We start from the raw sequence: 144,179 nt of genomic DNA on the forward strand, positions 1-144,179 counted from the left end.
TACACAATACTATCTCATACCCAAAGACAATACAACCCTAGGGAATCACACCTCTTTAGTCCAAACTCACCTTGTATATCAGGGTTCCATCTCCCTACTATCACGAAGGTCTATCACCCGGTCAATCCCTGTTCCCTGAAAAATTTAGATAAATTGGGTGAGACACATCTCAGTAAGAAGGAATAAATTATTCACAGTGTGTGGCCATATGAGTTCAATTATAATACAATTTACTTTTCAAATCATCATTTCATCTAAGAAAATACACTGATATACACATTCTCTTACTCATATAAATATACAACACAAGCTTTTATAAACTTTAAAACCATTTCCCAAATTTAGTGATTTCAAACACATAATTATCCGCAAAGTTCCTGAGAATAAGGAAGATTACCCGCCCATATAGGTAGCTTCCCTCTGCGCTAACACGTTATGCAGCCGGGTATAGCCACATCTGATACCTATCAGGGCACTCACCTTACTCAGTAAGCCCTCAGGCGGAGAGTTTCACTTCGCCTCATTTATTTATGTCATTAACTCACACAGTTCATTTCTCATATTTAACATTCTTTATTTCTCAATTTCCAATCTTTCTTTCATTTCTCATTTTGGCCAATTTTATCATTATTTCACTTTCCATTTTCATTTTACTTTCCGGCTCATGAGTATCCTTGGTATCAAATACCAACATCGCGTCTGTAACTCATGGCCACCCTGAGGATCTTTCTATCCACGTCATGCTTCCCCCAATGGTCAAGGTTGTGCGGCCTGAAGACTGGATCTAACCATAGTTGGCCGACCCGGTTAGATCAAATATCATATCATATATCGCGTTTGTAGTACGACTAGCCGGCTTATAACCCTAATCCAGACTCAGGGGGCCCACAACCCTACAAAATGGTACAGTCGACTGTCACGCCACACGCTCCAAGAGTCCGTTTGATTGCACTAACACTACTAGCAATGGTACCGTGCTCAATATCATAACCATCCAACATGGTTTACTACCACATACCCGCAATCATTATGCGATATTGACATTTCATCAATCATATTTCAGTATATCACAATTCAGTTCAGTATAAATATTCTCATCATTTTCTGTGCACTTTCCATTATCTCATAATAGTACATATATCATATTTCACGTATTTTTCAATTTTTCCCAAAATACTCATATTAATAATTTGTACAAACTCTTTTCTCATGTAAATAATTTCCACTCACATATAAATATCACATTTTATTATTTTTCACTAATCACATCAATCATTCTCATTTCAATATTTTCTCAGAAAATACCCATCGTTATATTTCACATTTTTCAACACATTGTCATGTGCCACACAATTTTCATTCAATATTCGTAACATATTATTTTCACACTCCAAAATATCACAATTTTAAATCACTCAAATGCCACACAATTTATCTGATATTTATATCGTAATAATTTACAGGCAAAATACCATAAGCACATTTTCACATATTAATTTAAACAGTAATTCTAAAAATACTGTTATAATTTATTCCCCTTACCTGGCTTACTGAGAGACTCATTAACACTCAAATTCTACGCCCTTGGCACCCGAAACTCAAATCCTGAAATTCACATTTTTCCTAAATTAATTAACTCATTTCCCCCAAAACAATACTCAACTAACCTTCCCTAATCTCCATATACCCCAAACTATCATTTAAACTAACATTTAACAGCCCCACTTAATTTTTCTGAATTTTACCTGCGGGTCCCAAAATTACACCCGCGGCGCTCATCTGGACCCTAAATTTCAGAAATCCTACTTCAACCCCAAATGTTCAACATCTTAGCATTTCTAAATTAATCCTAATTAATTATAAAAAACCCCGTAATAATCCTCATAACCCAAATTTGGGGTTTTGCCCACGACGACCCCACGAGAATTCCGTCTCACTAGACTTGTAGAGAATCATCCCTAGATTCTCGTGGTGGTGTCCGTTCGTCGATTGAACTTATAATTTGCAAGAAATTAAAAAAAAAATGTGAAATTGGCTTACCCTAGGAGATACATTTACGCCGCTCCTACTACCGATCTGCTCCGGTAGAAATGACGGTAGCGGAGAATGAACTCCAGTGGTATCTTCTGATTTTCGATCGAGCGAAAATCAGCCACGAAATCAAGGAGAGTGGAAGAGAGAGTGAGAAGAGAGAGAGAGAGTTCACAGGGACTGTGCAGGAACCAAAGAAGAAAAGAAGAAGAAGAAGAAGAAAGGAAGAAAAAAAAAAAAACCAAAGGAAAAAAAAATCAATCTCTTGAAGCTAGAAGCTTCAGGAGAATAATAATAATAATAATAATAATAATAATAATAATAATAATATATTTAATTAATATTAATAATAATATATTTTATTAATAAAAAAATATATTTTAATTATTTTTTAAATTTTTTATTTAAATCCGATTAATTAATTAATTAATTAAAAAAATTTTTTTTTTTTGAATCACTCCACTAATCTTCTATATTCCTTTTTGGGGTTATTACAGAGTCTGCTAGCAAGATTGTTAAAAGCATTCTCAGTATCGGTCATCTTCCAAGTGGAAGAAAATTGTGTCGCACCTCTTCAACCTAATAAGGTGGAAATGCTATTGTGGTTCCCGAGGAATTATCTATATTAGATCAAGTTTGTGATAAAAGTTATTCACTTTTACAAATTTCCAAGAAATAATCAGCAACTAGATCCTATGGGTTTAAGCGAAGTCTACAACTAAAGTCGATCTTAAGTGGATTTGACCTTGTCATTCGTAGGGGTCCTTGTTACTAGCAGCAACTAGGCGAGGCAGCACTGTGTGATAATTGTTAGGTAGACAATCAATCATCCCATCCATGTATAGCATAACAAGAGAGTCATTACAACAATCTTACTAGCAGCAACAAGGTGAGCTAAAACAGATTTGACTTTGACATAAGTCATTCACTTTTGCAAATTTTCAAGGAATAGGCAGCAACCATATCCTTTGTTTGGTGTGAATTTAAGAGAAGTTTGCAACTAAAGTTATCTTTTTTTAGGTTAACGTAGTGGCATACCATTTGTTAGTTTTGAAGAGCATCTTCAAAGTGGAATGGTTGTGTATTCTTTTTGCTACATGATGTGATAGTCATCAAGTAGACAATCGAACATATCATGGATTTGATGTTGTCATTCATGATAGTTTGTTTAATTGATTAATTATTTTTCCATGTGAAAGCAAACAAGGAATAATAGACATTGCAATATATATACCCAAGGGGCTATAATGTGATATTAGTAAAAGGTTAAACGTACAATTGCTTTCCTCATATGCTCAATATCCTTAAGAGTCTCTATTGAAAATTTACATTCGTGTTATCTTTCTTTCCATCTAGCATAACTCAATAGTGGAGCGTCTCGTGGGACTTCTCGAGAACTACTGGTTGTTAGAGCAAAACTAAGTATAAATCAATTTACATGCAATGAATTACGTAGACCCAACACTCCATATATGCTTTTTTAAACTAAGTTGGCCACTTACTAGATTTTCCCTATTAGAATATGAGTGCCAATAGTCATCAAGCAAGTTAAGATTAGAGATTGGGACAAAGAGAAAGAGGTACTTCCAGCACGCAATGGCCCAAATATGTTAGACTAAAATTATACTTCTGATTTTGTGCAATGCATGCTTTGAATAATTTGACTTTCTATTTGATAAGGTTGTGCAATCGATTAGTTCAGTCGATTCCATGGTGAAAAAAGGAAAATCACTTTTATTTTTATTTTTTTTTTTTGGTTTGTTTCGATTTAAACACACTAAATACAAATTGGCCAATTAAAGCCAAACTTCTATGAAACTGACAATTCCCTGAAACTAAATTTCCTTTTGCAAACCGACTAAATCAACTCACCTTAACCAACTTGCAAACCAACTAAACCAACTCACCTAAACCAAAATCAAAATAAATGAACTGTTTTGTGTTCTAAAATTGTTTATTGTTTACTATTTTATGTTTTTGTCATCATATAGAAAAATGGAAATTAAAATTAATAATTCTTATATAGAATTTAGAAAAATGGAAAAAATTCAAATTAAAAATTATATTATCTATTTTTTCTATAAAGCACAATAAGTTTCATACCTTCATTAGCTACATTGCAAGTTTGCTGGCTGCAACATTGTTACATTAGGATATATTATCTTGAATAGAACAATTGAAGCTGCAATTGCAAATAAAATTCATCGAGGATGAATTTTTTATGACTATAACTCTTCGTAAATCTATAGTCTCATTCAAATAACTAACAACATTTCACGCACAAAAAAAGAAATGTACCCGTCGTGACGTCCCGGACCTGGCCCAGAGAACCACTCTTCGGCAAAAAATGGGTGCGGCTGCGAACAGGGAAACATGGATGTGTGATTTTGAAAAATATTTTTTCGTGGAAAACAACGTGTGATGGAGTCGTCACTAACATTTTGAAATGCGGTTAGAACACTTGATTGTTACCCCTTTAGGGTAGAATTGGTCTGTGTAACCAGACTCGGGCTCGAGAGTACGGTTACGCGAGGGGAAGGTATTAGCACCCCCTACGCGTCCGTTCTTACAAACGGTACCAAATTAATAAAAAATTATCTCAAAATAAATATAATAAGGGTTTCAAAATTACTCCCTTTCAAAAATCATGGAAAATGAAAATACTATATAGGTATTCCCTCATAACCGGGGCAATCCAATACCCCGAAGAGTCCATGCCCTTGGTTGCAATAATCAGGAAGGAAAATCAAGAAAATAAGGTACAAAATACACTCTCAAGGGTTTTGAAATCAGTAGGTTTTTTCTAAATAGGAAAATACTATTCCGGGAGGTTTTTGAAATTTGTTCGAGATGAAAATAATTTTCTGTGCCTAAAAAATATTTTTTGTGATTTTTTCAAGTGTGAAAACATTTTTTGTGATTTTTTGTGATTTTTCAATATTTTTCCCAAACTTAAAAATAGCACAAATAAAAACCATGGAAATCAAAATATGAAAATATTTTTTGGATTTTTGAGAGTTTTGTGATTTTTGTGAATTTTTGGATATCTAGATAATAATATACAAATGAAATGGAGAAAACCAGCACGAACTGGTTCCAGGGAGGAGCCGGTCAAGCAATGACCAGTCTGGGGGGAAAAACTAGTTTAAGGTCTTAGTCGAAACCATGAGTCAACACGCATTGCCTAACGTGCGGGCTATGTGTTGACGTGTATGCTAGCGTGCATGAATGATGCATAATGCATGTGTGGTCACGAATGCATGACCAAGTGTATGCACGGATGAGCACGTGCGTGAACGCGCGTGCATGCATGAATGAGCATGTGCATGAATGTGTGTGCGTGCATAGATGTGCACGTGTATGAATGTGCGTGCACACATGGATGAGCAATAACCCAAATGATGATGTCATGGGTGGTGTCAGAATGCCTAAGTGTACGTGTGCATGGATGAGAATTAGCATGCGTGCATGGAGTATGAATGAGTATGTGCAAGAATGAGCATGCGCGTGAATGAGCAATGACCCAAATGATGATGCTATGGGTGGTATCGGGATGCCTAAGTGTATGTGTGCATGGATGGGAATGAGCATATGACTACATGCATTGCATGCATGTACACGCATGAGCACGTGAACGTGTGTTCGAGTGTGAGTGCATGCATGCATGTGCATGAATGTGAACGTGTGTGCGTGTGTGGCTGCATGCATGGGTGTGCGAACGCATGTGCATGTGAATGCATGTTTGCATGTGTATGCATGTGCAAGTGAGCGTATATGAATACGTGCATATGTATGTATGTAGACGTGGGTGTATGTGAATGTGTGCGTACGAATTAATGTATGCATGCATGCGACATGAGTGTAAATGGGTGAGTTTGCATGAATGCATGCATGCATGTGCATGGGTATGTGAATGTGTGTTTATGTATAACTGCATGCATGCATGCATGGGGTGTGCGAAGCATGTGTATGCGTACGTGCATGCATGAGTAACGAAATGATGTAACGCATGAATATGAGAATGTGTGTATTGCATGTATGCGCGCATGGGTGCATGTGTGTGTATTTGTGACTACATGCATGCACGTGTATGTGTGAAATTGCATATATGTATATGCATGTGCATGTGAGTGTACACGAAGGCATTCATGAATGTGTATGTGTGAAATGGCACGCACATATATATATATATATATATATATATATATATGTATGTGGATATGGGTGTATGCATGGGTATGAATGAAATTGCATGCGTGTGTGATTTATGAAAGTGCCTAGGTGTGTGGAATGTGGGTGTAAGTGGTGCCAAACTCCAACCCCATAGCTCAATCCCACATTATCAACACATTCTCCAAAAGCATCAACAATGTATTATGAACTACACTATTCGTCCTCAAACCAAACAAAACCAAAATGCCAAAAACTTGATGCAGCGAGTGTAATAAATCCAAACAAACACAAGTACCCAAGATGTCAATCACCATGGAAATCCAAGGAACAAAATAAATCAAGTCTGGTTCGAGCATTTTATCAAACAGGTGGTAGGAATGTGGAATCTAAGCACATGTATGAAGAAAACAGAGCTTACCCCGTTGGAGAATTTTCAAAGTAAAATTGGGGATGTGAGCAGGGCCTTGGCACTGAGAGTGGACGGCCCTAAAACCAGTGTGTGGGGGTTGAGGGTCTTGCCGTGAGGTTGGTGCTGCGGATGGTGGTGTTGGTGTGGGTGGTTTAGTGTGTGTGACAGTGAGTGTTTTGGTGCATGTAACAGTGTGTATGAATGTATGTTAGTGTGTGTAGATGTGTGTGTGGCCATAGGTATTAAAGCGTGTGTATGTGTGTTGCGTGTGCAGCAGTATGTGTGTGTTTACTATGCGTGTATTGTATGTGCAGCAGTAAATGGGATTCAAATTGAACTACAGGAACCAGCAGCAAACTGTGCACCAGAACAGAAGATAGGTCTGTACTACCATTCATAAATCAAGCACCAGGAGACCCAACCATTATAGTTGCATATTCAGAAAATCAGGAACTCAAAACTTCAATCTACCATGGCCAGATAGCAATCGATGAACCCACGGCCAGAAGGAGAAGTTAGAAAATGAAGATACCTACCAAAGGCTTAACATCGAATATTCAAGGCTGCCTTGGAGTTGGCCATGAACAATGCTCACGGCTACTGGTATTGTTGTGGTTGACTGGGGCAGAGGAACTGTAGTAAGGAGGTGGTGTTCTGTTCGGGTGCTGCAAACTAGTCTGACTGGCTGTCGGTGGAGAGCTGGTGGCTGGCCTGATGGCTGGTGGTGTAGTCATGCGCCTGCAGTTGCAGCAGCAAGGAGCATGGATGCGTGCTCTGTTATGGGTGGAAGCTAGGGTTGTGGCTGTCACGGCTGGGCAGCTCCTTCGGTGGTGCTCACGGTTGCAGAGGAAAGTGGTCGTGGGCAGGGGTGGTCGGTTGGTGTTGAAGCTGCTGGTAAGCTCGCGGCTGGCCGGAGGAGTTGACGAGGACTGCTGGTGGTCGAGGAAGATGTAGCATCTCCTTCGGTGGTGCTCACGGTTGCAGAGGAAAGTGGTCGTGGCCAGGGGTGGTCTGCTACTATTGATGTTGGGGATTATAAAACCTAGAGTAACAATCACAAACGAAGAAAAAATACAAGCACAAATAATGGAACACCGGATTTACGTGGTTCGGTCCAAACTGACCTACGTCCACGGGAGCACACACTACTGCACTATAATCTGGGAGAAATAATACACGGAGGAGCCACTGCTCAACTCTCACACTATCTCTCTCTCTTTCACCACAACTCTCTGCTGTATGGACACAGCACAGCACTCTCACACTGCTCTCTGCAACACACTTCACACACTCTCACAATTCACTACCGCACACACAACTCAGCCCAATACATCACAGCTCTCTGACATATATGTATACACAAGGTGAGGGGAAAGAAGTCAAACAAAGGCTGCTGCAAAGTCACAAGAGGTGGGCAGATTTGGTGGCCGTCCATCTCCAGTTCAACATTTTCTGCTGGGGAGGTGCTGCTGCCGACGGTTCCACACCAGAATTCCTAACAGTTGAAGCTGCTGGTAAGCTCGCGGGAGTTGCTGTGTGGAGGAATGGCCACGGTGGTTGGTCGCTGGTTGCTGGTGTGGAGATGTGGTGCTCGGCTGACTGTAAGCAGAGTTGTGTTGCAGGAAAGTGAGGGAGAAGCAGAGAGGGAGGAAGAGAACAGGGGGAAGAGTAAGAGAAAGAGGGAGAGCCGAGAAGAAGAGAGAATGAAAGAAGGAGAAAAAGAGTGGTGCGGGGGCACCGCGAGCAAACGAGAGGGCGCAAGAGAGAGAGATGAGAAGAGATGGATATGAACTATGGATCCCCCCTCATTTATAGGGAGTGTGGGTGCCGGTGGTGGTTGCGTAGGCAAAAGGCCATACCCGCCTACCCTTTATTCCCAGGAGCAAACACACGAACACTGGCACACATGCCATGCGGTTAGGTTTTTATTTTTTATTATTCTTTATATTTGCTTGGTATTTTCCTTTTCTTTTCTTTTTTCGTATTTATCTTTTGCAATTGTTCCGTGAAGGCTCGATTTCCGGACACCAAGGAACCCGAATCCGACATAATTAAAATACCGGGACTCACTTAAGATTTAACGGGACTCGATCAAAATTTCTTGGCTTGATTAAAATATGCTAGGATTCAATTAAAATGCCGAGGCTCGATTGAAACTCAATGGAACTTAATTAAAAATCCAAGGCTCGATTGAAACTCACCGGGGCACGATTAAAATGCCGAAACTCAATTAAAGACATCATGACTCAATTAAAAACACTGGTACTCGATTAAAAAACATCGGGACTCAGTCGAATTTCTCTGGGACTTCAAAATTCATCATATCTTAGTTAGAAATTCAGGGTTTGATTAAAATTCACCGGGACTCAAAAATTCATCAAGATTCAAGAATTCACCGAGATTCGATCAAATCCTCCCATTCTCAGGATTCAAGTTAATTCTTATTGCACCGGATCTCCTCAAGGTAGCCGTGTTAAAATTGAGGTGTCGACAGTACCCATTAGCAACATTGTAGTAGCTAACACATTTTTAAGCATAATTGATCCATTGTCCATTTGTCCACATCTCCATGACTCCAAAAGGACTACCAACATCAAAATAGACATAAATTCACAATCCATCTAAATAAATGTCTAAATTAAAATCAAATTAAACAAAATCCTTTAAATTTTAACCCCAAGTCCAGCACTCTAAGAGTCCACGTAACATGGAACAAGCAAACCAAATGAAAATATTCCAAAGTAGATAAATAAACTCCCTACTCAATGCTTAGGCTACCGACCTCTCACTCAATCATGAATGATTGACGACTTTAAGGTAATATTTGACAAAATTGAAATTATAAACATTAATAAGTTGAATGGTCAAAATACATGCGTAGTACATTTTAAAGTTAAAATTATGAATTAATATTAATTAGTTATGAAAATACATAAATAACATACTAAAAAAATTAATTACCATTCTTAATTTTGTTGAGTTCCTCCGAGTCTTATTTTACACTAACTTGATTTCATTGGCCACAAAGTGAATCTTGAGTACATAGAAGAGCTTGTACTATCATAGTAGTCAAAGGGCTCTTAAATGTATCAAGAAAATGTCTATACATACTAAATGCAAATTCAAAAGCATTTGTGAAGATATGAATCACTAACACATCACAAGCCAATTATGATAGGAGGGAGAATCTTAAAGAATTTACTTTCCACCACTTTAAAGCATCCAATGCATCTTCCGTGTTTTCACTCAAATGCCTATCCAAGTTGGATTTGACATCACCAATATCACTCTCACTCTTAAACTTCTTATAAAAGTTTTCAATTGTAGTCTTATCTTCTATTGTGGTTCTCCATCACTTGAACTTTGGCTTTTCCCATTTGGTTGCTCGGATTAAGGTTGCATGGCAGCCTAATTTTCATTGAACAATTCATGTAGCATTCTCACTTTTTTCACATGGATTTGCCCAAATCACCTTCATACATCTTTGAAAGGGCAAACTCAACATGTTTTGACATGTGCCTTGAGTCAAGAACCACAACAACATAAATTAGCATATTCATTTTCTTTATGTTCCCCTAATACTTGTCATATTTTTCCTTCATTCCCATGACAGCTAGCCTCAATTAAATGTCCTCACTTTTTTGTCATTCTTGCAATAAACAATTAGCTTCACAGATTTCATAAAAAAATGTGTTAGATGTCACATGAAAAAAACTCAAAACTCATATTGTGAGTTCATATAACTATTGCAAAAAATCCACCAACCTTCTAAAATTTTCGCAATTAGTCTCATTATTGGAATTGGTGTATTCCCAAGAGGGGGGTGAATTGGGTATTTAAAAATTTATTCCTAGGTTCAATTGAAATCCACAATCAGTATCGCTCAACCTAGGGTCTTTCTAAGCAAATACCAATTTCCCAACAATGTAAAACTGAGCAGATAAATAAACAAATACAACAGGCTCAGTATTTTCCAATAATTCTCAATAATGAAAACATTAACATTCAAGTACATAAATTAAATTGCGGAAATTAAAATCAAACACAATAAATGTTATCAGGGTTCAGCCAAACTTATCTATGTCCCCGTCACAAGCTCACAAGTAAGAGGATTCCACTAAAGCTCGCTTAACGGGTGGAGCGACATTGATTACAACACCTTACCAGGATGGTGCACCTAGTTCTCTTAACCAGGTTTGAACTAGTTTGGTGCTCTCCTAATTGAGTTTGAGCAATTCGAGACTATTCACAAAGTTAGTCTCCCTCTTTTGACCACACGTCTGGAATACAACAGATAATCAAATATTTTTGTACAAATGTAATGTTTCTAATACAAGCATATGACGTACAATAGTATGCTCAATACACTCTTGAGTCTTGTATGATAAAGATTTATGCTCAGTAGAGTTTATGTGAATAAGTGTATCTCTCAAAAGAAAGTATATGAGATATGTGAGAGATAATAATCTTTTGAGTCGAAGGAAAATTATATTAAGAATACTTCAAAGATCTAATGCATGCAATAAAATCTCAAAAATGTTTTCAAGATAAAGTATAGGAGATGTTGGATATGGCTTACAAAAATTAATTCTAGCAATGCACAAGAAGAGCTCTTGAGTCTTGCAATCAATATGCCAAAAGACTCACAAGCAATTAAGAGATTTTTACAACGAAAATTTATGAATAGGGAATAATATGGAAAAAATCTCAAAGTTAATTCTCAAGAGGGTTTTTCAAAGTGTATGAGTATGAGAGAGTATTAGCTTATAACTGATATATGAATAGCCACACAACAATAAAACCAAACACTCTTCAAGTTGCAATGAGTTTGCAAATGAAGAGGATAAGCAAATAGAACTCTCTTCTTTTAAAATAATTTTGTGATAAAAATAAGAGAGAGTATAAGTGTATGCTTTATTTTGAAATAATGTGCAATAAAAGCACAAAGAAATTTTGAAAGAAAACTTGGCTAACCTTATGTCTAATCATGTTCCTAATTAGGACAAATGAGAGAGTATTTGTAGGTTTTCCAAAAATTATAACCGTTGGGGACATGGCCAGTATTTTTGAAAAGTTTAATTAAAAATTAATCATGATTACTCACAATAGAAAATGAAGAACCCGAGAGGTTCGGTAGCTCGATGCTTAGAGTTGGTTGTCCGAACAGACACAAAAATTTTGCTTTTAAGTTAGGCTCAGTTGGCCGTGCACAGTACCAGTTGGCCGAACCAAGGTGATTTTCCAAACCTTTGTAGATTCGGGCACCCATGAGTATTGGCCAGTTTGTCAAGTGGATAAGGTCGGTCGACTAAGTTATTTTTAAACTGAATAATCAGTAGAATGAAGATACGTCCAAGTGGAGGTAAGGAGTGGAAAAAACTAAGTGTTTTGTGCCTTGATTTTGGTAGAATAGAAATGTTTTGTTGGAAGTTTGAAGGAGAAATCTTACTTCTCTCATCCATTCCTATTTCACTATTGGGGTGTGTACAATAGGGAGAGTACCATCCACTTGACCTATTGAGGTTCTTAGAACAACAAGGTCAATGTCAAACCCTCTATTCTATTCATTTTCAAATTTTAATGAATTATGAATAAATAAACATGTTGGCATGTTTTGAAATGTACATTTTTATTCACCAAGATTTAGGGATGTTAGAGTATAATTGCATGGAAAGCATGATCAAATAATTGAAAATGCATATTTTCCCAAATTTTGCAAACAAATGATCGACCAGTCTACAATCATGGTCGACCGTCCTTTCATTATTTGAAAAAGTAGTCGTTAAGCTATTAGGCGGTTGATCGACCCTATACAAATGGTCGACGGCCACATCTCGAGAGTGCATATTTTTGCACTTTTATGATTTTCCTAAGAATTTCAAGTTCTTTTGACTCTAAACACTCTTTAGACTATGATTAGTCAAGTTTAAATGTTAATTTATTGAAGGTTTTCAAGGTGTTTCCATAAAAACCAATTTTTCATTTCAAAAATGATTTCAAATAAAATTTTAAACAAATTTCAAGTTTTGTAGAGTTTCAAACCAAAATTTTGGAGTCATACATTCATGATGCAGCTTTTGGATGTTCTCCAAAACTTTTCCAATCAAATTTCAAGGTGGGTTTGTAGTTCTTCCACAAAAAATCTACACTTTTTCAGGTTTAAACAAGTAAAAAAAAAAATATTTTTCAAGGCAATCACCCATGAAGTGCTTTGAGGGTAGAAAAATGAGTTTTTCTAAAGTAAAACTTGATTTAGTTAGTGTTTTACAGGGTTTTCATTGAAAAAAATAGTTTTCTAACAAAAAATAAACGATTTTTAACATAACTTTAAGTGGTTTCAAGGGATTGTTTTCTATTTTTTTTTTTGAAAATGTTTTAATGAACTACAAGTGTCTTTATTCCTCTATGGAGGATATGTAGGCATTGGTAAATTCAGCCACAACATTAGAAAACCATGTTTTTTTTTCCTTTCTTATCTTTCCTCTTCATTTTTATTTTTTTTTCATTTTTGTGTGCATGTTTAAATTCTTTGAAATAGGCACTAAAGTAGTATAGTTTTCATATGGAAAATGCCTTTGTATAAACTTTATGAAAACCTTTTCAAAAGGGGCTAAGGGTCAAAAGTTTGATTTTCAAAAATTAAATTAAAAAAAAAAAGGAAAACTACAGTAACGGTCGATAGCCCTCCACAAGTGATCGATCGGTGGACGTTGTAAGGGTGTTTTTTTTCACTAATTTTCAACATTTTTCTCAAAATTTGAATTTCAAAATGGGAGACATGTGCAATCACATTAGGAAAGTGCAATAACCATTTTTAAAATGGGTGCTTAGGGTGTCAGATCTTCTAAACCTTATTCAAAGAAGGTTTAAAAGTTTAATTTCCCTATTAACAAGGATATTCTCAAACAAGATTGATTTTAAAGAAAGTTTTACTTCGTTTTACCTTTTCATAAAACTATAATGAAATGAGGACTCCGTTTGTAAACAAAAAGGTAACTAAGGGAACCTATGGTTCGGTTCATCTTACTTATTTTGGTTTTCTTAGGCTACCAAAATGTTGACAACCAAAATTAGTCATCTAAACCTGATGTTGATAGAGGCTAACCTCCCTCTCCTCAACTCGTAGTACATGATTGCCTCTAGAGAGGGATATAACATGAAATATATAGAAAACCAAACATTTTATCATAGAATATACCAAAAATTAGAATACATGGAAACCACTAGCCAAATATCTCTTGTAACAAAAACTAAAAATTTATTATAAAATAGAATGTATGAAAACAATAATTAGAATATTTCATATTATAGCAATAGCAAATGCTCTGGTTGCAACATAAAAAGGAAAAAAAAAACATAGATTATGCAACTTTTATCACAAATTAGAAAAAAAAAAAAAAAAAAAAGATAATTGAATGGAGAACAAAGATACTTACAGGAGCTTTGATTGGGAGTGAACAACCTAAGCCCTTGATTTGATTTGGTTTTCCCTTTGTTAAACTCTCAATTATTATTTGGTTTCCTATTCTTAATTACAAATTGGATTGTTGAGCTACATGAGAAAGACGAAAGTGATGGGGAGAGGTGAGGGGAAAGTGAGGAGTGACTTGGGAGCATCTCCAATTTGATTCTCACTATGGGCTATAATGAGCATTCCTTTTATATTTAGATGGAATCGCTATTCATACTTTTAGTGGGAATGAACATTCCAAATGAATAGGTATTTCCCACTTTAAAAATATATCCAAACATGAGAATGGAATTAAAATGTTAGAGTGGGTAATCCTTTCTATTCTATTCTTGCATATCAAACACAACGAGTATGTATTTATACCACTCATTAAACTAGAGTGTCACAAATTTTAGCAAAATCTTACCCATAACTATCAACTATCAATAATAGCTCACACTCTTATTGATTTTTGCATAAGTTCTTGCTCATAATAATGTATGACTACTGAATAACATTGAGCACATTTATGCATGCACTTTTGTCTTGAAAGGATAAAAATAATAGTGTAGTTATTTTTAATGAATGGAAATAACCAAACAAACATTGATTTATGCCATTTAATAAATGTTTGTTTGGTTATTTCCTAATCTAAATTTATTTTTTAGCTACATTTCTCATTTTTCATATGAAATCCATGAATCTTGTCTGTAAGAATAGCTTCTTCTATTTTTTTCTACAAATAAGGAGAGCGACACCTTCATTTATTTATTGATATGCCCTCACTTTTGGCGAAAAAATACCGTAGTTACGAGATAAGCATTGGGAGATTACAGATAAAAAAATTAAAGGTCTCCCAAAAACAACACCTACAACCAACCAAAACAATTATTTATTCTTATAAGACTTCAAGAATAGCTTACTTGCTCTTTTGTAAGTACAATTTTTTTCTCCGTTGAGGATGGTTGCAAGTAGAAATAATTATAGTGGTAAAAAAGGTAGATTAAATCCATCTTGCTAATGATTTTTGGGGGTGATTATAATTTGTTGATCTCTTTTGATGTTTCATTTGATGTTTTTGTATGAGTTTTTGTTTGGGTTCAGTCATAGCTCACCATAGTAGCAAAGAAATTTGACATTTTGGACTCTACTTGTCGTCCTCCATTATCTTCCCTCTCTCCATCATTTTGGTGTTCTCCAAGTTGGTTTCTTTCACAAGTTTCTTTGTCATCTTACTAACCTTCTCTCTCTCCTCTTATTTTCTCTGCCATTCGACTTGTCTAATATGAAATCTTGACTTACATACACACTCCCATTTCTTGAATTTTATTTTCTTGGAAGTGAAGAAATCAAATCCTCAAAAGTTATTGCACTCACGTATTTTTGCCTCTTTACAAACACTAAATTCAGAGTTCTTCCAAAGGATTAAGTTAATAGAATTTTGATTGAAAACACGCAATATTGCACATTCTAGCTCAAGATTGTGTTAAAAAAGAACATTCAACTTTGATCAAGGTTATGTGTGAGGGGGCGTAAGTCTAGTGAAAGGTATTGTTGGCACCATATACTACTCAACTCCATCACCAATCATGAATTTGATTCTTGAATTTAGATTGAAGAATTCTTGCAATCGCTTGTTGTTTTAATATTCTTCGATTGATTTTTCGTTAGTAACGTCAAATTTCCAATGCCAAAGGGTACTTAATGTAGTATTTTCAATTAGCTATCATTGCGTTTTAGTTTCAACCACTGATATGAGATCTACTCCTCTCATGTTTTTTTTTTTATTGTTATTATTTTCTAATATTTGGTTAGTATAGTAGGTTTTGTGTTTATGATTTGTAAGCTTAATATATGCATTTTTGTGTTTTGCATTTGCAAATTTGGGAGTATACAAATTTTTTTTAAAAGTACTATTGCACATTTTTTCCCGATTTTAATCTAATTTGGATTCACACCCGAAATTTTATGCTTTAGATTTTTAAATGCATTATGTTATTTGTGTGGTCTCCATTGGTTGCAGTGTGTGGTTTAGAAAATTGCCAATGTGAAATAAGTTTTAATTAAAAAAAAAAAACTCAAACTTGTACTTTGCCTATGTAACACAAATTATCCTTACACAAACAATTAGTCCCAAGCTCGAATAAAGGGTAGGGTTATGTTAGGTAACTAACACAATGTAAAACTTTGTCAGATCATATTTTCATGAATTCTTACCAAAATCACTTAGGTCAAAGGAATAGACCAAATCAGTGTAGAAGAGATAATACTAAGAAGTTAGCACAAGAAACTAGGATTAGGTTAGCAACTTGGAATATAGGGACTGTAACGACCCGCTCCTTTTTCACATATATATTTTTTTTATATAAATAAATTATCATCACATCATACATTCCAACTCAGCAGGTCACAATCCACCTGAGCCCGTGGGCACCAGGGATATAACAAAACATACAACAGAAGCCTACGCAGCAGAAAGTATAAAATCATATACATCTCATCATAATGTGCATAACACATACCAGAGTCACTATAATTACTATCTCACAGTATATACATCTCAAAAATGAAATCTAGGGACAATCCCCACAAAACCTAACTGTCCCTACCAAAAACTTACCCTTCCAAAGAGGGCAAACAACTGATCTAGATCAGCGGGGCTTTTCCCGCTCTCCTATTAGGGGCTCTTGAAAAATGTATAAGATTTAGGGGTGAGACACCTCTCAGTAAGGGAAATAAACTAATACCAGTGTGTGGCAACATGAGTATTCTGTGTTCTACATATACCATACATAACATATTCAATAATGTTTATCAAATCTGGGAAAACATACATATATATCAACACATAGCAGAATATACTGCATTTTCATAAACATATCTCATCTCATACACTAATAATAACATAACACAATCCTGGTAGGTTAGCTGACTGTTGTCATGTATTACCCCCACATGACTGGGTTGTGTGGCCCAAAGGCGGGACCTGACAATGGTTGGCCGACCACTGCCAAGTCAAACAGTAGTCTGTAGGTCTGATGGGTCTACCCAGACTGGTCCGTACACCAGGGGCGATAACAGCACACTTCTTGAAAATAACCACATCGACCATCCAATCTCACACCACTCCGTACAGCGGCGTTAACACAGATATCATGATCACGAGGACCATGGACACATAGCAACGGTACCGTGCAAGTGCTAGCCTAGACCAAGCCAACCAGGTTCTGATATCATATACATATACTAAAACCGTGATACATAAATATCTCATATCATTTATTTTCACATCAATCATATCATTTCACATATATACGTGTATCATGAAAATCATCGGCCCGTACGCCGGTATTACACATTTTAACATAGCACGGCCCGTACGCCGGCAAATCACATAGCACAGCCCGTACGCTGGCAAACCACATAGCACAGCCCGTACGCTGGCAAATCACATAGCACGGCCCGTACATCGGCAAATTTCAACCACATAACACGGCCCGTATGTCGGCAAATCACATATATATATATAAAAATATCTCGGCCCGTACGCCGGTTTTCCATCATAGAAATCCATATCGTCCCCATTCCAAAAAAAACAGTATTTCACAACATTTTTATACTCATGCCACACTAAACAAATTTTCTACGTATTCAACATATCATCATTCAAACAGTATTTTCCAAATATAAATCATATATATAAATATATTTATTTTTCCTGAAACCAGATGCTATATATATATACATACATTTTCTCAAAACAAAACTTAGTTTATCCCCTTACCTGATTCCTGAAAAGCCCCTAAGAAAATCTTCCCCATACCCACAAGGTTCTCAACTCAACACCCTGAAAATGAAAACTCGCAGAATTAAAGTTTAGTATTTTCGTACGTACAACATTTTCTATAACTACCACTAAGTCAAATTCGACTTAAAAAGTCTTACCTCAACTTAGGGATAATTCCCAACGTTCCCAATCAATACCCTGGAACTGAAAATTTCCAGTATTAAAGTTCAGTATTTTTACGCGTATATCACTTTCTTCAACTGTCAAAAATCCAAATATTGAATATAAAGCCTTACCTTGGATTTGGGATGAAATCCAACTTCGTTTCCCTGACGATCCGCTCCGGCAGACTTGTAGAGAACTTCGCCAGGAGCGTCTTGGTGGCTTCGGTTTGTCGATCCGGCGTAAAACTAGCCCGGAATCGAAGAGAGAGAGAGTCGTAGGAGAGAGAGAGAGAGAGAGAAGAGTGCACTCATGCACAACAAATGAATCCAATTCAAATTGGATTTTTTTTTTTTTGACTTTTCAAAGCTTAAGCTTGTGGTTTGAATTTATTTGACTTTTCAAAGCTTTTTTTTTTTTTGGAAGAAGCTTGTATTATTTTATATATATATATATATATATATATATAAAATATCATAATTACTTTTATATATATATATAATATCATAATTACTTATATATATATATATATATTTTGTCCTTATCATACTATTCATTTTACTTGTTAATTTAATTAATTTATTTTATTTTATTATTTTATTATTATTATTTTTTAAAATTTTATTTTTTTCCCGATTACTACAGGGACACTTAAAGGCAAAAGTATGGAAATAGTGGAAATAATGTTAGAAGGAAAATTAACTTAATTTACCTTTAAGAGACGATTGGGTAGGGGAGAAAGCTATAAATGAGAAATATAAAAATGGGGTGAGAATTATTTTAGACAAATCCCTAAAAAATAATATAGTATATGTTGAAAAAATAAGGGATATGATCATTAAAATCAAGATAACTTTAGACCTAGAGATGGTAAAATGTCACTAGTGTGTATGTTGCCTAAGTAAGCTTAGCAAAAATCTTAAAATATAATTTTGGGAATATATGGATTGTATTTTACAGGGGATACCAACATCTAAAAAGACATTTATAGGAGCTGGCTCAAAATGACGCATTGGAAAGTATAATATAGGTTATCAGATGATACATGGAGATCATGGATATGGAGATAAAAATGAGGTCGGTAATACAATCTTAGATTTTGCTATGTTTTATGATTTGATTATATTGAATACTTGTTTTCATAAAAAAGAGAAGAACACTTTATAACTTTCACGAGTGGGCTTAATAAAAGCCAAATAGATTTCTTCTTAACTAGGAATGAAGATTGTCTATCTTGTAAGGATTGTAAAGTTATCCTAAGTGAAAGTTTGACTGCTCCACAAAGAATCCTTGTATTAGATATACATACTAAAATATAAGAGAGAAAAAGTAACATAAATCAACACAGGAGGATGAGGTGGTGGAACTTGAAAGGAGATAATATAGTAAAATTCAAAGAGTGTGATTGGATAGAAGTGGTAAAGTAGATGCAAATACTATTTGGAACAAAATGCCTAACTTTATCGCAATGATAGCAAAAGTGATTTTGGGTGAATCTAGAGGTAGGTACTCAACTAGTGAAATAAGTTTGTGGTGGGATCAAGAAGTCTAAAAAATCATAAAGATCAAAAGAAATTGGTTTAAAATATGACAAAATTGTAGAAATATAAAAAAATTGAAAAATATAAAGAGAAAAAAAAAAACAAAAAGACTATTTGTGAAGCTAAACATAAAACGTATGATACTTTATATGTAACAACTTGCTTAATTAACTGATTTTTTTTTCCATATTATAATATTCTACATGCTTTGATACCATACTGAGGAAAAACCCATTCATAAACCTAAGCAGCAAGAAGCGGAAATCATACAAACATAACCACAACCATTATATACAATACAAAACCAATACCACACAATACCAAAGTACTACATATTTCCCAAAATACCCTCATCTAGCTAGGGTATACAAAAATTCTCCCAAAACATACTTACTTCGCTGACAGGGCACTATAGACGCCCCTCTATTTGTGAGCCTGATTTGCTCGCCTACCTGGATCACTTGAAAAATATTTCAACACTGGGATGAGCCAACGCTCAGTAAGAAGAAATATGCTATTACTAGTATGTGGCAAATGAGCTATTATATATCATGAAATCTGTTTTCATATAAACATGAATAACTAAATACGAAAGTACCGTACAAATAATAAAATACACCACCCCTTTTTCCCTATTGCTTAACATAACAGTATTATGGTTATAATTCAAAATACTTCTAGTGTACATAAGTAAGATCCCTGTTTCTGTAAATCAATACATAAGTAATAGTAACTGAAACTGTTCCCTGTGGCTATCTGTGTCATGACATGCTCCTCATGACAAGGTTGTGCGGCACGTAGGCTGGATTTACTGTGGCTGGCCAACTAGGAATAAATCACTGAATTCCGTCAGTCGATCTGCCCACCTCAACCCAAATCTGGATGGGGAGCCTAACCTCTTCAAGGGCCTAGGTGATCGACCTTACCATGTATTATCTGAATAGGTGGTTGCACTAAATAAGTAACGTAATATCTGTAGCAATGGTACCGTGCTCTGTAGCTGCAAGTCCAATAGGGTCTGATATCATATAATATATTTCTACACATATTTATCTGATTTACCATGATTCTGAAGTAATCATAATAACCATGATGCTGCAAAACGTACTGAAAACTGAATAATCATAACATGGAACTGCATATTCGTAATATTGGAATTCGTATAATCATGGTACTGAGATTCATATAATCATGGTACTAAAATCCGTAAAATCATGGTACTGAAGTTCACATAATCATAGTACTTAAATCCGTATAATCATGGTACTGAAATTCATAAAAATCATGAAACTACAATTCGTAAAACATATCCCCGTACTACATACATATTCACAAGCCACACCATACTTTAATACATAAATTTCGTAAATAAATACACTGTATCAAATTTAGAAATTTTCTAGCATAACATATTTCCCTTACCTTAAATTTGAAAAACCCTTATAGAAAACTGGCCTAACCCTAGCAGGGCCTCGTACATAACACCCTGAAAATAATATTTGTCAGAACTAAATATCAGTATTTTTCTGCCTACTTCATTTCCTATAACTGTTAAGAAGTCAAAAACTAGATAAAAGTCCTTATCCTGAATTTGGGACGGAATCCAACTTCGTTTTCCTGACGATCCGCTCCGGCAGTCTTACAGAGAACTTCGCCAGGAGCGTCGTGGTAGCTTTTGATCGTCGATCCAGTGACTGGTGGGGCCGAAAACGAAGAGAGAAGGGAGAGAGAGTCGTAGGAGAGAGAGAGGAAAGAGAGAGGCGCGGTGAAAATGAGAAATATCCCGGTTTTTAGCTATTTATAGGGCCAGATTCGTCGACGAGACACATCACCTTGTCGACAAGTCTTTCATAAAATTCATCGACGAAACCCTATGTTCGTTGACGAAATTCTGAAGACCTTCATCGACGAGACCCTGTGTTCGTCGACGAAGCTGGGCAATTTCCTGAAATTTTGATTATTTAATATTATCTCCAAAATGCAATGTCGTCGATGAACGCTAAGTCTACGGCCTCCTTCTATTTTTGTATCTATTTTCTCTCCCTCTTATTATTAAAATGTTATTATTCTTCGAGTCACTACATTATATACTAGACTAGATGCAAAAGAATGAAAAAATAGTTGCTAGATGTAGAGAAAAAATATGCAAAGATTTAGGTGATGTGAAATGTATAAAAGATAATAATGATAATATCTTAACTAGAGAAGAAGACATAAAAAAAGTGAAGAAGATACTTTGATAAGTTGTTTAATGACAAAAAAAATGAAAGATTTAACTTTGACGTGACAAATGAGGAGATGACTGAAAATAGGAAATTTATTTGCATGATTAGAGTTTTTGAAATTAAAATAATGTTAAAAAAGATGAAAAGTGGGAAATCTATATGATCAGATAAAATACCAGAAATATTTAGGGGATAAAAGAAAAATATTTGGTTAACTAATCTATTCAACATTAATATGAAAAAACAAGAAAATGTCAGAGGGATGGAGGAAATGTATGTGAATGCGTTTATACAAAAATAAAGGCAATATTCAAAATCGTAATGACTATTGTGGAGTTAAGATAAAGATTATAAGCTATACAATAAACTTATGGAAAAGGGTAATTGAACAAAAAATAATACTATAACGATAATTTCAAGAAATCAATTTGGTTTTATGCCTGGAAGATCAACAATAGAAACTATTTATCTTTTAAGAAGTTCAATAGAAAAGTGTAGGGAAAAGAAAGAGGGACTTGTGTACGATTTTTATTGACCTAGAGAAAGTTTATGATAGAGTACCTAGGGATATTTTTTTGTAGGTCTTAGAAAAGAAGCGGGCATACAATAGTTATACTAAAGTCATTAAGGATATGTACGATAGAGTAGTGATTAGTACTGTTAAGACTATAGGAGGGGAATCTATAAATTTTTCAATCATAGTCAAGGTTCTACTTTGAGTCCTTATCCTTTTGTTTTAGTGATGGTTGAACTTACTATGAATATCCAAAATGAGATCCCTTGGTGTATATTGTTTGCAGATAATATTGTGTTGGTTAATGATAGTAGGAGCATAGTGAAATCTAAACTATAACTTTTGAAATCGCATTGGAGTTTAAAGGATTTAGGATGAGTAGGAATAAGATAGAATATATAAAATATAATTTCGGTAATGTAAGGAGAAGTAGTGGAGAGAAAATTAAATTTGATCATCAAGAAATTATTAACACTAATAGATTTAGATATCTTGATTTTATTATACAAATAGAAGGAGAAATTTAAGAAGATATAATACATAGAATTAAACACTGGTTAGGTGTGTGTGATTGTAGATTACCCTTAAAATTAAAAGGAAATTTTAATAAGACGGACTATAAGGCTCATTATGCTTTATAATTCATAATGTTGGACCACTAAGAAACAACATGTACAAAAAATAAAAGTTGTTGAAATGCAAACGTTAATGTGGATGAATGGTTTAACATTAAAAAATAGAATAAGAAACGAGCATATACACAATAATTTAGGCATAACACTAGTCAAATATATGATAAGGATGGGGCAACTTAGATGGTTTAGGCATTTGAAACACAAACCTAGTAGTATACTTGTGAATAAGAGTGGGTTAGCTATTGTTTATGACATGAAAAATGATAGAGGTAGAATTAAAATAACTTGGAATGAGGTAGTGATGAAAGATTTAATAGTTCTTAATCTAACAGGGGAAAATGCTCTTGATTTGGTGAATTGGTGGAAAATGATTCATGTAGCCAACCCCACCTAGTGGGACTTAAGACCTGATATTATCGTAAAAATGCACCTTTTGCATTAAGGGAAGGATGGAGATGAGGTAGAAACCAAGTTATTTTTGCTTGCAAAACAAGGATAAAGATAAAAGAGATCCCTATCTACAAGAATAAGACCAAAATAAAAATTGAGTTTTAGTTTTAAACAATGAAAAAAATGGGATCCCTAATTGGGGTCCAAATTCCCAACCCCATTGTATCGTCCGCTTGTGATCTATAAAATTGAGCAAGAAGATGAATTATTTATTGTATCTTCAAAATAAGTGCTAATTAAATAAGCAATGCTTGGATACTTACTTTTCTTCTAATTACTGTATGAATCTATATTATTATCACATGGATAATTACCAAACATATTTTAATCAATAGTTTAATTGATATTTTTAATTAACAATTTTTAATATTTTTAAATCACAATTAAATTAATATTTTTATTTTAACTTACATTTTAATTTCTTACAATTAATATAAGTATTATATAATTATTGTTGTTGTTGTTGTTGTTGTTTTTGTCATAATAATGTAAATTGTTGATTTATATTTATAATAGTGTTATTTTCTAATATTTTTTAATAATTCATCAATATTTTCTATGCCATTTGGATGAAATGAGAAGCTTAGAGACCATTGATTTTTTTATGGTGAATGTTATGCTCTAACGAGGAAGGTCCAAATTTGGTGGCATTTGGCAAAGTGGGCAAATGTGGGCGACGAAAAAAGAGTCGAGATGCTAATAGAGGAGACCCATTCAGAAATTTCAAATCAAAGGAGAGACGAGATTGTCAGAATAGTGGGGGGAGAGGGAGGGAGAGAGAATAGTGGTAAAAAGTAAAATGTGAGAAGATGGTAAATACCACTTTTTGGTACAAATACTTATTTTAAGTTAAAAGTCCTATAAATGCTAGTGCAATAACATGGTAAATACCACTTTTGGGTATAAATACTTACGTCAACTTAAAAGTCCTACAAATCTTAGTGCAATAAGTGCTGCCTAATAATTTCTTGGCCTATGTATATGTGCTAAGTGGGTCAATTTCTCCCATTGACCAGCAAGATTAAGAATTTTGTAGGTATAACACTCTTAAAAAATCATTGTCCTTATCTTATTTTTTGTTACATGATAATTTAAACACGAGACAAAATAACAATAATAATCATTTTAGGCTATTTGTATTAAGTATGCTAAGTCATGGAAGAACCAACCAATTTAAAATTTAAATAAATATTATTTTAATTTTTCATTATCCTCTCAAAAATAAATTTTAGGATGTGCCGTCGGCGTTATGGGGTGGCGACCATGGGGACCATTTTCACCAACTCCTCTGAAAAAAACGAACAGAGAAAAAAAAAAAAGAAGGAAAAAGAATGAGGAAGAACTAATAAGACTCTACGAGAGGGGAAATGGGAGGGCGTTCGCTAGCATTTGTACGGAGCGCGATTTGATCCCTAAGGAATTTAAAAGGGTTGGAATTTGAAATTGAGCGCGAACATGGAATCCGAAGGTACCAGTCCGTAAACCCTAATTTCTCCAAACTCATCAATTTGAACTTCACTGATTCGTGCTTGAATTTGCAGGGCAAAGAGCTTCCACTAACCCTACGGCTGTGCTCGCGTCTCTCATGAGCAAGAGAGAGAGGCTTCAAGAAGAGCTTGACAGCGTTGAAAAGCAGGTAATATCCTTTTTCCCTCTCTATGTCTCTCTATTTGATGAAGTACGCAGCACTTATCCCCTGTTTGGTTGGTAAGAAAATGGCGGAGAAGGAAACAAACCGAGTGTTTCAGTTTCTTTACTCCCCGTTTTTTCCTCTTGGAAAAGATGAGAACTTTAAAAAAATGAAGTCATATGGACTAGGGACTGAGTTCATATGGCTGGAGCTTTTGGGTTTGGGGTTCTTGAGATGGAATGTAGAATCTTTTCTTTTTCATATTTTATCAGGAACCAAACAGAACCTTGCATGGCTTCTAACCCTTTATGCCCACGAATCTAATTTCATGCTTGTTTCAAGTGGTTAGTTTGTGGCAGATGTTTCCCGCCCTCTGGATGTGTGTTTTGATTCAATTTTTTGGTTGATCAGTTCATGACCAGAGAAGAAGAAGATGAAAAAGAAGAAGAATAGAATATGAAATTGCTTTAATTCCTTCTATGCATCCATAGATAGCCACGTCTTTCAAGTTTTAGACAACTTCTTCAAATAAAATCAATAACTATGTAACTACCAGCTGAATTTACTTCTCCAATAGAATTTTTTAAACTAACATAACTACCTTGTTTTTATCTAAACAATGCAGTTGCAGAATTTCTCCCAAGCTGTTCTCCATAAGAACATAGTGCGTGCGTGTGCATTTTTTTTGGTTTATTGGGAGCTTAAAAGTTCTTTATCATGTGTAGGTTTATGAGTTAGAGACGAGCTACTTACAAGATTCAAGCCGTTTTGGGAATGCATTAAAAGGTTCGGAAGGGATTTTTTCTTCATCCAAGTACACGACAAAGTATGTGACTAATACATGTTGCCGTTTCTTATGAATGCAATGATGTGATACTCTCTAAATTTGCATTTCTACTAGGAGTCATGTTTAATGGTTGTTCATAGACGATGTGCATATTCTTGCATTGTTAATATATTCTACTATATTAATTTATATTAAGTTAACTTGAAGCCATTGATAACCACACATATTTGTTTATATACTTCGGTGGGTGGCTTGAGAGCAGCCACTTCATGCAAAAATGATGTAGGTTAAGACCATACCTATATCACCCCTCTTGTGACCCAACTTGCTGGGACTATAACAAGGCAAAAGCCTTTTTAATGTGGTTTTCTGGATGAAACCTTTGAAGCTAAATAACTTTATGTTTTTGAGAATGCTTGCGATTTCCTAAATAAAACTGCAAACATGACCTAAATTGTTGTATGTTTGATATGAATGTGATAGTAGTTATTTCACTTCTACAGTTCCATAGAACACATTTTTCACTTTCAATAACTATTTATCTTGAATAGATCTTCGTAGAAGGATGCCCGAATAGTTGGATAAATGACCGACTATGATAAAGTCTAATGATCACTTTGTTGCTGATGGAGCTGTGCGAACCCTAAGGCCAAGGATGACTTGCCAAATGCATTGCAAGGACTGTATGAGAAGACAAAAAGTCTCGTTGATGGCTATAAGGTTTGAACTCTTTGAAGGTGTAGAATCTATGATTCAATTCGATTTGATTCTAGGTTAGGGATAATCAAGAAACTAAGATTCAGGCCAGAAGATAAAGGAGAAGGATGTCTAGAGTAGTTTGCCATTCTTGCTGTCACAAAGAGTGGCAGCATTATGAAGGATGATCCGTCTCATGAAGTGCTACTCCTTAATCAATTAATTGAATTGAGCATGAATTTGGGGATTGATAAGGGTGATGAAGTGATCAATGCGGCGCACATTTGCAGATCCAAAATGCAGAGAGAGAAAGATCTGCAAAGGCACAATGAGAGTTGAGAGAGAGCTGATTACTTCTTATTCCTACAAATATCCTCCATCACTTCCATGGCAACTAAAATAGCATCCCCTATCTGCCTCCACCCGACAAATGCACTTTGAGCGCTAGAGATTGTGTCGACAAGCACCACATCAACCTATTAGCTAAGACTTTAGTAATAATATTATACACACTAGAGACAAAACTAATAGGTCTAAAATCCTCCACTTTAACATAATTAGCCTTCTTAGGCTCCAAGGCAATAAAGGAGGAATTAATGCTCTTGCTAAGGACTCCATTTTTGAAGAACTTGCTAAAAACTTTCTGCAAATCATTTCCTAACAATCTTGAAAGAAAGCAATTTAAAACCCATTCGAGGCTGAAGCATTATCCCTCTCCATCCCAAAAACCACCCACTAACTTCCTCCTCATCAAAAGGTCTCTTTAATCAACACATTTGATAAGTAGATATAGGGTTCCAACCCAGGCCCTCAATCCCTTCCCCTGCATCTAACTCCCTCATCAAATTCTTACTTCTTTTACCATTAGTTAGCCTATGAAAGAAAGAAGAGTCGTAGTCACTATCCTTAACCTATTTGAATTTAATCTATTGTCTCCAACTCCTCATTTCCTGAAAGGTCACCTCTTCTAGCTCGTTTTTTAGGGAAACACTTCTAATCTCCTCATTATTTGTAAGCTTACAATCTTGATCCTTCCTATCCAAAGATGTTAACTTGCTCAAGTTGTTAGATTTTCTAATTTTGACATCACCAAGCGCCACCTTATTCCAAACTTTTAGCTTGTCCTTCAAGCGTTTCAACTTTCTCATGAATCGGAATTCTCCCCAACCCCTTTCCAATTCGTCTCCCTAAGAATCCCTAACCAAAGGCTTGAAGGATGCATGATACAACCATAAATCCTCAAACCTAAAAGGCGTAGGACCCCAAGACACCTTTCTAGATTCCAACAAGATTGGAAAATGATTAGATGTTGTCGTAGGAAGAACACTATGAGAAAGATTCGGAAATTCATCCTCCCATTTGTAGCAAAACAAAAACCTATCTAGTCTACTAGCCACCGCTCTAGCCCCCACAACAAACCATCTAATTGGAGCATTCCCCAAGGGAATATCTCGTAGACCACAATCCTTGATTAGCAAATCAAAATTCTGCATGCTAGCATTACCTCTACCATCCCTTTTCTCTCCACTAGGAGATCTTACTACATTAAAAATCACCTCCCACGATCCATCTAGGGGAGCAAAAACCAAAAACATGATACATCTCCTTCCAGAAAGAACTCCTAAGAGTTGATTTTGTAGGCCCTTACACAGAGGATACCCACCATTAACCCCTCTCTCTCACTTCAAATAATAGGGAAAGGGAGAAAAAACCTGACGAATTATCCAATTTGGAGATAGTTTGACAATCCCACATAACTAGGATGCCACTTGAAGCACCCCATGAGGGTAAGAATTTTGACTCCCTACAACAACCCCCCCAAGTATTCCTAACAACCCCCTATCAACCTCTTCTAGTTTAGTCTCTTGGATAAGGACAATAACTAGTGAGTATTTGCCCAAGACTTCTTAATCAAACTCCTCTTCCTAAACCCCTCTAGTCCTCTAACATTCCAACTAACAAGCTTCATAATTTAACTCGCTTACCCCCTTACTTGCCCCTTTTCCGCACTTGTAATTAATTGAAGAAACCAGATTTTTAAGCTCTTTTTGGACTTTCTTTTTCCACCTCTCATATGCATGAGGACTTAGGCCCACCTTCACCAAGTTCCTTCTAGGATCTAAAAGCTCCAAACCAAGGTCCCCAAGGAGTTTTAGTGGGTCTAGTTTGTCTCTCTCACCACCCTCACAACTAAACCCACAACCCTTCCTCGTATTAGAGCCCTCTTGAAGGCATAAATTTTTCGAAGAATGAATGAGTTGGATGGGAATAGGTAACTTTTACTAATTCTAGATGGACAAGGGTTCTCCAAGAAAAGATTTCTCTTCCCAAAAGAATCCTCCCCTCCCACCCCCACCCCCACCCCCACCCCCACCCCAAACATCACAAGAAGGATTAATACAATTATCCATGGAAGAAAACATGAACCCAAAGCCAGTATTAGAAGGCATAGACCCCTAAGCATTTCAAATTTTCAAGTGATCAAAATTGTAATTAATGAGATTCTTAGCTACTTGAGCAATTTTAGGAAGCGGTTGAAAACAATCTCTTTTCAATTGCTATGGTATCGTTATTCATTTGACACTCTTAGCCATCTCCTCCCTCTTAATCTCTTTACTGTATCTAAACCTGAATAGATAATTCTATTATCTGTTTCCTAGGATGTAGCTTCCTGCCTCATGATTTCACTTCCATAACTTTCAAGACAATCAAGATCCCCAATTTTTCCAAAGTTTTCAGCTGAGAAGAGCTCAAATACACATCCTTAAATTCCCAAAATTATTCCAAAAGCAAACCATTGTTTTCATCATACCAGTCTTCCAATTTAGTGTCGAACTCTTGCGAAAAACACCCTTGTTTGGCCTCACAAAGTTGAGCTGTTTTTACCACAATATTTCAAAGGAACTCACTTTTTTTAACCGCCACTTCCATATCTGAAGATTCTACATCTATTTCTACTGCTCTCTCTCTGTAATGTGAGAAATTAGTAACCAACTTTTCTTTTGCTTGCAATATTGTATATGAGTCTCTCTTGTTGGATGGGAACAACAAGGTACCATCTTGTCAATAACTGGTGCCTTCGGAAAGTGAGATTCATGTTTACCCAACAAATTTGACTATGCAATTTGTCACTTGCTGAAGAGATCAAATTATTGTGACTTTCCCTCTTCACACTTCCTTCCTCCACCTCCCCTTGAGTCTTCAGCAAACCCTTTCACTCCATCTCACCTAGGACCAACTCTCCTAAACGCCCTCCAGTTAAACAAAACCCCTCAGTCATTCCTGGGATCTTACGCAAGCTAGATTTTTCTTTTTCTACCCACACTAGGCTCACTAATCTAGCTTGTGTAGAATTTTTTGGTCTTGCTGGGAAAACAAGCTTCAATACAAGTCCTCTTGGCCCAATGCGAGCGGCATAAAACTATTTGTCCACTTTCACAATTGGACTGAGAGCTTTCAAATTTTGAAGAGGAATTAGGCTTCATTAATGCTTGATATTCTCTCTCCCCTAAGTTTTCTTTTTCCAAAAATAGGGTCTTGCCTTTCTCTTTTTCCAGCTGGTTTTGCTGGAGTAACTCCTACGATCATGCGTAACTCAATGCTTTACAACCTCTGGGTAATTGAGCTTGTTGGATAACCCCTTAAGTGTCGTTTCTAATCCATTTCTCTGCTTTGTACTGCATTGTCTACATGACATACCGAAGATTTTCTGGTGATTCCATTTCAAACTAACTATGATCCCTTTCAGCGATCTGCTGAAAATCCACCACCTTGAAGCTTCCCTACCCTCTAGAAATCTTAGCGAAAATCTTCCCCCTGAGTACAACAATTTCTCAACGACGATCATTCTTCCGAATTTGGTTTACACAAATCTGACTGTCAACAATCCTCCTGATAATTTCATCTGCTTAACCCTTGGGAATTTAGTGTTCTGCCACCAAAACTCTGTCATCTGTTCTTGGAACTAGAGAACCTCATTATTTTGTAGAACACAGTGTGACATCTTACTTCTTAACTTCTCTAGAATTCAAAGAGCTCCCGATGACGGTATCCATTCAAAAGAGAATAGTTTTTTTGTCTATTATGGTGCATATGGACATTGTGGGTGCTCTCGAGCTCACCCTGTACCGTCCTTTTCAACCCACAAACTCTAAGGAAGAAAGGAGAGGCTTTACTTAAGGGAAGGCGATTAATTTACAACCCATTGATGATACGGATGCTCCCTATTGCCAAGGAGTAGGAATAGTTGGACTTCTTCATTGGAGCCCTAGCTAGACTTGGTTTGGGAACATATTTCCTCTCACCTGCTTTAAAGAAAGTTGATATTGTTCAGTTTTGGAAGGATATTTGGTGGGTGAGGACTATTTGGAGCTGATTATGCCTTGGTTGTTTAAGCTTTCTTCTTTTCACAATGCACCTATTAGTTCATTCTTTTCTTCTATGGGTACCTCACCTTCATGAGATCTCCACTTTTTTAAGGAATCATAACAAAAGAGAGGTCGATGAGCTTACCATCTTGCTTACTATGTTGGATCGCTTTGTTCCTTCTAATGATGAGAGGGTTTGGGAGGGTCGTTCCTCGGGTCTCTTTTCTTAAAAATATTTTTTCGTACACATTTTAAAAACTCCTTTTCCCAATTTATTTTCCTTGGAGCCACATCATTTGGCAGGTTAACATTCCTCTAAAGATACAAACCTTTATTTGGTCAATGACTTTGAATAAAATTTGAATAGGATTGATGCACATGATTTGTTATGGACAATGTTTTTAAAGGCATTTCTCTCGAGGCTTTTTGGGTGCTAAAATGCATTGAGGTGTAATTTAAAGGGATTAAATCCTAAAATGCACACACTTTTGGGATGGGGGTGTCAAAACGCCCTTTAACGCCTCAAAATGGAAAGGGTATGCCTTTCAGGTCTAATAATTAAGTCATTTTAATGATATAAAACTATTAAAGAAACTATAGGGAAAAAAAAAACATATTAGGGAACAAACTTAGGGCACAAAAGCCCTTTTTTCATGTATCCCTTTGACAAATTGAAGAGTCTATCCCTCCTTTCAATGAGTACTCCATCCCTTGGACAAAGAGCCAATTGTTTGTCTTTAGTGAGCTCCTTCATTGGGAAGGGAAGAGATTAACTGTGCTCGCCCACCCTTTTCACTTTTAAAGTGTCACATACGAGCAACTCTTTCGACAACCTTTCTCAACCTTCCATCCAACTTCTTCCACCCCCAAACAATAATTGTTTGAAAAACAAGTTTGTGAGGTGATGGTGAGTATGCTGATCTTGACGAGCCCTTGGCACTTTCACATTCAATTCTCTGAGATTATGTGTGCTAGAAGAGCAAGAGAGAGAGAGAGAGAGAGAGTTGAGAGAGGGCTAAAGCCTAGGTTATTAGAGTTGTGTGGGACTTCTAGAATTAGCAAAAGTGCGTGTTTCATTCTTTTTTTCACTAGCTAGAAGGGTAACTCTATACTAATTTTGTTTCTTAGATAGGCACATGGATTTAGCTTTACACTTTATGGGCAAAGGCAAAGACAGCTGGAGTTATGTGAATTTGAAGTGTTGGAATTTTATATAATTGATTTGATAATTTATTTAATAAAAGCTAAACTATTTATAATAGATATAATTGATTTGTATTTAATAAAATTAGAATTAAATTCCCAAAAGGCTTATGCCTTGCCTCACTGGGAGTTGGATGCCTTTACATTTTCGCCTTTTAAAACACTAATTATAGTAGAAAAGGCCCGACTTGTCTCTGAGTCCTCATATGTGTGTGATGTGCGATGAGCCCGATGAATCAAAGCTCATCTTTTCCTCCACTGTTAGGTGGTTACTTATTTTTGGAATGCTCTTTTCTCTTGCTTAGGCAAAGCTTGGGTGGGCCTTGGAACATGGGAGATCTCTTGATCGTTAGGCATTGGGGTTTTGACTCAAGTATATAGGCCACTTGTTATGGAGTGGTGCAGTTTTCATTATCCTTTGGACTCTTTGGAGTAAGAGGAAGGTGAGAACATTTAAGGATTGTACAACTCCTCCTTGTTTGCCATGGGATAGAGTGGTGTCCTTAGCTTCTTTTTAGGCTCATTTGTTTTGGATTCTTTTGGGGTTTATTGCTGTCTGAACTTTAAAGGGATTGGAAGGCAGTTCTTTTGTAATCTTCTTGGTTGTTATATTTATTTGAGGACACTTTGTCGTACTTTATTTTAGTCATTAATAAAATTTTCTCTTATCCAAAGATGATAGCTTTTACTGCATGTTTGCTAGCACGGGAAGCAAACAAAACACAAAGTGCTTTCTAAAATAACAAGTTCCACACTCAAGACTAGATACAAAACCCAAGATAGGAATAAACTATTTGAACTTGTTTGATGAAGGATCTCCAAGGGAACAATGAACTTGAAGTGGTATGGCTGCATGAGTGCAGACACTAGAAGGAGATAGCGATTCAAAGTAGTGTAATCTACCCATTCATTACCAATGATGATCCTTGTCTTCTAGTCTTGAATAACATAAGAATGAGGAAAGACGGTTATGGAACAATTCATTAATTTTTGATCTTACTAATAGGCATGAGATTAAAGGGAATTGAAGAATATACAAAACACAAAGTGACAAAGGGAGTGTATTTACTTTCCTTATTTCTTTAAATGTAGTACTGGACGTAATGCGAGGTAGGTTTTTAGAATACTAGAGGGAAGAAAAGAAGTTGGTTATACTTGTCATATTGTTAGTGACAGGCTTGTATGACCCAAGGACTAGTGGGAGAGATATGGGATGACTAGTAGGCTATAAGGTTACCTATTTGAGCAAGAGATGCAATGAGAAAAGAAGTTTGTTAGGATGCTTGATACTGTAGGAACTTTGAATAATCCTCCATTGAGATGCATGTAGTATGATCCCCTTGTCCACGAGTAAACTTGAATGGGATAGCAATCCTGTAGCCAGCTAGAACCCCTTTGTATACCAAACAATACTTCTGCAAGCTAGAGGTTAGAGCATTGGAATTTGGAATTGAGGAATGACTATTGGAAGCGGCACGAAGTGTATGTGAGAGTATAAACGTTAGCAAATGATGACAATTTTGTATGATGACAATTTTGTACGAACAATAATTTGGGATTGTGCTAGTTCAAACTCAAGCTTTAAATCTTTGAGGACCCGAAGATTGTCATCTACTTTCTTGGGTTGTACAGTGTCGAGTTTCTTATGGACACGCTTTATCTCCAAAAAGTACTATATAACACTTTTGTCTCCCATAAAGTACTCCATAGTGTATATGTTGAATATAAGATTTTGACATAATTCCAAATCTCTTTCCGTACCTCCAGATGCATACACATTCATGCGATCTAGGTTTCCATCAAATTCCATTGTAGGGAGATAATCAATCATCAATGCATCTTCCTAACCGATACATCTCTTTGTTTGTCATCATTGGGTCTGGACTGAAACAAGTGTTTTGACCTGCTGAAGGTTGTTGAATAGATCTTGACAGCCTTACATCACTGTGCGTTGTTAATCCCATTCAACTTTTTGGTTGTAATTGTGGTAGTCATGAGGGAAACATACTTCTTGGGATTCATGGACTCCATCTTGACACCCCGAAACAAGACCAATGATGAACTATACAAACAATTGGAGCAAATGACAAACACACAGACACAGCTGCCACAGCTGCAATGTGCTCAGCCGTTAGCGACGAACAGTCTCTTAACATCTTCAATGGAGCGCCGTGAGTGAAGACTATGACAGTTGGATCTTAGACTAAATCCATGATCCACAACTTTATACCATGTATTATAGAGGGATTCAAAATGTGTTGGAACAAATTGGATAAAAAACAAGGTTTAACAAAGCCACAAGTGTGGGTGCATGGAGTCAGAGCTGTCAGCCTTCAACTGGTGTGTGAGGGCACATGGGGGAGCTACCAGAGATGGTGTTTTTGTGGCCTATATATTGTTGATATCTGCAGGCAATTATTGCTGGTTTATAAATCTCTTATGGTTTTTATGGTTCTGTTCTTGTAGTGTCATCCAAGAGTTTTCTGGTGGCTGCTGTGTCTGACAACTGCTGCAGTAGTTTCAGGCTTGTGGGGGTGCGTACAACCTTCCTACAGTGGCAGACGTGCATATGTTTGTGAAATCTAGGGCTCAGTTGGGCTGTGGCGGTGGCACTCGGGGAATAGGTCTTGGGACCATTGTTTGGTACCATGTTAAGAATGTTTAGTGAACTGGAAGACCTAATTACAGCAATAATTTTCCTCTTTATTTATGATGTGTCATGTACATGACACTGGCCATCATACCCTTATGAACTCATGCTCACTAGAATAGGGCTGTAATACTAAACAAGTGACACTAAATAACGAGAAAGATACAATGCAAGATTTAGGACTAAAATATTGTAAATAAAATACATGAATGAAAAGCATGTGGTGCATATGGCGCAGTAAGTGCAATACAATAGCCATATTAAATACATTTAATTCATATAAATGAAATTCATAAATTTGTTAAAAATATTAGTTGTTAAGAAATACAAGATATAAAAGATCTAATTTAATGTTGGCATGTTGCAGTTAATGTTTAAGTTCAATTTTGCATAAAATTTCAAAAGCCGTAAAGCTATCATTCATAACTTTTTTGGAATAATATGTATTTCCAATATAAATGAAGATTTATTATCCTAAAATTCCTAGTTGGAGGGCTTTGTACCTCATAAGTGAATTTCAAGGAAATTTTGTTCCTTTGTCAAAATATTGACAAAGTTGCTGAAATTTTGAGATTTCAATCACTTTTAGATTATTCATGGACATTCCAATGGAAATTTTGTAATACCAGAATTGATTGTCATTTTGATTTTGAGGGTAGTGGAAAGTAAAAATTTCAACAAATAATTTGACAACTTTCTTAAAATTTAAGATCATGTTGTCTTCTTGGCACAATTCACCATCCTTCTTTTGTTTGGCATTGGGGAAGCTAGATTACCAACAGATTTAGATTGAGTTTAGAAACAAATACATGAAAACTAGAAAAATTTTCATAGAGAAAATTTGTGCTCTAGTCTTCCATGGTTCACACATGCATTGTGGATTAAGCTTCGAGTATTTAGGGGATAGAAGGTAAAGACAAGGTAAGAAGGAGTATTATGCTGTTTATAGATGATTTGCTTTTCAATCTAGATCTTTTAAGCAGTTATGCTCTATGCATAGCTTTTTAAGCTAATAAGTTGTGTTATTTCCCAAATAATTGGTAAACAATTATGTTCTCCATTGTTAAATGCTTCCAAAATTGCAAACCATAACATGTCGGTGCCATGCCTAATTAACTGTTAATTTACCACTTCATATAAAAGCTTAAGGACATGTTTGGTATCATTGCCAATTTTTTTTCCTATTTCTACAGTGAAACAAATTATGAAAATGTGTTTTTAAATGTTGCTAGTTTTCTATTTCTGCTGTCAGTTTTCAGCTGTTCGTGAACACAATTGAAAACTTAGATTTTATGTTTTTCAGTTATTTTTATAACTTGTTGCCAAAAATTTTAATATCTAGAAATAGTTTTTTTAGATTAAATGATTCATTTTATACACTCTTTTTAAACTTAAATTAAATTAAAATAAAATGATCATATGAATTTAAATATAATTTAATTACATATATGCATAATTTTTTTAAAAAATAAAAAATATAATAAAAGCTAATTACAATTTTTTTTTTACTATTTTTCCAATATTGTCAGGTACAATAAGGTTGTTATTGTAAAGCAAACTTTGAAAATACAAAAAATAAGTGAAATAATTAAAATAATTTTTATTTTTATTATAGTATTTTTAAATTTCATTATTTTTGCACTTTTATTATTTTATTAATATTTTGTAATATTATTTGATTTAAAGATGAAAATGAGCATTTTTTTGTAATTTTAAAATTTGTTTAAACTTTACAAATATTAATCAAACATGTTGCTTGTTTTTAGTTTTTGTTTCTGTTTTTTAGTTTTCGTTTTTGGTGTTGATTTCATAATTTTTGATAGTGATGCCAAATAACCTCTTAAGTTATTAGGTTGTGGGCCAAAGCAAAAGTGCATACTAAGACTTAACACTCCTTTGCACGTGGTGCTTCATTGCAAGTGGAAATGTAAGAGTTAAGCAAACATGAATAGCACCCATTATTGGGAATAAGATAAATTTTAACAAACCAATGATAAAGTTGGGCAATAAGAATTGAACCTAGGGCATTGTGGTGACTGTGACTTGGGTACGTGTTAAATCACTACTTCATCTTAAAACTTAAGCTGTTATATTTTGGGCCAACGATTTATATTAAGCCTTAATATTAATGTTTTATCAAGTCAACCCACTATCCCTCCCATGTCATCGCTTTTAGTCTTAGGAAGATACGAGTTTTGTACTATAGTTCAATGCTCCGAATTGTGAGAAACATGTTGATTTGGCTATTGAAGCAATTATTTAAGAAGTTGGAAATTGGCAAATTTTATAATTCTTGAGTTTTAAAACCAGTTCTATAGCAATTACCTTTGTCTATTTTCCATAAATCAATGACAATAATTTGTTGAAAAACATTAAATAGAATTACTTTTTGTAGCTCCCTAAGTTAATATATATGACAAAGCTTCTTTTTTGAACAAGATTTTTTTTTTTTTTAGTTAGGAGTCTCAAAACGTAAATTGTGAAAGCATGCACAAGGACATCCATAAAACACTTCACTCTTGATGGTCAAATTTGTGAAAGGCTTGTTTAACTTAAAGTTTTAAAACCTTGCATGGCAACTTTTTTTGAGCAAAATTTGTTGTTTTTCTTTTAGATGGGAATCTCAAAACATGAATGGTGGAAGCATGAATGAGGACATCCATAAAAAACTCCACTCTTGGTGGACAAGTTTGTGGAAGGTTTGGATAAGTTAAAATTTCGCATCTTAGAACTACTAGCAAAGCAGTCATGCTTTGGAAGGAGCAAAGAAACCATTAAGAGTGACAACAAGAGGGAAATTTGAAAATGAAATTTTAAAATATTGTGATGCATGATAAATCATATTCAAAATTAAAAAAGTTGAACAATTTGTTTCTATAATAGTCAAAAGCTTGCCCAAATGTGGGAGTTTAATGGTATTAGTTTGTTATTGATGCTTTGATGGATATGATGTTGCAGATATTGTGTGCAATTTTTATTATTCGCTCCAATTAGAGATTTCATTGTGAAGGATTTTTTAGAAGAAGAATAACCATTTTTATTAAATTTCCAGAGACACAATTACAAGATAAATAGTAGATGAAGACCACCAAATTAGGAAGGCCACAAAATCAGCAAATCAAATCACCACAAAATCAGCAGATCTCTAGGCTAGAAAACAGGAAACTGAAACTACTAGAATTTGCAGAAGTAATTTTAGATTTTATTCAAAAAATAGAATTTCCTAATTTATTCCCTATAAATCTGACACCTCCCCTCAAGTTGGAGCGTAGATATCTATCATGCCCAACTTGCTTACAAAGAGCTCAAAACTAGGTCTGAAAAGTCCTTTGGTGAAGATATCGGCTATTTGTTGAGTAGTAGGAACAAAAAGCATGCAAATAGCTCCACTATCAATCTTCTCTTTTATGAAGTGTTTGTCAATCGCTACATGCTTCGTGCGATCATGTTGTACTGGATTTTGAGCAATACTTATGGCAACCACAATACAACTTCATTGGCATGTTCACTGGCATCCGCAGCTCTTCAACAATTCTCTTCAGCCATAGCATCTCACATACTCCGTTAGCCATAGCCCTATATTCGACCTCGACATTGCTCCTTGCAACCACATTTTGTTTCTTGCTTCGCCATGTGACCATATTTCCCTAGACATAAGTACAATATCCTAATGTGGATCTCCTGTCAATAATTGAGCCTACCCAATCTGCATCAGTGTATGCCTCTATGTTTTGCTGTGTGGTCTTCTGGAAGAGTAAACCCTTGCCTGGTGCCCACCAACTTTTGATACCGAGTTGTATTCACTGGATCACCTTCCTTGTCATCTCCAAGTTTCTGTTTGGGATCTATTGGAGTGTCTGCTGGCCTACAACCGCTCATCCCAATCTCCTTAAGGAGGTCAAGGACATACTTTTGTTGGGATACAACAATCCCTTTCTTCGATTGAGCAACCTCCATTCCATGGAAATACCTCAGAGATCCTAAGTCCTTGATCTCAAATGTTGATGAGAGGGAAGTCTTCAATCGGTTCATCTCAAGTACGCCATCTCCAGTGAGAATTATATCATCTGCATACATAATCAGTATCGCTATCTTCCCATCCTGGGAATGTCTTATAAACATTGTATGATCACCTTGCCCTTGAGTATACCCTTGATTTTTAACAAACTGAGTGAATTTCTCAAACCAGGCTCTTGGTGATTGTTTTAACCCATATAAGGACTTCTTCAGTTTACACACCTTTGTGCCAAACTTTTCACCAAATCCTGGAGGTGCATCCATGTACACTTCTTCCTCCTGGTCTCCATTAAGAAATGCATTTTTTACGTCCAACTGTTGCAGAGGCTAGTCACAAATACAATTAGCTGTAAGTGACAAAAGAACTTTTACAGTGTTTAGCTTTGCGACTGAGGTGAATGTCTTCAAGTAATCAATGCCATAGGTCTGAGTGAATCCCTTACCATTTAGAGAACCATTAGATTTATACTTGACTGTAAACACCCTTTTGCACCCTACAATTGTCTTTCCTTTTGGTAGATCAACTAACTCCCATGTGCCATTTTTTTCAAGAGCTTTCATCTCCTTGAAGACAACCTCCTTCCACTCAGGAACTTTTAGAGCATCCTGCATAGTATTAAGAATTTTCATACAAGACAATTGTGAGGTAAAAGCACGAAAAACAGGTGAGAGATTTTCATATGACACATAATTGGACAATGGATGTTGGGTGCAAGACCTCACTCTCTTTCGGACAACAATGGGAAGTTCAGAATCATCGAACTTAGGATTTGGACGAAACTCAGGTTCAGATCTAGAGGACTCAGAACTCGAAGATGAAATAGACTGAACATGAGGTAAAGGCTCGGTGAGGACATTACTCGGAGGGTTTATGGATTCTGGACAGTGTAAAGGATTGGAAGACCCTTTCTTTCGAGTTGTTCTTTGTCACGAGTAGATAATGTCAAATGATACCAATGCTATGGTGTTTTTTTTTTTATGTTTCTCCTTTGTTAGTCATTATAGGATCATGAACATCATAAGATGACACTGTAGGAAGACCTGCCTTTTCAGTATCTAAAAAACTCGACTCACTTTCTCCTGGTATAATAAAGCTTGGGTTTTCAGGTTGAATAATCAAAGTTGGAGAAGGATCATTTTGTGACTCTTCAGTTTGGAAAAAATCATGAAACATAGCCGAATCTTTTTTTTTGGTTCCCCCCATGAAATGAGGCATAAAATAAGGATGTAAGTCAAAGAATGTAACATCCATGGTAACAAACACTTTTTTGGAAAAGGGTTCAAAACATTTATACCCCTTTTGAGTGGGAGCATAACCAGCAAACACACATTTTGTGGCTTGGGGTTCAAGTTCTCCTCGATTATGACTATGATGAATATGAACAAAAGCGGTACAACCAAATATCTTTAATGGTAAAGAAGAAGACAATTGATTTGTTGGATAAAACTTATGAAAAACATCAAAAGGTGTTTCAAAGCTTAAAACCTTATTAGGTGTTCTATTTATGAGATATGTAGCAGTAAGAATGACTTCACCCCAAAGATATTTAGGTTACCTGATTGGTAAAAAGCAATGCCCAAGCTACTTCCAATAAATGTTTGTTTTTTCTTTCAGCCAAACCATTTTGTTGCGGAGTGTCGACACAAGAGCTTTGATTAACAATTCCTTTTTCAAGAAAAAATTGGCTCAAAATGCTTTTGAAATATTCTCTACCATTATCACTCTGCAATGTTTGAATATTTTTTTGAAATTGTGTTTGTACCATGGTGTAAAAATTTTTGAAAATTGTTTCCCCTTCATTTTTTTCCTTTATCAAATAAACCCAACTTAATCTCGTGTGATCATCAATAAAGGTCACAAACCATTTTTTGCCATAATATGTAGATGTTCTACATGGGCCCTAGATATCACTATGAATCACAGTAAATGGTGTAGCTGGTTTGTGGGGTTGGGTGGAAAAGGATGCACGATGATGTTTAGCAAACTGACAAACTTCACATTGTAAAGAAGATGGACTTCTATTCCAAAATAAATTGGGAAGCAAGTATTTTAAATATTGAAAATTAGGATGACCTAACCTATAATGCCATAACATGATATCATTATCTTTGAAAGCAAAAATAGAATTTAAGCAAGTATTTTGAAGTTGTCTACTCGAGTTAGGTTCATTGTCAAAATAATAGAGTCCATCTTTTTCCTTAGCATTGTCAATCATCCTCCTCGTGGTTAATTCCTGAAACTCACAATAAGAAGAGTAGAAATTATCTTGACATTGATGATCAGAGGTAATTTTACTGATGGACAACAAATTGCAAGACAAATTTGGAACATGGAGCACATCATGGAGAGTTAACAACGAAGTGAGTTTGATAGTTCCTATCCCGATAACTACTGAGAGTGAACCATATGCAATTTTGACCTTTTTATTGCCTGCACACGGACTATGGGATGAGAACAATTTGGAGCAATCAGTCATATGATCAGTTGCGCTAGAATCAATTATCCAAGAATGAACAAAATTAGGAATAACTCCTAAAAACGTAGTAGCAAGAGAGTTACCCTTCTGTACCAAAGAACAAGACGGAGTTAAGGACAGTTTTGTAGATTGAATCAATTTGTACAGGTGCTCTAATTGCTCCTTGGTAAAAGGGATTGTATCCGAGTTGGTAGAAGGCTCTTGAGTCTTTAGCAGTGGCTTGGTAGGCGTGATTGTCACGTTTGGATTTTGGCTTCCAATTTGCTGGTTTACCATAAAGCTTCCAACACGTCTCCTTTGTATGCCACGGTTTTTGGCCATGCTCGCACCATGGTTTCTTACGCCCATTGAGTTTTGTAACCGTGAGATAAAGGGCTGAATTCTGGGAATAGTATGCACCATGGTTTCTTACGGCCATTGAGTTTTGTAACCGTGAGATAAAGGGCTGAATTTTGGGAATAGTAATCAGTAGATATAGACTTGGGAGGAATAGTGGGATTGGGTGGATTGGTTTTGGAAGTATCGGAAGAGTCGGTAGGATTTCTTTGGGCGCCAATCATACTCATCGCCAACTTATACGACGTCATCGGAAGAAAGAACAAAATAGAAAAAGAGCACGAGGCTCTGATACCATGAAGGATTTTTTAGAAGAAGAATAGCCATTCTTATTGAATTTCAAGAGACACGATTACAAGATAAATAGTAGAGGAAGACCACCAAATTAGGAAGGCCACAAAATCAACAAATCAAATCACCACAAAATCAGCAGATCTCTAGGCTAGAAAACAGGAAACTGAAACTACTAGAAATTGTAATAATAATTTCAGATTTTATTCAAAAAATAGAATTTCCTAATTTATTCCCTAGAAATCTGACAATTTGAAAATCTTGGATCCATTTTTTTAGTGGATGAAGATATTTCGCTTTAGCCCGTGTCATGATTCATTGGTTGAAGCTTAAATCATCTTTATATGGGCAAGATTTCCCAAGTATATGTGTGATGTGGGTGTCTCATCTCTGACGCCCTTGCGAGTGGCCCAACCTTTTTTAAGGATCCACCACCCACATGGCAGTGCCTGTTTTGAAATTTGGTACTAAATATAATGGTCTCGACTCATTGAGGTATTGTTTGTAGTTTTGCCCCATAAAAACCTTTTAAGGTTGAAACCTAAATTATCCTAGATGGTCATGATCTCCCTCGTACACACCTTATGCGGCATTGTGACACATTGCACATTGACAATGGCACACATCTGTATATGTCCAAATGAAAAAGAAATATAAAATTTAAAGTTCAACATGGGATGGTTATGGCTCTTGGGCAACTTTGGCATGCTTCCAAGATTTGTGCGGTCAGGTTATTTTTATTTTTTTTAACAAAAGTAAGTAAAGAAGTGTAACATAAGCAAAAAATAAATTTTAAACGAAAGAGAAGAAAATCTGATCAAAAGCTTTTTAATGAATACTGTTTAATAAGTTGAAGGGTTGTCTACAAAACAAATTGTGGGATTTGGATATGACTAAACTTGATTTAATTATATTAATTCTTAATTATATGACTATTGTTTTAAGCATTGATCATTGTCGACGCTAGTCTCCATCCAGGTGTAATGTGGTGAGGATTGGGATGGAGGAATGAGAATAAGATAAAAGCAGAGTCACAACTTCATATTTTGGGGAAGGGAAAAAATGAAGAAAATCCTAATGATCTACGAAAAGAGTGGTGAGTATGGGAGTCTAGTTATGCATAATGAAGGTGTTAGACACCTTACAACATCTATTTTGGTAGCGGAGGCTGTCATTGATTAGATGTTTCTCTTAAAGGAAATTGAAGGAGGAGGAAAGATTGAATGTTTCCCTTATACGTCCATGACAAACACCAGTAAGGGTTTGTTTTTGGGATGGATGGGATGGCCCATGGGCCTTTTTTTTTTTTCCAATTGTCAAGCCATATGACTTTTAGATTGAAAGACTTTGAAAAAGGAGGGAAGTGTGAATGTTTCCCTTGTATGCCCAAACCAAACATTGACATTGGTGTGGTTTTGGGACGGCAGGGAATGAAGGGATGGCCCACATGGCCTTTATTGTCAAGTCACGTGACTTTTAGATGGAAAGAATTTGAAAAGGGGAAGGAAAGAGGGCTTGAAAATCCTAATTTCAATATTTTGAAAGGAGAGGGTAAGTCATTAATTGAGTTTTTTATTGGTAAAAGAATTTGAATTTAAAAGTAAGATTTGATAAGGGGATTTCTAATTTAAAAATATGATTGGAGTAAAAATATGATTTTGGGGGAAAAAATGGAGTTTTTGAAAAGAAAATCTAAGGATATCATAATCGACCATTCAAAAAGGAAAAAAACTAAAGAAAGAAATAAGAAGAAAAGACCAAATTTGTCAATAAGAATAAAAAACCAAATTTGCCCAAAAGATGAGCTCACTCTAAAGAAGGCCTCCAATCACTTTTTTTTTTGGTTTTCTACATTTTTTTTTCTACTTTTGATTTTGCTGTTTTTTTATTTTTATTTTTATTTTATTTTTTTTGCATTTTGTTTTGTATTTTTCTTGATTTTGAAACTTTTTTGGGAATTTATTGGAGCATTATATGATTTTTTGGAAATTTTCTTCAAATTAAATAAAATAATAAAAAATAAATAAAATGGGCCACTCACAAAAGAAACCTGACTATTGGCAAATGATGATAATAATAATGCTAATAATAATATTAACAATATAAAAAGGGCATCCTGATGCACAAAGCTCTTGTGTGTGTGGTGTTTGGGAAGGGGTAGATCACGATGAGTCTATAGTACGCACCCTTATTTTACATTTTTGTAATAGGCTGTTTCCATGCCTTGGACCCATGGCCTCCAAGTCATATGACAACAACTTTATTCTTTCGTCTAGGCTCCCCTTCAATATTAACAATACAAAGGCTAGTAATGATGATGATGATGATAACAATAATGAACCTACCTAAAAAAAAAATCTAATAATACACAAAATAGAAATATTATGTGAAAATATTAATTTGATTGAATTTTATAATTTTTGTTTTTTGGATGATTTTTGGCAATTTTTTTTTGTATTTTTTAGGGGGTCAAACTTGGCTTGGTTAGGTCAAACCCGGTCTAGACTAGAAAATCATGCATGGGGGGTAATGTGAACCCCCCCCCCCCCCCCCCACCAAAAAAAGGTGTCCTCGTCCTGTAGCTCTCCTCCATGATCACTCGCCATAGCTGTAGTCCAGAGTCCCCATGCAGTCACCACTGCTGCTTCGCCATGACGACACCGCTGCATAACCATGATGCCACCGCCTAGTCACTATGGGCTCCCTGCGGCTGCTACAATCCTTGCTGCCAGTGCAGGTGCTCCGGCTGTTCTATTCTGTTTGGTGACATCCTATAGCTGCCAGAAAGCTTCTTCTTTGGCTTTTTCCAAAACTTGTTTCCATCTCTCTCTCTCAACCACCTGCCCCACCCACCACCACCACCACCACCACCAAACAATAGCCATGGCTGCTGCCACAGTTCTAAAGCAAACTGATTTGCTTCCTCTACGGCGGATGTCTAAACTCAGAACATAGATGAAGGGGAAAAGCCACAAGTACCCTCTAGCATGACAATCTGGTGTTGATTGGATCAAAAAAGCCCCTCCCCTCCACTATCGAGTTCACATGCCATGAAAACAAGGAACAAACTCCATAATTTCACCAATTAGAAGTAGTAGAGCCATGATCCTATCATACACATTTTGTTATGTCAAAGGCATGATTTTCCTTTGCTTGTATGGAACACTTGAAGAGCATGCATTCAAGCAAGAAAAGAACATGGTGAGATAGGGTGTTTACATGCTAGAAATCAAGAATAATATAAGCAAAAGGGAAAAAATACATTCTTTATGGAGAAGATGTGGTCTTCACTGAGAACATATATTCAAACAACAGGATTTAAGGCAAAACAATGTGAAAAAAAAAAAGAAAAAGAAAAGTGAAGAGGAAGCATACCTTCAATGGAGGAGAGAGTGGCTTCAAGGCCAAACCTTCCTAATTTCCTCTATGAGCGTGCCTCCTCTCAACATGATTTTTTTTCAAACTCTCTTCATTCAACTTGATGTGAGTGTATTTTTTTTTTTTTTTTCAAATTTTAATGTGGGAGAATTGGGCATAAGTTTCCTCTTCCCTCTCTTGTTTGTTTTATGCCCCCCCTACCGTTGCTAGAACAAATGTCACATAACACCTTCTTTACGCACAACTAGTTTCCCAAACACACCTCTTTTAATAGATCATTAGGGTTTTCTTCATTTTCTCCCTTTCCCAAAAGATGAAGTGGTGACTTTGCTTTTATCTTATTCTCATTTCTCCATATTGATCCTTGCCATGTGGCTCGTGGATGGAAACTGGCATCAACAATGGTCCATGTTATTATTGTTATTTTTACATTTGGTTGATACATTACATTAATTTGTTTCTATATTTATTTTTTAGTGAATCAAAAAATTATATTAAGTGAGACAATAGAATAGATACAAAAAGGAAAATAAAAAGGAAAAGAAACAAGAAAGCCAAAAAACAAAGAGTGAAGAATAAATCCACAATCATTTCCATGCATGCCATCTCCTAATTTTAATTTTTTTTTCCTAATTTTGTTTTTCTGTGTCATCCATGTCACTTTGTGTTGTGTCCTACATACTTTTGTACTTCATAGATTCCAATGAAAAGACAAAGATATAATTGTGAATGTTTCTGGTTCCTCTGTTATGGAAATTGTGGATCCTTACTTTATTTAATACTAGTGATGCGTCTGTGATACTTGTTTCCTTTAGACTTGGGATGGATCCTTCGGTGACAAAATTATTCTGACATTTCTCTACAGCCTAAAGCGGTCCAGGAAATTCCATCCTGAAGACAGGCTCTTCTCATTGTCTTCAGTTACCTCTCCAGCGGTATGCTTCAATTTTTGTATATTTACCAAACATGGAATTTATGTCATTTTCATTTTGTTATTTTATTTCATTAGTGCCTCTAGATCTGTGGTTTTCACAAGGAGGTATTTAGATTTGGTGTAGAAATTTTTCATCTGATGATTTCTGCAGAGTATACTAATTTGTGGCGAATAATGAATTAGAATCTTCTGTTAAAAAAAATTACTCTTCAGATTATGGATAATTTAACTGACAAATTATGCTTAAAGGAGGCAGATGCTTGAATGTTGCAGGTTTCTAGTTGAAGGATTTATAACTGGATGTTGAATTAATGATCAAGTGGAATATGAATTTTAATTTAGTTAAACTAAATGTAATTTTGTTAGAATTTTGCCAACTTAACCTTTTTGGCAGTTCAATATCTGGAGTTTTCTATAATGATTGCAGGCAGCTGCAACTGACTTTGATTGGGATTGGTTGAGCCCTACTCCTATGAATGGGATTGAAAAGGCTTGGAAGATGTTTGTGGGTTGAACCCTTGATTTTTTTATTTAAGTGTTTTTTTTTTTTTGTTGGGGCAGGGAGGTATCTGTAGGTTTTAGGTGATTAGATTTTAATTGTTTGGCAGTTGTTTTAGTGAGATTTAAACTTAGGCTTATAATGGCATGCTAAGTCTGAAAGATTAATAAATGACACATTTTTCACGAATTTAATATATCTATGTATAAAATTTAGACAAATATATCTTTGTGTTAATTTCACTGACCATTATTTTTCATCAAAAGCAAATCTATATATCTCTAGCGAAAGACACAAAAAATTTGGGAAAATAATATGTGTGTGTGTGTGTATATATACATTACAATTATGAAATCTTAAAGAAAATAATAGATACAATTATGTTTTTGTTATGAATGGATGAGGGTGGCTGTCATTCATCCATATCTTGTCCATCTCTTCATGTACCCATGAACCTGCCCCATATGTCTGCACTAATTAATATCCCCATGAACCTGCCCCATATGTCTACTCTAATTATGTCCCCATGTGAACTTGTCCCATATGTTTGCACTAATAAAGTCAGCATTAGCTAGCTTGTGAAGGCTATAAAAGCCTCCTTCCATATAGCTAGTGGAGTAGAGAAAAAAGAAGAAGAGAGAAAGAAAGAAATGGAAAGAAAGAGGAGAGATATAAAAGAGAGTGGGAGAGATATTTTGTACAAGGCCAAATACACATTACTTTGTAATTCTTCCCTAAAATAGTGAATTTCTGATCTCATCCGCTCGTGGAGTAAGTATATCCAAACCACGTAATATTTCTGTCTCGTCTTATTTAATTTTCTATTTATTTTCCTGCATCTTTGAGACTCTAATCAACTGAGTTATTTCTTCAATTCGTATTTAATTTATTCATTTCTTGTAAGTTTACTCCATAAGAATATAATATTCTCCAGAAGAGAATATGTGTTTTTTTTTTTTAAAGTTTAAAAAGTACCAATTTCCAGAAGAGATGGTAAGATAGTCTTCCTGAAGAGGCTATATATATATATATATATATTTAAATCTCTCGAAGAGATTGTCCTCCTGAAGAGGCAATATATTTAAATCTCCCGTCTATATATTTAATCTCCAGAAGAGATAGACCTCCTGAAAAGGCTATATATCTAATCTCCAAAAGTGATGGTAAATATGTACCTCTTGAAGAGGTTATATTTTTAATCTCTTGAAAAGATGTTAAATTCGACTTCCTGAAGAGGTGAACCGTTTATCCTCTAGAAGAGTAGTATATTTAACCTCTGAAAGAGGTGGTAAATTATTACCCAATTTAATATTGTAAATTGGAATCATGCTCCTGAAGAGTGCAAATTGTGAAAAATAAAATAATGTTATTGAAGAAACATATTTAAGCACCCTAGAAGGGTGGAAATAATATTATATTATTATCTCAATTTTATTTCAGTTTTTACATTTTGTTTTCTAAATTGCCTTATTATTGTTAATTTATTCAGATGTTGAATCTATGCAAAGTTGAATTTGTTCCCCTTGATATCAAAGACAACAATTATTTATCATGGATTCTTGATGTTGATATCCATCTAAATGCAATGAACTTGGGAAACACTATTTTAGATCGAAATACTGCATCCCTGCAGGAATCCGCAAAAGTTATGATCTTCCTTCGTCATCATTTAGATGAAAAATTACAAACTGAATATCTCACTGTTAAAGACCCACTTATCCAATGGAAAAATTTAAAGGATAGATTTTACCGCAAAAAAAATTATGATTTTACCAAAAGCTCGATATGAATGGTTGCACCTGAGGTTGCAAGACTTTAAAAATAAGTTAGTGAATATAACTCAGCTTTGCATAAGATTAGCTCGAAACTAAAATTATCTGGTGAAAATATTACTAATGAAGACATGTTAGAAAAAAATTTTACTATAGAGCGAGGAAATTTACTAAATTTTCTGAACTTATATCATATTTTCTTTTTGCTGAGTAAAATAACAAGTTTTTGATGAAAAATCATCAAACTCGTCCAACTGGTTCGACCCCATTCCCCGAAGTGAATATGAATACATCTCGTGGTCAAGGACAACGCTGCAGGCATGGTCGTGAGCATGGTTGTGGCCGTGGTCGAAATAATCACTAACAGCAACGTGAGGCTGCAATCCCTCAGAAGAGGGACGACCCCCAGAAGCGGGTAAATGATCAAAATTAGCGACCTTGAGAACATGAAACTGAATGTTGCAGATTTGGAGGAAAAGGTCATTGGTCGCGTACCTATCGTACGCCCAGACACTTGGTAGATCTATACCAAGCCTTTATAAAAGAAAGGAAAAAAGTAAAAAAATTGAAACAAATTTTGCTAATAATGTTGTTCCAATAGATCTTAATGCTGGGCCATCCAACTCTGTTTATCTTGATGTTGCTGATTTTCTTGTAAATCAAGATGAAAATAATGATGTAATTTTTAAAGATATATAGTAAGTAATATTGTATTTTAATAAATAAATTATTGTATTATTGTTATGATCAATTATAACAAGGGATTTTTAAAATATGTGTTGTAGTGTGAATTATCTTAAAGCTTTGATCAATTCTAAGATGTCTTTGGAAGAAGTTTGTTTAGTTGACAGTACTACAACACACACAATTCTTCGAGATAGGAAATATTTCCATTACTTGAATATATTTTCAACAAATGTTAATACATTATCTGGTTCTACAAATTTGATTGAAGGCTTCAAAAGAGCTAATATAAAGTTACCCAATGGTACTTTATTACAAATTAATGAAGTTTTATATTTCAGCAGATCCAGAAGAAATTTGTTAAGCTTTAAAGATTTAAGACTCAATGGATATCACATTGAAACTACAAATGAAGGTAGTAAAGAATTCTTTTATATTACTTCTATTATTTCTGGAAAGAAACAACTTTTAGAAAAACTGTCAACTTTATCTTATGGATTGTATTATACAAAGATTAAAGCAGTTGAATTATATAATGTATTGCACCAGAACTGTAATGACCTAAAGTTATTTACACTTTGGCATGATCATCTTGGACATTTAGGAGATGTAATGATGCGAAGAATCATTGAGAATTCACATGGTCATCCACTAAAGAACTAGAAGATTCTTTTATTAAATGATTTCATGTGTATAGTTGCTCTCAAGGGAAATTAATTGTCAAACCATCTGTTTCAAAAGTAAGTCTTGAATCTTCTAGTTTCTTATAGAGAATTCGTGGTGACATATGCGGACCAATACATCCACCATCTGAACCATTTAGATATTTTATGGTCTTAATTGACGCATCTACTAGATGGTTACATGTTTCTCTACTTTCTACTCGTAATGTTGCATTTGCTAGACATATTTTTCAATTGATTAGATTACGAGCTCATTTTCACGATTATCTAATTAATTCAATTCGTTTGGATAATGCTGGTGAATTTACATCCCAAACTTTTGATCACTATTGCATGTCACTTGGAATAGATGTTGAACATCCCGTTGCTCATACCTATACATAAAATGGTTTAGCTGAATCTTTTATTAAGAGACTTCTACTCACCGCTAGATCTATGAGTATGAGAATCAAATTGCCTTTTATTTGTTTCGGGACATGCAATTCTTCATGCTACATATTTAGTTCGTATAAGGTCAACTGCTTACAGTAATCTTTCACCCATGCAATTAGTTTCTGGGCAACAACCTAATGTTTCTTATTTAAGAACTTTTGGTTGTGTAGTATATATGTTCTTGTTGCCCTTCCTCAAAGAACTAAGATGGATCCTCAATGTAAGATTGGTATTTATGTTGGTTTTGATTCCCCTTTTATTATTAGATATCTTGAACCTTTAACAGGTGATTTGTTTAAAGCATGATTTCAAGATTGTCATTTTGATGAAGCAGTATTCCTTACATTAGGGGGAGCAAAATTAGTGCCTGAAGCACAATATGAAATCACATGGAATGCCATGAGTTTATGTCATTTAGATTTTCGCACAAATCAAAGTGAACTTAAAGTTCAGAAGATTATTCATTTGCAAGGGGTTGTAAATAAATTAACTAGATTCTTTTGCAGATACTAAGGTCATATTAAAATCTCATATACCTGCTGCAAATATTCCAGCACGTATTGATGTCCCTGAAGGACAACAATCGGCTAATGAACCTAAACCATAAGATAGGCGTGGAAGGCCTGTTGGTGCGAAAGATAAAACTCCCAGAAGGAGAAAATTGAAATCTGTAAACACTCCAGAAGAGGTTACAGAGGTGGGTAATCCATTCGACATTCACAAACCTGTTTCTCTTGAAAATGAAATCTCTATTTTGGAACCTCTTGAAGAGGAATCTCCTGAAGAGAAAACTCCTGAAGAGACATCCCTTGAAAAGGGACAGGTACCTAGAAATAATAATGAGATCTCAATTCATTACACAGGAGAAATGTAGGATAGAAATAAAATTGTTGCCAACAATACCTTTGCATATGTAGTAGCTACTGACATTACTAGAAGTAATGAGGATCCTGAACCTAAATCTGTTAATGAATGTCAATATAGAAGTGATTGGCCAAAATGGAAAGAGGCTATAGCATTAGAATTAAACTTTCTATCAAAAAGAGAAGTTTTTGGACCTGTAGTTCAGACACTAGAAGATGTCCAATCCATTGGATACAAATGGGTATTTGTGCGCAAGCGAAATGAAAATAATGAAATTATCCAACATAAAGCAACGCTTGTGGCACAAGTTTTCTCGCAGAAACCCGGAATTGATTATGAGGAGACGTATTCTCCCATAATGGATGAAATCACTTTCAGATTCTTAATTGCACTAGCAATCGCTAAACGATTGAGCATGCGCCTTATGGACTTAGTAACAACATACCTATATGGATCATTGGATAGTAAAATTTATATGAAAATTTCTGAAGGATTTAAATGGCCGCAAGCAAAACCCAGAAATTTATATTCAATTAAACTCCAATGTTCTTTATATGGATTAAAGCAATCTGGACACATGTGGTACAATTGATTAAGTGAGTACCTTGTGAAAGAGGGATTCATAAATAATCCAATTTGTCAATGCATTTTTATTAAAGGATCAGAATACGGATTTGCTATAATTGCTGTTTATGTTGATGATTTGAATTTAGTTGGGATTCCTAAAGAGTTCACTAAAGCTGCTAATTATTTAGTGGCGGAATTTGAGATGAAAGATTTAGGAAAGACAAAATATTATCTTGGCCTACAGATTGAACATGTAAATCGCGGAATTCTTGTTCATCAATTTAAATATACCGAAAAGGTGTTAAAGCAATTCTATATGGATAAAGTTTATCCTTTGAGATCTCCAATGATAGTGCAATCACTTGATGTTAAGAAGGATCCATTTCAACCTCATGATGAGGGGGAGGAATTACTTGGTCCTGAAGTACCATATTTAAGTGCTATCGGCTCTCTAATGTATCTGATCAATTGTACAAGCCTCGACATTGCATTTTTAGTAAATCTATTAGCAAGATATAACTATACTCCTACTCGGCGACACTGGAATGGAATTAAGTATATTTTACGCTATTGGAGAGGTACATCTGATTTGGGTCTATTCTACTCATTTGATTCCAAATCTCAACTAATAGGATATGCAGATGCTGGATATCTATCTGATCCTCACAATGCTAAATCTCAAACTGGATATGTATTTCTTTATGAAAAAACTGCTGTCTTAGAAATCAGTAAAGCAGACGATTACAGCAACATTCTCCAATCATTATGAAATTCTAGCTATCTATGAAGTTAGTAGAGAATGCATGGCTCAGATAAATGATTTCTCATATCAAAGCAAATTGTGATCTTCAATCAATTAAGGATATTCCAACAGTTTTATATAAAGATAACACTGCATGTATAGCTCAACTAAGAGGAGGATATATAAAGGGTGATAGAACAAAGCATATCTCTCCAAAATTCTTGTATACACATGAACTCCAGAAGAATGGTGATATAGATGTTCAGAAGATCCGATCAAGTGATAATCTAGCAGATTTATTCACCAGAGTTTTGCTTATTACAACATTCAAGAAATTAGTTCATCTCATCAGAATGAGACATCTTAAAGATTTTAATAGAAGAAGTTAATCTATGAGTGACAGCCAAGGGGGAGTGTTATGAATGGATGAGGGTGGTTGTCATTCATCCATATCTTGTCCACCTCTTCATGTCCCCATGAACCTGCCCCATATGTCTGTACTAATTCATGTCCCCATGAACTTGCCCCATATGTCTGCACTAATTAATGTCCCCATGAACCTGCTCCATATGTCTGCACTAATTATGTCCCCATGTGAACTTGCCCCATATGTTTGCAATAATAAAGTCAACATTAGCTAGCTTGTGAAGGCTATAAAAGCCTCCTCCCACATAGCCAGTGGAGTAGAGAAAAAAGAAGAAGAGAGAAAGAAAGAAGTGGAAAAAAAGAGGAGAGATATAAAAGAAAGTGGGAGAGATATTTTGTACAAAGCTAGTTCCACATTACTTTGTAATTCGTCCCCAAAATAGTGTAGTTCTGATCTCATCCGCCCTTGGAGTAGGTATATTCGAACCACGTAATTTCCGTCTCGTCTTATTTAATTTTCTATTTATTTTCCTGCATCTTTTATAACAGTTTCCTATATATATATATGTGTGTGTTTTTTTTTTTGGTTTGTTTTTGGTAAATATTGGTAGAAGGTTCAAGTATGTGATTGTTACCCGTTTAGTGAAAATGACTGGAATGTTACTCAATTAAAATAATTTCTTGTAACTAAATATATCAAAATAATGTTCATATGATTTATCTATAAAACATAAAACTACTACTCACTATATAACATTTTTACATAGAAGTATGACCGTAATAAGTATAAGAAATTTGTATCATACAAAAATGAAAAAGTGTGTATTTGTAAGTATCAGAAAAAAAAACAGTATGAAATTGAGCAAGATCCCAAATAATAACATAAGAAATATATATAAATGCAATACATATGAGGAAAGTAATTAAAAGAAATAGATTGTTTTAAAAGTTATTAGTTTTGAAGTTAGAAGTTCTAATTTTAAAAACTTTATAGTATTTCCTGCTATTGTTTTTTTTTTTTTTTAAAGAATTAACCTTAAAATGTTTTTTAAAGTTACATCTTAAGTATTGAAAATTTCATTGCTTAATTTTAATTTATATGTTTATATTTCAGTTAGTTTAGCATTGCTTTTACTATTGCCTACTTGAGTTTTCTTACATGGTAATAACACTCATATACATGGACAGCACATCAATAACGCTGTTTCAAATGTATTTTGATTAAAAAAAAAAGCACAAATACATGCATTTGAATTTTTCCTCTTAGCATCTTTTAAAGTAAAAACATGACTATAATTGCACATAATATGACTCACTTGCAATTACTGTGAGTCTGTTTCCGACCTATTTGATCATTTGTATTGAATTTAGGTGCCCTGGACTGTCATTCAGTTTCTTTAATGAAATTTAATTTTCTTGTGGTCTTTATCTAATTTTAGCATAGCTCCTTCTAACTCTATTTTTTCTTAATTAATCAGCTAATGAATTTGAACTCCTTCATTGAGGACTGCGAAAATACTCATAAAACTCTAGCTGCGTGTTTTGTCAATTTGATCTCCTATTGCGAGATTAACTTGACAATCATTGGCTGATCTTGGCTCATTGAAAGTTTGTTTCTTGTTGGAACAAGTTTACATTGTTGGTCCATTCCCTTACTAGATCTGAACATGGGTTGGTTTCATTGGGAAACTGAAATCCAACCGATCTCTGTTTGGAGAAATTACAAACCGTAACCAAATCTTGAATTGGCCAAATCCTGAACCTTTCAAACCAATGGTTAATGGCATGATGTGGACGTTAAAGGTGACTTTAAATTCATTAGGACTTCTACATATGAAATTTCACAGAGAACAAAAAAAAAGTAAATTACTAGTATTAAAATAAATATAATCTATTACTAAACCTATGTGAAACGTATAAAAACACGAAATATCTCATTAAATATCAAATTATGACTGTTACAACGAGAAGGATAACCATAAAAAATGCAGAAAAGTCCAAGAATTCAAGTAATGAACTCCAATAGTTGGCGAGTTCATATAGGACTAAATAATCTAGTATGCAGGGTACAAATTGAGTTCATATGCCTCACATAATGGTCAAGAAAAAGTTCGCTCTCGCTTGATGTGGCACTCAAGCTTCATCAATGCACAAAACGAGGGAATTGATATGGGTGGCAACCCTGCAGTGTAAGAAGAAGTGAACATTTGTTTCATTGGAATTGTGGCACATCACATATGTCATGATTGAGAGTCTTGAAGGTCTTCTAATCTAAAGCAAATTGCGTGCGTTAGTCTAGATAAAAAATTGAATCTTGAAGGGAACCTTCGCCTCACAAACGATGTGGTTCCAAAGGGAAAAAAAAATGGGTGTGGGGATTTGAGGAGGTGAAGAAAGAAAGATTTGGCAGAAAAAAATGCAAGGAATTGACCTCCCACACCCTCTCATCTCCTCTATCAGACGGTACAAAAACTTCATAGTATTTAGTTAAGCGCTTAGCTCTTCAACCTCTCTTTTGTGGAGATTGCTGAAGAAGTGGAAATCTCAAGAAAAGATCCTCCCTAGAAAGTAAAAAAGGCGCTAATAGGGTCACTGTGAAGGGAAGAAAGTTTAAAACAGCGAGGCAACATAAATTCCAATGAACCCTTACTCATCCAAGCATCCCCCCCAAAAATGAATCTTGTTGCCATTGCGCACTTTGAAATGGGTGAGTGGGAAGCAAAGACAAGCAAACTGAGACATGAAATTTATTTTTTTCATTTTTCAATGGGAAAATGAATTTTTATAAGTAAAAAAAAAAAGAGAATTACAGCTTAAAAAGAGGAGAAAAAAAGAAAATAAGACACGAAACATTAAAAACTCTACACAAACTAATTGAAGAAACTTTTCTTTAAGCCCTTCCCATCGTACTTTATTTAACTCTTAAAATTGGCTAGTTCTCTAGCTCCCTTCATCTACTTCCTCCCCTTCACACTCCTCTATTGTGGGGATTGTAAATAAAATTGAGAAAATTATAAGAGATTTTTTATGGTCTAGACTTGGGGGTTTTTAGGATCATTTAGTAAGGTGGAAAGATTTTTGCAGGTCTAAAATGGCGTGAGGGCTGGGTCTTGTAAATTTGATGTCTAAAAACATCACTTTCCTAGTTAAATGGTTATGGCATTTTCCTTTTGAAGATCATTCTCTTTGGCATAAAGGGTTGGGTGTGTATGGGTGGGATACCGGTGTTAGTCTGCAATGTTCATTGAAGAGTCCATGGATATCTACTTCATAGATTTATCCCTTATTCATTACTCACATTAATTTTGTGGTGGGGAGGGGTTCTTGGATTTGATTTTGGAAATACCTGTGGTTAGGGAATGATTTTCTATCCACATCTTATCCCCATCTCTTTTGATTGTGCTTACGGTAGGATGGTATGATTTTTTTCTTTGCGGTTGATTTGGTTAGCCCTTTGGTTTTTTGGGGTTTCGTTTCAGAAAATCTCTAAATGATGGAGAGTTGATACAACTTTCCTCTTTACTCGGTCTTGGGCTTTGGATAATTCGGGGGTATATTCTTTTAAATCGTTTTTTGACCCATTCCAACTCTTTTTCCCCCTATACTCATCCATTGCTAATTTCTTTTTACCATTGTGATGGATGGTTTGAATAGAATGATTGAGAGAGGTGTAGATGGAGGGTTGGTGGAGGGGATTAAGGTAGGTAACGAGGACATCATTTCACATCTTCAGTTTGCAAGTGATACCATTCTCTTCCTATCATATAATGAGGGATGTTTCTCTAATGTGTTGACTATTTTACAGATCTTTGAGAAATTGTCTGTTCTGGTGGGCTTAGGTATCAATGTGGACCCTTGTGTTAGGTTAGCAGGGTGTGCTGTTTTGAATTGACCTGTTATGTACCTAGGTGGCCCCATAGGGTAATCCTAATGCTAACTCTTTCTGGTACCCTCTGTTTTGAAAGAGTAGCTATTACATTGGAGGGTTGGAAAGGAGCTTTGTTCAGTTTAGGGGGTCGTATTAACCTCATTCACGCTTGTCTATCTTCGATACCTTTGTATTAACTATTAACTTTCTCTATTTAGAATACCTCTAAGTTTGGGTAGGGTAGGAGGTTGGAGAAACTCATTAGGGATTTCTTATGGGTGAGTGGGGGAGAGGGGACTAGAGATCATCTTGTAGGGTGGAGACTTTGTGTAGGCCTAAAAGGGAGGGAGGCTTGGGTCTGGGTAGTTTGGTGTCCAAAAACATCTTTTGGTAGGAAAATTGTTACGGCGCTTTCCTTTAGAATCTAATTCTCTTTGGCATAAGGTAATTTGAAGTAAATTTGGAATACTACAAAATGGGTGGGACAGAGTGGGAAATAGTATTACTTATTCAAGCCTATGGAAGGTTGTATCTCAGATTTATAATTATTTCCTTCCTAAGGTCCAGTATTCAGTGTGCAGTTGGGAGCAAATCCGTTTTTGGGAAGAGACCATTAGGAGGGGGATAGACCATTGTCTATTAAATTCCCTCATCTTTTTACTGTATTAAATTTCCGTGATACTTCTATTTCCGTTTTTTTTCTTCTGCAAGGAGGAATGCATTCTTAGAATTTCCATTTTGGGAGAAATCTTAGTAAGAGGGAGATTAATGAGCTGTCTCTTTTGGCTTGGCTGCTTGATTCTTTTCATAATCATTTGGGGAGTGACAAGGGTTTGGAGCTTGGATACTTGTGGGGAATTCTCTTGTAAATCCTATTTCTCTTATTTGACTTGTGATCCTTTTGCAGATAAATTTGCTTTGCATCCATTGATTTGGAAAGCCAAAGCTTCTTTGAAAATAAAAGCTTTCATTTGGACTGCAGTACTTGGAAAAGTTAAAATCAATGATCTACTTCAGAAGAGAAGACCCAATAAAGTCCTATCTTCGGATCTTTATGTCCTTTGCTCGAGTAGTGGAGAGACTTGTGAACTTTTGTTTCTTCTTTGTCCTTACACGTTGGCTATTTGGAATAATTTGTTATAATTGGTGAGAGCTAGGTGTGTCCGTCCACATTGAAGACATTTGCTTCATCATGTTTAGAAGCTTTGGTAAAGGAAAGAGTAGGAAAGCTTTATAGCAATTCTCCATTATGGCTATAATTTGGTGTGTTTGGATAGAAAGGAATGCTAGAATTTTCAAAGGAGTTTTCTTTGTAGTAGAGTGACTTATCTTTCATTTTTGTGGGTGTTACATGTTTTTTTTTTTTGCTACATATCTTTGGGAGACTTGCAGTGGTATTGGTTGGCTCTGTCACATTGATTTTGGTTTTTGGGCCTAGAATGGGAAATCTGTAATTATTTACTTACAACAACATTTTATTTAACCATTCATGTCTAAATTATCATTATTTGTATGACAAATAATATTTAAATGATTTATGAATTTTATTTCTATAAACTGAATATGTTTAATTACATTATCTTACAAATATGTTTGATACACATACAATATTACAACTTTTCCACCTTATACACAATATAGATATATTTAACTTGTAATATATTAGTTCTAAAACTTAAATTATTATGTATATTAACCATTTTTAAAGTTTCATAAAGAATTCCATGCTTTACAACTGATTTTTGTTATTTTTTCAAATCGAAATTGAAATTGACATCGAAATCAAAATTTCCGTCAAAATTTCCGTACTTTTGGAGCTTTGAAATTTGAGTCAAAATCAAAATTTAAGACCTTGGTTGTGACTGGCTTTTATTCCAACAAATTTATTAGGGTAACGTTATCAGGAAGCCAAAAAATCCATTAATTGACATTTGACTGCTGCTACTGCTATTTAAAACCACACCTCCTGTCCTTTGAAAGAACAAACCCTATGTCAGTCTGCAGCTTTGTCTCCTACCTGCCCCAAGTGAGGCACTCTTCCACCACATGAAGCACAAAGCAATGAACTATTTTCCCCACCCATACTGTTCGATCTGATCAATGCATCCTTCCAATCTCTTGTTTGGTTCTCGTTCGAGTCAGCAAAAGAGATAGAATATCCCTTGCCTTTTGAAATAAGACCCACTTCCAGAAATTTCTCAGCTGGAGTTGGTCTAATTTCTTCCATGCAGTCAACATGGAGATCATGTTGAAAATTTTAAATTTAATTCTATTTTTTTTTAAAATTTTTTGATACTTTTATTAGGATCATAAAAAAAGGGGGGCGGCCCGGTGCACAAATATTAGGATCATATCTTTACAATTTAATGATATTTTTATATGGGAAACTAATATTTTAATTTATTTGGATATTTTCCTCACTTCTAAGCAAATAAAGGGCCCCTATTAATTAGTTTTTTTTTTCTGATTTGAATTGAGAATTAAAGTTGTTGGACATTGGTCCTGTATCTGGTGATATGGAGCATACTCTAATCCGACACTGGTCAATTTTTTTGAAAGAACTTGTGATTTCAAATTGGCATGGCTAGTGTTTGACATGGTTTTTTGTGAGCTTCAACTTAAACTTGTAGGGTTTGCGGTTTTAACATGAAATTCCAACACTATCTTTGCCACATCCTCGCCGCTGACCACACCACCCCTTCTTTTAAGTCGCACCATTTGACCCTTTTTCATTTACAGCAGTTAAAACAAAAGCATCATAGTCGGTGCAACAGAAGTGAGCTCTAGTCTTCAAGGACAACAACCTCACATATTGCTACTTCCAAATCTGATGAAAACAAGCTTCCATTTACAGCTTCCCTGTTTGACTTTGTTGGAATTGATCCACATCAATCATCAACCTTCATCCTTGCTAACAGCAACAGTTCCAGTACCGAAGTTGGTTGCTGACACCTTCATCCAGTTGTGCTGATGTCATCTGTTGTCAGAGTTCCTTGATCACCGGAATTGGACTCTAGCAGGAGCCTTCACAGCCTTTGTCAGTTAAAAAATTTTTGTTTTCTTTGTCTTACAGAATTCAGTCATTAGCAACCCAAATTGTTGCCAACAAACCCTTATCCTCAATGCTGATGTTTTTTCTCAGGTTTGGCATCATTAAGGAAGTTGAAACAAAGCCCCCTCTGCAGTTGTCAAGGCAGCTTCAAACACAGCCCTAAGGCCCTTCCCATTTTGCTCGCACAAGAAGACACTTTGCAAAGATCTGGACCAAAGGGTTCCATCAAGTTGGTCTGAAATGGTATGGTCAAACTGAACTGGACCAGTATCAAAACCTGCATAGAAGGGAAAAGAAATGGTGACCCAGGATTGGTTTGATCCAGTTGCTCACAGAGTAGCTTAAATGTACGAGAGAACGGGCGGAAAAACAAATTCACAACCTTTCGATTCTCTAGTTACTTTTCAGAATCAAATTGACTCAAAATTTGATGAGAAGTTTGGTGTTATACTCTTATCCATTATTGATCCAAATTGAAAACAAAAGGGAGTTGTTGACTTCAATGGTGTTGATTGTGTCCATAACATGTTCCCTACACCAGTACAAGCTTCTAGCAAATTGGATTATGGAATGACTGTTGCCTTGCTTGAGTTCTCTAGAGTGGGGGAACCACATATATTATTTGATTGGCTCAATCAAATAAAAAATATTTTGAATTAGAGCAAAATAGATTGACTCCTCATTGGCAGAAGGTTGCATTGCTTTTTTAAATGTTTAAACAATATTTATGCCATTTCTCGTATGTCAAGGGTAAGACAGGGAAAAATAGTCAGTTTGTAGGATTTTTGAAACCTAAGAAGAGGTGCATCTTTATGCCAAACCTAGAGAGGGGGTTACTGTCTTTTGCTTTACTTATTAAGTTTTTTTGACTAGAAGAAAAGGTAGGTATGGAAGTTATTTGTCTATTGGGCCTCCAATGTACCCGGTGACTGGGTCTTGCTCATATGCTGAATTCAAAGGCAAGCTCCAATTACCAAGTGGAATCTTAGGTGAGATCTAATGGCGGATAAATTCATTCTGATCGATTATGAGTGAGAGATGTACTTATTGTTGTGTGCCTTGGTTCAACATGATAAAGATGTTGATGAGTACATTCTTGAGTTTCACAAATTAGTTGCTTAATGTCTGTTTGATGTAGATGAAAAATAATATGTCATTTGGGACATTATAAGGATTCGGCTGAGCTCATATCCTATGTCTTTCATTATGTTGATTAAGCTGCTAAATTTGCTAGGATTGCTGAGAAAAAAAGAAAATATTGGCAGGATATTGCAAGAAAATTTTTGTTTCACGTGAGTCACCTATTGCCCCTACCAACCCCCTTGATTTGAAGAAGCTTGAATGCTTTTCAATTGAATGATATAATTGTGGTAAAAAAGCACTGTTATTCTAGTAGAGATTGCTGAAGATTTGGAAACTGAGCTTAAGACTGGTGAATGCTCCATTGATGATCAGATTGTAAATGCATTTAAATATTCAAGGGATGCGGACGACGAGCATGATTTTAGCTAGCATGCATTTCCGTTTTGACTTGAGGTTGAGTTCTTTTTTATTTTTCCTCCACTTGGGGGGGATATGGATGCAATTGGCATGGAGATCACTGTGGAGATCTAAATTAAATTCTATTTTATTTTTAATAGGATCATATCTATTCAATTTAAGAATATTTTTTTTAGGAAATTAATATTTAGTTTTTTTAGGCTTCTTAAAAAATAGTTCCCTTCTTTTCCAAGGAATGTAAATTGTAAGCCTATAAAAAGCTCTTATATATTAGTTTTTCTCTCATTTGAATTTATATTTAAAGTTGTTGGATACTGGAACTACATCTAGTTGCATCAGGGCTGATCCTAATCTGACATGACCATCTGTTTTTTTGACAGGATTTGTGATTTCAACTAAAATGATCATGGCTGTCAGTGTCTGACATGGTTGTCTGTGAGTTTTAACTTAAATGTGTAAGATTTGCGATTTTAACGTTAATTACCTTGCGTCCACACTATCTATGCCACCATCCTCTTCACTGACCATGCCAACCCTTCTCTAAGTCTCTCCATTTGACATCTTTTCATTCACAGTTAGAAAAAAACTGAGTTGGGGCAACAGAAGCCAGGCCTAATCATCCAACACCAACCTCATGCTTCCAATGTTGATGAATACAAGCTTCCATCATCACTAAGTTTCTGTCATCGTTCTTGATGCCTTCCTTGTCCGACTTTGTCGTAATTGAACCACGCCAACTGTCGACTTTCATCCTTGCTGGCAGCAAAAGTTCCAGTACTGAATCTGGTTGCCAACAGCCACTCCTCATCCTATTGAGCTGGTGTCATCTGTTGTTGGAATCTCTTCATCGTCAGAATTGAACCATCGTAGGAGCCTAAGCTGCCTTCATCAAATTGAAGACCCTTGTCTTCTTTTGTCTTTGTCCAGCAGAAGTTTTTCACTGGCATTCACACCATCACCAACAAACCCTTCTCCTTGATGTTGGTTTTTCTCAGCTAAGTTGTCGCCGCCATCATGAGATTCACCTTTGTTAGAGAAGGTGAAATAAAGCTCCCTCTTAGGGCAGATTTCAATACAGCCCTAATTCCCTTCTAATTTTTCTCGCAGAAGAATGTTCTTGCAAGTATCTGGACCAACAGGTTCCATCAAGCTAGCCCGAACTGGTATGGTCAAACCAGATCAGTTTGATACATCTAAGAGTGGGAAGAATGGGCAGAAAAACAAATTCATGAATTGATCTCTCAGGTAGCTTCTCTAAATTCTCAAGCTATTGATCAGAAGTTTGATGCTATTGAGTCCAAGTTTCTGTTCTCTTACCTATTATTGATCCGGATAGAAAGCATTGGGGAGTTGTTGACTCTAGGGCTGCAAATGAGCCCGAGCGAAGCTGAGCTTCAGCATGTTCAAGCTCAGCTCGGAATAGGAAGAGGTTGGCTTGGGCTTGGGCTCGGGCTCGGCTTGATGTAAACTTTGAAAGCTAGTCTCAAGCTCGGCTCAGAACCAATGTTATCAGCTCGAGCTCGACTAGGGCTTGGCTTGCCTTTATCCCAAAGAACAATTTTTTATTCAAAAATCAGAAGGCTTCTCTGTGTAGGCCAGGGGCATGTACATATGCCAGCTCAGCCATGAGATGGGGAAATGAAGGGCAGAAGGCTGCATTTATAAGCAAAAGAGAGGCTGAAAATTTCAAGGTGTTTCCGATGTGGGAAAAGGAATGGATGGAGACTGGAGAGCACTTGCAAGTTGCAACCTGCCTTGAGCAACTTGTCCCACATTGAAATTTCTTAAGGAGGTAGAGCCTCCCCTTCTCTGAAAAATATGAACTCCCCCACCTCTTTTTCTGCTTCTCCACTCATCTGTAATTTTAGTTCTAATGAAAGGTGAAAAATTGAAGTGTAAAAATTCAATATAAAAGGGGCATTATAGTGAAAAAATATTAAAATTTAATAGTATAACACATACAAATTATCAGCGTTTTAAAAGGCCAAGATGTAAGGCTAGGCGTTTTAACCCTTAATAGGTGAGGCATAAGCCTTTAGGTGTTGGGGTGTAAGCCTTTGGAGAGTTTTAATTTTTGATAAAAAAAATTTGTAAATAGATTACATATATTTTAAAAATTAAGAAAATAATAAAAAAAGCACACATATAATGCAAAGAAAATTAAACATACTTTGCAAACAAATTGTTGGCCACTCAAAATCTGCGAACATGAATTCATGACATAAATAATGACAAGAGATAGCTATACTATTACAAAGTTCAAATTATTTTCATGATTGAAGATACAACTCAAATATTTTGGAAAGGTATTCGTTCAAGAGTTTTATAAATCAACTCATATTATGACTCATTTATATAAACATGTGAAAATTTTGTAGCCAAATCTAACTTAAGAATCACAACCTAAAATGCATAAGACTTAACTAAGAAAGCTCAAAAGGCGTGCATTTTGTATAAATGTGTAAGCCTTAGCATGTAATGCTTTAGTATTTTTGGAATTTGGTATTTTAGATTGAGCCTCAAGGCGTTTTAGCCATGCCTTGCCTTGATGTGAGTCTCGATTAAGCCTTTTAAAACAATTGTTGATTTTGGAATGAAGCAATGGCTAAATTAATACATAAATAAACAATAACTGAAAAATTAATGGGTTCAAAACTGAAATCGAGCCCATTATTGAGCTTAGTCGAGCTGTTCATGAGCCGAAAAGATCCGAGACTGTCTGTGCTTAAGCTTGGCTTGTTTAGTAAACAAGCCTGAAATTGGGCTTAGGAATTGCTCATTAAAATAATAGATGATCTTGAATGAGCTCTTACCGAGCTGCTCATGAGCGCTTTGGTTCATTTGCCTAGTCGTCTCCAATAGGAGCTTGAATATTGTTTTTTGTATGTAACATGTTGCCTAGGCCAGTACAAGCTTGTAGCAATTTGGATTTATATAATGAGAGTTGTACTTACTGGAGAGGGAGATCCATAGGTTTCATTCAATTGGTTAAATCAAATTGCAAATATTTTTGCCCATCACGGTGCTTGATAACAAGAAAAGGTGGCTATGACAGTTATTTGTCTTAAGGGCCTTGCATGTACTTGATTGCATAGTCTTGTCAACCATTGTTAGCTTTGAAAGCTAGCTTCAATTACCAGTTGGAACCTTATGTGACATGATTGAGGGGAAATTCGTTTCAATCAATTATGAGTGAATGATCTACTTCAGGTTTAGTGCTTTGGCTCAACATGATCAAGCTGTTTAAGCGTAGTTGCTTTGAGTTTGACAAGTTTGCTGCTTGATGTTCTTTCGATGAAGATGAATTATGCATTGACCTGCAGTCCTACAACTTTCATTCTGTTATCTGCTGAGAAAGAGAGTAATTGGAAGGATACTTACTAGAAATGCTTGTTTAAAGGCTTTACCTCTTGCCCCTACCAAGCTGCCTGATTCCAAATATGTTGAATGCTATAATTGCCGGCCAAAAGGGCATTGTATGAATATTGCCTATGAAGACTCGTGGTGTTGTAGTAGAGATTCCTTAAGCTCCATTGATGATGAGTTGGTTCACTTGAGTATTCAAGGGTTTGAAGATAAAGAGGGTAATGCTAGCGAGTGTGCGTATCCACTAAAACTTGAGGTGAAGTTCTTTTTTTCCTTTGGGGAAGATTGATGCAAGTGGCATGGAGATCATGGAGAAGATTTTAAATTTAATTCATATTTATTTATTTATGGTATTTTAATATCTACACTTTAGGATGTTTTTATTTAGGAAATCATTATATATATTTTTAATTTAGGTTTCTCAAAATAGCTATCATATCTTCCAAGCATTGTAAGCTTATTAAAGGTCCCTATGTATTAGTTTTATTTATATTTGGATTGAGAATTTAAGTTGTTGGATGTTTCTACAAACCAAATCTTCTCCTTGTATGAAGCTACCCAAACAAATCCAAATCAAAGATTGATACTAGACAATCCACCAAACGACCAATAGAGATATTGTTATCCAATGACAACTAATTCTTCATCTTCATATTCACAAGCTTCTTGGAGATGATTGAGGGACCATTTGCATGAATGATTTCTCTCCACCATGGCAACATGTTGCTTAGTATTCATTTTTTATTCTATGCATTTATTGAGTTTGTTGGCATGTGGAATTCTGTTTGGTTGTTGTGGTCCTTTCAACTAAGTTTGTGGCACAAAACCAAAATTTAATTGTTTGGATCATCATTAGGATAACATTATATCCATCTTTTATTAAGGCTAGAGGTAATTCAAACCTATTAGATTTTAAACAAACTTAACAAACTAAAAAAATGAAAAAAAAGGCGTCCTTGCATCCTTGGGCCACAAGGCTCCTCACTTTGTGAGGGTAGGGGGAGGGTTGTTAGAGTGTATGCAGCCTTATCGCTACTTTATGCAAAGAAACTATTTCCTTAGATTCAAACCCATAACCAACCAGTCACAAAGGAGCAACCTTTCTATTCATCTAATGAAAATTCCAACCTAATAAACTTAAAATGTACTTTCACAAACTAAACTAGCTGGTCTCCTCCCTCACACCAGTGTTTGGTGCTATACAACTTTCTAAAGATAGATGGACTTGAGGTCACTGCAAGAACTCATGGTCTACTATGATGACATCCCTAGTGGATTTAGATGATGACTTTGAACTAGACTAATTAGTTGAATCTTGTATTAGATTTTATCAATTTTAATTAATTTAATACCAACTATTTTATTCTATAATTGCTCGCCCATTTTTGGAAAATGTTAACTTGAAAAGAGGAAGATCACACAGTCTTTCAAATCTGTTGAATAATTGGGTAAACTGGAGGATCTTATCTCAATGATAGGCCTCTCCATTTATTTACAATATATGTCAAGTACATACCAATGACCATCATACCCTTACTAATTTACACTTAGTAATATAACTTAAGCACATACAAATAATGCTAAAGACAAATAACCATTTACACCCCCTCAAGGTGGAGCTTAGATTTCATATGGTCCTAACTTCTTGCATATGAATTTAACACAACGACCGCCCCAAGGTTTAGTGAATAAACTATCAAACTGCAAATCAGACTTTACATGAGTGGTTAATGAGCTTCTGCATGAGTTTTTCTCGAACAAAGTGACAATCAACTTCAATGTGTTTTGTCCACTCACAGAAGACTGAGTTTGAGACAGTTAAAATGGAAGCTTGGTTATTGCACATTAACTCCGTAGATCGAGATTGTGGAAAACCTAATTCTTCCAACATTTTTTTTTCAGCCAAACAAATTCACATGTAGTGTGAGCCATGACCCTAAACTGTTGGCACTTGACCTGCCATCATAGGTTGTTTCTTATACTTCCAAGAAACCAAATTACCCCCAACAAAGACTCAATACCCGGATGGGTCTTTTGTTGAAAGGTGACCTAGCCTAATTTGCATTTGTATATCCTTGAATATAAGTGTGAGTTAGATCCTAGTATAAAAGACCCTCCTAGGTGCACCTTTGAGTTATATCAATATGCAAATTGTTGCATCCCAATGACTTGTTCTTAGAGAATAGAGAAAATGAAACACTTGTTGTGAAATATGTATCTGGTCGAGTGACTTTGAGATAATTCAACAAACAAGTCTCTAGTACTGTCTAGGATTAGGCAACAAATCACCCATATTTGACACTAACTGTTAGGACCCATGGATGTATCAACAAGCTTGGATCCTAACAATCCAGTTTCATTAAGAAAATCAAGAACATACTTCCTTTCTAACAAGACTGTTCCTAAATGAGATCTCGATACTTCTATACCAAAAAGTACTTCAATTGTCTCAAATTTTTGGTTTGAAGTTTTTAGGAAATGCTTCAGGCTTTGAATACCTCGTTCATCATTGCCATTAATCATAGTATCATCCACATACACGATAAGAAGAATCCTATGGGATGGGTATAGTGATAAATATATAGAGCAATCTATTGCACATTGTCGGGGGCCAAACTCAAGTACTAAAACACTGAATCGACCAAACCATGCTTTGGAAGACTGTTTTAAACCATATAATAATTTTTTGAGTTGACACATTAAGCTCGACTCTTCCTAGGCAACCAACCCAAGTGGTTGCTCCATATAAACCTTCTCCTAAAGATCACCGTGACGGAAATTATTCTTCATGTCTAACTGATATAAAGTCTAGTGTCAAGTAATGGCTAAGGAGACGAACAAGCATAATGAGACAAGTTTAGCAACTTGAGAGAATATGTCTGAATAATCCAAATTATACACATGCGTATATCCTTTTGGCAACAAGGTGGACCTTCAAACGAGCCATGGAACCAGTTGGTTGACTTTCACATTGTACACCTAGCGGCAACTAACCATAGACTTTTCATGAGGAAGAGGTACCAAATCCCAGGCATCATTAACATGTAGCACACGCATCTCTTTAACCATTGCAATCCTTCACCCAAAGTGGGATAGGGTTTCAAAAATAAATTTTGGAAAAGCAGCAGAAGGCGTAGTACTAGTAAAACAATAATATGGGGGTGACAAGAAATTATAACAAACAAAATTAGAGATTGGATGTTGGGTACAAGTGCACTTATCTTTCAAACAATTTTAGGAGGATTAACATCATGAAAAATAAGATCATTTGAGGAGGGAACTAGAGGTGCAGAGTAGAAGTTGGAGGCTCCTCCTTTGAGTTGCCATGTGTATACCTGCAAATTGGGATGATCCAAGTGATGAGAAGGACCCAAATTAGATTGAAAAGTATAGGAGGGCTTTGCATGGATAATAGGTTAGGTTCTAGAATGCTGGGTAGAGGAATGGACTCATCAATGTCGACAGAACTACAGACTCAGAATCGTATGGTGTGGACTTAGAAAAGGTGACACCAGTATAGGCAAAGAATCGATGTAAAGTTGGTCTATACCATCAATATCCATTTTGAGTACATGAATAGCCTATATAAATAGATTTGATAGCACATGGATCCGGCTTGTCCATTCCAGGACTTGTTGATGGACAAAAGACAAACTACCGAATATACAAGGTGGAAGAAGGAATAAAAGAGCCTTAGGGAAGATAACTAAATATGTCATTTTACCGCCAAGAAATGAGGATGATATTTTATTGATGAGAGAGCAAGTAGTGAGCATGGTATCGCTCTAGAAAACTTTTGGGGACATTCATTTAAAGAAATAGGGTGCAAGTGACTTTAAGATTATGTCTATCCTTTTGTTCTGCAGCTCCATTTTGTTGTTGAGTGTGCGCATAAGATAAATGATGGATCATTTAGTTATATAGGTAGTGAATTAGGTACTGAAGTACTCCTTAGTATTATTACTACAAAGTATCTTGACTGGAATATAAAATTGAGTCCTTATTTGAGAAGAGAAGGCACAAAAGATATTAGAAAACTTAGATTGATCTTGAATTAAATACAACCAAGTCATCTTGGAGTAGTTATTGACAAATCTAATGAATTATTGAAACCCACCCTAACTTTGTCGTAACGTGACTAAGACCCCAAACATCAGAATGGACTAGCATGAAATAACTAACTGAATGTGTGTTGGCTTGGTAAGCAAAGAGAATGCAATGAAGTTTTCCTAATTGACAAGAGTCATGCTCAAGATTTAGACACAAAACTCAAGGTAGAAATTGGCTATTTTAACTTGTCTCAGGACAGATGACCAAGGTGACAATGTATTTGAAGTGGTGTAGCAACACCTATGTGGGCAATAGGAAGAGAAAGCAACTCAATGTAGTAAAGTCCACCAGCCTCACCTCCTATGCCAACTGTCTTTTTCGTATTCAGACCCTAAATAACAATGCAAGTAGGAAATAAGATTATGGAACAATTTAGTGACTTTGTAAGCTTACTAACTGATATGAGATTGAAAGGAAATTTAGGGATGTACAAAACAGAAGACAGAGAGATGGAGGGAGTAGGATTTGATGTTCTTATCCCTTATTTGTAGTAGTGGATCCATTAGCAAGGGTAACTTGAGGTAGGTTTTTAGGATACTAGAGGGTAGAAAAGAAGTTGGTTACACCTATTAGCAGAGTTGATAACCCAAGGACTAATGGGAGATGAAACTAGAAGACATTACCTTTCTGAGCAAAAGATGCGATGTGATGAGATGCTTGAATTAGTGGAAACCTTGAACACTTCTCCTCTGAGATAGATATAGCACTAGTTCACTAAAACCCGTGACTAACAAGGGAAACATACTTTTGGGATTTGGGGACTCGATCCGAACTCTTAACAAACTTAAACCAATGATAACAAGATTAATAGACAGAACAACCAGAACAATCACTAACAAGGTGACTCACCAGCCACCACGTGTGAGTGACAAATAAATCAGCATAATGCGGCCACAGCAAGAAGCTTACACAGAGTCCAAGAAACCAAAGCACAGCCCTAACGGTGTCAAAACAATCGGAACAATCAGAACAACCACGAACAGTGTGACCCACCATGAATGAGTCACAAATATAGCAGCATAAGGCTGCTTCAGCACCAAAAAGCTTATAAACAACCCAAAAAAACCAACACACAATCCTAGCGGTACCAAACAACCATTAACGCTTTGAGTGAACAATTGAAAAAGTTGAATTCTTTGAACAAATACATGACGGACAACTCGATATCATGTTGTATGGAGGTATTTAAAACATTCTTAAAAAAATGGGAGACGCAATTGGAGTCAAAGCTGCTGGCTTCCAGCTGGAGCCCAGTGGTGCGTGGGCACGCACACTCTCCGGCTGTGAAATTTCATAGGGCAGCAGATTGGCAGGTTTTGTGGGTAGTCATGTGGTTATTTTTGCAAAATATGAATGGTTTCTTTGAGTTTCTAAAAGGGCACCAGCATCCCAGATTTTTCGGTAAGTACAGTGTTATTCTGGCAGCTCCAGGGCTTTGCTTCTGATCTTTGATAGTGCTGATTATCCTTCTACAGAACCAGGTTTGAGATTTAGAGTTTGGTTTTGGTCTGAGGTGTAGGGTTTGGTTTTGGTATGAACTTAGGGTTTAGGTAGGATCTTGCTCTGATACCATGTTTAATAATTAAAATGGAAGACCTTATCCCGATGATATGTCTCTCGCAATTTATAACATATGTCAAGCACATAACAATGACCATGATAACCTGAATAACATAACTCTTGCACATTCTAATACTGCTAAATGACCAAAATAACCATTAAGAAAGTTGATGCTGAAAATTTAAATCCTGAAACTGTTTCTTTTTTGATAAGAAAAAGACAAGAAAGCCTGCCAATGCTTCTTGAGAGAGACTGGCAGAATTTAATCATTCAGCCATTCGTGGCAAATGATCCTTGATTAGCTGGATGTGGTTATATTGAACCAAAGATAATCTAGCTTTCTTAGCAACTGAAATGACTTCCTTGAATTCATCGGCTGTTAACAATTTTTAGCTCTTGGCTTTTTGTTTTTGTTTTGTTTATATATATTTTTTAAACTTTTTTGTTTGGCTTATCTGATATTATTATTATTATTATTATTCGCTTTTGATTTTTTTTTTTTCTACTTCTCACCAGATGCTGTGGCACCAGAAATGACTTCATTGAATCTATATATACTTTCTTGTTTATCTTATGATCTTTTTGTCTAGGAGGTTGTCTCACATTTAGTTTGCAGTCCTTCAGCTCTAACGAGGCTGTGTTGTTCGTGTTCAGGTTGAAGAACGTGGAGTTGGTCGAGATGGTGAGCTCTTGTTAATTGATTTATTGATTCTCTCTTGAAAATTCTAGTCTACCCCCCTTCTTGCTCTGTTTTTCGTGGATGGGATATCAAATTCTGGTCAAGGTCATACCATAATTTATATTCTCAGTTTCTGATTGAGATTTTCTCCCATCTTTCTTCTTGTTTGTTGTAGATGGGAGATCTGATATTGGTCAAGGCCGTTCGAAAGGTGGAGGCTTACCTGCAAGTGGACAGTAAGTGCATCTTTCGAGACATTTGATTTGAAGGGAAAAAAATATCTTGTTGTGGACTTCGTTGGATTTGAACATTTTTTGCCTGTTTTGTAAGTTTTTTTTGTTTCCTTACAGAGGGAAACTGAAGAGGGGAAGAACAGCACCGAGGGACGGAAAGAGATTCAGGCCTTCAAGTGATCATGGTCTCGGCAATGATGACAACCCTGGCTTGATTTTGAGATAATGAGCTACTCCAGGGAAGTTGTAAATTCCCCGCCCCAAAACCCTGGGAAAAAAAAAAAAATTGAAAGAAAAAAAAGGCTTTAGCTTGAAAAAAATTTGCCCTAGCCATGCTGACAGTGTACCAGAGTTTGATCTATATATTATCTTTGGCGCCATTTTCAGGTGTTTTCAAATGTTTATTATCATTTTTTTTCCCCAATTGGAGTCTTTGGTTTGGACTTGCGTTACATTTTCTAGTCTTTTTTAAGCCTGTTCTTTTCTGCCTCTCCCTACAACCACGTTGCTGCGGCCTCCTGCTTGTTAAAGGATGGTGGGCCATACAGAAGGTAAACTCCTCGGTGCCCTTAATGGGCTTTCCTACAAATCTACGCAATAATCCAACTAAGTGGGGTTATGTAATAATGATAATGTAACAGAGGATTCCATGTATTATAACGGTTTTAGTCCAACGATGGTGAGATTTTTGTTTGTTTTGATCCACTGGGGCTCATAGTTTTGCTCAATAAAAAATGTATGAGGTTGAAACTTGCATTGTATGACTGTCGCTGCGTTTCGAAATATAGATTTTGGGATTTGGATTTGAATGGATTTGAACAAAATTTAATATAAATTTATCTAAATTCATGACTTTTTTCCAAGTATTGGGTGAGAATATTTTCAGGAGAAATTCGCTTGCTGAGGAAATGTGATTGGTTTCTTCAATTTGCCCTTTAGTGCCTTCATTGAAGTTAACACTCTTAAGTAGGACTGTATATGGTTCGGTCCGGTTTGATTTTGGTCATAATTAAAAAATGAATCGAAATTTTTGGTTTTGGGATTTCCGAACCGAAATTGAAACCGAACCGAAATTATGCTTTAATTGAAAACCGAAAATGTGGCGGTTCAATTGCGGTTTTTCGGTTTTAAATCTATTTTTTTTACAAAAAAAATAACCTTTAGTTTTTATGAAATTGTTAAAATTTATTGAGCATTTTAATTTTTTATAGGGACTCATAATTTTAACAAGATAAAATATGTTGGGCACTTTTAACAAAAATAATTTTTATTTTTTATAAAGTTCTTAAAAATTTATTGAGAATTTTTATTTTCTATAGTGACTATATGACTATATTGCATGCTATAATTTTACTAGTCATATTATATATATATATATATATATATATATATATATCTCTCTCTCTCTCTCTTATATAAATCGGTTTTTCGGTTTTTTTCGGTTCAGTTTTAATATAAAATTGAAACCGAAACCGAAATCAAATTTTTTTGTTTTTGAAAACCGCAACTGAAACCAAAAACCGAAAAACCGAACCGTTTATTGTTTCGGTTCAGTTTTGATCCGGTTTTTGGTTTTTCGATAGTGTTTGTACACCCCTAGTCTTAAGTAGGACAAGCGTGGAAACGTGATAGGTTCTCCAATTTGCCCATTAGTATCCTTATTGAGGTTGTCAACACTTATAGGTAGGATTTATATGCGATGACTTGGTTTAATTTTCGTGTCCATTTTGACCTATTAAACCTCATACTTTGCCCCACAAGCAGATGCCTTCGTAAGTTGAAATTCACTGTGTATATAGATGGGTAAGATCTCTCACGTACAAGTTAGGATATTATGGGAATACCGAAAAAAAAGAAAAAAAAAGAAAAGAAGAAAGACGTTTGACTTGATGGCTGGCTCCAATAATTGAAAATTTCATGGATAGAATTGGTTTGATCCCTTGTGTTTTTTTTTTTTATTCATTTAGTATTTGGACCGGTGCACAGCAAATCAAGGCAGTAATGTATACATGGCGACTGAGTCCTTAATTAAGACCCAGTGAGTCTGAGCAATATTAATCTATATTTATTCACATGTTAAATTCAAGTTTTAATTTTTATTAACTGATTGACAAGCAGACTTGGTTTTTTGTTAGTTAACTGCAGATAGTATGAATAATATAAACAGATCAATTGACGTGATCGCCAAAACCATGCATATGCATGAGACAGCGACGAGACATCAACTCCCCCTACGTATATGCCCCCGCTTTGAATTTGTAAACATTGGGTTCTAAATTAATTGTATCTGGGGAAGTTTATATATATATATATATACACACAATGAATGAGTCAGTATCAAGTAAGTCTGTTCTAGCATATATGAAGCATATCAACTTATTATTATTTTTTAATATATGGATATGTAGAAGTTTTACCAAAATGTCTTCGGAAGGGGTCAATTTTGGACCATGCAAGGTTTTTTTGTTATGGGAAGTACACTAGAACACTACATATGTCTTGCAACTTGGAGTTAGTTATTTGCTTCTCCAATTTTCTTTTCTTTTTTTTTTTTGGCAGAAAATTGGTCCACAGAGTTTTAAAAAGCAAGCGTAACTTTTGATGACTATGAGTAACTTTCACACAAATGGTATTTACCATTCTTAAAAAATATAAAAAGGAAAAAATGAACCTTGGCATCTTCCATATGTGACATCAGGTTCGAGCTTTCTAAGTGGTTTTAAAGATATTTTAGGGGCATGGAAAGGGAATCCCATATATTTTAGAGAACAATCCCATACCTTTTTCATGAGTATCCAACAAGGATACAAGACTGTTTTAGAAATAAACTCCATTAGGAGTTTGTATAAGCTCTTTAAAATTTCTCCATATCCAATATTGTCTTGGATGTAAGAAAAAATCTTTCCATCCTTCCACAAATAAGGGTTTTTATTTTTCCCTAAGCATAAATGTTGAAGCATCGAAAGAGGGTGGGTGGTACATTGGACTGATGAAGAGATCATCCCTGATTCGTGATGTGGTTGCCTAGGCTACAAGGGTGTGGTGTGCCTTGCCTTGTTTGTTAAATGAGGGGAGAACACAGAGGTAGTTGATACCAAAATTTATATTTGAAATTAATTCTTTAAGTTCAAAGGTATGAAATCCCTGCTTTTGGATAGATCATCAATGAGGATGATTACTCCATGAAAGCCAAAGACCATTGCTTTCTTGATTGCCAATAGGCAACCTTGACCTTCACCAACAAGAGTCCAATGCAAGGCTTAAAGAGACACATGCTGCTACTACTACTTCCCCTTTGGAGTTCCTAGCAATGGTTGCAAAGTAAACCTGGTGGGAATTGCTTCTAAACGTTGCATCAAAATTGAGTTTAATTTGGTAAACATGAGGAGGTGACCAACAAAGGAGCAATTTACTAGGTTTGCCAACATAGTTAACAACTTGAGTTTTATGTTCAAAGAGTGAAGTCAAGATCTATTCTGCAAAAAATGGTTTTGGTTCACATTTTTTCCGTGAAAAACACACTTAAGCTTATTCTTTATATTCTAGATTTTCTCAAACAAGATGGTTGTGAAGAGAGGGAGGTACTTGTTGTCAGGGTGATTCCGTCTAAGCACCAAATCTTCATTAATGATTTTTTTTTTGTTGTATATAGTTGGATAGGGTATACCAAATTGGATTTTATCAATTCTAAGCCCTCAAAGGACAAACTATAGCATAGCTTTTTTCGTAAGTGGCAGGAAAAGAAGATGTAGTGTGCTATTTCCACAAAAAAGCCCAGATAGAGGGCAACAAGTGTCTTGCGTTTTATTCCTTTTGCTTAGGGCATCTTCGGTGGGAAGTGTGTTGGAAAGATTAGTCTCCAAAGGAAAGCTTGGGAAGTGATGTGAGAATCTTCTTGCTTAGTCAGTCCAATAGGTTGACTTTATCAAGAAGGTTTTGTTGCTATTGGGAATCCATGTTGCTTCATCCTTGAACTCTTGGTGGCTTAAAGGAATAAAAGCTTGATTTCTTGGCATATTTGGTCATCAAAAAGATGATGCAACCATTCATCTTTTCATTTCTTTTTTGATGGGGAGATGAGATCTATAACCTTGGAGGGTATGAATTGTGAGTTTGATTTTAGTCATGGAATGAAATATGGAATTGTTGGGATCTACGGGTCCTCCCAAATGTTCACATTTTCTGTAAATCCAATTATAAAATAGAGTCCTCCCAAATGTTCACATTTTCTGTAAATCCAATTATAAAATAGAGTCCTTCCTTTATGATTTCTTTTACTTTGAGTATAGTCTTCCATAAGGAGGAATTAGTTTTTCTTTCTTGAATTTGAAGGAAATTTTGATTCTTATAGTACTTCTATTTAAGGAGTTGGACAGAGTATGAATTAGTGTCTGAAATAATTTTCCAAGTGAGCTTAGAAAGAAGATCTTTGTTAATATCAATCATTTTCTAAATCCCAAACCCCCAAGTAGTTTTGGGGAGCACAAATCCTCCTAGCATTTAAGATATAAACCTTTTTTTGTCATTTGAATTTCTTCCCAACTAGAAATTTCTTGCAAGACTATCCTATGTTTTGCATAGGGACTTGGGAGTTTCTAGTGTGTGCGTGGCATATGTTGGCATAGCTAGAATTATTGATTTAAGGAGACTGTTCCTTCCAACATAAGATAGAGATTTGGTTTTCCAATCACTTAGTTTCTACATTAGAGTCTATTATGGCTTGAATATATTTTACTTTATGTTTGCCTAAAAGGATGGGAATATTGAGGTATTTGGAGTTGGATCTCAATTCCTCAAGGTATAACACTTCTATTGACTCTATGAGTCCAATCCTGTTTTGATAATGACAAATTACTTGGTATTTGATCTGTGCATTGAGAATGAGAGCAAGAACATTACTTAGCATGCATGGAAGGTGATGAAATCATGGAAGCCACAAGGATTAAAGCATATATATATATATATATATATAACCTGACACAAGTTATGGAACTAAAACAGTAGAAGAATGAAAATGCAAGCATCAAGTTCAAGATCATCATAAGAATGAGTATTTAGAATTGATGTATGTGCATATTTTATATGATATGACTAGAAGCTCAAAATATACCCTACGCATGCATCTCATGATACACATGCATCTTATGAAAACCTTCCAAGGTTAAACATGGACTTAGAGAACTTATTTTGAACCCCGGAAAATTTTTGATAAGAGATTAAAGCAAAAAGCTCAAATGATTTTGAAAACTAAACTGAAAATTTTGATGTTGGTCTGCCCAGACGACTGAAGAGAACCCTCAAAAGTCTGAAGATATAACTTCAGACGACTGAAGTTTTCCTTCAGACGTCTGAAGAATTTCCTTAGAAGACTGAATAATTAGTTTAGTCATTTGAAGATTCAATTATTGAAACATAGAACAGGAAGAACACCTTCAGATGTCTGAACCCTCAATTCAGTTGTCTGAGTTGGGACTTCAGAAGACTGAACCTATAGCTCAGTTGTCTGACCACGTGTCCAGACTATAATTTTCAGTGTTTTAAGGAACATCAGACGTCTGAACCCAAATGCTCAGTTGACTGAACCTGCGGAAACTTTAAAAATCTGAGCTTTAGTGAGATAACACGCAGATTATTCACTTGATCAAATTGATCCAACGGTTAGGGCTTAACCTAAGGCCGAGATTACTTATAAAAATGACCTCTAAACCCTAGTGCCTTACCTTTGGCATATGATTGGGAGCCTTGAACGTATACACAATTCTGAAAAGCATTAAACACATTGCTAAGCTCTTGTCTACGATTTCAAAGCATTTACAACATATCTAAGCTTGGGTTTCGTTGATTTTCAAAAGGAGTTCCAGCGAATATTGTGCAAACAACTTGGTTATTAAGGTTTGGTGATCAAATTAATTGTTTGCTTATTCTCAAAGATTTTTTTTTTCATCTCACAAACTTATTCTTGAATATTCATTTTGAGAGATTGATCTTGAGTTATTAATTATATATACTTTTGTGAAAGATCACTACTTGAGAAATTTTTTTTTTTTTTTTGTTTAAAACTAAAATCTTGAAGAAAGTTTTAAATATATCTTCATTCAAAGATTTGCTATTTGATTAGTATAAGAATTATTTGATTGCAAATACTAAGAGCCTCTAAATACTTATTCTTGAGGAATATTATTTTTGAAACATAGTGTTTAAATCTTTGCAATATTCAAAGTCGTATATTCATTCAAAGATTCAACTTTACAAATTATTGATAGCAAGAATATAGATCTGTTATTCAAGATTATTTTTTGAAAGGATCTTATTTTGTAATCTTGCATAAAGTATTCTGAAATCGAACCATACGTTTCTCCAAAACATTTATTTATAAAATCATTTTTGGGAGATATTGATTTAAAGGGTAGATTTGTGAAACATATCATTCATATAATGATCTCATCGTTACATACATACTGAGCTTCAAATTTTATCATATGAATATGTGTAAGAATTTCTATTGTACTCACTAGCTTGGTTAGAAGTAATATTGAGTTTTGCAGAATTGTAATTCTATATTGTAATCATGGTTTGGGTTGTGAATCGAGGAGGAGGAAGCTGAGCCTCTTGTAAGCAACGGAGTAGGAGGAAGCTGTGCCTTTTGTAAGTAGCGGATTGTAAGGGAAGCTCCATCTCGGTTAAAGGAGTAGGGATCCCCCTAAATGAGTAGTCAAAACACACACAGGACCATGGACCACAATTCCACCGAGTTTGATTTCAAAAATAACTAATATAAACTATATTCCCTTACCTTTCACCTAGATCACAGCTCCCGAACTCTAAGACTCCTAAACAGCGAATTGAGTTCCAAAACCTACAACCAATAGTATAAAAAATACTCACAACACTGTTCTCTATAAAATTACTGGGTTAGAATTGAAAACCGAGCCTTACCTCGATTTTATGCAAAAACCCAAAAATGGCCGAATAGAAAATCTGATCCGTAGAACTTGTAGAGAATCCTTCCACGATCCTCGTGGTAACTTTGGATTAACGATCCTCGCGATGATCGATGAAGAAATCTATAGAGAGGAAGTGTAGGATGAGTTCTAGGGAGAGAGAGAGAGAGAGAGAGAGAGAGAGAGAGAGAGAGAGAGAGAGAGAGAGAGAGAGAGAGAGAGAGAGAGAGAGAGAGAGAGAGAGAGAATTTAATTTTCTTAGCTTGGAAGCAAAGAGAAAGGATATTTATAGCCCTTTGACTCAGCTGTCCTTGTCGAAGAAATGGTGTCCTCGTCAACGAGGTCATATAGACAGCTCGTTGACCAAATAGTGAACTTGTCGATGAGTCTAAGATTCCCAGTTTTTCGAAATCTGGCTTCTCCTCATCGACGAAGTTCTCGTCGACGAGTCTCTGAACTTCGTCGATGAGAAATACAAGGCATTCGTCAATGAACTCTGGCTTCGTCAACGAAGCTCTTTTAATTATTTAAGCCCATATATCATGGTTTGGGTTCTTACAGTCTCTCCTCCTTACAAAAATTTCGTCTTCGAAATTTGCCATCTCTCATTCATAAACTTATACATACAACTGAATACGTACACGCAACTCTAGGGAAAAAAAACTAGCGACTACTACAGCGTAGCCCCATCATACACATATATACACACCCTCACTTATGGCGGAGGAATATTGTGGTTACATATACAACTGTCTCAAGAGTTCACAATATACATACTCCTGATGACTAACCACATAACCCAACCCAAAGCAGGATGACGTACACTTACTCAAAACAACTATGGCTACTTTCAGCGTATTTCCATTTCTAGTTCCCAAGAAGCTTCCTCAACCTCGTGATTCTGCCACAATACCTTCACTAACGGTATATCTTTGGTACGAAACTTCTGAACTTTATGGTCCAGAACCTGAACAGATATCTCCTCATGCGGTAAAGTATCCCCAATTTCCAACTCATTATAACTGATAACATGTGATGGATCCAGCACATACCTTCTCAACATGGATATGTGAAACACATTGTCGAACCTCGAGAGTGCTCGGGGTAGTGCAATCCTATAGGCCACTGGACCCACTCGCTCAAGAACCTCGAATGGTCCAATATACCTAGGGCTTAGCTTGCCCTTCCTCCCAAATATCATCACCCCTTTCATCGGAGTGATACGCAGAAATACCTTCCCCCCCACCTCGAATTCTAACTCAAGGCGGCGAACGTCGGTGTAACTCGTCTGCCAACTCTGAGCCTATTGAATCCTCTCCCAGATCAAACCCACCTTCTCAGACGCCTGCTGCACAAGTTCAGGTCCTAAAACCTGACGTTCACCGTCCTCATCCCAATACAAAGGAGATTGACACCTCCGACCATACAGAGCCTCGAATGGTGCCATATCGATACTAGCTTGGAAGCTATTGTTATACGCGAACTCCACTAGTGGTATAAACTGTATCCAGCTACCACTGAAGTCTAACACACAAGCTCGTAACATATCTTCCAAGATCTGCATCGTCCTCTCCAATTGTTCATCAGTCTGGGAGTGGAACGCTGTACTGAAAGTAAGCTTCGTCCTCAGTGCCTCCTGCAAGCTTGTCCAGAATCGAGAAGTAAACCTCAGGTCTCAATATAACACAATAGACACCAGTACTCCGTGCATTCTCACAATCTCATGCACATACGTATTTGCTAGCCTACTCAAAGGATAGCTAACCTTCATCGGTATGAAATGAGGAGATTTCGTCAATCTTTCCGCGATAACCCAAATAGCATTCTGTCCGTGAAGTGTTGGCGGCAATCCGGTCACAAAATTCATGGAAATATGCTCTCATTTCCATACCGAAATAGGCAAAGGCTGCAACGGTCCTACCAACCTCTGATGTTCAGCTTTCACTTGCTGACACGTCAGACACTGCTCCATGAACTGAGCAATATGCCTCTTCATACCAGACCACCAGAGGATCTTGCGCAAGTTCTGATACATCTTTGTGCTACCAGGATGTACTTTATACAAAGAATGATGTGCTTCTTCCAGAATGGTCCTTCTAATATCATCATCATTTGGAACACACAACCTGGTCCCAAATATCAACACACCTCCCTCAGAGATGTTGAACTCTGTAGCCAATCCCCGCTGTACCTTTTCTATAACCTCTTCCAACTCTGCATCACTAGCCTGTGCGGCCTTTATACACTCAAGTAAAGTCGGCTGGATCACCAAACTAGCAATGAAAGCCCAATGATCACTAGACACCAACTCCACGTCAAGGCTTTTCAGATCCTGTCTGATGTGATACTGAGTTACAATTGCTACAGCCACAGGTCCCAACTTTTGACTCAACATATCAGCCACCACATTAGCTTTTCCCGGGTGAAAACTGATTGTGCAATCGTAGTCTTTGATCAACTCTAGCCACCACCTCTGCCTCATATTCAGCTCTTTTTATGTGAAGAAATACCTGAGGCTCTTATGGTCGGTGAAGATCTCACACTGCACACCGTACAGATAGTGTAACCAGATCTTCAATGCATAAACTACAACGACCAATTCCAGATCATGCGTAGGGTAATTCTTCTCATACTTTTTAAGTTGCCGAGAAGCATAAGCTACTACCTTACCCTGTTGCATAAGCACACATCCTAAACCTTTCAGAGATGCGTCGTTATAAATCACAAACCCACCATCCCCCCAAAAGAATGGTCAAGACTGGAGCAATAACTAGCCGGTGCTTCAACTCCTGAAAGCACTGCTCGCAATCACTAGTCCACTCAAACTTCACTCCCTTCCTGGTCAATAGAGTCAGAGGCCCAGAAAGTTTAGAGAACCCCTCCACGAACCAACGATAGTAACCCGCCAATCCTAGAAAACTCTGAACCTTCAACACATTCTTCAGCCTGGCCCAGTCGACCACCGCTTTGATCTTGCTAGGCTCAACTGATATACCATCACCAGTCACCACATAGCCTAAGAATGCAATCTGACACAACTAGAATTCACACTTCTTTAGTTTAGCATACAATTTCTTCTCTCACAGAATCTGTAATACTAACCTTAGATGGTCCTTATGCTCTTCCAAACTCCTCGAGTATACCAGAATATCATCAATGAATACCACCACGAATCGATCCAGGTACTTATGGAAAACCCTGTTCATCAGATCCATGAACACCGTCGGAGCATTCGTCAGCCCAAAAGGCATGACTAAGAACTTGTAGTGGCTGTATCTGGTTCGAAAAGTCGTCTTTACCACATCCTCCGATCTGACCCTCACTTGATGATATCCTGACTGCAAGTCAATCTTTGAAAAGACTCGCGTCCTCTGCAACTGTTCAAAGAGATCATCTATACGAGGTAAAGGATAACGATTCTTTAGTCACCTTATTAATCTCACGGTAATCAATGCACATCCGCATCGACCTGTCCTTCTTCTTCATAAACAACATTGGAACTCCCTAGGGTGAAACACTAGGTCGAATGAAACCCTTGTCCAGTAACTCCTGCAACTGCTCCTTCAATTCCTGAAGTTCTACTGGAGCCATCCGGTACGGAGCTTTAGAGATCAGTGCCTTGCCAGGCGACAACTCTATAGCGAACTCCACCTCATGATCCAGAGGTAAACCGAGTAAATCATTTGGAAACACGTTCGAGAACTCCCTAACTACCTGAATGTTGTCGAGCCTCAACTCATCCTGCGGCGGTTCCTTCACACAACCTAGGTACCCCTGACATCCATCCAAGAGTAGCCTGCTCGCCTGTAGTGTCGATAGAATATGTGGCGTCGGACGCACACACGATCCCAAAAATTTGTACTCCTGCTCCTGAGGAGGTCTGAACACTACTACCTTCCTACAACAATCGATCACAGCATAACTGGAGAATAACCAATCCATCCCCAGTATAACATCGAACCCAACATATCATATACCACAAGATTCGCTGGTAGCAGCTTCCCATGGATTACCACTGGGCAATCTTCCAACATCCTCCTACAGAATGATACACTCCCAGATGGCGTAGTAATCGATAACACCTCGTTCATGACTTGGGTCTCAACCCCACACCGTCCCATAAAACTCACAGATATAAAAGAATGGGTTGCACCCAAATCAAACAAAACAGAAGCTTTATTTGAAAGCAATAATAAGGTACCTGTCACTACATTCCCTGCATGCTTAGCGTTCACTGAAGTAAGAGAATATACTCTGGCCGGAGTTGTATTCGTCTGAACAGTTCCCTGAGGTATCTGATTGCTCCCACGGTTCACACTTCGGTGCATGACAATTGTGAGCCATGTGGCCTGGCCGACCATAGTTATAGAATTTACCCTCAAAAGATCGGTACTCGCCCTCATCCCATCTGAGGCACCTGGTACAATGATCACTGGCCTGGCTCCCCTGAGAACTCTGGAACTCGGTATTCTGACGGTAACCCGAACCCCTGTTCTGCTTCTTCGATGATACCTGACGAGATCCTGACTGAGAACCAGAAGGCACTGTCCTCTTCCTCGATTCCTGATCCACCTCATCCTCTCGGATACTCGTATTAATCACCGTGGCTTTATCCACCAACACCGATAACTCACAGATCTGAAGCATACCCACTAGTCTACGGATATCCTTCCTTAAGCCCTTCTCAAATCTCAAAGTCTTCTCATACTCGCTCGAAATCAAACATGACGCAAATCGGGATAGCTCTATGTACCGAGCCGCATACCCCTGCACCGTCATACTCCCCTGAGTCAGAGTAGAAAACTCATCTGCCTTCGCATCATGTACTAAAGCTGGGAAGTATCTATCAAAGAACACCTCCTTGAACAACTCCATGACATCTTCTCAGGACCACCCCTCTACTTCTCCAGCAGATTCACTGCAGTCCACGATCGACTCGCTTCCCCAGATAACTGGAAGGTAGCGTAAAGGACTCACTGCCTATCCATGCAGTGTAGAACCTACAAGATCCTCTCAGTCTTCTCCACCCAGTCCTCTGCTTTGGGTCATGTCCTCCATAGAACGTCGAAGGATGCATGCGTGTGAACCTTTCAATGGTGCACCCAGCAGCAGTAGGAGAGCGTTCGTGTCTCCTCACACTCCTCCTGATCTCTCGTAAAACTTGCCGCGTCAAACCTCGAGGCATAGATGGAGACTCATCACTCGCAGTATCCTCGGAGCCACTTCCTAGGTCATTATTCTTGGGCTCCATTCTGCAACACAATAGGAATCTTATCAATCTATAACACGTATAGACGTACAATTAACACAATTATCTAGCACTAATCATGTTAACTACTACATGCCAGGTCTCAGTTTATCCTATCACACCGACACGAAAGTCATCAATGTTCTGCCCTACTTTTATTGGAATTGTCATTCCAGGAAAAACATGAAATACTGCCGACAAGTCCCGGTATAGCAATGGAACAACCCTCAACCCACTCTACCTATATCCAATATCCTATACTTTGGTATGTACTCACAACTAAGCCTAACCAAGTCTACAAGACCTAACAACCTGGTTAGCTCTGATACCAAGCTATCACGCCCCGCACCCGGAAATGGGACCTAGGGGTGAGAATGTAATCTAACCTGTCCCTGTATCCAATGAAACCTCCAAAGCTGCAATACAAGGATGAGGGTTCGATCCCGTGGGGTTCTTAGGCACCCTATACACATCCAAACACAATAGAATATACACAGTGCAAAAAAGGTCATTCTATATACATACAATACCATACCAGAGTCTATACAAGAGTAGAAACAAGGTTCCATCAAATAACGTACAAACGGGTGTCCAACACATCTCAAAATGGCAACCCACAAAATAAAGGTTCAAGCACTTACCCAAGCACTACTCATAGTACACCGACCACTATGCTCCTAACCTAAGGACGCTAGTTTCGGTTACTCAAAGGACTTGTGAAAATGTACATACAGTAAGGGTGAGACACATCTCAGTAAGGCAAATACAGGTTACACTAGTGTGTGGAATTTGAGTGTTATCATGACAACAAATATATACACAGTTAAAAGCATTTCCAGTGTTTTCACAATGCAGTTCGAGTACAGTGCATACACGCACACACACGCATACAGACGCCCATGATCTACCCGGTGTCATCACATCCCTCGACCCAAAGCCGGTCCGCGATATCCTACGTTAGCCCGTAGCCAACCTGCGATACACGGTTCTACCGACACATGGCTAGCCCCAGACTTCCATAGCATCGTATCAACGCTAACTAGTGGATCCACACCCTTCGGTGATCAGCCGGTATAGACTCATGCCCTCGGATATAGAGTCAGACACTCTTGCCTATATGGTAGGCGATAAACACTCACCCTCGGATATAGAACCGGACACTCTTTCGTACTTGGAATAATTTGGAACCCAGTTCCTACTACATTTCAACCAAAACACAAACATGCATACTCATATAACCAAACAAACCACACTCATTTGGTAATCTAAAATCATGATTTTCCGAACACATACAGTTTAAACAAGTCATGGCACGACCATCCTTATATCACAATATAAATCATCATATACACACGATTTTCAACAAAACCAAGGATGCAGCCCGTTGCCCCCTTTTCCCAAAATTGTAATCGTGAAAAACCCATAGTTTTACCCTTTAGATCCCCCCAAATGAGTAGTCAAAACACACACAGGACTTTGGACTATAGTTCCATCGAGTTTGATTTAAAAAATAACTAATATAAACTGTATTCCCTTACCTTTCCCCCAGATGACAGATCCTGAACTCTAAGGCTCTTAAACAGCGAACTGAGTTCCAAAACCTACAACCAACAGTACAAAAAATACTCACAACACTATTCTCTACAAAACTACCAGGTCAAAATTGAAAATCGAGCCTTACCTGGATTTTACGCCAAAACTCAAAAATGGCCGAACCAAAAATCCTATCTGTAGAACTTGTAGAGAATCCTTCCACAATCCTCTTGGTAACTTCGGATTAATGATCCTTGTGATGATCGATGAATAAATCTAGAGAGAGGATGTGTAGGATGAGTTCTAGAGAGAGAGAGAGAGAGAGAGAGAGAGAGAGAGAGAGAGAGAGAGAATTTAGTTTTCTTAGCTTGGAAGCAAAGAGAAAGGATATTTATAGCCCTTTGACTCAGTCGTCCTCGTCGACGAAATGGTGTCCTCGTCGACGAGGTCATATAGACAACTCATCGACGAAACGGTGACCTCGTCGACGAGTCTGAGATTCCTGATTTCCCGAAATCTCTCGGCTTCTCCTCGTTGACGAGCCTCTGAACTTCGTCGACGATAAATACAAGGCCTTCGTTGACGAACTCTGGCTTCGTCGACGAAACTTGTTCAAATTCTAATTTTACCCCTCTATTAATTATTTAAACCCATATATCATGATTCGGGTTCTTACAACTCTACTGTATTTAAGTTGGGTGTGAAGCCTTGAGTATGTAATATGGTTGTATGGACTGATTTAGTTGTGTTTTTTTTTTTTTTTACGATCGGGTTGTAATATGGATGTTTGGAAACTTTATGTATAAAGGAAATTAGAACTTTGGTAATGTATGTTTGGAGAATGTTTCATTATTCTCACTCCATTTATTTATGATGACTATGGTATTAGGTACACTGACGTCACTAAAGTAGCCCCCCGCTCCCACGTGGCGGGTCGGGGTGTTACACATATCATTCGAAAGCACACTTCATTTAGTTCACCATCTTTGTGCTCAACTTCTCTTTTACTCTTTAATCTTAGTGTGATACATTACTTTGAGAGAGTTGTGTGAGGATTTTATTGTATCAAATATCAGCTCATTCAAGGAGCATTGAATTTATAAATCATTTTTTTCCATTTGTTGTAAAAAGGGTTCTTGGTGAACCAATTGTAAGGGTTCGTGGTGAACCTTACTGAAAGGCTCTTGGTGAGTAAAAGGGATTTGTTCCCATAGTGTAAAGGCTTCTCTGCTGGTGAAGGAGTTGTGTTAGTGGATTGTGGAAACCTTGGGTGTGACTCAAGGCGTGGACGTAGGCAAGGGGCCGAACCACGTTAACATTAGTGTTGAGCTTTTCTTCCCTTCTCTTTAATTTATGTCTTGTGCATGATTTATATTCTATATATTGTAATATAATCATTTGTATCTTGTAAAGATTTTAGATTTTGTAGAGAAAAGCGAAAATATGCAAAAGAGTCTATTCACGCTCCCTCTAGACTCGACTATAGGGCCAACAATTGGTATTAAAGCAAGCAAGGCGCTTACATTATTAGAGTTACTTCTAGAATGGAAAGATCAAATGGCTTATATGGTGAACACTTCTTCTTGCCTAGGACAATCCGTGAATATACCACCAGAGTTCAAAGGTACCAACTACCTCTTGTGGAAAAATTGAATGACCATCTTCATTCAATCATACGATTTGGATATGTGGGGGATCATCTCAAATGGAGACTTCTCCTTCACGAAGAAAAATGACAAGAATGAGGATATTCCGAAGATAAGAATGGAGCTATCCATAAGCGAAAAGAGGTTAGTAGAACATAATTTTAAAGCAAGATATTGTCTTAACTGTTCTTTGAGTGATGATGAATTTAATCGCATCAAAAGATGTAAAACCGCAAAAGAAATATGGGATATGATTCAAAATACATATGAAGATACATCTCAAGTATATTCATGCTCGTTAGAGAATATGAGATGTTCAAAATAAATGAAGGTGAAGAAATTACATCCATGATCACTCGGTTCACACACATCATAAACAACTTAAAAGCACTCGGTAGAACTTATTCATTAGAAGATTATATTAAAAAAGTTCTCTAAACTTTACCTGAGTCATCAATAACTATAGAAGAAGAAAAAAATCTAGAGAAGTCTAAGAAAGAAATAGGTACTGCCTTAAAACCATCTAGTGCTACTCACAAAGGCATATTAGAAGAAGATGAAGATAGTGAAGATGATATAACAATATTCACAAGAAAACTTAAGAAACTTTTTAAAAAGAGAAGGCAACCAGGTAAGCTAATTGGAAGGGAATAGTCAAGCAAATGCTATGATTGCAATATCACTAGGCACGATATGATAAATTGCCCTCTAAATCAAAACGAAGGAATCTTCAAAATGGGGATTATAATGCTATGAATGTTGCTACTTGGGAAGAAATCGATGGATTATCCACTGATGATGAAATTGAGAAAGAAGCACATTCTTACTTCATAGATGACGAACAAGAAGAGATGAGTTCTGATGATGATGATGATTAAACTTATGAGGAAATAGTAACTAAATGCACTAAATTATTTGATCAATTAGTTTTAGTCAAAATAAGGAACAAAAATCTTGAAGAAAAATGTAAACAAAAGGAACCTTGTCTTTGTTCCTCCTTAAAAGAAGAAAATATCTCCTTTAAAATTAAAATTGAGGAGCTTGGTTCAAATGCTCAAAAAGATCATGAAAATTTTCAAGTAGAAGTAGGAAATTTGAAAAATCAAATTGAAAATATATTAAAAGAAAATATTCTCTTGAAAAAGAAAGATGAAGATCATGGTAAAACTATTGACAAAATCACAAGAGGGAAAAAAAAACTCCAATAAATTCTTAGGAGTAAAAAGAAATAGCCTTTACAAAAGGAAGTAAAGTAATGATTCCTTTTATAAATCACATGCTTATGCCTCATCAAGTAAAAATAGGGTTAGTAAGGCAAAACCTTCACATACAAAAAAAACTTGCTTGTTCTGTGAAAGAAAAGGTCACATTCATTATTCTTGCCCTTTTAGAGGTGTTGAGGCAAAGAAAGGATGTTAGAATGGGTAGTTAAGAAAACCAACCCCTTGGGATCCAAGGAAGAATGGGTACCTAAAAATATTACCTAATCTTGTTAAACTATTGCTTCCTTAGAACCTAGAATTAGTAAATAGGATTTAGGCAGATTTAACCATACCTAGGTAAAAAGGGGATTGTGATGACTAAGTGAATTTATATAGTGCAAAATTAGAGACACTTGCCTCAATAGTTCTCAAGGTATAAAATCATAGTTTATGCATAATAACTGCTTGATCACCTCACTAGGGACTTTAGAAAATTAAGCCACTATGATGAGTTCGAATGATAAATCCAATATGATCTTTTAATTGTACATATCCTTGTTGATTGGTTTATCTCTTATAAAAGTATTGACTGTAGCTTATGAGATAAAATAGCATGCACACCCTCACAAGTTCTATACTTGGACTTGTTCTTTAGGACTAGAAAGGAATGCAAATGCAATTGCTTTAGTGATACATTATTCTCCGCATAAATCCATAAGATATCATTCCAAAGTAAAAGGTTAAGGGCTTAACTAGCCTATTTGAGGGTTACAATGGAAATCTGTTGACAATCTTGTAATTCTGAGATAAATAACCAAATTCATTTACTCAAAGTCTCATAAATTCACTTCTCAAAGGTGAAGTGAGTTTTAGGGGAGTTATTCATGACAACATAAGTAATGTATACTATCCAACCCTAAACTCATCTTGAAATTGAATGCTTGAAATTCAAGAGCATTCAAAAATGAAAATTTAGTCATCACTAATAATGCAGTATATCAAACCCTACTAGTGAAAACTATCTCAATTCTAGTTTTGAGCACTAATCATCATGATCGATTCTAAAGAAGTAATGTGCTAGTGCTTACTAATAGACATACTTTGAGGCTCAATTAGAGGTGTTTACTTAGGAGTTTTTATTTAGAGAATATACCCTCTGTGCTTGACCTATGAAAAACTCCTTAACCATTGATAATGCATGAGCATTCTCTTGCATTGAAAAAGGCTTACCAAACTACAATAAATTTTTCTATAAAGTATCTATTCGTAGTATCAAATTCTAGCTCAAAATTATGGGCATATTCTTAGTCTAAGGTACTTTCCCATTAGTGGCTAATCAAGAGAATATATCTCCTATCTTCAAGAGCATTGTTCAATGAAGCCTTGTATACTTGTAAATGCTCATTGCCAAGTAGTAAGGACATACTTATCATGCTTAAATCACAAGTATGAAAATATTATGCTTATCTTGTGCATGATTTATATTCTAAATACTGTGATATAATCATTTGTATCTTGCAAAGATTTTATATTTTGTAAAGAAAAGCAAAAATATGCAATAGAGTCTATTTACTCCTCCTCTAGACTCGATTCTAGGGTCAACAAGATCCATTGCCACTTTGTTTTGAAAACATTCTCTTTGGGCCTTTGAATTACCAGAGGAATTTTTATCTTTTATTGTAAATAATATATGACGAGATTGTACGTGTTGAACACAAGAATAGATTATTTTTTCTAATATTTATTGTCTTTAATGTCAAAAGAATGAAATTTTCTGTCACATATCAAATGTGTACTCATGTGTCATGTCAGATGTCATTTCAGAAGTACAAATACTAGAAGGACAAACCAACAACCAAAAGAACAAAATTACTCCTCTAAGAGCACAAGAGAGAAGATAGCCTCCCACATTTATTTTATAAATCAACCTTTCACATTCTCACATTTTCTTTTACAAACAAATAGAAATTCTGTTTGAAAAACCAACCAGGACCACTCTTGTCCTATCTAATAGCCTAAGGAAGTCTTGCAAATTCATCAATGGAACCAATTTGAAAGAGATAAAAACATAAAATTGGCAAATTTTGAACTTAGGAAAGTTAGATAAACTTTCTTACCAATCACCTAAGCTTTTAATTCCCAAAATAAAAAAAAAAATCTACATAAAATTTGGACTTTTAAAACTTAAACTTAATTTTCATATATTTTCATAATTTTTATAGGTATTGACGTGTTAGAGGTTTGAACCATGTATTTGTAGCAATACCATTCATGAATGGATAGGAAAAATAAGATATTCAAAAGTCTCAAAAGCTTGCATGTGGCCTTGTGGCAACAATCACATATAGCCGTAGCAACAAAATTTGATTTGAGCAAATGCAAGCACTTTTTCATAATAGAATGAGAAGACAATGAGAATAATATATAAAAGTATATAAAAAGCTTTTAGAAAATGCATGAACTTTCCAAGCATAAAAAAATGTAGAGAAAGTTGTGTATTTATGTAATACTAAAGGGGTGTTTGAGATTCATGGTTATAAATCAAGAAACAAATAGAGTTAGAAATGCCATGTGTAATATTTATGGTTTTTAGGTTTGAAGTACATTTCTTCGTTATTTTATATGGTTTGAGTGAATGAGGATAATTGTCCACAAATTCTACCTCATTGTACTATGAGTTTTTTTTTTTAACCAAAAGTTATGTTATGTCTTTTAATTAATTAATGAAAGTTTCATTATTTACTGAAAATAGGGGGAGTTTGAGATGACTTACAAAAATTACTTAAAAGGATTTGTTTTTTTGGAAAGAGTTAGAAGCCACCCATATAGCGGTCTTTTCTCAAGTTTATTAATAACCCTCACTTATGGTGGAAGAATACCGTGAAAACAAAAGGACACTTAAGACTTACATAATAACCAATAAAACACCTCATGCATCAAATCAAACAAAAGAAGAAAACAAACCTATACCAATACCAAAAGGAAACCAACTAAATATACCTCATATAAGCCGTACCCATCTTATCCAATCTATACAAACCTTTGATAACTCTAGGAAGTTGACTACTATTTGTAAACAAACTATTCCTCCCCATGGCACCTTGTCGAGCCAAAACATCTGCCATTTTATTCCATTCTCTATACAAATGATTTATAGAAAAATCTACTCCTTCCAATAAACCAATAAGCTGCTACCAAAGATCCCAAAAATACCAATGAAAGCATTTATTGGATCTTATCCCATTTACTACAATATTCGAATCACATTCAATGTCAATACTGGTATGACCCAATTGTTTGCAAAACTTTATTCCTTCCATCACTGCTCTTAATTCAACTTCATTATTAGAACAAAAACTAAAATATTTTGAAAAACCAAAAATAAAAGAACCTATACAATCTCTAAGGATGCCACCACCATCCGCGGGCCTTAGGTTCCCTAAACTGCTCCTATCCAAATTTAGTTTCAACCTCCCTTGCCTCAATTTTAGTCATCTCACACCTTGCATAGCTTTATTCTTTTTATTCACAATCTGCACTTCCAGATTTTGCAATATCCGAACATTAGCATCATTTAAATGAGCCATAATTGTCATGTTCTTACTCAAAACCCCCACCCAATTCTTAATGGATTGCCACACATCTGTACTACACTCCAATTTCTCCTCCATTCTATCCATACATCTCCTTCTCCACAACCTCCAAACTACTAAACAAGGAATCAAACCCATCAATGTTCCCAATTGAGAGTATCAGGAAGCCCTATTAAACCACATTTGGACTCTTTCTTTCAAACTTTGGTGCCTAGAGAAAGGTACACCTACCTCCACTGAAACCTTCCTCCACACATCAGCAGCAAGATCTCCCTTATTCAAAACATGCTCCACATCTTTTGATTGCCTCATCTCACAATAATCACATGCTTAAGCAAGTGATACCCCCATCCTTATCACCTTTTCATCAACGCTTAAGCACTCAAAAGCAATCTTCCACATACAGATAGCAATTTTCTTCAGTAACCATTTGTTCCAAACCCACTTTGCCAAATCAAACTTTGGAACTCTAACTCTAATAGCATCCTATGCCGACTTTGTATTAAAGTAACCATTCTTTTTCGGGAGCCATAGCAGGATGTCCGAAGAGTTTCTAAGTTTTCCAACTATTTCCATAACTTCTTCCGCTTTATTAAAACCAAAAATCCTTTGCAAAATTTTCGCATCCCACACATTATTAATAACCAAATCTTTTAATCTGATATGTGAATATGTACTATCTGGAAATTCTGAAAACAAAGGTCTCGAATTCATAAACTTATTATACCATAATTTTACATCTCCTTTTCTAATCTTCCACTTAAATTTACTTAAGATCTCAGGCATACACTGTAGAATTTTCCTCCAAAAAGAAGAATCCGATCCATGTGGCCTGCAAAAAGCAATATGTCATCTTTTAACATATTTAACTTTAAAAAATCTAGCCCATAAATAATTTGTGTTAATAACTGTCAACCAAACTTCATAAACAACGACCGTCGCACTTCTGAAATGTCCCTTACTCTTATGCCCCCCTCCTCCACAGGAACACACAATTTCTTCCAAGCCCTCCATTTCATTTTTTCTTTCCCATCCTTAAATCCCAAAAAAAAAGAGGCAAACATACCTTGTATCTTTTTTATCACAAGCTTCGGGGCATTTATAACAGCTAATAGATGTAGTGACATGCTTGAAAGCACATGTCTCAACAAAACTAGACAACCTCCTTGAGACAACAGTCTACTTTTCTGGCCCTCAATTTTCTTACTGATTTTTTGAATTAAAGGGACAAAATGATAGCCCTTCAATTTACCATCCACAATTGGCACTCCCAAATACGTAAAAGGAAATTTACCTTTAGTAAAACCAGTCTCTTGTAGAATTTCTCCATTCCTCTGAGCACCCAACTTCTTTGAGAAAAAATAGCTTATTTATATTTATTCACCCTTTGGCTAGTCCAACTTTCATACTTCTTGATCACCTCCATTAACTGTCTAACATATTTTTTTACCAACAATAGCAAATATAACAACATCATCCGCTTAGATTAAATGCAATATAATAGGTGCACCACTCAGATGCACAAATGGTAAAATCCCCATCCGTCATCCTTTTTTGAATTAATCAAGAAAGAACTTCTTCCATGATGATGAAAATATATGGGGACAACGGATCCCCCTGCCTCAAACCCCTTTTTGACTTGAAGAAACCCCTGTAAGTGCCATGCATCATAACAGAAAACCATGGAGTAGAAATACAATTCTGAATCAACTTACAAAAACAATCTAGAAAACCAAGAGCATGAAAAATCTGATCTACCACCTGCCACTCCACTCGACCATATGCTTTGCTCATGCCAAGTTTTAGCATCATATTACCTCCTCTCACCCGCCTATGTAATAATTTTTTCAACTCTTGAGCAAGCATTATATTTTCAAAAATACTCCTCCCTTTCACAAAAGAACCTTGCTCAAGAGATATTAAATCACCTATCACCAATAATAGCTTGTCAACAAGGATTTTGGAGAAAATTTTATAAATTATGTTACAAAGGCATATCAGGAAAAATTTATCAAAAGACTGAAGATCCTTTACTTTGGGAATAAGAATTATATAAGAGGAACAAAAATACCGAGGCAATATATCACCTTTGAAGAACGGCCTTACCGCTTCCATCACATCATTTTTAATAATCTTCCAGCAAGTAAGATAGAAAGAAGACCCAAAACCATCTGGTCCTGGGCTACTATCTATATAAATAGAAGAAATAGCTGCATATACCTCATCCTCAGTCGGTTCTTCCTTCAACTATCTTATAGAATCCTCAGAAACCACCGATTGGATAATATTGTCCAGGTTTGGCCTTTGCACTAAACTATTCTACCCCAAGAATTGCTCAAAATAATTCATAGCCTCATCATGAACCATCTAAATATTTTCCAGCACCGAACCATCAGGAAGTGCCATTGAATTCATACAAGAGTTACACCTTCTTTGCGCAATCATGACATGGAAAAACTTTGAATTTTGGTCACCATTAGTTGACCATTTCTTCTTTGCTTGCTACATTAGCCTTGTCTCATCCCTTCTATACCATACCTCCAATTCAGCCTTAGAAAAAAGGAACTCTTCTTCAACTGATTCTGAGTACTTTGTCTGTAATAAATTCTCATATTTTTCCACCTTTTCCTTGAACTCTTGTATGATACCACCAACACGACCAAAATTCTGTTTAGTCCACACCCTAAGTCTTTGTTTTAGCCTTTTCAATTTACTTGCCAATTTACAAAACCCTTAATCTGCCACTATTTGTTCTCTCCAAGATGTTTTAACCATTTTCAAAAAATCCCCATGCAACGTCCACATGTTCTGAAATCTAAAAGGCGCCGGCCCATACCTTTCCATACTCACACCCAATTGTAATATGATAGAAGAATGATCTGAAGTATTTCTTTTCAACAATGATGTCTTAGTTTCACTGTATTTTACAAAAAAAACATTATTAATCAGCACCCTGTCAAGTTTTGCCCAATTTCTCATCAATCCTTGATGGCCATTACACTAGGAAAATTGGCTTCCTTTGAATCTGAGATCCAATAATCCACATCTATTAATACAACCATTGAATTCAGCCATAGACGAACCCAAACGAGGTCGACCTCTCACTCTTTCCTCATCTGACTGAATTACATTAAAATCTTGTGACACAATATTTAATGTTCTTTTATTCACCCAAATGAAAAACAATTTATGTGTAAAAAAATTATATAAGCAACTTCTTGGGTCCTCCCAAACACACCATAAAAATTGCCTAAAAAAAGTTGGCTTCGTCCAAAAATTTTACTTCTTTGTTGGCACAAAAAATTCAAAATACATTCATGAGTACAGTCTTGGGTTTGGACAAGCTGTCAATTACCCCAAACACATGATCAAAAGTTTTCCTACCTATGTCTACACCTACAATACACATTGGCAAAGTTGGAAACATATTCCTACATATGACTTCTCCTCCTTATCCCCTTTCCCGTGTCATCTAGAGAAAAGGTTCCATTTAATATGAATAAAAAAGAAATAAAAAGTTACTCCCTTCAATTGTTGTTATGACACATTTTCATCCTTTTATTTTTCTAGACACAAATAAGTCTTGATCATGTGTTTAATAAAGTCAAGGATAATTATTATTATAAGTTTGTGATGTGATCCCACTAATTTTGAAAAATGCTCGACTCGTTTGTAATTATTATCAGTCATCTCTGATGTAACTAGTTTTCGAGAGATCACTACTTTTAAAAAATATTTTATAAATTTTCCTAGAATTTCTAAATTTATGGCTGATTTTTGTGTCCACCATTGTTTTGGTGGAAGATAATAAAAATAATACTTTGGAATTGCTAACCCTAAGAATGCCCCAAATTAGTTAAATACTCTATAAACCTATTTGTTTTCTATATTATATATCAGACGTTTTCACATCTTCAAAAAGACAGAGAAGTAAGTTAATGCCAATCCTTGACACTTCTTAAAAAGAGGTGGAAACTAAGATTTTCCTCTTTTTGGTGGGATGAGGAGATTGTTGACTGATTTCCAAATATAATAAATTTTATAAGTAAAAGTATAGTTGTTTTTTTTTTTTTAATAAAATTTGGGAGGCCCCCAAGTATTAAAATTTTAAAAAACCTTTGGTGAGTTGAAAGGGTAGAAATATAATTTCAAAAGCTTGGGGCTATAGCCCGTTGAAGGTCATCAAAGTTCCACCTAATTTGCATATATGAAGTACTTTGAGTCTCCTTTAATTTAGATATTTGAAATTCCTATTTTTAGTAGCCACAAGGTTAGCTTGAAGAGCACAATATAGTACTTTAAGATTGTAACTGTACCTAACTTACAAAGCCCTTGCAGAAGCAATGGGTGAAAAATATATTATAGACACACCAAAATTCAACTTAAAATATGAACATTAAGATAATTTCCAACAAATATATTTAACCATCTTATAAAAAAAAAATATTTTTTAAAATTTTAAATTTTATTAATAATTAGTATTTTCAAAATTTTGATTTAGCAAATCTATAATTAAATCCATTTAGGATTTTACAAAATTTATCTTTAAGGAATCATTTTACAAGAATTAATGAGAACAAAGTAGCAATTGTCAAGCTTACGTTATTCCTTCTCATTCCAAGAACAAGTGGAATGAGGAGAAGCAATTAATTCAATTCATTTCGATGCCTTACAAGGAATTGCCGTCATGGCTCGTAGAAGAACAACTAGTTTGTATCATTTCCTTCTAACCCTAATTGTAACCTCCATATCCTAAGGGATATGGCCCTACTAAATGATCAATATGATTTCGATGTAGCTCTAGGTCATTCTCTAGAGGCTTGCATATATTTTCAAGTACAAGCTACAAACATTGATTAGTTGAATCAATGATCAAGGGAATAGTACTAAGAGCAATATGTGGATAAGCTCCATAAAGTTCTCATCTTTTGAAATTTGTCTACCACGCGTTGGGGGCAGACAAATGTTCGGTATTGGTCAAGTCTTTAGCTCGAAACAAAAACTTGTATGTTGATTTTAATATTCCAATGGAAGGCTATGAACAATCAATTTCTATCCATTTCCTTGCAAGTTTTTCGCTAATGTTATGATCCTTTTTGAATCACCATGGATACATGAGTTTTATGGTATATACGTTTTCCCTTTTTAAATGAGCTTCAACATAAAAAGTGGTTTGATTCAATAATGAATTTAATCCATGGGAATCATGCTTTGTAATTTTTTTTTTTTATAGATTTCATACATGAAATTGTGAGAAAGGAAAATAATTTTCTTGGATACACTAAATAAAAAGTAGCACTGTTTGTAAAATGGTTTTTATATAATGATCTAATCAAATGGCTAATGGGAACTCACCTCACAAGTAGCTGCAAATTTAGGAGCATCTTGATTATGGGAATGAATAAAAGGTAGCAAAATGACAAGGCATTTCAAATAAAAAAAAAAAAAAAAAGGAAAAGAAAGCTTCAAAGTTTCAAAAATTCAATAATACATTAAGGTTGTAAGGGAAACTTTAAATGTTCATCCCGAATGCAATCCATTACAATCACATTGTCTTTTCTTTATTTTGATATGTTATCTTTCCTGAAGAGAAAATCATCATTACAATATTTTATGTTATAGCCAAAGTTGGATATCAGAACCTTAATCCTAAATCCTTAACCATTTGCTTCTACCCTTCAATATTTTTTATCATCCCTTGTTGGTTACATATGAATAAATTGTACATAAAACTCAAGGTTAAAAGTCTTGAACGTACTCAAAAGTTTACCCACGATCTTTACAAAATCACACTTGGTACTATTGGTTTAAATCCAACTTTCTTCATAGTCTTTACTAAATCACACTTAGAGCTCTAAGGTCAAACCCAACTTTTCTTTTCACGATCACTTAAGTATTATTGGTTTGTGATGTTTTATAAGACCAAAAAAAGATCCCACTTGGAAAATGTTTTGGCCAATTGTAGTCTCAAATGTTGCAAGGCGGATGGTGTCACTTAAGTCTTAAGGTTCTACATATTGCTCTGTGTTCTAAATAAGCATACATAAAATGAAGAACGACTATTGTTTCTCCATCCTCTTTGGTTAAAACTTCTAGTACCTAACCCTTTTAAGCTTAACGTATTAACTCTTGTTTTAGTCAGTTGTTTATCAACACTAGGGTTGGATTACATAATGTGAGGTAGCCCATCACCTATTCCATATTTCATCCCACCTCTCTCAGGATTTGAATTTAAGTCCTTTAACATGAAAGTCCAAAGCATTAACCCCTATGATATCTTTTAGAAGATCTAATGAGCAACTTCTTCCTTTACCCTAGTGGAGGATCACAATTCCTATTTTGGAAGTTTCTTATTTCCGTGTGTTCTACATAGGCGCAATCATCATTAGGTTATAAAACTCGAGGGAAACAATACTAGTGGAAGCTGAGTCAAGGGTAGTCCAAAATCAAGGTTGCACCTGGCCAAGATACTTAGAATGGAAATCCTAATCAAATCCATCCATAAAGAATGATGTAGAGGAAATATATTTCTAGGCGAACTTCACCAATTGACCAATTGTCAAGTAGCTAATAGATACTTTAATAAAGTTAGTGCGTGAAAAATGGAGATGACTTTCCAAGCACTATAGAAATTGTTGTGAAAAAATGAATTACCCAGCGGAATAAATTGATGTTGCAACGCAACACTCAAAGATGAAATATATAGAACAAAAATCATGCAGATTATAATGAAAGCAATAACAATAATACAAGGAATTACGTGCTTCGGAAATGCCTACATCCACGAGAGCAATTGACAGTATTTTTCACTATCTTGTGTTCAAAAGACATGAACATCCAGAGTTACAACATATACAACGTATATATAACCCCCCTCAGAGGTTTTCCCCCCGAAACCCAACTTATCCAACATCCCAAAATTCAAAATTCAAAACCAGCGTTGGGAACCCGGGCCAAACTGTCTACGGTTTCAAACATACTGTCGATGATTTAATACCGAGAGGAAATATTCAATGAAACATACTCAGAACCATCGAGTGTTTTACTGAATCTAGTTCAAACCATTGACGGTTACAAAGAAATCGTCAACAGTTTCCTCCTACAAACTTCAATTGCTGTTTTCTACCATATTTTCTCATTGTACATGCATTTTGTTTAATATATGAGCCACATATCACAACAATATCCTCCTTGACAAATATACTCCCCTTAGGGGAAAACCTAAAACATGAACCTGTTGCTCCACCTGGGATAAAAATTCGTATAGTTTGGGACCGCCTCCTGTCTAGCAACTGGAGACAAAAACCAACTCCAAGCAATGCTTGAACTTGTTTGTGGCAGCTTTGGCTTCTGCCATGACCCCTGACTCAGTTGTAAATAGTGCAACCTAAGACTATACCCTAGACTTCCAACAATTAAGCCTTACCACAATAGTAAGCACATACCTTGGTTTAAACCATCTGTCGTCAAAGTGCCCTGTATAGTCTGCATACAAAAATCTCACAACTGATGGATTACTTTATTGCCTACCGAAACACCCCATTGCACCAGCATATGGGACCTTTGACATATCTCAAACATCATCGTCCATCCTTGGGTACCGAGCAGTATAAAATTTACATTGATTCTATACAAAACCATCCTAAGACAACCACAATCTCCCTGCAAATCTGTCCACCAAGTGACCCTGAGATAACCTCAATCTCCCTGCAGCTTTGTCTTTGCGAATCTCCAAACCAAGACTCTTCTTGGTCTTGCCCAAAATATTCTTGTCAAAACCTTTTCTCAACAGAGTTCCCAATTGATTAGCCTTAGTCAAAGCCTTCCCAGCAAATAACATGTTATCCACATAAAACAATAGATACATCACCCCTTTGCATCCTATCACCCTCTTCCCTTTTGGAAGTTCTACCAATTCCCACATTTGATTCTTATGTAGTAACTTCATCTCCTCCACCATAACACTCATCTATCTATTTTTCCCTTTGCTCTGCACCGCACCTTGCTGGTTGTAATGAATGCATAAAATACCAAATCATCAAATTTATACTTGAGTAGTGGTTTGATAGTGTATTTGGGTCTATTGCTATCTTGCTGGTATCCCGAGTTATAACTCCCTGCATTATGAACAATGTCATCTCTACCATGAGTATGTAACTCCACCTGCATCACATGTTTATTGTTGTTACATTTTTCTGGCATCTGTTTACTTGATTACGTTGCACCATGGTTTTCTCACCAAAAACCATGTCTCCACTAATCACCACCTTGTTTGACATTGGATCATCCAGCTTGAACCCACCTTTATTTTACCCTATAAATATGTACAATTAGGACAATATTACACCAAGCTTAAATCTCACCTCACTAGAAACGTGCACGACTGGATATCCAAACACTCTCGCACCGGAATGGTCTACTGAATAACCTGTCCAAACCTCTTCTGCAACTCTCCTATCTAGTGATACTCTTAGTGACTGGTTAAACAAGAAACACGCCATACTTACTGACTTTACCAAGAAGTTCCTTGCAAGACCTGCATACAACGTGCTATGCTCACAAAACTCCTTGAACAGAACCAGCATACTAAATACCAATGTCTGACATGAGGATCTCTATCCCGGTCTGGTTTTTCACCTCAACTGCTAGTTAAACCAGGAAAACATTTCTGACTTGTGCCGCATAAGATACACCAAGATCTTTTGCGATAAACCCATGAAATACAAATGTCCAACCCATGATGCTATCCACACCAGTCCCTAAACATCTGAATAATTATAGATATGACTACCCTCCGTCTTGTGTGTGGTTGTAAACAAAATAGAATTACCTAACTCAGATTCTACATCTATGCTCCACCTACAACTGTGGTACCTTGCAATGCATAGATATTTCTCGCTAACTTCTGTCCCTTCATCACTATCAAGTTGCCTTCACACACTTTCATTATCCCACTTTCATACCTATAACTATACCTATTACAATCTAAAGTGTCCAATGAAATTATGTTCTTCCGTAAATCTTGTACATGCCTTACATCACATGAATTCTCACAACATCATCATACATCTTAATTATGATATTTCCTATTCCAATTATTTTGCATACAACATCATTTCCCATTAGAACATAACCAGAATCAACTAACTTGTAGGTGTTGAACCAATTTCTATTAGGTTTCATATGATAAAAACATCCCAAATCTAGGATCCAAGAATCCTTGAGGCTTTCTGAACCTGATGAAACATATAGCATATCACTATCATCGCTCCTTGAGTTTCATTCTTCCACTATATTTGTAGATTTTGACGAACCCTCTTGATTTTCAGCATTCACTTTCTTCCACTCCAGACACTCTAGTTTTATGTGTCCAATTTTTCCGCGCTTAAAACACCTTATGTCCTTCTTCTTTCTGGACTGCGACCGAGATTTATTTCCACTCATTCCGCTTTATAAATTAATTCTGCCATGTTTCTGGTTACTCTTCACCACAAGCCCTTCACTATGCGAAATTTCATTGGTGGCCATCTTTCTTTGATGAAACCTAGCAATGTGCTTGTTACCTATTCCAAATTCAGGGTTTCTTTGCCCCATGTTAGAGTAGTAACTAAATTCTTATATGTGTGAGACACAGGTAGGGAATTTAATAGCATCAGTGCCTTGTCTTCCTCCTCGAAATTCACATCAACACACATTAAATTACTTACAATCTAATTGAATGCGTTGATGTGTTGGTTAAAATACGAATCCTCCACCATCTTAAGCCAATATAATCTTTGCTTAAGAAATAATTTGTTCGATAAAGACTTAGACACATACCAGATTTCTAGTTTCTACCAAATTGTTGTCGGAGAATCCTTATCCATGACGTGCTACAACACGTCATCAGCCAAACAAAGTCAAATAGTCGACACATCCTTTGCTTTCAATTCATTCCAACTTATTTCATCCATGCTTTTTGGTTGAACTCCATATAAAGCCTCACCATACATTGCTTGATGCAGGACGAGGGAGGGTGACTTACTCCTACTATTAACCCTCAAATTAACACATACATCAGAAACACTTTAAATTGAGAATTGTATCAACCCAAACGTAAAAAATATAAAGTAGGCTATGCTTCACATGTTTAAAGGATTTTGAAAAGGTGCATAACTTGTTCCAAAATTCAATCACAACGGTTCTTTAACAAAGGAATCAAATCATATGCGAGAAAGATGCTATTTCAAACATTCAAGAACTTAAGTTCTAAGTTAGCAAGTAATATTCCCATATTTGACAAAGTAAGTGTAAAAATATTGAAAGTTAAGGATTTTGGGTAACTTCAGTCGCTTGGAGTAGAGGGTCAGTCCCTTGAAGCATTTAAGGAGTAGAATTCCAAAAGGCAATAGCGAGTTAGTCGACTGAGCCAAAGACCTCAGTCGCCTCAACAATTTAAGAACAAAATGTTTGGAAGTCATTAGCAGTTTAGTTGATTGAACCAAGGTCCTGAGTTGCCTGAACTCCTATGGGTTTTGAAGGAAATGCAAGAATTCAAGGGCTATTTTTTTAGTCTATGACTATGGGGATTCAAATAAGAGTTCACAACTAGTTAAGAGTTAGGAAAGGAACAGTCTTACCCAAGAAATCCTTGGATGACTTGGTTTGATTCACCAAAAGATTAGATCACACCGTAAAAATCCTTTAGCACAATGAAAGTAAGTTGTTTTATGTGTATAAGTGAGGTGGGTGAGAGGAGAAATATGGTGATGAAGATGATGGATAGACTGTGGTCTCTCTTCACCCGATCTCCGGAGAGAATGCGTAGCCTCTCATTACTCAATCACAAGGATCAGACAAAGCTTAATAAGATTTACCAAAGGAAACTCCTTTCAATATATTCAATATTTAGACTTCTCTGTCTTTTTTCAGTCTTACAATGGGGATATATAAGCTAACATGGGGGAACAAGACATTGACTTTTTTCACAAGCATAGGGGATAGGGCATGAGAAACTAAACATGGGGAAACTAAGTAATTAGAACACCACACTAATTCTAACATCATAAACTCTCACACAATTTTCTAAACCTGCACATGTAAGCAAGCTGTCTTGCGTGTTTACAAATTAAATATAAACATAAGCCAAAAAGGAGGCCCAAGCCGTGTGGGGCTCACATGGGTCTTGAACTTTGACTTGCAATGGCATATCAACTTGGTTCTTCTCATACCAAAAGTCTTCAAAATACTCCATGTGTACCTGCAAGAGTTACAAACCAATGTGGACATCTGGTGATTGTCCACGTGTCACCATGTCGGCGAAGGAAAGGGGTAAGGCCGACTGATTCCCATCATTGCTACACTAAGATATCCTTCACCCTTCTCTACCATAAACCGAAGTTTCCCATTCCATCGAATTTAACGACATCAAACTTTGCAGGAGAAGTTCCAGAAGCCATTACAACAATGCTTTGATACCAATTTGTTGTGAAAAAATGAATTGCATAGTGGAATAAATTGATCTTACAATGCAAGACTCAATGATGAAATATAAAAAACAACAATCATGTAGATTATAATGAAAGCAACAACAATAACATAAGAAATTACGTGGTTTGGTAATGTCTACATCCACCTGAGAAATTGACAGTGTTTTTCACTATTTTGTGTCCAAAAGACATGAACATCCAAAGTTACAACATATACGACATATATATAACCCCTCAGAGGTTTTACCCTTGAAACCCAACCTATCCAACGTTTCAAAATTCAAAATTCGAAAACCAGCACTGTGAACCCAAGCCATACCGTCGATGGTTTTAGATATACTATTGACAGTTTAATATCGAGAGAAAACGATCAATGAAATAGAGTCAGAACTATCGACTGTTTACTGAATCTGGGCCAAACTGTCGATGGTTACAAGGAAACCGTTTCCTTCTACAAACTTCAGCTAATGTTTTCTACCATGTTTTCTTATTGTACATGCATTCCACTCAATATATGAGCCACATATCACAACAGAAACATTCTTATATTTTTTATTAGAGAAAATCTAGATAAGTACTACGTTTAGGATTTTGATTGAATGACATGTGGCTGCTAATTGGCTAATTATTCTCATAGACATGAGTTGCCAATTGCTAACTTATTGCGCCTTTACTTGTCTTTCCATTCTTTTAGCAATGTATTCCAATCTTACTTATAAAAAGGCAAAATAAAATTGATTAGAGTGACAAACAACCATTGATATATGATCCCTTACAATGATTTTTTAACTTGGATATAATATTTATTCTTTAACCTTAAACCAACCACTAACATTTCATAGTTCTTAGATTGAGCCATCTCATCCAGTCCTAAAAAATGAATTCTAACTGAGAATTGACTTGAACTATGTATGGACCTAATCATATAATGGGTATGTAGGTAGCTTAATTAATTTGTTCTTTCTTTTTTTTCACCAACTTCAAATATTTTACTTGAGACAAAATAATATTACTGGATTTTGAATGTAATGTTCCTTCATATCTCTTAAACTCTTATCGTAGCCAATATTTTTTCCAATGTCATAAGACAACTATAAGGTACTCCAATCATTGTTTTTGATCAACTTTGCTTGATCACTTCAAAAGTACCACTTTGGGGGCATTTGCTACATTATTAGGAAGCTCACCAATTTGTACATATAAGTTGATAGTATTTTAAGGGTATTACGATGGAAGGGAGTGTTCATATGCATGGTGAAAAATAGTAAGGATACTACACATAAAAAGGAATGGAACTTTTAGGGAAAACCATAATTGCATCAAATAGAGTATGTTGCCCAAAAAAGAAAGAAGAAAATCTAGGTTGAAAGTCTAAAAGTGCAACCTTGGAAATAAAAAAAGGAAAAAAGAAAAAAAAGAGCTTTAATTGCACGTTAAGACAAATTAGCTAAGAGATGAGATTATAATTTTAATCAATTAATCATCATTGCATATATAACCCTTATATACCCATTCTTTCTCTATCTCTATTAGCCCTAGCCATGTTCTATGTTAACTAATGAGGCATGAATATTTAGATTAAAGAAATTGAATCAAGTTTACAAAATTTCTATACAACATTAAAACTTATATAAGTGTTGACTTTTGTGTAATCCCAAGAGGGGGAGGGGTGAATTGGACAATTAAAAATTTATTAGTCAAATGATCTGCAATCAGTATGTTCACAACCTAGGGTATATCTAAAACTCATATTTAACTGATCAAGTAAGTAAGTCAGTAACTATTGTGCGGCAAATAATTACTTCTGATAAATATGAATTCAAAGATAAATTTAGCAGATATATATCAAGAAGTGAATGCTGAAAAGTAAAGCAAGCAAAATACAAGATGACACCAGATATGTTATTGAGGTTCGGCAACAATGCCTATGTCTCCGCCTCTAACTTGTAAGCTCGAGGATTCCACTGATGCTCACTTGCGGGTGGAGCGACATCGGTTACAACCTCCCTCTCCTTACTAGGCAAGGGAAACCCCAGATCAGATTAACAGGGTTGACCCCAACCTTTACAACCGATCCTTACGGGTTAGATCAACACCCCCTTAGGCCACGCCTAGATTACAACAGATAATCAATATAATTTTCGTGTACAATTTCAATGCTTCTCCAATAAGCAAGTATGTACCAATACCCACAATCAATACAACTAATTGCACTTCAGTATGATAAGAATTTATAAGCTCAATGAAGTCTATATGCCAACTCTCAATTATATGCAACTATAACAGTTAATATGTGAGAGTGATGTGAGTGAATCTTTGAGTCAATATATATATATCAATCACAAGAGTATACTCAAAGATCTTAAGAGCACAATCAAATATCTCAAAAACAATTTTCAAGTATCAAGCATAGGAGATATTTGGATTCTAGCTTGTCAAAAAAAATATTTGCCAATAGCACAATACAAGCTCTTGAGTCTTGCAACAAATATGCAAAGACTCACAAGCCCAAGAGTCTTCTCAATGAAAATTTATGAATTAAATAACGAGGGAAAACTCTAGCTTACTCTCTTAAAAATCAATTTCAAGTGTGAATATGCAATGAGAGTGTAAGCCTTAACAAATGAAATTGATGATCTCAAAACACTTTTATTGGAATGATTTTGCAAGAAGGAATCAGTAAGAGTAAAAATATATGCTTGTATGAATAAGTGTATGAAAAAATTGCTCAAATAATTTCAGAGGATTTTGTTAATCAAGATTTGCTAATTAGTTGCTAATCACTCCAAATGAATAGGCACTACAAAAAAACTAGTTTGTAGTGATGAAACTATTAGTGACAAATTTGATTTTGTCACTAAAAGTGGGTATTAGTGACAGTTTTAGCAACCGTAAATAATATGACACTATTAATGACGGATTTGAAACCGTTACTAATAATTTTGTCACTAAAAATCGAAAATATCGCGGGAAAATATTTTTCGTGCAGAAATTATTCCGGGAAAATATTAGCGATGATTTCTACCGTATTAATGACGAATTAAATCCACCACTAAAAAACTTTTATTAGTGATGATTCAATAACCATCACTAATATTTTTTTTAAAAAATAAAAAAAAATATTTCACAATATTAGTGACGAATCTTCACATTCGTCACTAGTAGCCAATTATTAGTGACGAATTTACGAACCGTCACTAATACTTCTTTGATTTAAAAAAATAAATTTTTTTTTTTATTTCATAGTATTAGTGATGGATTTGGCAATTTGTCACTATTATTAGTGAGGGCTAGTGCCAGACGGGTAAGAGTATGGTTGTATAAAGAGGGATTATAGTAGGTTGTGTGGTTAGTTGTGTATAGTTTTAATTATGGATAGTTTTTGGGAAACTTTATTATGATTATTGTAATTTCCCAAAGGTAGTATTGTAACCACAGTGTTCCTCCGCCATAAGTGATGGTAGTTAATAAACTTGGGACAGAACCGTTATGTGGGTGGCTACCGACTCTTCAGTAGACAAGAGCAGTGAGTTAAGAATGTGATTGGTAATAGTGAACAAATTTCGAGGACGAAATTTTTGTAAGGAGGGGAGAATGTAGTGATCCTAAAAAAAATAAATAAATAAATTTGAAATTTTAAAAAAATTGTTATTAAAAAAATAATTAAATTAATTAAAATTAAAATTAAAATTAATTTTTAAAAAATAAATTAATAAATTAAATAATAATAATTAATTAATATAATAATAATAATATTATTATTATTATTATTATTATAAAATATATATTATATAAATATAGGTAAACCTTCCTGAAGCCAGAGGCTTTAGGAAGGAAACCTATGGGAAGGAAACAAAGAAAAAAAAAAAAAAAAACAACAACTTTCATTTCACTCTTGGTCTCCACTCTCCCACTCTTCTCACTCTCGTCTTCGATATTCGGTTGATCAGAAATCCGGAAATACTATTGGACTCTATTCGCCGCCACCGACACTTCTACTGGAGTGAATCTGTCGTGGAAGTGCGTAGGCATATTTCCTGGGGTAAGGCCAATTCTCAAACTTACCTCAATTTCTCTTAAACTATAAGGCCAATTAACGAACGAAAATTGTCAAGAGATTTGTGGGGAGATTTTCTACAATTTAACTGGAGCGGGTTTTCGAATTGGAGCTCCGGGGTACCAATCCTAAATTGGGGGCAAGTTTAATAATTTAGGTTTTATTAGGCTATTTAGGGTATTCATAGCTTAGGGAAATTTTAGGTAAAGTTACTCTAGGGATTGTGATGAGTAATGTAGTGAAGTTTGAAGTTTAGGGTTTCAGGGGTTTTTGAATGCCTGGGGCGTAGGCCGGGGTGTTATCGAGTGTTTCAGGAATCAGGTAAGGGGATTAAGTTAAGTCAGTAATTTTATGAAATTTGAATCAATTTAATTGTAATGTTTATATAAATATATTTATTTATTTATTTGAGAATTTAATGGTTATTTTGAAAACCAACCATTCGAAATGGATTATACAAATTTAGGATATATGGTATAGTATTTTTGAATAAAATGAACGGTGAAAAGCTTGTTTGTTTATATGGATATGTTAAAATTTGGAAAATCGTGTGGCAGATGATTTAATTGGTATGAATTATTGTATATCTGGATTTGGGATGTTGAAATGCTGAATTATTTTTGAAATACTGAATTGTTTGAGAAATACTGGAAATGCTTGAGAAAATACTGGAACTGCTTATGAAATGCAGGAATTTGAAATAACGGCCAATGACCAGGTATTGTTTGATTGGCCAAGGGCCAAGATTATTATTTGATGGCCGAGGGCTGAGTTTTAATTAGCAGCTATATGCCGGATCGTATTTTGTGGCCCAGGGTTAGGTTTTGGAATAGTAGGAAATATATATGAATTAATGTTTTAAATGATTTCTATTATCTAAATTGCATGATATGATTTAAGAACCTTGGAGACTAGTGTATTGTGAGCACGGTACCGTTGCTTGAGATTTGTTATGTGGCTGTGTGCGCCCAGACCTGTGCTGAGGGGTGTAAAGTGGCCTTGTCTGATTTGCCTATGTGAGGTAAATGCACCCCCTTGGGTGAGGGCAATCAAACCAGCAGTTGGAGCTGCATAGACCTGCGGAATATGTTAGCTGAGAGTACAGATGACTATTGTCTGGGTGGATCCCCTAGGACAATAGTCCAGCCTTTGGGCTGCACAACCCATGCCATGGGGAAGTAAATGGCGTGTTTGTTACAGGGAGTGTCTTATATGCATATCTGTTAATTTATGTAAATACGGTTAATTAATAAGATAACTTCGAGGGCTTACTGAAAAAGGTGAGTGCCCTGGTAGCAATAATGGTACTAGAGCAAAGGGAAGCTACTTGTATGGCGGGTAATCTTCCCTATCCTCGGATAATTGTGTGTGTGAGTGTAAAATAAGAATGTTTTCATAAATGTGTTTATCTACTTAGTGAACTGGTTATTTTCTGTACACTAAATGCATACTGGCCACGCATTGACATTAACTTAGTCTTTCCCTTACTGAGCTATGCCTCACCCCTACTTTAAAAACTATCTTTTCAGGAAATCCTCAAGATCAGGTCTAGCAGACTAGAGGAGTTGGGCTAGAGGTGTAAATTCATGTAGATAGTGTGTAGATAGAGATTTTATTTTTGTTTAGTTTTATGGGATGTAATAATGTGGAAATGGATATATTTGTGTATATAGATAGTTAGAACTCTGGTAATGTAATTTGAGGATTTTGTATTTTATTTTTGCTGCATATGTGTGTTTTATATATGATGAACAAGATATTAGGTACATAGATGTCACTAAAGTAGCACTCCGGGCCCACGTGGCGAGTCGAGGTCATTACAGTAAAGCCTACAGGGTGTATAACAAAAGAACGTTGACCATTGTAGAATCCATCCATGTAATGTTTGATGAGTCTGATCCTTTCTCTAAAAGAACTAATGAGGATGATCTTGAGATAAGAAAGGAATTAGAAAATTTATCCATTGAAAACAATGTAGATAAGAGCACTGAAATTAAAGAAACACCTACTGAGGATAAACAATTAGAGAGTGAGGCATATAGACTACCTAGGAAATGGAAATTTGTAAGAATTCACCCCATAGATCAAATTATAGGTGAACCATCATGCGGAGTAGCTACCCGCTCATCACTTAGAAAAATGGTTAGCCACTTTGCATTCTTATTATAGAAGGAGCCTAAGAATGTGAGTGAGGCAATTGAGGATGGATCTTGGGTAATGTCTATGTAGGAAGAGTTAAACCAATTTGAGAGAAACAAAGTCTGGACCTTGGTTCCTAGACTGGATGATTATACTATTATTGGAACTAAATGGGTCTATAGGAATAAGAAAGATGAAAATGGTATAGCAATAAGAAACAAAGCCAGACTAGTAGCTCAGGGTATAACCAAGAGGAAGGTATAGATTTTGAAGATACATATGCTCCTGTAATTAGGATGGAAGCCATTCAGATGTTATTAGCATATACTACTTTTAAAAACTTCAAATTATATCAAATGGATGTTAAAAGCACATTCCTAAATGGCTATATAAATGAGGAAGTATATGTTGAACAACCTCCAGAATTCAAAAATCAGAAATTCCCAAATCATGTTTATAGATTGACTAAGGCCTTGTATGGATTGAAGTAAGCTCCTAGAGCTTGGTATGAAAGACTTAGTGGTTTTCTACTAGATAATGGGTTTACCAGAAGGAAGATAGACACAAAACTATTTATAAAATCTAAAAATGATAACATGCTCCTAGTACAAATATACGTAGATGACATCATTTTTGGAGCAACAAACGAAGAGTTGTGTAATGAGTTTGCCAGTTGCATGCAAAATGAATTCGAAATGAGCATGATGGGTAAACTTAATTTCTTCCTAGGACTTCAAATAAAATAGGCCAAATATGGAATTTTTATAAACCAATCAAAATATATTAGAGACTTGCTCAAGAAGTTCAATATGGAAGATAGTAAAATCTTAGGAACACCTATGAGTTCTTCCACAAAGTTAGATAAAGATGAGTAAGGTATATTGGTAGACATTAAGCTTTATCGTGGCATGATTGGGAGCCTATTATACCTGACTTCTAGAAGGCTTGATACTATATTTAGTGTATGTTTGTGTGCAAGATTTCAGGCTACACCTAAAGAGTCATATCTATTAGCAGTTAAAAGAATACTTAGATACCTTATCGGGACTATTAAAGTAGGATTATGGTATCCTAAGTACACTTCTTTTGAGATTTTTAGTTATTTTGATGCTGACTTTGCCGGTAGTAAAGTAGATAGAAAAAGCACGAGTGGCACTTGTCACTTTTAGGTCAATCTTTAGTTTCTTGGTTTTCCAAGAAACATAACTCAGTTGCCTTGTTCACAACTGAGGCTGAATATATAGTGGCTGGTAGTTGTTGTACTCAAACACTTTACATGAAGTAACAACTCATAGAATATGGATTGCACTATGAAATTGAACCCATAAAATATGATAATATCAGTGCAATCAATAACTGAAAGAATGCCATATCACACTCACAAACTAAGCGCATCGAAATTAGATATCACTTTATTCATGACCATGTGCAAAAAGGGGGATGTGACACTTGAGTTTGTGTGCACAGATGAACAAGGGGCCGACATATTCATGAAACCACTTCAAGAGGAGAGGTTTATCCAAATCATACATGAATTAGGCTTGTTGCACAGTAGAGAAGTTGCCTAGAGATAAAATGGAGTGCATAACTGAAGGGGAGCATCTTGAACTAAATTTTTTGCATAGATGATTGACTGGATTATAATTTCTTGCTCAAAACGATATTTTTCTTCAAAAAAGTTTGTTAAGGAGATTTCTCTAAGCTAATGATGTATTTCAATGCTTATATCCTTTTGCCTTAGCCCTTTTTATTCATGTCAAAAGGGGGAGAAATATCCCAGCAAAATGTAGGCATAAATCTTGACTAAGCAAACTTGGGGAAGACTTAACTGTGTAACCTTTTTCAAATTACATTATTGAATATTGTTATTGTCTTCATTCTACAATATGTTTGGATTACATTGCTTGCAATAATTTTTAATCATGCATATTCTTAGGGGGAGCCTTTTTAGGCTAAACCTAATTTTTTTACTCGTGTATTTGTCATCATAAAAAAGGGGGAGAATGTTGAATCTATGAGCTCAATCCCATTTTGATAATGAAAAATCACATAGTATCTTACCTGTGCATTAATCTTTTGAACATGACCATTACCTAGCATGCACGGATGGTAGGGATGCCATGGAAGCCATGAGGAACTTGAAGTGCACACGATTTGGCCTAATCTATGGAAGTAGAATAGTAAATGGATGAAGAAAACTCAGCCTTTCAGTTGTAATTTGTATTTAGTGTTGTTTGTATTTACATGTCTCATAAGATATGATAGGAAAATCAAAATGATTAATTGAATGATCCTAGGATGCATGTTTTTCATGAATTATCCATATACACTTGACCTAGGTTGGATCTACATTTTAGAAGGTTAATAGGGCTGAAAAGCAGGGCACTCGTCAACTAGTCCCCTAGCCTTGTTGACGAGCAAATACTGAGACCCTAATTTTCTCAGATAGGCCACTCATCGACTAATCCCTTGGTCTCATCGATGAGCGAGTGAAGAACACTTGTCGATAAGTCTGTCGGGTAGAACCGACGCTCCAGCGCTCAACGATCAAACTTTGATTTAATAAAATATCTCTTAATGATACATCGGGTAGAAAACAACTTTATGCCTAAAGTGCCTATAAATACTAACTCTAAAACATATTTTAATCTCTCTTGTCTACATTCCCTTATGCTAAAATCATTGTTGAGCATTCACTTAGTCTTTCTTCAAGATCCAAGAGCATTCACTCACGTCATCTTGCAAAGCTATATTGATCTTAAGGTTTGGTAAACAAGTTTTTGTTTTAGGTATTCAAATCTTATTTTTCCACTCTCCTACTTATTTTATTTGAAATATTTCTTGGGAGCAAAAACACTTGTTTCCATATATCCATTGTTTGAACAATATTTTGTGAAAAAGTATATACTAAGGCTTCAATCTTTGAAGTATTCACTTTCCTATTTTTATTCAAAGATTTTATATTCTCTCATCTTTGTAAAACCTATTTGAAAGCAAACCCTAGAATCTCCAACACATATATTTTTAAGAAATCATTTTTGGAGAAATATTGAATAGGGTTTAGATCTTTGAGGCTATATATATATATAAGATCATATAGTTTTATTGCAAACACCTCATTGGAAAACACATATATTATCTCTTGAGCTTCAAGTTATATCCTGTGAGAGTGTTTAGGACTTCATTGTACTCATTAGCTTATTAGGAAGCATCTGAGTGTATTCAAAATTATCTTTCGTTACTTGTATGGACGGTTTGGATTTTGAACAGGGAGGAGGAAGTTACGCCTTTTGTAAGTAGCAGATTGTAAGGAGGTAGCTACACCTCTTGTAAGTAGTAGATTGTAATGGGAAGTTCCATCCTAGGTTAAGGAGTGGTATAGTGGAATCCTTGGGTAGCTTGCCCAAGGCGAGGACGTAGGCCGGGTTGGACGAACCTCGTAAATCTAGAGTTTGCATTTCTCTTTCCTTATCTCATTTTATTTCTTCTTGTATTTGATTATTTATTTAATATTTACCTATTTTTTATGTTTTAAGTACCTCTTGCACTTGAGATTGATTAGGTAATACTGAATTGTTTGAGATATCCATAGCTTGAATTTATTAGGTTGTGTAAAATTGAAATATGTGTATCTCCAAACTTGGGCTTGTATGGTTGGGTTTTCAAATTAAGGATTAAAAGAATTCAATATTTTTAAATACCCAATTCATCCCCTCTTGGGATTACACCTAAAATAACAACATGGAATCCATCCTTTTTTTGGGGGGGGGGGGGGGGGGGGAAGGGTAGAAACGAAGGAAGATTTATTAAAGAGAAGGAAACATTTCATTAAATAGCCATATATGGGTAACAAATGGTTGACTAAAAAATTCATAGGCACGTTAGCCAGCTCTAGAAAGTAAGTAAAAAGATATGGTTGCTATATGCGTAGGGGCCGTTAGCATTATCAAAGATCTTTCCCTCATACTTAGATTGAGTAAGATAAAATAGGTCATAGTACAAGTGTGCTAGTGCTTAGGGTCCAGGGGTGTGTTCATAGCCTTTGTCTAAACACATTGCAAAATTCTTATAATCTTGAAAAACTTTTATAAAAGCGGGGCAAAAAAAAATGCACAATAAATAAAAATGAAAGTGTGTGCTCATTGTCATCCATAGTTTGTATCTTAGCCCCATCCATATAAGAAAGAAGAAATCTATAGCGTGAGCAGTTTGAGTGCTATAGATGGAGCTCAAACAAGGGTTTTAGGAATGCATACACCGCGGCCTCATAAGATTGTAGGCCAAACATGGCTATCAAGTATGGTAGCATGATGGAGAGGGCTTTGAACTCAAAAAGGAAGTCTTATAACTATGTGTCTGGAATAACGAAAGAGGGCTCAAAAGCTCTGACTAGGTTAGCTGGATAAAATAAAAAAAAAAAGGTTAGAGGATTTTCATCGTTCGTCAAAGTCATCTTGAATGTGATCTACCCAAGGGAGGTACTTCTTAGGTATGCTCAACCAATATCAAAACGAGGAGTTAGTTTTCATGTAAGGTGATCAAGTTTTTACTAGTGTAGGAGCCTTGTAGAGAATGAAGGCAACATGCACAATGGAAGATTAGGATAGATGTGATCCCCCGATTTCTCTACTTTTTTTTTTTTATAACAATAATCAATTAACATCCCTGATTCAATATTTCAACATGAACCGACCCAAAATGGGGTACCGGGTGTTCCATCCATCACTTATAATAATACCAAGCAGTAGAAACAAAATATGTATACAATCCCAAACATAATGCCAGAGTACTAGCATCATCAAAATTCATTAGTAACTCTCTCTAGATCTAGACTTTAATTAATATAGTATGAGGAGTCCCAAAATATCACTATACACATGATAGATTTCACCAAAACTTACCCTTTGCTCACAACCAACCAGACTGGCCCTAGAGCTTTCTAAACTTGATTCCTAGTATTCCCTAAAATGTTTAAATTCTGGGTGAGACACCTCTCAGTAAGACAGAATAAATCATTGACAGTGTGTGGTAACATGAGTTTATATATATTATAACACATTCGTTTAAATAATTATATCAATTGAGAAAAACATAGAAATATGTACTCATAACCATATATGTATATAAACATAGTTTCAAAAGTTTTCATTTCTCATATTTAGGCTCTAGCTCTTGAGTATCCTCCAGTATATAACACAAGACGTTTGTAAGTCATGACTGTTCATTTTTCATTTCATTTCTCATATTCATATTCTAGCTCATGAGTATCCACCAGTATATAACACTACGCTTCTGTAACTCATGGTTGTTTATTTTCATTTCACTTTTCATAAACATGTTCTAACTTATGAGCATCCACCAGTATATAACACTATGCATCTTTAGCTCATGGTTGTTTGTCATATTTGTAACATAATTTTCATGTCTGTAATGAGGAACCATCCTGAGGACATTCATGCCTCATTGTTATGTATTCACCCCACATGACCGGGTTGTGCAGGCCAAAGTCGGGACCTAACCGTGGTTAGCCTACCAAGTTAGATCAAAATTGTACACGTTTGTAGTACGATTGGCCTACCCAATCTTGGTCTGGACCCCAAAGGGTAACTCTACTCTTCACAAGCCCAATCGACTGTCTCTGCCACACTTTGTCTAAGATGTGTGGTTGCACTAACATATATGCTAGCAACAATACCGTGCTCTCTATATCTTTGATCCATCAGGGTTCTCATTTCCACATTTCTGTACTCATATCTCATTATGTCTGTATATCTCATCATGTCTATATAATTCTCATCATGTCTGTATAATTCTCATCATTTTTGTATAATTCTCATCATATCTGTATACATTTCATTTCATCACATCTTTTTAACACATATTTGTGTATATTGCATATCATCAAATTTGTATCAAACATGTCTGTATATATGACATATCATCATTTTCATATAAAACATATCTGTATATCACATTTCATCATTTCTGTATAAAACATATTTGTATGTCTTATTTCATCATTTCTATAAAACATATGTGTATATCACATATATCATCATTTCTGTGTAAAATATATATGTATTTCTCATATCTTCATATCTGTATAAAATATATTAGTATATCTCATATTGTCATATCTGTATATCTCATAACTTCATTTTTGCATAAAATCATATCTGTGTTTCTCATAACATCATTTCTCAGTGCAAATCATAAATTTCAATATCAATCACATTCCCAGTATAAAACTGTTATTTCATATTCCTCATGCCACGCAATTTTAGATCGATAGTCATAATATAATAATCACAGGGAAAATATCCATATTATAGTTTTCTAAAACCATATACAGTATTCTCAATTTCACATACTTTAAGTCAACTAGTTAAATTCCTAAAAATATCTTTTATAATTTATTCCCCTTACCTATTTACTGAGAATATACCCGCGAGGATTCTAGCACGATGCTTGTGGAGTTTGTACAAAACCCTGTATTCATAACTCTAGCTTAATCAACTCAAACCCAGAATAATAATTATATTCACATTTCCTAAGCCCACACACTCCTAATAATTGATTAAACTTTAGAAATAACTAACTCATATAATTTCGTTATCTTTACCCCAACTTTGGAGTGGTGCCTGGAATGCCTAAATAAAAAATATATTCCAATTATCCTACAAAGAATTTCCTTTAGAACCTTGTGGTGGTGTCTGATTGTCGAATTGAGCTGTAATTAGAGAGAAATCGAAAAGAGAAGAGAGAGAGAGAGAGAGAGAGAGAGAGAGAGAGAGAGAGAGAGAGAGAGAGAGAGAGAGAGAGAGAGAGAGAGGTTTATATTTTGCTTAAATCAAAACAAGGCTGCAAGATCTCTTTTATTAAGCTCTGCTAGAAAAAACCGTCAAATCGTCGACGGTTTCTCCTCCATTTTTTAATGTTTTACCGTTACTGGGTTGCGATTACACAAAACAGTCGACAGTTTTCTGAGTCTCATGAAACTGTTGATAGTTTGGTCTGTACCAAACCGTTTTCCTCCTTTTTATTGTTTTTCTCATTATTTCTATTTTTTGGGTCTCTACATCCTCCCCTCATAAAAAAAATCATTTTTGAAATTTTCTATGTATCTCATGTATCAATCTCTAAGGAAAAATTCACTACAATTTTTATTAATTACCCTCACTTTTGGCGAAGGAATACCATGGTTACAACAGAGGGTTCTGGGAGATTACAATCATTTACATAAAAGAAAACACTCCCAAAACCATTCATAACCAAAACCAAAACACTAACTACCCTACACTGTAAAAGTCAATAGATGTATACTGTCATTTACTTTTACTTTTACTAGTCTAATGCTGAGTCCTGCTAAACAGGTGTGGATATCTCTGGCATATCTTTTCCTCTAATTCCCATGAAGCTTCGTCTACTATATGATTACGCCAGAGCACTTTTACTAGTAGGATCTTTTTAGTATGTAGTTCCTGTTCCTTCTGATCCAGAATCTGCACTGGTACTTTTTCATATGACAAGGTATCTCTAAGTTCTAGTGCCTCATAACTGATTACATGAGATGGATCTGGGATGTATTTCCTCAACATAGATACGTGGAATATGTCATGGATTATAGATAGAACTGGTGGTAATGCTAACCTTAGGCAACTGGACCCACTCTTTCCAATATATCAAATGGTCTAATAAACCTAGGGCTTAGCTTACCATTTCCCCCAAATCTCATTACTCTTTTCATCAGTGCAACTTTGAAAAATACATGATTTCCCGCACTAAAATCCAGCTCTCGTTGGTGGGTGTCAGCATAACTTTTTTGTCGACTCTAAGCTATTTTGATCTTGTATCGGATAAGTCTAATTTTCTTAGAGGTTTGCTAAACATTTGCTAGCCCAAAAACCTGCCTTTCACCAATTTTATCCCAATATAATGGAGATCGGCACCTCTGATTATACAATGCTTCATATGGTGCCATCTCGATGCTGGCTTGGTAGCTGTTATTATAAGAAAATTTAACCAATGACATAAACTGTATCCAACTACCACCAAAGTCCAGCACAAAAGCTCACAACATATCGTCTAGTATTTGTATGGTCCTTTCTGTCTATCCATCGGTCTGAGGATGAAATGCTGTGCTGAACGTCAACTGAGAACCCATGACTCTTTGAAAACTCCTCCAAAAATGAGATGTGAACCATGGGTCTCAGTCCGATACAATGGACACTGGTATGCCATGTATTCTAACTATCTCCTGTGTGTACAACTCTGCCAGTCTACTCATGGAGTAGTTAATTTTGATTGGAAGGAAATGGGCAGTCTTCATCAATCGGTCAATGACTACCTAAATGACATCCTGTCCATGCAATGCTGGCGATAACCTTGTGACAAAGTCCATAGAAATATGCTCCCACTTCCATTCGGGAATGTGAAGTGGTTGCAATGATCCCGCCGGTCTTTGATGCTCAGCTTTCACCTGCTGGTATGTCAAACACTGCTTTACAAATTCAGAAATTTCTTTCTTCATATTACTCCACCAAAAAGATTCCTATATATCTTAGTGCTTCCAAAGTGCACTGTATAAAGGGATTGATGCACTTCCTACAGGATAATTCTCCTAATCTTAACATCAGCAGGTACCCACAATCTGGTACGAAACCTCAAAGCTCCATCATTTGTGATATTAAACTCTGCTCCATGACCATTTTTGCACTTTATCCATAATTTTAATTAATTCCACATCTTTCATTTGGACAACTTTAATTCTTTCCTATAAAGTGGGCTGAAGTACCAGATTAGCAATGAGTGCCTAGTGATTTCACTCTACCAGCTCCACACCAAGCCTTTCTAAATCCATCCTTATCAGATGCTGAGTCACCATTGCTAATACTGATGAACCCAATGATTTCCAGCTCAAAGCATCAACTACCACATTAGCTTTTCCTAAGTGGTAACTAATGGTGCAGTCATAATCTTTAATTAGTTCTAGCCACCTCCTCTGCCTCATATTTAATTCTTTCAATGTGAAAAAAGTGCTTCAGGCTCTTATGATATGTGAAGATCTCACACCTACCCCTATAAAAATAATGTCTCCATGTTTTCAACTCATAAACCACTGTTGCTAACTCTAGATCATGGGTATGATAATTCTTTTCATACTCTTTGAGCCGCCGTGAAGCATAAGCTACAACTTTCTCCTATTTCATCAGCACACATCCGAGCCCTTTTTGTGACGCATCATTGTAAATTACAAAACCCTCATCTCCCGAAGGAATTTTCAAAATCGGTGCAGTGATGAGTCTCTACTTTAACTCCCGAAAACTTTGTTCACACTCATTGGTCCATTCAAACTTCACACTTTTCTTGGTTAAATTTGTCAAAGGGACTGATAAACCCCTTATCTAACAATTCCTGTAGCTGTTCTATTAACTCTTTTAGTTCAACTAGTGCCATTCTGTACGGCATTTTAGAAATCAGCGCTGTTCCTAGAGCAAGGTCAATAGCAAACTCCATTTCACGATTAGGAGGCAGTCTCAACAAATCCTCCTAAAACACATCAGGAAAATCCCTCACCATAGGATATCTTTCAAATATAGTTCCCCTTCCAATGCTTCGTTTACATAGGCCAGGTACCCCTGGCATCTCTTTATAAGCAACCTCCTCCCCTGAATGCCTAATAATATCTATGGAGTGTGCACACATGTCCCCACAAATTTGTACTCCTGTTTTCTTGGAGGTCTGAATACTACCTCTTTCTGATAACAGTCAATACTAGCATAGTTGGTGGCTAGCCAGTCCATCTCCAGAATTACCTCAAAACCATGCATGACTAGGATTACCAAATTAGTTGGCAAGGACCTCCCCTGAATACTGATTGGACAGTCTTTGAGTACCTTGCTACACAACACTACAGTCTTGATCGATGTAGCCACTGATAAACTCACATCTAGTGGCTGAGTTTCTATTCCATAGAACTTGAAAAAATCTCGGGCTATGAAGGAGTGAGTTTCCCCTGAATCAATTAAAACAATAGCCTTATATGAAAAAATTGAAATAATACCTGTCACTACATCGTTTGCCGCCTCAACGTCTTCTATTGTAAGAGCATAGAACCGTGCTGGGGAGGTGTTTCTTTTCTGATTTCCTCAGCGTGCCTGGTTATCTCCTTGGTACGGTCTAGGAGTAGGCGCATTATCCAGTGGTGCACGACAGTCTCATGTTATGTGTTCGAGTCGATTGCATCGATAACAAATCACCTTTTTGACCCAACATTCTCTTGGATGTCTCTTGTGGCACCTAGGACAGGGAGTGTGCAACGGTCTATCCTATACAGCTCGATCTCCCAACCCCTGTCTCTGACCTCCTCTGCCACCATGCCTCCTCCAAGGTCCCTAACTAGTCCCTGTTTGAAAGTCTGGAGGCGTGGGCCTCTTCCTTTGGCTTTGTGCCCCAAGACCCCTCTATAGGCTGGTCTCAAACACTGTGACTTTATCTACTAGTTCTGAAAAAGTCTAGAACTGAAAATCCACTACGTGCTCATATATGCCCTGCCTTAGGCCGTTCTAAAACTTTCTCGCCTTCTTTTCCTCGTCTAGCACCATGTATGAGGAAAAATGGGACAACTTGATGAATTTAGCTACGTACTTCTGTACCATTATGTTTCCCTAGGTCAAATTCAAGAATTTTGCTACTTTAGCATTTCAGGTAGTAGCAAAGAAATACCGCTCGAAGAATATCTCCTTGAAGTGGCTCCAGGTTATAGCTATAAACACACCTCTGCTCCTCTAACAATATCGCTGATCTCCACCAACATTTAGCCTCTCATGTTAACTTAAACGTAGCAAATAGAACCTTCTGCTCATCAGTACAAAGGAGAACTACCAACATCTCCTCAATCTCTTAGACTTAGTCCTCAACCACGAATGGTAGGCCCTCTGAAGAATGACGGGGGATTTATACATGTAAACTGTTCAATTGTGCAGCCCCATTCCCTTGAATTTTTGGCCATTTCTACCATCACTTGTTGGGTGACACTATGTAACACTGCATCAGAATCTCCGCCACCTAAATTGGAAGGGCTTACTTTATCACCACCACTAGCATTCATATTGCTGTTTGTAGGGTCCATCCTTGAAAATGAAAAAAAAACGGTCTTATAACTCTATCATCATAACACAACTAATACACTCATCAGACTAAGAACCATAAGATATTCTCTTATGATAATTTATCTTAACATTCTCATTCCCAATTTAAAATTCAGTCTTACCACTCAGAAATAAGAACCGGTGATAGTTTACCATGAATTTTCTAAAATCGTCATCCCAGGAATATCATAGAAACCACCACGAAATTTCCTGCCTCCAGGTTGTAAGATAGAACCCTAAATTCCAATCTTATCCTCCAACAATGACTGACTCAAATCCTAGTCTACCCATCTCCAATTCTCATCAAAATCCATTCTTATACTCTGGTATTGTATTTCGCCGAAGTCTACAGAACCTAGCAACCTAGGCTCTGATATCAAACTATGACGACCTAATTTCTCTACTTTTTTTTTTATGACAATAATCAATCAACATCTCTAATACCATATTTCAACATGACCTGACCCGAAGTGGGGTACTGGGTCATCCATCCATCACTTATAATATTACCAAGCATCGGAAACAAAATATGTATACAATCCCAAACACAATACCAGAGTACTAACATCATCAAAATTCATCAGTAACTCTCTCCAGATCTAGACTTTAATTAATACAATACTAGGAGTCTCAAAATATCACTATACACATGACATATCTCACCAAAACTTACCCTTTGCTCACAGCCAACCATACCGGCCCTAGAGCTTTCTAAACTTGATTCCTGGTATTTCCTGAAATGTTTAAATTCTAGGTGAGACACTTCTCAGTAAGACGTAATAAATTATTGATAGTGTATGGCAACATAAGTTTTGATATATCATAACACATTCATTTAAATAAATATATCAACTAAGAAAAACATACAGATATGTACTCATAATCATATTTATAAACATAGTTTCAAAAGATTTCATTTCTCATATTCAGGTTCTAGCTCATGAGTATCCTCTAGTATATAATACAATGCATCTGTAACTCATGGTTGTTCATTTTTCATTTCATTTCTCATATTCATATTCTAACTTATGAGTATCCACTAGTATATAACACTACGCCTCTATAACTCATGGCTATTCATTTTCATTTCACTTTTCATAAACATGTTCTAGCTCATGAGCATCCACTAGTATATAACACTACGCGTCTGTGGCTCATGGCTGTTTATCATATTTGTAACATAATTATTGTGTCTGTAATGAGGAACCATCCTGAGGACATTTATGTCTTATTGTCATGTATTCACCCCATATGACCGGGTTGTGCGGGCTGAAGGCGGGACCTAACTGTGGTTGGCCTACCAGATTAGATCAAAACTGTACATGTTTGTAGTACGATTGACCTACCCAATCCTGGTCCAGACCCCAGGGGGTAGCTCTACTCTTCACAGGCCCAATCGATTGTCTCTGCCACACTCTATCCAAGATTTGTGGTTGCACTAACACATATGCTAGCAACGGTACCATGCTCTCTGTATATCTCTGGTCCATCAGGGTTTTCATTTCCACATTTCTGTACTCATATCTCATTATGTCTGTATATCTCATCATTTCTATATAATTCTCATCATTTCTGTATAATTCTCATCATATTTGTATACATTTCATTTCATCACATCTGTTTAACACATATTTGTGTATATTTCATATCATCAAATCTATATCAAACATGTCTGTATATATCACATATCATTATTTCCATATAAAACATATCTGTATATCACGTTTCATCATTTTTGTGTAAAACATATTTGTATGTCTCATTTCATCATTTCATTAAAACATATGTGTATATCACATATGTCATCATTTTTGTGTAAAACATATCTGCATTTCTCATATCTTCATATTTGTATAAAGCATATAAGTATATCTCATATTATCATATTTGTATAAAAACATATCTATATATCTCATAACTTCATTATTGTATAAAATCATATCAGTGTTTCTCACAACATCATTTCTCAGTGCAAATCATAAATTTTAGTATGAATCACATTCCCAGTATAAAACTATTATTTCATATTCCTCATGCCGCACAATTTTAAATTGATAATCATAATATAATAATCACAAGGAAAATATCCATATCATAGTTTTCCAAAACCATATACAGTATAATATCCATATCAACCTCAGAATAATAATTATATTCAAATTTCCTAGGCCCACACACTCCCAATAACTAATTAAACTTTAGAAATAACTAACTGATATAATTTCATTATCGTTACCCCAGCTTTGGAGTGGTGCCTGGAATGCCTAAATCAAAAAATCTGCTCCGATTAACCTGCAGAGGATCGCCCCTAGAACCTCGTGGTGGTGTCTAATTAAACTTTAGAAATAACTAATTGAACTTTAGAAATAACTAACTGATATAATTTCATTATCGTTACCCCAGCTTTGGAGTGGTGCCTGGAATGCCTAAATCAAAAATCTGCTCCGATTAACCTGTAGAGGATCACCCCTAGAACCTCGTGGTGGTGTCTGATCATCGAATTGGACTGTAATCAGAGAGAAATCGAAGAGAGAAGGGAGAGAGTTCTTGCAGGTTTTAGAGAGAGAGAAAGGTTTATATTTTTTTTAAATCAAAACCAAGCTACAGGATCTCTTTTATTAAGCATTGCTAGACGGAACCGTCGACGTTTTGGATTTTTAACCCCTCCGTTTTTCACCATTTTACTGTTACTAGGCCACGGTTACACAAGACAGTCGATGGTTTTCTGAGTCTCCATGAAACCGTCGACGGTTTGGTCTGTACCAAACTGTTTTCCTCCTTTTTATTATTTTTCTCATTATTTATTTTTTTCGGGTCTCTACAATAGATAATGGTAGAAGGCTAGAAGGAAATAGGGAACTGTGTTTATAGGATAAAAAGCCCATATATTTTGGATTAAAGGAGAAAATGGTTACACCTATTGGGAATCAAAAACATCAAGATACTCTTGAAGATAATCAACACTACACATGATAAAAAAGAAAAAAAAGGGGGTTTTGACCTCGAAATCCTAGGATATTGAATGATCGATGAAATGCTAGTATATATAGAGTAGGCCAAACTTTAACTATTCCACGAAGGTGTAACTCTCAAAGTTACAACCACCATTTGACACACAATTATGACTACCGGAGTGATCATTAGAAATAATCATTTGTTAGACGTCAAATATTCATTACAACAAGACTAGTTGAGTACTCGCATTTACCATGTTTGAGGTTTTTCTATTCAATCAGCCAATCTTCAAGGGAAGGCTCGACCAACATAGCAGTCACTTTGATATCGCACCATGATCATTCTTGGGTTATGCATAAGGCTTAATGATTGCCCACTTATATATGAACCCTAAAAGAGACTAAATGAATAGTTGTGGGGGCTATTGTTTATGTCATCTTTAAAATTTTCTAAGAACTAGATTGGTAGTATTGATGCAACGGATGCTAAGAAAGCAAAAGTGGGGTAGGGTTACAACTATAGCCCAAATTTGAAATCAAATGATTGCCTCTATGGCCTTGGCAGGGATCATCCAAGATTGAGCTAGCATTCAAGGCACATATGGTGGAGCATCACCCAAAAGATTGTAGCCACCCAATGTGTTGCCGAAGGAGCAAGCCTTAGTTGGCACATCCCTATGTAGAGGGACTTGAATGATATACTATGGTAGATATTATAGGAGTTTGTTATATTTAAATTCAAATTTTAATAGTTTATGTATTCAAATAATGAAGGAAGTTAAAGGGAGTATTTAAAGTAAAATGTCCTAGGTGATATGGTCTATGGGTTAGTTAAGGGTTATAATTCAAACAAATTGACGATCAGATTATGTTAATTGATATATAGTCAAATTACTAAACATAGGTTAGAAGATTTGGACATTGTGTGCTTATAAATAGCTTTGTAACAAGAGAGAGTGAGGGACCAATTTTCACATACATCAAATTTTACTAATCAATGGAAATGGTTTTGCGCTAATTTATCCCCCTCTTTTTCCCATATCTTCTCTAGCTCCTTCTGTCACTCTATCTCTCCCACCTCCTTGTCCCTTATAATATGAGTTTGTTACCTCCCTCCATTTCCTTCTCCTTCTATCATCTCTATATTTATACAATTCTTCATCCATTTGACCCTATCTCGTGAAGGAATCTCTTACTTTTCTTGAGTACCTTGAACCTGCATGGGACAAACATGAGAATCCTAAGCATTTGGCACTTATACTATCCATCCATATTCCATTGTCAACATTTTTTTTTTCTTTTAAAAAGCGTCTATTAATTTCAATTTTTAATAAACAGAAATGCATTGTGTGCTTTATGAAATTACATGTACCCAATATTAAGAACATAAAAAATTATATGAGTAATTTCTTAGAGGATAGTCTAGTGATAAGGACGAGTTTGGTATGAGTCATGAACTTAAATATTTTGGGTTTAATATGAGTGGATATTCACAACAAGAATTTATTGCATTATGTCATCCGGATATAATTGATAAATTACAGTCGATTGTTTGGTTATTAAAGAAATAATGATGTTAATTTTCAATGTGCCTGAAAGAAATCTAAAATATGAAGTTAATATGCTTGTGCATACACACACACACACACACACACGTATATATGTATTTATGTATGTATGCATGTATGTATGTATGTATGTATGTATTAAACATTGCCTAGAAAAAAGGAAAAATTATGATTGGACATCATTTTTTTTCCCCTTTCAATTTTTTGTATCATTACAAATATTGATTTTGTATTGAGATAATGAGAAAATAAAAACAATAATATCCGAAACACCAAATTACTTTTAATATAGAGGTATCAAATGCTCATTATGAATATATTTGATAACTGGTATGAGTTTTTTCTTTTTCTTTTTTGATTGTGATGAATGAAAAAGAGAGACGGAATGTTAGGATAAAAAGAAAGGAGTATAAAGAAAATAAAAAAGTGAATGGAAAGAAATAGAAATGAAAATAAGTACCATATTATTCTACGACCATACCTCTCATAATATTCTTCTTTTTCACACCAATAATTTTATTATTTTTCAAAGTTTAGTTAGGATAAATAGATCAAAGTAATTATATCCTCATTCTCTCGTTTATTTCATTTCTTAGTTGGTTCAAATTGTAAGAAGTCCAATAAAATATAATAATCTTTTTTACTTTTGTTTGTATTGTTTTTTACATTCTTTTCAATATGAATGATATATATATACTTTTTAAATCAACATTTTTTTTTTGCCTTCTTAGTTCTTTTTGTTATTATTATTGGCCCATATATTTTGAAATAGGAAGTAGTCTATTTTTGACCTCAAATTTCCTTCCTATCCTTTCTAAAATTTGAATTTGAGATATTTAACATGAAAAATCTTCTTAGTTTTTCTTTTATTTTTAGAGAGAGAGAGAGAGAGTGAGAGCTAGCATGGGTTTTTTTTTTAATGAGGATATCTACATTAATTGGTTCAATATTTTTGGTCATTTTATAAACATGTATTCTGAATTTGACAAGATTTAAAGACGTACCAAGTCAAGTAATACAATTTTTTTTTGTAAAATAATCGGCACGTGTGTTGATTAAAAACAAAGAATGGGTTTAGAGGGCACCATTTCAAATGCATTTTTCTGTGTCCAACAAATTTTAAATTGTCTGATCCTTTTGGTTTTAGGGAGAGAGAAAGCAGATTGATTCAAGATGACGTCAACAGAGGCATCACCCGATGGGGAATCCTGAATGACAACGTGCAAATGAAACTGAGCATGCACTCAGCCAACTGGCATTAGAAAATCATTTATTTCTTCTTTAATCAATAAAGTATGCTAGAATTTGACTAGTACAGCCCACCCCAATCTCTCTCTCTCTCTCTCTCTCTCTCTGGATATACTACTTCGAAGAAGAGAATGAAAGGATATATGGATCAGTCCTAACTCCTACAGATGCCTGCAATGCTGGTCATTTTCATTTCCCCAAGACATATATATATATATATATACATAGCTGCTTTCCCTTTGCGTGTATTGTGTATGCATCTGCGGCGCCGTTCCTTGACCGCGTAAACAGAAGCAGTCAACAAAAGTGAACTTGCCCACTCTTTCTCTTTCTGCTGTTCTGTTCTGGCCAGATCAATTAATAGTATTTTACTTTACTACTCCCCCAGACGAATACTTCTTATTTATATATATACTTCTTATTTATATATGAACGTCTCATCCAATTTCCTCTTCTTTCTTCTCCTTCTTCTTCTTCTTCCTCTTTTTTTTTTTCCCCTCCACTCTAGGGGAGGGAGTTTGATCGAGTTTAATAGGTAATATGACAGAAAGAATGAGTTCGAGTGGAATTGAACTAATCAATGGCGAAGACAAAATCAACTTTGAAGAGCACACATCTTGTATTGTTTTACGTATTAAATATGTAATATAGTTTTATTATATTAAAAATTAATATGATAAGAAGCATTCATACATGAAAATTTTAAAGCTGGCCTTGAGTACTGGTTGGAGCCATGACATCTTCTTGGTGGTTCCTTATTTTATTGTATTTCCAGTGAAGAGACAAAGTTTTGGTTTTCATAAATAAATTTTGGAATTCTACTTATGAAAATGGACATTCATCAACACTTGACCTGCAAGCAAGGGACTAGGAAATGACATGATTGATTAACATATAAAGATAGGCACTTAGAAGCTATGGCATCCCCATTCGCTCCTAATTCTATATAAAAACATGAAAAGACATGGAAATAAGTGGATGCATGAGAATTTGCATGTGGCATACAGTTATACAAAAAGATGAAGTAAGGGGTTGAGTATGAGCAGAAATAAAAAAAATTGTTGTCAAATTGTTCGAGAAAATGTTATACGTATATGAAGTGAGACAAGGCCTTGTGTCATGAGTTAAACTTGTTTAGGGCATTATTGTAGAGATCCGAAGAATTATAGTAATTAAATAATAAAAGAAAAGAGAGAAAATGATTTTTCAAGGGATTTCAACAGGGTCTCGTCAACGAGTGAAGAAGTGCTCATCGACAAGCAGGGCTTTTCGGCCTGTCGACGGAAACTTGTGCCTCGTCGATGAGAAATTACCGAGAGAACTTTTTCCAGAGGCTGAAACTCGTCGATGAGAAGAAGGTGTTCATTGAAGAGACTATCGCTTGGACTCGTCAACGAGGAGATGTGACTCGTCGACGAGGCCATGTGGACAAATATTCTATATAAGGCCAAGAATTCATTTTTCCTGCGAGAAAATTTTCAAAAACGCTCTCCCTCTCTCTCCTACGACTCTCTCACCTTCTCTCTTTGATTCCGACTTCGTCCTTCGCCGGTTTGACGATCCAAAGCCGCTATGCTACTCCTGGAAAGTTTCTCTTCATATCTGTAGTAGTAGATCGTCGGTTAGGCTAACTTGGGAACCATCTCAAAATTTGGGTAAGTTGATTATTTTAAATTTTATTAAGGTTGTTGGTATTTCTGTATTGAGGAAAGGTATTAGATGAGTTTATACTGAAATTTTGTTGAGGGAAATGTAAATTTCAGGATGTTGAATTGGGAATACCACGGGTGTGGTTTTGGAGTAATTGGTGGGGTTTTCATTAAGTTAGGTAAAGGGATAAACTAAGTCAGTATTTTTCATGAAATTATTTACCATACTACAACATTTTTTTTTAGAAATTATGTATGTATTAGCACAATGTTTGGGAATACTACAGTTGAACAGGAACATGGATTTAATGTTATTTATCAGGAAATATGATTTCAGATCAGGTTTTATGCTTGAAACATTATTCATATTTGTGTGACATGAGAGTAATTTTCATGAAATTATGCTATATAAGAATATTATGATTTCCCCAGAATATGCATGTTTTTCTCAGTTTTTAGGAAAATTATTAAATAGTACAGAAACCATGTTTTATAGATATTATGTAAATTAGTACAAGAATTTCATGTTCAGTATGTTATGATACGTCGGTGCAGATGCCGTGATTTTCATGTTATGATATGCTGGCACAGTTGCCGTGATTCATGTTGGCTCAGATGCCATTATTATGTATGATATGCAAGAATTCATGAAATATTAACATGTCAGATATTATTATGATTATGAAACAGTCATGTATAAGTATATGAAACGTACTATATGTTATCAGAACCCGGATGGTTTAGTATAGATTCCACGAGCACAGTATTGTAGCTACAAATTCAAGTACAAGTTCATGATAGTGCTACCACACATCTTATGTAGAGTGTAGGAGATGACAGTCGATGTGACTTCATGGTAGTGCAGGAACTCCCCTGACATTCTAGACCAGATAGAGTAGGCCCATCGTACTTACAGACTCATGTTTGACTTGGTGTGGTCGGCCAGCCATTACTAGGTCCCGCCTTCGGGCTGCACAACCCAGTTATGTAGGGGTAATACATGACATCAACTAACTATCCATCCTGGGTATTATGCATGTATGTATAACTATATAAAATGATTTTCATGTAAAGTAATTTAGTACGTTATATCATGTTATGATGTATCTTTTTTTATTCAGATACGATACAAACAATTTTTACTAGATATGATTTGTGTACTGATATTATGTATAACACGAAAATACTCATGTTTCCAAACATTGGTATTAGTTTATTTTCCTTACTGAGAGGTGTCTCACCCCAGCTTACAAAAAATTTTAGGGAATCCAATTGGACGGGAAGACGGAGCTTTGCGTTAGTAGAGGCAGTTTATACTACCCCAGTGGGATGGTGAGTTATTGAGTTAGGGTCAGATGGTTTTTGGATTATGATCCTAGATTTATCTTTTTAGTCTTTTGGGATGTATATATATGTGACAGATTAGTAGTACACTGGTATTGTAACTGTTCGAAGGTATGTATGTAATTTATGTTTTCCGCTGCTTAGGTATCAGAGATGTATAAAAGGTATATTCCTGGTATCCATGGGTCCAAGTTGATCATAATTATGTCAGTTAGTAGATTATGAGGATCATTACGTATGTTAAAAAAATTAATTAAATTATTATGGTAAAATAGGCAGGTCGTGACAATTATGCTTGCCTGTGACCGTTTATCTCGTGTGCTTGGGATGAGTTTCCATCATGTAAATACCAGTGTAGGGTTATTTTCTACTAGTAGTGTCTTTGCATGCCAAATAAGATAGTATGACTCCTCGGTTACTTTGATGTTTCCTAGTGCTAAAGTGGGAATGGCCTAGAAAGCTCTTTAGGGGAGGGTGAGTGTTCATCTATCATTGTAAAAACTCACTAGCTATTGTCAACGTGTTTAACCTACTTGCCTCCCTCACTAAACACATGATGTTAATGGAGGTGTTGTTAATGAATTTCGTAGATTCAATGTTTACTGCTTTCATGAATGCTTACTGTTTCCACTGCCATTTGATTGAATGCAAATGAAAGTGTTTCGTGGATGAATATTGGTAAATGATAAGTTGGTTAGTTAAATAAGAGTGCTTTAGCTAGCGCCGCACGATCCTTCACAATGGTGTGAAAATAGTCAGACCGTGACACTTGGTATTAGAGCCAAGGCTCAGTTGCTATGAGAATTCAGTTACCTTCATTGTGGGATTTGGGAAGCTTTGGTAAGTGACCATGGCACCAAACAATGCTAAAAAAATTAGTGCACTAGAAGCACAGGTTGAAGAAACGACCAACAATATAGCCAATGAAATGGCCTAACTGAGGGGACTTGTTGATGAAGTGATGAGAGCACACCAGCATCAAGTAAGTTTGTCAAGTGAAACGTCAGAGGAATTTCACCACACTGTGGAAACTTTGCAGGCTCGAATGGCTAATCTGGATGCAAATGTGAATCTGATGGTTCTTGCTATAGGGAACTCCAACACTCTGAGAGTTAGCAAGATGAAGGTACCAGAACCCAGGACGTATGGGCGTGCCCGTGATGCTAAGTAGTTAGAGAACATCTTGTTTGATATGGAACATTATTTTCACGTTGTGAGGATGGCCTCAGAATATGAAAAGGTGGATACTGCGACCATGTACTTGGTTGGTGATGCCAAACTGAGGTGGCGTATCAAGTACAAAGAAATTAAAAATGGAAGCTGTATAATCGATATTTGGGCAGACTTGAAGAGAGAGCTTAAGGCCCATTTCTTTTTGAGAATGTTGAGTATAATGCAAGGAGAAGCTTAGAGATCTCAAGCATACGGGGTCAATTAGGGAATATGTGAACCAATTTTCTGCTTTGATGTTGGATATTCGGGATATGTCAGAGAAGGATAAGTTGTTCTATTTTCTTGAGGGGATGAAACCATGGGCAAGGACAGAACTTCATAGGCAAAGAGTTCAAGAATTGTCAACTGCACAAGCTGCTGCAGAACGCTTGACTGACTACGCTGGTGATGATACCGCTTCGTGCAAATGGTTTGGAGGAAAGGGAAATAGTGGAAAGTCTTTCAAGAATGGCAAACTCAAGAGTGGGGGAGCTGACTCTAAATCATCAACCTTAAAGGAAGTCTCATCGTCTCAAGGGTTCAACACACCCAATTCAAAAGGGAAGAGTAAAATTTCATGCTACTTGTGTGGTGAATCTCACAGAGTGAGTGAGTGTTAAGACTAGGGATTACTTAATGCTTTATAGGATTCCATTGCAAAATAGGCAGTGGATGACGATGGGGAAGAGGATGATACCCTGAGGATGGGTGTAATGCGATAGGTGAGCGCATTAGAAAAGCAGGCTAAAGCCCCAAATGTTACACGAGCTAGAGGGCTAATGTTTGTGGACTTGAGAATCAATAGGAAGAGTACCCGCGCTATGGTGGATACCGGGGCTACCCATAACTTTTTTTCACAACCGAAAGCTTGGAGACTCAACTTATCCTTAAAGAAGGATACAGGACGCATGAAAGCAGTTAATTCTGTAGCTCAGCCTACTTTGGGAGTAGCCAAGCAAGTGACTGTAAAGCTTGGACCATGGGAAGGTCATGAGAATTTCATAGTGGTGTCATTGGATGACTTTCCAGTCATTTTAGGAATGGAGTTCCTAATGGGGACGAGGGTAGTGTTGATGCCTTCGGCTGGTTCCCTATGTCTTATGGGAGATCACTCGTGCATGGTGCAAGTAATTGCAACTAAAGTAGACGACGGGAAGTCCTTTTCAGCCATACAACTCAATGAGAGATTAGGTCAGGGTGAATAGACACATCTAGCCACGGTGGTGGTAGACAAAGAAGTAGGCCAAGAGCTAGAGCCTACAACCATCCAAGCAGTGTTGGATGAGTACAAGGAGGTGTTGCTGGATAAGCTACCTCACAATTTGCCTTCACGAAGGACTGTGGAGCATAAGATCGAGTTGTTATCAGGAGTGAAGCCACCTGCTAAAGAGCCATATCGGATGGCGCCTCTTGAGATAGTATAGTTGGGGAACCAGGTTGATGAATTGGAAGCGGGATGTGTTCGCCCTTCCAAAACCTCATTAGGAGCATCAATTTTGTTTCAGAGGAAACATGAAGAGCATCTACGGAAGATGTTTGACAGGCTGAGGGGAAACAATCTGTATGTGAAGAAAGAGAAGTGCTCTTTTGCTTAGCGGAGCAAAAATTCCTTGGTCATGTGGTTGAACAAGGTTGCATCTGGAGGGGTATGGAGAAGGTAAGGATGATTCAAGAATGGAAGATCCTCACAACAGTGAAGGAGTTGCGTTCCTTTCTTGGCCTTACTAGATATCACAGGAAGTTCGTTGAGGTGTATTCGCGGAGAATGACTCCAATGATAGGACTACTGGGGAAGTATTGTTGGCCACACATGCGGGATGATGTTGTCTCACTTGCCAACAAGACAAAGGAGAGCGGAAGAAGTATGGTACTTTCATGGCCACACCAAAGTACTATTTGGCAAAGGAGACGACACAATTGTTCCTTGTGACTGTTGTGAAACATTAGGGTGTTCCCCAAGTTATTGTTTGTGATTGAGACTTAATGTTCATTGAAAACTTGTTGACAAAATTTTTTAGGATATTTAGGTCACATATTGACATCTCTTCGAGTTCTCACTGACAGACAGATGGACAGATGAAGAGATTCAGAGAGCTACAAAAAGAGTACTTGTGCCATTTTGTCAATGACAACCATAAGAATGGCGTGCAAGTACTTGATGTGGCTGCGTTCCGTGGGAATGCCCAAAGGAGCCCAATAACCAACAAGAGCCCTTTTGAGCTTATTATAGGCCAGCAACAGCTATTATCTCACACAGTGGGCGAGCCGTATAGACAAAAGAGTCCCAGGGCATACATCTTCACCGAAGAATGGAGACAGAATGAAGAGTTTGCCCAAGCCTACTTGGAGAAAGCTTCTAAGCAGATGAATAAGCGAGAAGATTAGGGGAGAAGACCGCAGTTTCATGTCAGCTGCTTGAAGCCGTTCAACACCGACACCAATGACCTAAGCAGAAGTCAGTCCAACAGAGTAGAGTTGAAGACAATACAACCTGAAAAATGTGACGTTGAATAGATCCTTATAGACAGAAAGTTCATATCCTCAAGGAAGAAGCGGCAGAAGTTCCTAGTGAAGTGGAAATGCCTTGATGACAAAGAAATCAGTTGGATTTCTATGGAAGATTTGAAGCTGTTCGTGGACAAAGTTAAAGTGTACCTAGAGCAAAAGTCTATGAGGACGTCGACCGCATAAGTGGGGGAGAATTTCACGAGCTAAGCTTGTTCAGGGCATTATGCTTGCTTGTGACCACTTATTTTGTGTGCTTAGGATGAGTTTCCATTATGTAAATACTAGTGTAGGATTTTTTTTCTACTAATAGTGTCTTTGTATGCCAAATAAGGCAGTATGACTCCTCGATCACTTTGATGTTTCGTAGTGCTAGAGTGGGAATGGCCTAGAAAACTCTTTAGGGGAGGGTGAGTGTTCATCACTCATTGTAAAAACTCACTAGCTATTGTCAATGTGTTTAGCCTACTTGTCTCCCTCACTAAACACATGATGTCAATGGAGGTGTTGTTAATGAATTTCATAGATTCAATGTTTACTACTTGCTTGCTATTGCTTTCATGAATGCTTACTATTTCCACTACCATTTGATTGAATGCTAATGAAAGTGCCACACGACCTTTCACAACGGTGTGAAAATAGTCGGACCGTGACACCTTGGAATGAGTGATTGAGATCCAAAGGACACTAGTCCCAAATAATTTGAATACTAGGAGTAGTAATCGATTAGATAAATCATATATTAAGTATTAGTAGGAATCATGTTTGATCTAGGTGGAGGAGGATCGAATTCAGGTGCAATTCCATTGTAGGTCAAGTTTTTCAAGTAAAGTTTTCTTTTAGTTGTGTAAAAATTCTAGTTTATAAGTAAAACTCCACTTCATCAAAACATTAATAGACTCCCCACTAATCTATAAAGGTAGTCAACACACATACTAATAAGTAAAATCCTTTAATCATTTGATCTATATATATTACACACACACACACACACACACACACACACACACACACACACACACACACATTGGGTTCTGTTTATGACAAATGGGTGTCCAAATACCTTTTGATGATGTGAATTAAGATGAAGAGATTGTCCCATATGCATACCAAAAACGTGTTTAATATAAATTAGGTACCTTCAAATGAAGGGAGTTGGGATGGGGAGATAGTGAATTGAGTGAAGTGGACTCATTATGCTAGCCTAGGAAAGATGTTTTGGGATAAATTCCCTAGTGCATAGAGGGTACTCAATGGAATAGGAAATATGAGAAGGGAATCGTAGAAATCGTAGAGATTATCGCTATGTCTTAGAGGGTCAACTCTGAAAGAGGGAGTAGAAACTCTGACTTGCCTCGAATGAATGGCAAACCCAAAATTAGATTAGGGGGTAATGCATAAGGGTGAGAAATGCATCAAAATATGGTCCAATAGAGTTATTATTAGCCTTTAAGTTACACCTAGGTACAAGGGAACCAACAGTCAATGGTCTGCTTTATCATGTTAAATTTAGGAGTACAGTTATGTGAAGGGAAGATACAAACACCCCTTCACACTCATCAAATAGACGGTACCTAATTAGCCAAGGTTACCTTTGAAATCAATTGATCAAGTCTCAAACCCTTCTATTTTATTTAATTGCCAAGCCATTAAATATTGGATAGGCATGCGAAAGACAAAAACTACCTCACATCGTGATCCCCAAAGATGTGCAAAGATAACCCCCAACGATCCCACGCGAGGATTAATTGTTTATTAAGTTTTCTTTTGATTTACCTAACCTTTTAATATTGGTATGTCTTGTAAATGACAAACCCCCCCACCTTTGATTTCTCAAGTGCATGCAAAAACATAACCCCCAAATTTAGGGAAAAGTTCATTATCAGAATTCATTTCAAACAACACCTCAGTATATGCAAGAAATCAAGAGCATCATGTCAGTGTTTCTAGCTCACAACCACATTAGCAATCCAAGAGATAATCGCTACACCAATGGCCTTATGCCACATAACACCTAATGTAGACACTGAGTGATGTCATGATGACGTCACCCCTACCACGTGACAACATGCGGCCCACTCGCACCTTTCCTCTATTGACCAAGGTGACCCAATTTGACCTGAGTCAACTCTGGTTGACTAGTTTGATCGATTTAACCGAATTTGACAGAGTTGAATCGATTTATTTTTGTATTACTATTTTATTTAAAAAAAATCCTTTTATTTACAATAAATCATTTAAAATATCTTTAAAAAATCATTAAAAGTACTAAAAATGAAAAAAAAAAAAATGAACAAAATTTTTTAAAAATTAGGAATCTATTTAGGGATTTTTTAAGTCAAAAAATGAAAAAAGAAAATTTGAGGTAATTCCTTCAAAATCTTTAAAAATTAATAAAAAATATAGAAAATTCTAAAACCTCTTATGCTTATTTTTTATTTTATTTTATCATTTTCCTGTATATTTTGACTCTTGTACACGTGACTTTCATTTGTGTGGTCTTGCATGATGCATAAATGCATGGTAGCTTCCTTTAGATTTTTTTATTTAGGTGCACACTTTTCATGTGTACTTTGCATATGTATTTCATGGTCGGACAAACCAAAAGTGATATGTTAGATTTTTTACCCCTTAGGAGATAATTGGGGATTATGTAACCTCATTTCATTATACTCCTCCTCTTGAGGTGCAAACACACACGTGTGCGCGCACACACACACACACACACACACACACACACACATGAGCATACATATGCATAAAGGAAGATGCCATGCATTTATGCATCATGCAAGACCACACAAATGAAAGTCACATGTACAAGAGTCAAAATATACAGGAAAATGATAAAAAATAAGCATAAGAAGTTTTAGAATTTTCTCTATTTTTTATTAATTTTTAAAGATTTTGAAGGAATTCCCTCAAGTTTTCTTTTTTCATTTTTTGACTTAAAAAATCCCTAAATAGATTCCTAATTTTTTAAAAATTTTGGTGATTTGTTTTTTTGCATTTTCAAAGATATTTTAAATGATTTATTGTAAATAAAAGGATTTTTGAAAAATAAAATAACAATACAAAAATAAATCGATTCAACTCGGTCAAATTGGGTTAAATCGGTCAAACTAATCAACCAGAGTTGACTCAGGTCAAATTGGGTCACCCTGGTCAATAGAGGAAAGGTGCGAGTGGGCTGCATGTTGTCACGTGGTAGGGGTGACGTCATCATGACATCACTCGGTGTCTACATTAGGTGTTATGTGGCATAAGGCCATTGGTGTAGCGATTATCTCTCAAATTGCTAATGTGGTTGTGAGCTAGAAACACTGACATGATGCTCTACAACATGCCATTTTTTTTACCATCACTGGGTGACATGTGACCCACTCGATTAAATTCTTTTTAAAAGCTGGTGTTGCCATGCATGTTGTAGGGTGACGTTATGCTAACATCACCTCCTGTCCTAATGCTTACTACGTGGCACAATGCTACTGGTGCAAGAACTCTCCGCTAGATTGCTAATGTGGCCATCATTTGCCTACTCGCAAGAAACACATAGGGGGAGCGCCACGTGTCGCAACAAATTGGTGACACATAGCCGACTATGGATGACCAAGATTATTTTTAAAAAATTAAACAACTTATTTATTTATTTATTTTTTGAGGCAAGAGGCGCTCGGGGTGTGACATGTGTTTAGGCGATGTCAACATGACATTACTTGGCAATGGTGCGCAACCTTGATTGCGCCACGTGTCGCCTGCTGATAGGCGATAGGTGGCCCACTATAATTTTTTTAAATAAATATTTTAAATTTTAAATTTTTTTGTTTTTTCTTTTCTTTTTCTTTTATTTTCTTTTCATTTTTCTCCTTTGACTCTCTCTCTCTCTCTCTCTCTCTCTCTCTCTCTCTCTCTCTCTCTCTCTCACTCACACACACACACACACACACACACACACTCACTCACTCACTTACTCAAATGTTCCTTTTGACCCAAGGGCAGAGAGCTTGGAGCACTCTGACATGGCAACCACTGTTTTGCCCACTTTCGGCGAGTTTCACTACTCGTCTGGTCGGCCACTATTTACCACCACTCTCCAAGTTAGACTCTTCTCTCTCTCCCTTCTTATTTTATTTCTTTGTTTCTTTCAGAAAATCTCTCTAACCCTCATTCTTTGCCTCTCTCTCTCTCCAACTCTTTATCTTTTCTCTCTAACCACCCTCTACTTTCTTAATTGTGCAAGGTTCTCCTAACAAAGAAGCCTCATGTCCCTTGCTCTCTAGAGAGATCCACCATAGCTCAACATCACATAGGTACCACTCTTAGAATCTGAACCCTATTCTGATCTCCCTTTCTTTCTTTCTTTTTCTATTCTTTCCCTTTTCTCTATTCTCTACTGTTCTTTTCCTTGTTTTTGTTTTTGTTTTTGTTTTTTGTTTTTAATTTTATCATCAACCAAACAACAAACCTAGTTTTTGAGGTAGGGTTTCAATTAGGGCTAGGTTAGGTGCTCAAGTTAGGTTCAATTTGGCATAGGATGGGTCGTTTGACTGGGCTTAGGTTGGTTTTCGTGTTGGTTAGTTTGAATTGAGTTTGAGTTTGTTGACCCAAGTATCCGAGTAGGGTTGACTTAGGTTTGGATCTATTGACCCAAGTATTCAAGTAGGGTTGACTCAAGTTTGGGTTTGTTGACTTTTTAAGTGCAATCCATGTTTTGATTATGACAAACCACAACATCTTATTTGTGCATTGAGTGTTTGAACATGTTTATAGTTTTGTACGCACGAATGACGAATGCAAACTGGAAGCCAAAGAAGTACTTAAAGTTCACATCTATTGGCGTATTCCATGATCATTAGACGAGCAAAAGGCGTGAAGACTTTACATTTTTCAATTGTAATAGTAATTAGGTTTATTTGTGCATGCATGTATCTTGGTTTAAATTGAAGCTCATCATCGACCTTAGATTGACCTTAGGAATCTCCAAGTTTTCATGAAAACCCTTTATTCACAAAGATAAACATTTACAAAGGTTTTAAAATGAGTTTGAACTTAAAAAGAAGGCAAAAACTAATTTTTTTTTCTTAAAGGTCAGTCAACCGACCTGATAGTCCCAGTCGACTGGTGTGTGCACTTGGCTAGAAACGCACTTTTATAAAGGGCCCAGTCGATCGACTTTATAAACAAATCCACTAGCCAGACCATTTGGCCAAAAGTGTGAAGCCCCAGTCGATCGACACCTTGAAAGCCTTCTGAAGCCTAGTCCGCTAGCCTTCAAGCATATGAAGCCCAGTCGATTGGATCATGTGCCCGACATGTCATTTTTTGCGAAAATGGAAATCGCCTTAGGGTCAGTCGACCGGACCTCTTGGGTTCAGGGCATTTTGAGCCTCTAACGGTCATATTTTTGAAAATAAAATAATATTAAGATGCCCCACAGTCATATAACGGCTATAATTCGTTTTTGCGTATAAATATTGACCTCAAACATTTGGAGAAGGTTGGAGAATCACCTTGAAACTTTATTTGAATATCTTTTGATTCTCCCTCATTTTTATACCCTCTTTGAAGATCAAATCCTTATTTCTCCTACTTTCTTTTGAAAATATTTTTGGAGAAAATTTTCAAGGGTTATTGAAAAGGCTTGAGCATATATCAAAGTTCATATACATTGCTTGAAGGCATTTTCTATTTATTCTTGTGATATTTCTAAAGATCACTTCTCCCATACTCTTTATTTTTGAAAAGCCCTTTTAAAGAAAATCTTTGTGTTGGTTAAGAGAGATTTGAGCATATATTCAATGACATATATCTTGCTTGAAAAGCTTCTTACATTTGATTTATGAAAGGTCAATCTTAAAGAAAATCATTTTCTATATTTATTTGCATAAATATTTTTGAGAGAAAAACCCTAGCATTCTCCTATTCTTTTCTTGAAAAATATTTTTGGTGAAAATCCTTTGGGTTATTCAAGAGAACCTTGAGCAACATATTCACTCATATATTATTGCTTGAAAAGTCTCTCACATTTGATATTTCAAAGGTCATACTAAAAAAAAAATCATTTTCCATACTCTCACTTTTAATGCAAAATATTTTTGAGAGAAATTTTTATACTCTACTGAGCTTCATTTTAAAATTATATGAGAGTGCATTTAGATTTAAAATTGTACAAACCAGCTTTTATAGGAGCATTTTTATTGTACAAATATTTTTTTCAAAATAGCCCTTTGCGGTTCGGGGTGGTCAAGTGAGGGTATATCACTTGGAGAGGCAGCTCTGCCTAGAAGGAGCGGACTAAGCATGGGGTATTTGTAACGACCCTAAATATCTACAGGCTCTCTTCCCCCGAGGATGATTCGATGTCCTCGAGACTGGCGAAGGACATCGGTCCTCATGCGGCACCGTCTGGGCCCTCGGGACCCTTGCCCGAGGATGTTGATCCATCAGCTGGGCATCACACCCAGGGTGAGGTCCCCACCATGATGAGCAACATTGGTAAGGTTACGAGTATTTGATTTAGAATAATATATTTATGGTCATACATATTCATGATAACGGTATTGTTCTTAATTAACTCTTTTTGCAACATCGACGTCGTCAGGGACATAGACGATGAGGTCAGGCCGTGGTGTAGCAAAGAACACGGTCTTGAAAAAACACCTAGAGAGGAATGGGGGGCAGCGAATCTGGATTGATATTCCTCCAGGATTCACGACACCGCTAAACAATTGGTGCACGAGTTGGACACGGGAGATTGGCATTATATGCCAACAATATGCTCCAATCACTTGCTTCAGATGGCCAGATGTGATAGAGGCGCATCACTTGGTTCTTTACGAGCGCATCTTGGTAAGTAACTCTAAACCATTTATTTGACTTTTAATATACTACACAATTAATTGTCTAACATTCTATATGTGTTTCATATTAAAGTTTGATATGGACATTTTCAGCGCCGACCATGTCAAAAAGACGGTGAACACTCAGCTATGTGCTCAGTTCAAGAGTTTTTTCACTTAAATACGCAAGCATTTTAGGGCAATGGGAGATTAGGCAGAGGCTCACCCATTTGATATGATGTTCCTGGATGATTGGGAGGTGGTGTGTCTCCATTTCCGCAACCCGGCCTATCAGGTGATGTGTTTGTATTGTTATAACTACTTTGTCGTATTAATGTCGCTAATTAATGAAAAGTCATTTTTTCCTTTTTCGTAGGCTATTTTAAGAAAAATGCTGAGAAGTGCAGCAAACTAGAGATGACGCATTGCGTGGGTCAAAGCTATTCGTCAAGCATCGAAAGGTTATTTCTATATTTATGTGGCTGATCATTATCTGACAAATGTTATTTATGTTTACACCAAACCTAATTAATATTAATTATGTTTTACATGATAGTGTAGCGTGATCTCGAGACTGGCGACCTGGAGCTGATGTCGGATCTTTATCAGAGGACACATTAGAGGCCGTCAGGGTAGTGGTGCTTGGGTGTGGAGAGGAAACATGTACGTCAAATATATACTTAGTATGTAGTAGGAAAATTTGTGTTGGGAGTTTTGAAATTAAGTTGTCCTAAATTACACAATGTAATTATGTAGTTATATTTTCATATTTTATTATATGTATTGTGTATGTAATGAATTGATAGAAGTTTTTGCCTTACTTAGAAGTAAAGTCAGAATAGAGACAGACTACTTAGTAAACTTAGTTCATTTTAAACACTCAGGTATCCAAATCGGGCATACGAGGTCCAAACCGAGTGTGGTCAATCCCGACAAGTCTGTCACATCAAATTGGACGTACCAGATCTGATGGTCCCCAAAAACTCCACGCCAATTAAAAATTATACGCTTAGAGCCGAACTTAGCACAAAAAAACTCCATGCCAATTAAAAATTATACGCTTAGAGCCGAACTTAGCACATTAGTTGAATTTAATCACCCATGTGTCCAATTAGGGCATTTGAGATCCAAGCTGAGTTTGGTTAGTCCCGACACGTCCATCACATCGAATTAGATATGCCATATCTGACGGTCCCCATAAACTCCAAGTCAATTGAAAATTATACGCTTAGAGGCGAACTTAGTACACTTAGTTTATTTTTAAGCACTCAGCTGTGCAAATCAAGCATACGAGGTCCAAGCCAAGCATGGTTAGTCTCGACACATCCATCACATCGAACTGGACGTGCCATATCAGAAGGTCCCCAAAAAATCCTCCTCAAAAGCTTTTTCCCCCCTTAGAAGCGAAGTTAGAATAGAAATAAACTACTTAGTAAACTTAGTTCATTTTAAGCACTCAGGTATTCGAATTGGGCATATGAGGTCCAAACTGAGCATGGTCAGTCTCGAAATGTCCGTTACATCAAATTGGACATGTTGGATCTAATGGTCCCCAAAAACTATATGCCAATTGAAAATTATACGCTTAGAGGCGAACTTAGTACACTTAGTTGAATTTAACCACCCATGTGTCCAATTCGGGCATTCGAGGTCCAAACTGAGTTCGGTTTGTCTCGACATGTCCATCACATCAAAATGGACGTGTTGGATCTGACGGTCCTTATAAACTCCATGCCAATTGAAAATTATATGCTTAGAAGCGAACTTAGTACACTTAGTTCATTTTTAAGCACTCAGTTGTCCAAATCGAGCAGACGAGGTCCCAACCAAGCGTGGTCAGTCCCAACATGTCTATCACATCGAACTGGCTTGCTCCACCTGTAAAGAAGCATACTTAATGGAATACTTTGGTGGAATTGACCAAAGGCAAGGACGTAGGCTGGGGATAATCCGAACCTCGTAAATCTTGGTGTTCTTCTCATCCTTAGTCTTTTTATTTTCTACACCATATATTCTTGTGTATGCTAAGTGTAGGTTAGAGGGCTTAATATCAAAATTCAAAGAAGACTCTTGATTTTAGAAAGTACATTTTAATTAACCGTTTGCGGAAACCCACAAGGGAGTACGTTGGTTAATTTGCAAAAAATCTTGACTAAGAGAAAAGCAATAAAATTCCATTCAAAGCAAGGTTTGCAAACAACTACAGGGCTGCTACCAAAAAGCATAAAATTCTTAAATGATTGATTGGTTTTCATACTTTGGTTGGTTGGATTGTGTTTTAAATTTTTCAGTACTTTGTGGTGTGATTTGGTTGTGATCATAAGCTGATTGATTTACTTTCTTGTTGTTGCATTAAAACAAGTAAGAAGTTGAAAAGATGTTAAATTTTTTAATTAATCCAATTCACCCCACCTCTTGGGAAAGCTATTCTAAGTTCAATTGGTATCAGAGCCAGATTTTCGTAAATCTTAACAAGAAGCTATAAAAAGATCTAATGGCACATATAGGAGTAGCTCCCTTCGGAGAGGGCCAATCCTCAACCCGTCCACTAATCTTTTGTGGACATAACTATACTTTTTGGAAAAAATGAATGCAAATCTATCTTCAACATATGGATTGGAAAGCTTGGGAAGTAGTCATGGATGAAGATCTAATTCCGACTAAAATAGTGGATGGAAAACAAATTCCTGAAGAGAAAAAGGATATGACCAATATAGACTACAAATTGCTTCAAATAAATTTAAGTGCCATTAATGCCTTGTAATGTGCTTTAGACGCTAATGAATTCAATAGAGTCATGACCTGCAAAATGGCCAATGAAATTTGGGACAAATTATAAGTAACGTATGAAGGAATGGTAGATGTTAGAGACAATAGGATTGACATGCTAACTAGTGAGTATGAAGCTTTCAAAATGAATTCAGATGAAACAATCACGAGTATGTATACTAGATTTACTCACATAATAAATTCTCTAAGTGCCTTAGGTAAGACCTACACTACCTATGAAATGATTCGGAAAATACTAAGAGGCCTTCCCTTCATATGGGAACCAAAGGCCACTGCAATAATAGAAGGTAGGAAATTTAAGACTACCTCACTAGATGAACTAATAGGTTCACTACTCACTTATGAAATGGCATTAAAGGAAAGAAACACTGAACCTAAGCATAAAAAGTCCATTGCCTTAAAAGCATGTAGTAAAAGCTCAAGTGAAGATGAAATTGAATCAAGTGACCTAGACCAAGATGAATTAGAATTCATCACTAAAAGACTTGGCAAGTTCTATAGGAGAAATGAAAGGTTCCCTAGAAAGTTTAGTAAAAATAAATTTGAAAAAGGGGAAACAAGTAGGAAAGAAAACAAAAGTAAAAATGACCCTCTTATAAGTTATCATTGCCACAAACTAGGACACATCAAGCCGGACTGCCCTTTACTCAAAAAGGATAAAAAGAAGAAGAAGGAAGTCATGAAAGCTACATGGGATGATTCAAGTTCAAGCGAAACGGAGAACGAGTAAAGCAGACAAGAGATAGTGAATATGTGCTTCATGGCAAATGATGAAGAGGTAAATTCTTACTACTCCTCATCAATGGAATCTAGTAATGAATTTTGTGATGAATCTTGCGATGGTATGCCCTCCTATAAAGAACTACAAGCTGAGTTATTTGCCTTACATAAAAGGTTTATCAAAGTCTCCAAAAGAAACATAACTTTGAAAGAACAAAATGAAAAACTAATGAAACAACTTGAATCTTCTACATCCATTGAAAAGAAGAAAGAATCTCGTATTGAAAAGTTAGAAGAAAAAATAAAAGATATGACTCAAGAAATAGGCAAAATACAAGTAGATGATCTAAATAAAAAGGATTTAGAAATAATTGAACTTAAGAAGTCAATAGAGGATAAAGAGAAAATCATTTATAAATTTACCAAAGGTAAAGAAAATTTTGAAAAGATGATTGGACAACAAATATTACATGGAAATAGAGAAGGAATCGGATATAATGGAAAAACAAATAAAAGAAGAAGTTATTCATGGGATATTTTGTTGAAGAAGCAAAGTACTATGCTAGTACTTCCTCAACCAATATACATGAACATACTACTTGCTACATGTGCAAGAATAAAGGATATGTGATGTTTAATTGCCCACTCAAAAGGAAATATGTTAAAGTTCAAGGTGAATGGAAAGTAAACAATGGAACTAAAAATAATTCAAAGAAAGTTAATAAAATTTGGGTTCCAAAAACTAACACCATGAATCCTTCATTGTAGGTGTGCTTTAGGACAACACCATCAAGGGAAAAGTAGTACTTGGACAGTGGGTGTTCAAGACACATGACCGGAGATAGGACCAAGTTCACCACACTAAAACAAAAAGATGGGGGATACGTGACCTTCGGTGACAATGCCAAAGGTAAAATTGTTGGCATTGGTAAAATAGGTAAATAACCCTCTCTCACAATTGATGGTGTGTTGTTGGTAGATGATTTAAAACATAATCTTTTGAGTATTAGTCAATTAAGTGACAAAGGTTTGGAAATAATTTTTAAGAAAGACAAATGCATTATTCAAAATCTAAAGAATGATGAAACCTTATTCACAGCTCATAGGGTAAATAACATATATTGTATAAATCTTGATAACCTAGTTAATCAAAATGTGACTTGTTTGACTGCCATGAATGAATCTAGTTGGCTTTGGCATAGGAAACTAGGACATGCAAGCATGAACCTATTATCTAAACTATCCAAGAAAAA

The 144,179-nt window shown here is 35.9% G+C and overlaps 1 protein-coding gene across 2 annotated transcripts; it reads left to right on the plus strand.

Moving 5' to 3' along the window:
• The first annotated feature begins 24,614 nt into the window (after nt 1-24,614).
• Nucleotides 24,615-71,876, plus strand: LOC131150686 (uncharacterized). 2 transcript variants are annotated; one of them, XM_058101559.1, is made up of 7 exons: nt 24,615-24,845; nt 24,919-25,013; nt 25,733-25,833; nt 46,075-46,144; nt 70,863-70,890; nt 71,063-71,123; nt 71,238-71,876. In XM_058101559.1, exons 1-7 carry the CDS (start codon nt 24,833-24,835, stop codon nt 71,344-71,346), a joined length of 477 nt encoding a protein of 158 aa, XP_057957542.1. In that variant the 5' UTR covers nt 24,615-24,832; the 3' UTR covers nt 71,347-71,876. The 2 variants fall into 2 exon arrangements, with proteins under 2 accessions (XP_057957542.1, XP_057957543.1); XM_058101560.1 differs by having other exon boundaries at nt 24,651-24,845; nt 70,825-70,890.
• The last annotated feature ends 72,303 nt before the right edge of the window (nt 71,877-144,179 follow it).

The sequence above is a fragment of the Malania oleifera genome, chromosome 3, assembly GCF_029873635.1.
Source record: "Malania oleifera isolate guangnan ecotype guangnan chromosome 3, ASM2987363v1, whole genome shotgun sequence".
Classification (NCBI taxonomy): domain Eukaryota; kingdom Viridiplantae; phylum Streptophyta; class Magnoliopsida; order Santalales; family Ximeniaceae; genus Malania; species Malania oleifera.

Coding starts and splice junctions, on each gene's coding strand:
- LOC131150686 (XM_058101559.1), top strand. Junction 25,014..25,732: donor TTGACAGCGTTGAAAAGCAG/GTAATATCCTTT, acceptor TATCATGTGTAG/GTTTATGAGTTAGAGACGAG. Junction 25,834..46,074: donor TCATCCAAGTACACGACAAA/GTATGTGACTAA, acceptor ATTTCTCTACAG/CCTAAAGCGGTCCAGGAAAT.